The 144,179-nt window shown below is 35.2% G+C and overlaps 1 long non-coding RNA gene across 1 annotated transcript; it reads left to right on the top strand.

Annotated features, from left to right (window-relative positions):
* Positions 1–56,533: 56,533 nt before the first annotated feature.
* LOC112127791 lies at positions 56,534–100,457 on the top strand. The gene is made up of 3 exons (XR_002910731.1): positions 56,534–56,705; positions 56,782–56,890; positions 99,918–100,457. It is a non-coding gene; the product is annotated as an uncharacterized LOC112127791 (long non-coding RNA).
* Positions 100,458–144,179: the final 43,722 nt, after the last annotated feature.

The raw sequence follows: 144,179 nt of genomic DNA, 5'->3' as shown, positions 1-144,179 counted from the left end.
ACAGAAGTGAGAGAGAGTTGGAGTGAGAGAGAGAGAGAGGAGGGAGGGAGAGAGAGATACAGAAGTGAGTGAGAGAGAGGGAGAGAGAGATACGGAAGTGAGTGAGAGAGAGAGAGAGAGAAATAGATACAGAAGTGATTGATTGATTGATTGATTGAGAGAGAGAGAGAGAGAGAGAGAGAGAGAGAGTGAGTGAAGGTGAAAAAGAGACTGACCGACAAAGAAAGACAGACAAAGAACGGAAACGTTGACTCTTTTATTTATAAGGTTAACAACAAAGGATTCCTATGACCTTTAAAAGAAATAATAAAGGTGGGGGGAATATGTCGAATCAGTCTGATTCCTCAATAGAAAACGTAGGTAAAATGCTTAAAAGAGAAGGTTTAAGAATAGCTTTTAGAGGTGACGGTTCACTAAGATGCATCCTCCCAAAACCTAAACTACACAATTAGGCAAAAAGCGGATTTACACACTTACTTGTAATGAGTGTGATATTAAATACATAGGACAAAGGGGCAGAGAAATTAAAATCGAGAGTTAACAAAGGCTTGCCTAAATCAAACAATTTTTTTGAATTTAAGATCAATCTTAATGAAACGAAGCACTGTTTTAATTGAAATTTAAATACAATAGTGTACACAGAATTATTTTCGTATATATTAGGATAATATTTAATTGTGTTTTAATTGACGTTTTTCGCATTTCAAAATTGATCAGCATTAAAAACCTTCTCATTGTGATTTCGAGTAGGCGGTGGTTCATCCGGTTCACCCTTACAATTGTATTCTTTGTAACTTCTTCAGTCTGATGATGAGCATTTCATGCTCGACATCCGGATAGTTATAAATAACAACCTGTGAGTAACAACCATCTTATACAAAAAGTTTTAAAAACATGCCCTTTTTTTCCTGAAAACAAAGAAGTTTTGAAAACGCATTCATCTTTTGGTAGACATCATAGCAATCAATGTACGAAGATAGAGAGAAAGATAGGAGTGAAGAAAGGTGAGAGGAAAGAAAATAAAAAAATATATTAGTGAGGGAGGGGGGGTAACAGTGTAAGAAAAGAGGAGATGTAAAAAAATATGACCGAACGAGAGATGGTAGCGTGCGACAGAGAAAACGGAGAATAGCAGAAAAAATTGATGATAGAAAAAGACAATAATGTTGTCAAAAAATGAAATATTTCCTTAAATAGCTCTTTTTATCTTAACGAACAAGGGCACTCTCAACACGACACACATGAATGACACATCTACGCGGAAAACAAACACTTTGAGCTCTGAAGATGATCTCAATAAAGATGGAAACGTTGGCATGATAATGAAAATGTTTTTCTAAAACCTACGTCACACCAGACCGCATCTCACGATCTCCAAATAATCGGAAAGAACAAAGGAGGAGTGGATACACATACAAGGAATAAACAATAAAATTGTAAATCAAATTTTTTTGCCAATATTTAAATCTCATAAACCACAGGACAAGTCCCTCCCTTTCCAAAACATCTTTCTTTACTTATCATCCATACCGAACTGTTCGGAGACATCCGACGGACTTATCCCGTACTCGGTTTTGATTGACGGTAAACCACCTTAAATTTTAACTGCAAACAGATCCTCCGAGGTGAACAAAGGCTAATTACATATGAAGAGGGGGGCACTCGTGAAGGTTGAAGGTCGTAGCTCATTGGCCCCATCGCCTATTGTTGTCACATATGCACCGGGAAGAAAGGGTTGCTCCGTTTTTTATCTGAGGTGGGACCGACGCACCCTTAGTTTGCATGTGACTCTCGATCGCGTGAATTCCGTCTGTACAGTTTTGAATTTTTCAGTTCCATATGGCCTCTGGTTCAGTCCCAAAAATGGGGTTTGGATTCAAAAAGAAATTTTTCGACAAGGATCGCAGAAATCCATTTAAAAAGTAAGTATTATTGATTTTATTATTTTGTAATTTTTAATATGTAACAGACAATAGTATGCATCCGTATATATTAATTAATAATAACTAGCAACTAATTATTGACAATTAATTTAGTTGACATAGTTGACATTAATTATAAAACACTTAAATCAATAATACTAAACACAAATCAAATTTTGGAAATAAAAGTATACAATCAACTGAAAAATGTATTTATTCGCTGGTATGTATATTGTTTGATAACCATGGTCTTTTGGCTCAAATGATAAATAATATTATTTAGTTATAACGTGCTCAACCAGGACGATCATGAGGGATTTAACAGTAGACTACAGTCCAATACTATCAATCAATTATTAACTTTTACAATTTTTCAATCTCTGTGTGTATATATATATATTTTTTTTTACTTTGCCTTAAGGCATTCGCCATGCAGTTTTTATTGATGGAGAGAGGACCGAGTAAATAAGGCGCCGAGACCCGACGTTTCCCCCCCCCGGCCCCGACACCACCATTTATTGATAAGTTACAACAAAAGTTGATCCTGTATATCTAAAGTTATATTTTCTGATTAGATGCCTTCAGAAACCAAAATAGCAGCACATACACTTCTTTGTTCCCTGAGGCAACGAGCGTCTCAAGAGAGTAAGGTCTGTCCGGATCGGTTAGGAATATATATATATATATACAGGGTGAATTGCTACTCGTGCTACAAACTTCTCCAGTAGATTCTTCACCCTAAAATGAACAAAANATACATATATATGTATATATATATATATATATATAATAACTTTCCCTCTCTCTCTCTCACTCTCTCTCTCTCCCTCTCTGTCTCTCTCTCACTCACTCTCTCTCACTCTCACTCTTTCTCTCTCTCTCCTCCGTTTCCTATTTTTCTCTTTTTTCTTTGCTTCTTCCCACACTTTCTCTTTTGTTCTCTATTTCTGTTTTACTATCTCCCTCATACACTCTCTCGTCACTTTCTCTTACACTCTATTTTTCTTTTTTGTAACTTTCTTTCTCTCTCTTTCTCTCTTTCTTTTGCCTCTCTTTCTCTATCTTTTCTATTTTTCTTGCTTTCGCTCACCCTCACCCTTTTTTCATTCTCTCCTTCGTCTCTCTTTCTCTTTGTCACTCTCTCCTTTTTAAATAATACGATATTTATTCATACATTTTTTTCAATTTAATTAAATTTTCTCTCTCTATCTTTCTATCTCTATCTATATCTATATATCTATCGCTGTCTCTATCTATCTATTCTCTCTCTCTCCACCTTCACTATCTTTCTTAATATCCGCCCACTCTCTCTAAATTTTCGAACACAAAATATAACACTCACTCACACACTAATTAGCGTGGAAGCGATTCGACACAGCATAAATGACCAAGTAATGTGATCATAGACGATCAGTTCAACATTAGTCGTCCACCCACAGACCAAACATGACCATTGTTAAATAACACACAAAATACATACACACAAATAAAAACCTACATACACACAAAACAGCTTTCATGAGAACACACATAAAAATGCAATAACTTCCACACAAAGAACCAGCAAGAAAAACAAATCCACATAACATGTACATACAAAGAAAAAAATAGAAGAAATGAATGAAAACAAACACACACGCAAAGACGATTAAATAAATCGTCAAGCGTTCTCTCGTTCTCTGGTAATAAATTACCTATAAGAATCATTTCGATCATTTTCGTCCTTTAAGAAAAAATTATTTAGGAGATCTGTCCGTGCTGTTTGCGCGAAGATGAACGACAATTTGGTCGTGACTGATCATTTCGCGTTGTCTGTCTGTTACATGCGTTTGACTGAATGAGTGTTGTGTCTTTTTTATATTGCCATTAAATAATAGTAATAAGATAATTATCTCCAACAACCAAAATACAAATTGAAGTAATTTCTATTACACAAGACGGCTGAAATCCCATTAACTTTTTTGGCTGTCCAGGTGGAAGAACCACACGACGTTTTAATATCCTTTCTTAATAATTTTTATATAATTCCAACGTTAATGCCCGGATTGGATACTTGAACCACTGCCACCGTGTTTTTTTTTCTTCATTTTTGTCGTTTTGGGAAAAAGGCGGAGGAAGCGAGACGGGCTTGTTGATGGTAGTCCATTAAACCCGAAATGTCAAAATAAACAAATATGCTTTGTTTAACTTAATTATCATTCGTTTTTGTTGTTCTTAATCATGTATTCCGGTGGTGCAATAGTAGAAAGACAAGAAGAAATAAAATAAATGAAATTGGGAGGTACTAGCTATATAATGCACGTAGTTTTTAGTAGCAAAACTATTAAAAAATAAAACTTTTCTTATTAAGAAGAAGACAAGAAAGATTTCAAAGCTTTAATGAACTATAAGCGTCATGACGTCAAAGTGTGAGCAGATTGATGAAAATATTTCGAAATTTGCCGATAAGTTCTTCCATTATGTTGGAAATTCGCTTCATTTGTCTAAGGCAGGGATTTAATAGTCTCTACGTTCATGTTTCATGACGCTAACTAAAGTAAAGTGTAGCGTGATATGAGGGAGTTGTTACAAGGAGATGCTAAAGTTCACGTCAAAGTCCGCTCGTATCAGTTACCCCTCAGCTAATGAGGAATTTCTCCGAGGCCCGGAGCCGGCCCAAAGTAAAAGCACCTTGAGAAAATTAATCCTCTGTCTAAGCGTTTCATAATTAACAGTTTCCTCTACTTATAAACATTTTCCAGTCCTCGAATCCCCTTTTAAGAAATTTAAGAAAAGCTAGTAGCACCGCATCGTTTGTTGGACAGGTTAAAAGACAGAAAAACGACCTTCCCCCAACTTTCAAAATTTAAGGCAAACAAGGTACTTCATAACAAAAGATTATAGGCAATTAATAATATAATAATATATATTATCATTCGCAAAACTTACGGCTGTAAATAAAAAATTACAACACAACATTGAAATATTGAGCTGGTGCAAAAATACCACAGGTTTTGAAAAGGCAGTCAAAAATTTTATTAATTTTTATAAAATTAAGAAAACTTATTCGAAATATTTTCTATCACAATCTATACGTGCGCTTATCGCCAAAGTGTAATAACCGCTTTTGATCCCCTGACAAAATAATATTTTGATTCGCAATAAAGTTTTGAAAGGCGTTTTCGGTTTCATCTCGTTCTCCAAAACTTTCATCCCTCAAGAAGTGATAAAAATACTTTAAAAAAAGTGGAAGTCTGAAAGCGAGAGGTCGGGTGAATATGGAGGGTGCGGTAAGGTTTCATATCTTAATTCCTTATGTTTCCGCAGGGTTGGCATTGCGACATCTGGGCTAGCATCATCGTGAAGAAGAATCGGCCCCTTACGGTTTACCAACGCTGGACAAAGACGTTGCAGTTTCCCGTGCATTTGTCAATTTCTTGGCAATATTCCTCTGCTGTGATAGTTTCACCACAATTCACGAAATTATAGTGAACAACCTCAGCAGTACATCTCCAGTCACGTAACCTTTTTGGGGTGTAGATTTGGTTTCGGAAAGTGGTTTAGCGATTCATCCTTGCCCAACCCCTGACATGAACGCCTCCTGTTGTCGGACATAATCTATTTCTCAAGTGATGATTCGATCGAGACATGGAGCATTTTCATGGCGCAACACAACAGACGTGCAAATTTCAAAGCGATTTCTTTGGGCTTGGAGTTCGTGCCGTAACCACTTTCGAGCTTCTTTATTTTACCAATTTGCTCCATATGCCGAACACCGGGTGAGTGGTCAACACTAAACTCTTTCGCAAATCTCAGTGTTTTCTTATGTGAATTTTCTTCAATCAACGTTTTGAGTTGGTCGTCTTTCACAAGAAAAGCTCTATCGCGACCTTCCCGCTCTTTGAGAACGAAATCTCTGAAACCATAGGTGCACCGTCCATTCGCTAATGCTTCTTGCCTCCAAACGGTATTGATGTTACGCACGGTTTGGACAACCCCCAAGGTTAAATTCGTACAGATAAATTTTTACGAAAATTTATTTTGGACGTATAAAATTCAATATAAACTAAAAGTTTCGTAAAAAGATAGAAGTTAATAGTATTTATTATAATTTAGAGAACCTGAGGTGCGGTCTGGTGTGACGTAGGTTTTAGAAAAACATCATGCCAACGTTTCGATCTTTATTGAGATCATCTTGAGGGACTGGGATTTATAAACATTGTTTAAATTTTACAAATACAGGTAGGATGTGAAAAAAATGAATTTATACAATGCTAGAAAATTTTAGATAAAAATTGAATTTATACGATGATAGATTTAATCTAAAATTGTCTATTATTGTATAAATTCGTTTTTTTATCTAAAATTCAACATGACACACAAGAATGACACATCTACACGTAAAACAAAAACTTTGAGTGAGTACATATACTTTGATTGAATCTAAAAAATTTTAGCATTGTATAAATTCATTTTTTCTGAATTGAAAATTTTCGAGCATTGTATAAAGTCATTTTTATCATCTAAAATTTTCTAGCATTATATAAATTCATCTTTTTAATTTAAACAATGTTTACAAATCCTAGGCCCTGAAGATGATCTCAATAAAGGTCGAAACGTTGGCACGATAATGAAAATGTTTTTCTAAAACCTACGTCATACCAGACCGCACCTCCCGATCTCCAAATAATCACTGGCTAACGGTCACTAAACCCCACACATTTATGATAAAACATAAATTAAATATGAGGATTTAGCTTAGTATAGATGACAAGCACGCGCGAAAATAAATTATTTTCAAAACTTGCCTTAATCTTGCACCAACCCAATATTATTTGTTCTTTAGATCTTCACTGTAAAAACAGACGTAAAATTAAAACGTTAAGAAAAAGAAAAAGGTTTAATAATTTAGTCTCTTATCCATACTCTTTTCAGATTTTTCGTGGTAATTGTGGAGAATGGAGTAATCGTATTTGTGTGTTAGTGTGATTTTGTAATTTGCTATGAAAACTTCTTTAATATGTTTCGATGGATGAAAGAATTGTTGGCGTGTGAACATCTCTGTGGTGTGTGTTATTGTTTACGTAAAAAGGGGCAGAACCAATTCATCTTAAAATTTTGGATTAAAAACTTTGAAATCTTTGAATATTGTTATATTTGGCCGATCCGAAAGCTTTGTGAATTAAAAAGCATATTGAACTTGGCATATTAAAGTATGGTACATACGTTTGCATTTTCTTAAGGGTGGGGGGGTTCCTTACAAACTGCTACTATTACAAAAAAAGAAAGATTTTTAGGATGTAAAGGAACACCGATAAATTTAAAAATGCGTATGGTGAGGTGTGAATGTAGAGTGTGGCCATGGCAAGTGGTGATGGAATCAGAGAGTGTGGTGCGGGGGAGACGGAAAGAAAAACTTGGCGCGTGCTTGGAATATTCTTCCTCTCTCCCCCTGAACACCCGTCCTATCCCACCGTTATTGAATACCCGGGACGAAACTGCCCCTCCCTCCGGAGGACCCCACGTTTATCTTTATTTATTTATTTTTTTATATTTTTTTGCCCCACCCAGCCGTTCATAAGTAAATTCCTGAAATTTCGGAAACGTCTTTGATCCCGTGACGATTTAAATGTTTCACAAATTCTAATAACGACTCGTTTTATTAAACGGTGAAGGGGCATCTCCTTTGAAAGGAAGAGAATTTCACCCTCACGCGTATTTCTTTTACGCTCCTCCTAACATCTTTCTTTCACCCTTACGTTTTTCATGATTAAAACATGAAAAGTCCAAGCAATGCTTAAAAGTAATTTTTTTCCAAAATCTCACGAAGAAAATGGCGAACTGTTATTTCATAATAAAACTACTAGAGGTTAGTGAGCGTTATTCGATAATTATTGAGAAATCGTGGGATGCGGTCTGGTGTGATGTAGGTTTCAGAAAAGCATTTGCTTTATCGTGCCAACGTTTCGATCTTTATTGAGATCATCTTCAGGGCCCAAAGTGTTTGTCTTCTGGCACGATACGCGAGAATGGCACAATTACACAGTAGACAAACTCTTTGATCCCTCAAGATGATCTCAATAAAGATCGAAACGTTGGCACGATAAAGAAAATGTTTTTCTGAAATCTACATCACACCAGACCGCATCTCACGATTTCTGAATAATTATTTAATATATTAGCACCAATACCATTTCGATTTGAAGAATGTTTGAATTAGAGTATATTTGCTTTTTTTAAATCATGACGTATTTTATACTATATTTAATCTCTACGAATGCTCAGTTTTTCTCTATCTCTCTCTTTTTTCCTTTTTCAGACATTTATCCCTGTTTTAGCCCTCTGTATCTGTACATCTGTGGCTCATTATTTTTTATTAGATCAGCCAGTGTATATTTATCGAATTCATTTAAAAAATGTTCAATCGCTTGATTTACTATCTGCTTTAATCAACAAGCAGAAGTAATATGGCAAAAATTGCTGCAGAAAATCACTGATGCCATAGGTTCTCTCTCTCTCTCTCTCTCTCTCTCTCTCTCTCTCTCTCTCTCTCTCTCTCTCTCTACTTTTCTAAAATTAACTTAATTAAATAATAACTATAAGAGACGTCAAGTCATTAGAAGTTAAGCCTTCTCGTGTGGCAGGAATTACCTACGTTCACTACCATGAGATATTTCCGTCTTATTCATATGACAATATTTCCAATGAAAACGCTATTTTAATACCTTTATTTGATAATTACAACTACGAATATTGTATTAAGTAAAATGTTCATATACGGATAGTTAATCATTTGAGTCTCTTGTAGGAATTGCCCCGTTTTCTAACCTCAAACGAAGAAACTTACCAAGGAATATGGCTACAAGCTGAACCTGTTTTGACTGACCAATATGATTGGAAACGACCAAACTATAGTTTTTCGTAAGTAATTACCTTAATTTTGTTAGTTCTTGAACCAATCACTGGAAGTTTCAGTCTATAGGATACAAGTACACGTACATACGTCGACAACACCAACTGAAGATTTTTCTGGCTCATTTTGAGATTATCAGCTTAATTTATGAGATAATTTTTACTTGTAATATGTTGATTTTTTATTACATTTATTTAACATTTTAACTTCAAATATTGTATTGAGTAAATATGTTCATATTACAATTAATTAAGGTTTTTAGTTGAGATAAAAAAGTCAATGGCACGAGCGGGATTCGAACCCACGATCTTCGGCTAGGCCCTGAAGATGATCTCAATAAAAAGAAAATGTTTTTCTGAAATCTACATCACACCAGACCGCATCTCACGATTTCTGAATAATTATTTAATATATTAGCACCAATACCATTTCGATTTGANAAAAAAGTCAATGGCACGAGCGGGATTCGAACCCACGATCTTCGGCTTGATACGCCGCTGCTCTACCACTTGAGCTATCGTGACCTCGATCCACTCGGATTATGAGTTCATATTATTGATGTTTGTCATTTGAATCTCTTGAAGAAAAAGTTGCTCAGATACAACACTCCTTAACACTGAAAACTCGCCAATCTTCACTCAGTGAGACGTTCTCGAGGCCATTTTTACATTAGTCGTCTTGGAAGATTTTCGGGTAGAATTAGATGTGATTACTGTTGTACTGGTGGATTATTCTGGATGTTCAAGGATAGATGAATTTTTTATAGAAGGTTTTGATGAGGCATGTACAAATGGGTGTGTAAGTCGTTTTGAATAGTATAATTTGAAGCATAAAAAGGAGCATTTATAATTTGACGGATAATGGTAGACCGAATTGGATGATGTTGGGAATTGGAATCGTTAGGTGACCCCCTCACTTCACAACCGTACGGCCAGAAAGGTTTTATCATTGATGTGTAAATTAAAAATTTGTGTTCAATGTCTAATTTTCATCGTGAGTTTAGAAGTGTTTTAAATAATTTATAACAACGATTTGTTTCTTGTATTTTCAGTCTTGTGTGGGGATTCCAAGTCAGTAGTTTATCATGAAATATCCAAGATAAAGTACATGGCAGTCAATGGGGTTCCATTTATACTCACTGTAGAACAGATATCTCTACGTAAGGTAAAAATTTGTGTACGCTTTTCGTTATGTTTTTCATTATCCAGTTTGTGAAGCATACTGTTAATTTATTCAGATGTCATCGAAAATGTTGACTGTTAAATTGAGGAATTCGAATTTCGTGTCATAATCGCTGTTTTATATAGAATTTTTTGTATAGAATGCATGGGTTAAAATGGTAACATGTGTGGGAATTTCTGCAGTGTTCGTTAAAAATAAAAATGGGTCAAGTATGCTTCCCTGAGGAACGCCAGCTGTATTGCGCATACAAGGTTAGAATTCAGTTCCCGTTATCATTGTCTTATAAATTGAAAGTTTGTTTTCAATGTCTAATTTTGAGTCGAGAAGTCTTTTTAATAACTTATAATCATAGTTTATTTCTTAACTTTTTTTCTTGTCCTTTCAATCTTGTATAGGGATTCCAAATCAGTCGTTTATCCATGCAAAGTCCAAGATAACGCACAAAGTCAGTTGTAGGGAATGGGGCTCGGAAAATCAGAAAAGAAACTAAAAAATATCCGCGAGGTAAAGGACTTGGAATTTAGTCGTTTTCTATCATTTGGTCTGCTGTCCTCACTGGGTTGGTTTGTTAGGCGCGTTTCGGCATTGACCCATCTCCAGTGTGGCATAGTGGCCATCTTCACAAATATCACCCAGGTGCAACACTGAAGATGGCAAAATGCCAAATAGCGCTGAGAAACCAACCTAGTGAAAAAACACAGACCAAAATAATCGATTACGTTCAAATTACTAGTCCTTGTTAGTCAATTCATAATGAGTAAATATTTTTTCAAAAATTCCAAAAAAAATTTCCTTTTAATTTCAAAAAAATTGTTGCAAAAAACTAGATTTTATTTATTTACCTGACCATTCTATTCTAAACATTCTCTCAAAATAAATGAACTTATTTAATAGACAATCAGAAGTCACAGGAGAAAAGCCCAACTATGTTCTAATATATTGTCGTAAGAAGATAGTGTCTTTAAAATAACATTACTTTATAACAAGTGAAATATTAAAAGAATAACGTTTTTCAATACAGTTTACATTTTACAAAATTATTAATAATGGGTTGATAATGCGGTATCCATCATTAGAAGTTGAAGGCATAAAGTAGAAGATATTTTAGTTAAAGACCATATTCAAACTTTGGGGCTTTTAGTAAAGTAATTCCTGTCGTACAGGAGAGCTTAACGTCTAACTACTCGCTCGGTTTCTCGGAAGAAAGATCAGAACCACTTTCCAATGCTATTTTTCAAATTATTATCAAACGAATTGCAAAGGCTTTGCCGGAATTTGAACCCAGAACCGCTAGAACAGCAAACATGAACAGGACGCTTAAACTAACCAGTCACCGCGTTCCCCTCACTGGAGCATTAGCTAAAAAATTTAAATATTTTCTGATGTAAACTATGAAAAATAAGTTCTTTTCCATTATAAATTTATTCGGTTGTCCGAGAAGAAAAGTCAACAGTTAGAGTAGATTATAATAATATGGAATAATTCAATTAATTAAGGTTTCAAGTTGAGATAAAAAAGTCAGTGTCACGAGCGGGATTCGAACCCACGACCTTCGGCTAGATACGCCGCTACTCTACTACTATAGCGGAAGGTCCTGTGTTCGAATCCAGCGGTTCTACATTCGAACCCGACATACTTACAAATGAGCTTTTTTTCAAAAACACCGGCACCCCGAGGGTTGATATAACCTTTGCTGTTGCGAACCCTCGTAAAAAAAAAATAATAATAATAATAATGAAATATAAAAAACATTGCAGCTATTATGAAAATATTGATATATTTTAATACAAACAATGAAAAAAAGGAGAATTTTTGGCAATAAGTAACTTTATTCAGTGGCTCGAGGAGAAAAATGATCATACTGAATATAGTAGAGTTAAATGAGTGCAGTTTTATATCCCGACAGTCAATAAGACGAAGAGTCGTTGGAATTTCCGTTACACACTATCAAACCGTGAAGAATTTTGTAGAAATATTGATGTTTTGTCACTCATACAATAAAAAGCAAATATTTGTATATGATGCTGCGTTTGTTTCTACTTTAAAGTTCATTTCTCAAAGAAATTATATTATACAGCATTTGTTTTTATCAAAAGTGAAAGTGTAAACTTTGTCCGTTCACCCCATGACCGAGCTGCAAAGACAAAAGGTGCTTTTAGGAGAACGCGACTTGCTGATGATTGAGGGGGTGGGAGAGCCCTTGGGACAATTGATGATTGCGTGGGAGGGGTTGGGGTTGGAGTTCCAAGATGGCGTCGGTGACCGGGAGGCCATCGCTAGCCACCCCCAGCCACCCTCCGAAACCATACACGAACACATGCCGGCACGATACCGAATAACACCCTCTTCGATTGCCTTGGGAATTTTCCGGCCGAGGGACGCCGAAACGGTTACCATCAATTTCCCTTTTTCCAATAAAAAAAAATCCTTGTATACAGATTTACCCTCGTAATCTCACCCAAAAATTTAAATATCATTAAAAATGATTAATATTATGTAATAGCAGAAGAATACGTATTAATTTAAAACCAGAAGGAAAAAATCAAGGAGAAAGCCGTCTGATGAATTTAAATTCAACAATATTAATAATTTTACAAAAACTACAGAAAATCTATGCTAGATATAAACATGTTCTTGTTTATGTAAGTTTTACAAATGTTGTGTGAAAATTATAAATAAATTGATAGAATTCTTGATATTTACAATTAACTAGCATAAAGGTATAGTATATTGATAAGTAGTTTAAATTCGACTCTTTCTCTTTCCAAATTATATTTCATAAGTATTTTAGAATTTTTTCAATGATCAAGACAACCATAACAACCAAAAATTATAAAGCGTTTCAAACTTTTCATGAAAACGATATGTCGAAAAATAGACTGGTTGAAACAAATCTAAAGAGATTTAAAAAAAAAGTTTCTATTGCATGCATATACATTGATTTGTGGTTTTGCATCGAAAATATAAAGGAAATAATAACCGGTTTCATAAGTCTATATTTTTGGTACAGAATGTACTGATCGTGTTTGGACAAATTTGAAGTAAATTCAATTTTTAGTTATACTCAACAAAATTATATGGTTGAAAAGTTTAAATAAATATTGATATCTTTGAAACCTGACGCCTTTGGTAAAGTAGGCCAAAAATATGTTTGTTGGTAAATAATTGGATACGCATTAAGCAACCTTTAAAGTCATTTAATAGGAATTTTCGTGTGAACAATTAAAAAAAAATCACTGGATAAACCGGAGCAATTTTTATTTATCATCCATGTCTTAAAAATCCTCATTTGCTTCCGCTCTTTTCCAAATTTTATGTGGTTACAACAGTTAGAAACCTGAAAAAACCATGGCTATTTCAACAAAAAACTGAAAAAAGACTTGTCGTTTACCTCCAATACTAATTTAATTATTGATAAAAATCGTGGTCTTACGTGAAGTTTTTGACTTAACTCCACCGATCTACACGAAATATTACACGGGCTTAGAATCCTATAGCCTATAAATAATGACATAAACGTTAATTTTTTTCACTTATAACATACTTATAGGCTTTAAAATATCAGCTTGTTCACTGTGGGAGATTCGTGGGCATTGGATAAAATCAAGAGGCGTGTTCGAAGTGAAACCAAGACACAGGTGGACAAAATTGCCGACGGTTGATTCAAATCAAAAATAACTATTTGCTGTATGCTAAAAAACGTCTTGTTTAAGGATTTTAAAAGGTAATTAAACTATCTATATTTTTTTATTGGTTTTAAAAAATTAATACCTAAATAGAAAATTTTCTCGTTTTTTTAACTTTTTATTTATCTATTCTTATTTAATACAATGCTGCACTTGTTTTCTTATGTTACGACTTATAAAAAAACAATTAAAGTAGAAATATCAATGGTTTGAATGTAATAAAAAAAATTTTTTTCTTCTTTATTGGAAGTGGTTTTCTTTTCGTTTGCGTAAATCTTACTTATCCAATCTCATCTGCAAGTTATTTTGTGATATTTTATACAATCAATAAAAGTTCAAATTGACGACGGCAAGACAAACTGCCGAGGCCCCCAACACAAAGGGCAATTTTTTTTTAATATATAAAGAACATATCAAAAAACAATTAAAGTAGAAATGTCAATGGTTTGAATGTAATAAAAAAATATTTTCTTCTTTATTGAAAGTAGTTTTTTTCGTTTCCGTAAATCTCATTTATCCAATCTCATCTGCAAATTATTTTGTGATTTTATATACAATCAATAAATATACAAATTAACTAAAATATTTTAACCTTGAAATACATATACAACAAATCCTCCACAAACTGATGTTTTAAATATTACTTAAATTAGCTAAACTATGCTGTTCTCGACTTCTTATGCGCATTGGAGAAACAATAGGACACTCGTGTAATTTTATTAGAACTAGTATCACCAAAAAAAAGTCCATTGAAATTGATGACCCCCGCCCGTAGCACCCCTCTTTGAAAGTTTTCATATTTTCTTTCTAATTGGAATATCGCATATTTCTTGTCGTGTAGAAATGTGTGGTGATTAGTGACCGTTAGTCGATGATTATTGGGAAATCTGAGATGCGGTCTGGTGTAATGTAGGTTTCAGAAAAACATTTTTTTTATCGGGCCAACGGTTCGATCATCGATCATGGATGTGGAAAAAAGTGTATTTATACAATGCAAAAATATTTTTTATATTGAATCAAAGTATTTCTACTCACTCAAAGTGTTTGTTTTCTGCGTAATTGTGCCATTCTTGCAAGAATTTTTGTCTTGTTTCTGCGTTCGTTAATAGTTGTTTTATTGTTATTATCAATATATATCAATATTATCAATATATTTTTCTCAAAGGAATGTAGTAAAACGCTCATTTTGTACGTAATTCTTTGAAATATGTTATCAAAAACGAACTAATATGAGTACTACACGATATTTCCTGTGTATTCAGTGGTTGGTAGTTACAAGTTTAAAAGGGTGGTTTTTTTTTGTTTTTTGCATATTATGCTAAAATTCATAATCATTAATTTTTGACAACTTATAACCTACATTAGGGGTGGTGCGTGAACTAAATAAAAGTAAAAGTGAATAGAAAATAGAGCAAGGAGATGATGTTTGTTCGGCATATCCTAATTAGTGTTTTGTGTTAGTTTCAAAAGGATCTTCCAAGTTTGATGCAGGGAACACTTGGGATGCCATGGCCGTTTTCTTATTTGTTTTCGTAGGCGGTAGTTAGTTAGCTATTGAGGGAGGCCGTCGACTTCATTATCGCATGTGCAGAGTCAATAAGGACGAGGAGAGAGAGAGCGACGGCAACACAAACCTGCCGAGGCCCCCAACACAAACAATGTGCACGGAGCTTCGGCTAATTAAGTCAATAGAGGGCAATTTGCAATTGGTAGCAGTCGGTAACTATTGGGGAAAAGGGCCTAGGGCAAGAAAGAGAGAGAGAGAGCGAGTGAGAAAGCGATTGGCGTCGGGGAAGTACTGTTTGCCCGACGGCACACATGAAACCTTTGGCCCGACCCCAGAACCTATCAATCATTTATGACCTTTCCGAAGCACCGCACTTCCATTGGGCGGAAGGTCTTGTAAAATTTAAATAATGCGTTCCCTTTTCATGATCGACATAATCCGTCTGCGAACATACAAGATCGGAAGAAAACATGTCTTGTTAATTTTCTATAAAAGGTTTTTCATTATATATATTTAATATATTTATCTATTGGTAAGGTTACAGTTAAATTTCGATCATAGTGGGAGAGAGAAAGAGTGAGGGAGAAACAGAGCGAGAGAGTGTTAGAGCGAAAAAAGGAAATAAATATAAGAACGTGCAGGTAGACTGATTGAAAGACAGAATGAAACTATCACTTTTATTTTAGAAAGAAAATATATACAAAGAAAAATAAACGCAAATAGAGAGAAGGATGTTGATAGATAGAGATAGTCAGATAGATAGACAGATTAGATGGATAGATAGAGAGAGAGAAAGAAAGAGAGAGAGAGAGAGAGAGAGAGAGAGAGAGAGAGAGAGAGAGGGTGAGAGAGAGAGAGTTATGATTATTGATGAAAAATAGGAAAAATACACAAAAAGTAAGGGGAAAACAAGAGAAACAAACAGAGAAATAGAAATATAGATACGCAGATAGATAGAAAAGTGGATAGAAAAAATAAATAAATAAAAATGAAGCGGAAGAGAGAGAGAGGGTGAGAGAGAGTGTTATGATTATTGATGAAAAATAGGAAAACTACACAAAAAGTAAGGGGAAAACAAGAGAAACAAACAGAGAAATAGAAATAGAAATATAGATACGCAGATAGATAGAAAAGTGGATAGAAAAAATAAATAAATAAAAATGAAGAGGAAGAGAGAGAGAGGGTGAGAGAGAGAGTTATGATTATTGATGAAAAATAGGAAAAATACTCAAAAAGTAAGGGGAAAACAAGAGAAACAAACAGAGAAATAGAAATAGAAATATAGATACGCAGATAGATAGAAAAGTGCATAGAAAAAATAAATAAATAAAAATAAAGAGGAAGAGAGAGAGAGAGAGAAGAGAGAAGCGATACAGAATGGTAGAAAGTATTACAGCGAGCTACAATAATATGAGAAAGTACAGAAAAGGAAAGAGAAATATGAAGGTACAAATATAGAAATGAATGACTTAAAATAAATTACTTTTTTATTAAAAAGGAAGCAGGGGATAAATTGCCATAGCATAAGAGAAAGGGGGGGAGAGAGAGAGAAAGAGAGAGTGAGAGAGGGAGAGAGGGAGAGAGGGAGAGAGAGAGAGAGAGAGAGAGAGAGAGAGACAGACAGACAGACGGACAGAGAGACAGAGAGAGAGTGACAGACAGAGAATGGGGGTATTAGTGCGAGAGGCGAGAGTGAGATGGAAAGAATGTAAGAAGTCACAAAAAAAAGCTGAAAGAATCACTCTTAACAGAAGCACATAACAGTAGCTTAACAAAACATTAACATTTTATAAAATTTGTATTACTAAATTATTATTATATTCACTGCGGTGATTTATTATTTGCATACGTAAAGAAGTTGTTTGGGCAAATTAGCTTTCCTCGGCTCCAATAAACTCAATTTTTTTTATATTTGTTTTTTAATAAAAAATAAAAAAGTTGGTTTGAAAAACAATTGACGAGTAAAGCCGAAGGGTTGTTTGCCGGCCCTTTCCCTGAAATCAATCCTTGTTGACACAACTGTTGGATAGAAAAAATGAAAATGTGAAAAACGAAATAACAGCTTTTTCAACTTTTCCGATAAAGTTCATCCATCATGGTCGGCCTTGTCATTGACACTTATTGTTCCAGGACGCAGCCGGCCGCTCAAACTTGTCCAATTTTGCCAAAAAGCTGCAGACACGAAGTACAATTTTTGCACTTTACGCCAACCATCTGCCTCATTGTTAGTCGCATCACGGGGTGGAACATTAATTCGCAGCCGGTAGTAATTAAGCCGGAGCCATGTTATATAAGCGGGGGGACAAATGTACCTGGGAGCTATTGATCCGGGGACATATGTGACCCTCGAAATTAATTTACCCCCCGGGCAAAAACAATAAGACACCACGCTGTGCCACCCCTCTGAACCTACTAACCGTCCTGCGTCCCTACATCTCTGTTTTAACAATAAAAACAATGAAGGTCCAAAATGATGGTTAAACGGAATTAATTAAACATTTTGAACAAATTTTAAAAAATCATAATATACATAAAAACCATGTTAGCGTAGATAGTTTGTTTTTAAGGTTATGCGTAATTTCAACACCCTAAATGTTAACGTTACAAACAACATGTTATTTAAATCAATATGTTAAAGATTTCTATGGACAACTATGGCATTACTTATTACCTACTCAGAATCTGTAATTTGGTCGTTACCGACCATCTTGGACTGTCTATGTTCGCTGAGGTGAACTGTTAGATGCAAGAAAAGAGAAATACTAATATAAAAGAGTTAAAAACCATTATTCGCACAACTGCTACAACATAAACACAACCAAAAAATAATAAACGAAACACATGCCAAAACCGAACGGCACCACGCAACAGACACTAAATGAACCACATTGACATACTTAAGAAAAAGGATTTTAAAACTAACAAAATCATATTTAAAAAATTTAAAAATTGAAACAGCACTTACAAAGATCTCGAACTTATTAAAAAAATACATACGAAAACTACCAAGAATAACGTTGACCAAACCAATCCACTTAATAAAAATGGCATATACACCATAATATGCGAGAGCGGAAATAAATACATCAGACAGATTACGACCAAAATAAAGAAAGATACAAAGAACATATTAGACAGTACAATGACGGAAAATTTAACTAATTAAAATCCGGAATTCTCATTACAGAAAATCATCACTAATACTCAACAATACAGACAATTATGAAGCACCAACACCACATACAAAAAGATGTACTTGAAATAATGACAGTATTTAAAAAATTACACATTTAACATCAAAAGACTCATCAGCAAAGAATGGAGCATCCATATGTTTCCACAATTCAGAACATATACCACATAAGAACGTAAAGACGATCAGTAAGACTGATTGGAATAGTATAACAATAATCTTGAAAAAGGATACAGCAAGAAGAGATAAACCAAAATGATTAGTAACGTTTAAATTAAGATTTATCATACCGCGGACCATAATAGGAACCTCACAATATTGAGACAATTTGGGAAAATTGAATTGAAAATTAGAATATGAAAGAAAAATGACAAAATAAAAATACCATTAACAGAAAGGTAATGACGTATAGGCATAAGAAATTTCGAGAAATGATTGAACATTTTGAACAATTACAAATCAAATGTCACTTAAAAACACATATAAAATTTATATTGCAAATTAATACATATGAATTTGCAAATTTCAACAGCATGAATAAAGTAATTAAAATATATTTTTGCAGTAATAGTCAAAACAGTATATATATAAAAATTCCGCACCAAATGTGTGGTGATTAGTGACCGTTAGTCAATGATTATTCGGAAATCGTGAAATGCGGTCTGGGGTGACGTAGGTTTCAGAAAAACATTTTCTTTATCGTGCCAACGTTTCGATCTTTATTTAGATCATCTTCAGGGCTCAAAGGGCACTCTCAACACGACATACAAGAATGGCACAATTACGCAAAAAACAAACATTTTGAGCCCTGAAGATGATCTCATTAAAGATCGAAACGTTGGGACGATAAAGAAAATGTTTTTCTGTAACCTACGTCACACCAAACCGCATCTCACGATTTCCGAATAATCGTAAATTACACACCAAAGTTTTTCACACAAAAAATAACATAATTTATGACCGTTGTGGTAAGAAAATAGCTAAGATAAACAGGAAACTTCGGCAAATTGAAAATATATTCTAAGAAAAATACATAGACACCGACAATAAAAGTTTAAAAATAATTATAAAAAAAAGGATGATTTTGGAAAATTAAATTAGTGAGGAAAATAAAATTCAAAAAGTTTGGATTAAAAGAATCTGAAGATGGCGCAATGCCGAAAAACGTCTTACCAACCCAACAAGGATAGGAAGGCTAATGTGGACGATAACTTCCAAACTATGAACTTCTAATGTTCATTCAAGTCCCTTTAGGAATTGCGAGAATTTAAGGATAGTTAGGGTCCTATTAAAATAAAGAAAGTGCTACAATTTGGACAGTTAGCCGTGCCTTAATATTAAAAACAAATTAGTATGTAAAAAACTTAATTATCACAAAAAAGTCGCATTAAAAAATATCATGGATAAAGGCACTCAACGAAAATATAGGTATCGAAATTTCAGATAAGGAGGATAAAGGAGCAACAAAAGATCCGTCTTTGCCTGTATATTTTTACAAAGTCGAGATGGTTGTCAAAGAAGGTATTTGGAACAAGTCTGACAATAGGACACACAAAAAGTTTTTTTCCAAATATAGAGTAAAGATTGGCTATAAAACGTCCATTAAGCTGACTAATTACGTAAGCTACATCACAGATGTATGGCCGTATTATGTTTGAGTGCTCGAATTTTACAACACAAAGTTGAGTTATGTAAAAATGTTTTTTAATGAGCGCTAGGCATTAGCCTTTATGTTTTGGAGAATTAGTATCCCGGTATTTCAAGGACTGTTACGTTTATAAATAAATACTCTTCAGTTCTCTCTAGTTTAAAATAATTAACATAAAAATCAATATTTTATAACAAATCAATACATAAATAAAATTATTTTTTGTAAATAAATATTTATATACAAATTGTATAAATCGAATAATCTTAGCAAATATAATGGTAAGCTTCAGCACCAACGTCAGTGTAAGGTATGTGGGCATGGTGAAATAAACGGGTTCATTGCAAAGGTGCTGTAATTTAAAAAAAAAAAGTGAATGGGATGTAAATAAAAAAGAGTGTATTTATGTGTACGAGTGATGTGATCAAGCTTTGTAACCTGGATGAGTTGAGGACTGAAATGGCCCTCCCTAAAGCCCTTAGGACCTAGGACTGACCCCGGAAATCAGGAAAGATGTGAAAATGAAAAGTGATACTCAGCTCAATTATGAATGTATTGAGTAAAAAAGGTCCTATATATTTCCTATTTTCCCGACTCCGGAAAGGCTTCAGTATAGAGCTAGTGTTAAAAAAATACAAATAAAAAACAAACAAACAAGAAAACACGTTTTCTTGCCTTATTTCTGAAATATTAAGTAAACCGTTAGTACTACCATAAAACAACTCATAACGACATTCATATAGCATTTATTTCAGTGTCGAGAGTCTAAAACTAGCCTGATTGGTTGAAATTTATAATTTTCGTGATTTTTCAAATTCACACACCATAAACTAGCACAATATCGACACATTTCTCATTAGAAAAGCAGGCCATTTTGCAATGCAAGCGAAAAACGAGATGCTCTAAACGAACTGATTGAAGATCGGTCCAATCCAAAGTCGCTCATACCACCAGGAGATACCAATGGGTCTAAAACAACCCTGTTTTTTTTTTATGTTGATCAGAATAATTAAAGGACCAACCCATTGATTTAGTGATCTAAGGGATGGAAGATATCTTCTTCACAGCTCAAGCCAAACCAAAATTGATGTTAAGACCAAGATATGAGATTGGAAAATCTATATGGTACGGATGGTAGCAAAATAAATGGCAAAGTTGGATGTACTAAAGAAATTTATGACAAGAACAGCGTAACCAGTATCCACACAGCCCAAATCCTCATGGCCTATTGGTGCTCGAATAATCAAGTAGAGCTTCTCGCAGTGAGCACAGCAATGGAATGGATGAAATCTCAGGCAAAGGAAACAAAAGATTAATCCGCAGTCATAAGAACGAAAGTCAGGTGACTATAAACAAAACAAAAGATAGCAAAAATCATAATGAATTATTTGAAAACATTCGAAAATCTCTACGACACCTAAATAATAGGGGATGTAAAGTACACCTGACCTGAAATGGATAAGAGCTCATGTGGGAAACCAAAGAAACGAAGAGGCAGACAGGTTAGCGAAGGCAGCCGCGCTGAATGAAAATTTAAAAACATCCTATTCGACAATGCCATCCAGTTATCTTATAAATTTAAACAGAAAAATTATCATGTTAAAATGGCAAGAAGAGGGAAAAAAGGCCAAATGGAAAACAAACAAAATTATCCTTTACAACCTAGACAACAGACTTCAAATTTATATGCGAATGCATTTTAAACTGACCCAGTTCATGAGCGGTCATGGCTGTAACAGAGAATACTTACACCGATTTAGGATTATAGACAGCCCAACATATTCTTTCGATGATCAAGTTGCTCAGTCCTGGAGTCACCTGATTGACGACGGTGGAAAACAAGAACAATTAAGAGCCAAAATAATTAGGGAATTCGTTTTACGAGGTAAACAATGGCCACAAAACAAAAAAAATATAATACAAGAACATTTTCAAACATTTTTCCAATTCATCTTGCGCATGGATTTTAAAAAACTAATTATATTTAGTTACACTTGTACACTTTTAACAAGTGATAATGTTACACCGATATAATTATTTTACAAAATGTATATAAACTAAGATAAAGAACATACTCCTCCACTGCAGAGTTAGTGTGGTGGAGAAATAATAAAAAAAACTTGATTAGTTGAGAATTATAATTTTCGTTATTTTTCAAAATTAATTAAGGTTTTTGGTTGAAATAAAAAAGTGTCACGAGCTGGATTCGAACCCACGATCTTCGGCTGGATACGCCGCTGCTCTACCACTTGAGCTATCGTGACTTCGATCCACTCGGACACATACTTCCTCTCAACCCCACCTTTTGAATTTTCCCTCCTTTTTGCCATTTTTCAAATGTAGTATATTGATTCTCGGCAATGAATGACTCGGCGACAAATGAAATGGCCACGTAGGGCTTTAATGTAGGTATACTTCATTTTAACTTATTAAATTCACTAGTTAACGTGGTCCGCTTGACTAATTAATATCTTTCAATTAATTTTGAGATAAGTTAGTGTCCGAGTGGATCGAAGTCACGATAGCTCAAGTGGTAGAGCAGCGGCGAATGGCTAGGGATGGTGCCTAGCCTAGTGATCTAGCCGAAGATCGTGGGTTCGAATCCCGCTCCAAATAATGACTTTTTTATCACAACTAAAAACCTTAATTAATTGAAAGATATTAATTGGTCAAGCGGACCACGAAAACTAGTGAATTTTTCAAAATTTTTTTTCTCGGTTTTTTAACCCTAGCTCTGTATTGAAGCCTTTCCGGACCCAGATTTATAGGACCTTTTTTATTCAACGTTTAATTTCTTAAAAGATCATGAATTTTTGACCCACACAGCATAGGTATACGTGTCGAATCGAGCTTGTATATATAAAGTAATTATTTAATAAAGTAAGGAAACACATTTAATTAGTTTTTAAGAATGTCGAATCATTGGTTACATTTCTAGCTCCAAGTTCGTTTTATTGTGTACAGAATAGCATCTTTATAAAAGTAAAAATTCAATTTAGAAGGTTGCTGTCCCTTATAATGCACCCTGCTTCTTAAGCGAGTTTTTATGTCTGTTTATTGTAAAACAAAACGGAAAAAACCCTAAGGTGATTAACTTTTTTTTCTCAAAGGTTTAAGACTTTCCCACCCTAATTAGCCCTGCAGATAAAAATCCGGGCGCCCCCTCGGCATTGACCTCATCCACTCCAGCCCCTATCACTGTTTCATCTCCTGTCAGTATCTGATTTCCTGAATTGCACTCAATACGCTTAATTAAACCATTCGGTTGAGGAGATTACATGTAAAGTGCACTGGTTGAACACCACTCGAACCATCGACCCGCGCCCTAATTCCACTTTGATTCAATTATTGACTCGTTTAATTACTAGTCGAGTGGGAACGATTCTACTCCAGTGAACGTGATCACGGCAAAAATTCCCCGTAAATATATATAGTTTCAAAAATGAAGAAAATGCGTGTAACGTATATGATTCCATATAAAACATACAACCAATGACGAAATTTCTTTTTAAGTAAATCTCCTTATAGACAATGCGATGAAATAAATAGCATATCGCGTAATGTTGTAAAAGCTTATTTCAAAATTCAATTAGGCGGGACCGGGAAGCAATGAGGAAAGAAATCGTGTTATGCTAATGCCGGGCGTGCGGTCATAATCTGACCCATGCCACTAACAAACCATTTATCACCCCTTTCACCTGCCCTCGGCCACATAAAATAGCGACCCTTTCAAACGCTGATTCCCCTCTGGACAAAACAGGGAAATATAAGAATATAAGAAGAAACTTTTTACAGAGTGAATCACTTAACCTGATAAAATATAAGGTGCAATTTACTTAAAAACATACTTATATGAAAATGTAACATTACAGTTCAAATGTGTGGCGATTAGTGACCGCTAATCGTTAATTATTCAGAAATCGTGAAATGCGGTCTGGTGTGATGTAGGTTTCAGAAAAACATTTTTTTTATCGTGACAACGTTTCGATCTTTATTTAGATCATCTTCAGGGCTCAAAGTGCTTGTCTTCTCGGTAATTGGGCACTCTCAACACGACACGCAAGAATGGCACAATTACACACAAGCCAAACATTTTGAGCCCTGAAGATGATCTCAATAAAGATCGAAACGTTGGCACGATAAAGAAAATGTTTTTCTGAAACCTACATCACACCAGACTGCATCTCACGATTTCTGAATAATTACAGTTTCAATGTTGAGAATTTTTTCATGAGGGGAGGGAAACTAGTTGGTCCTTTCCAATAAACTTACTTTTTATCATTGTGTTTTTGGTCTATAAGATGGGTTCAGTCTTTGTAGTTGCATTGTCTATCTTGCAAAAAGAGCACGACTATTTTAGTACTATGTTAATTGAAATTGTATTGTATTTTAAGGTGTTTAAGGAAAATAGACGGAAACTATTATGTAATTTAAAATTTTTTACCTGATTAAAAATTTACAATAAAATGTATACTACTTTCTTCTAACGGTTTTATGTTAATTTTTATTGATTATCACCTGGCTCTCTTTACGATGGAGGTTGTCGATCATCATTGGTGGGTTTGTGTTAGTTTTTAAACAGAAAAACCTTTTTTACATAATAACGAAAAGTGAATATGTCTTAGTGTCCAAAACAGACGAAACAAGAATAGGCAGACCAAAATGGCCGAAAACCACCAAGATACAGGTTCATCACTCCCTCAGACCTAAAGATGAATACGCAAGAATTCATCTAAACTTGTCAAATTAAAATGTTAAAATGAATGATAAGCACGTTTTCAAATGTCAAATATTTTATAAAATTATAGGTAACTGTACTCATAACAGTTGGTTAAATTTGGAACAAGTACATAAGCAATGACGTTTCAAATCGACTGCGACATTGTGAAATGGCTGATAGTTTTTATAAATTCAAACCCACTAAAAATTTTTATTATGCGTAATGTCGAGGCCTTCTAGATGTTTTTTTATGATTTTGTTTATGGGCGATCACCTCACTCCCCCACACGATGGAGGGTGGCGAATGAGTGAGTCATAGCTTTCTAGATAAAGCGGGCGGCCCTTATAGATAACCGAGGAAACTAGAGAAGCCCCCCTCGAGAAGCCCGTGCGATAAATCTCGGCGACCATTAACTTGGCGGCTTATTGTTCAATTAATAGACGAGCCTCATTAAATTAATAGGTTCTATGGGAGGAATAACCGAGTTATACGATGTAATGAGGGAAGCAGAGTGGTTTAAGGGCGCTCATTACCATCAACTTATCTCACATTTATGTACGGTGCAAAACATAAAATTTACGGTGAATTCATGCGGCTACTATGTCTCCGTGTTTCAGCCTCGTAGGGAATATCGGTTATTATGACATTTTGTCGATGAAAGCGTTACAAAATCGGGAAAACCATTAACCGGGGAAAAGTATTAACTAAGTTTAACTACGTCAAGCAATCAAAAGTATAAATTACCATTTTTTGAAACAATATTTCTTTATACCCTATACTTACAAAATAATCAATAATCTAACAAGTTTTCGATGAGATATTTGTTCTTTTATTAAACTACCAACAACAAACATTATTCATCCCCTAAATTTATTTAATCCGTTTACATATATCACCCCATCTTTAAAGTTATTTAATCAGCTGTATAATTTTTGTTGCCCAAATTCCAATATGGCTCCATTTCATACTCAACTGACAGACCTGATAGACTTTACTTTATAATTAATTTTTTTCATTCGATGTCATTAATTTTATTTTTTTAAATATATTTTTTCGTGCTTGCACACAATTTTACGATGAATGATTGTACCTTGTTCATTTAATTAAAATCGATTTATTGAGCTTTCAATCAAAATAATTTATTACACGGATAGGCGACTAATTTTAAATCTTTCTCTCTCTCTCTCTCTCTCTCTCTCATTTTCTCTTCTTTTATCTATCTCTCACTCTCACACTATCTCTCTTTTTCATTCACGCAATTTTTCACTGTTTCTCTCTAGCCCTTTCTCTTTTCCCACACTCCATCTTTTTATATGTTTCTTTGTTTCCCCTTATACTTTGGTTCCTATCGTTCTTTCTAACTTTCTTTCTTTTTCATATTATCCCCTGTTTTATATATAAAAGGTTTTACTTTCTTCTCTTTCTCTCTCTCACTCTCTCACTTGCACGCCATCTCTCTCTTTCACTCACGCACTCTTTCTGTTTAGCCCTTTTTCTGTTTCCCAAATTCCATTTGTTTATATATCTATGTGTAGAGATTAGTGACCGTTAATCGATAGTTATTCAGATATCGTGAGATACTCCCGACCGCATCTCACGATATCTGAATAATTATATATCTATGTTTCCCCTTATACATTCGTTTCTGTCGTTCTTTCTCACTTTTTTCTTTTTCATATACTCCCTTCTTTTACTTATATAACTTTTTACTCTCTTCTCTTTCTCTTTGTCTTTCTCTCACTCCCTCACTCGCACACTATCTCTCTCTTTCAGTCACGCACTCTTTCTCTCTAGCCCTTTCTCTGTTTCCCACTCTCCATCTTTTTATAGGTTTCTATGTTTCCCCTTATACTTTGGTTTCTATCGTTCTTTCTCACTTTCTTTCTTTTTCATATTATCCCCTGTTTTACATATAAAAGTTTTTACTTTCTTCTCTTTCTCTCTCTCACACTCTCACTCGCACACCATCTCTTTCTTTCACTCACGCACTCTTTCTGTTTAGCCCTTTCTATGTTTCCCACTCTCCATCTTTTTATATATCTATACATTTGTTTCTGTCGTTCTTTCACACTTTTTCTTTTTCATATTCTCCCCTCTTTTACATATATAACTTTTTACTGTCTTCTCTTTCTCTCTGTCTTTCTTTCACTGTCTCACGCGCACACTTTCTGTTTCCCAAATATATCACTTTTTACTCTCTTCTCTCTCACCCTCTCTCTCTCTCTCTCTCTCTTTATCTCTGTATGTAAATATATTTTATCTTGGAAATAAAAATATATTTCTAAAATGCTCTCCATATGTTCGTTTATCCATAATTTTATCTTGTGTATCTTTTATTTTTCCGCCAACAAAAACACTTGTCATCTTTTTTGACAAATCTAGTTCAATTACGTTCTCTACTTTTTCATGAAACTATCTTTTTTAATGCATATCGGATTAGTCGATCCTCAATGATTATTGTGTTTTGGCTCAACCGCGATTTTATTTTCTCTACGTACTCAACACACAACTTATAAATTTAATTTTAATTCCATTCTTTCCCTTCATAAATGCATCCAAACTTTAAAAAAATGTATATTTTTCGTTTATTTCATAAGTTCATTTAGGTAATTTATTTTCCTTTCTTGGGTATTTATGTCTACCATCGTGTTTCATTATTCTGTCGACGAATCGTCTTACATCATCGTGGATCGACAACAAAACTAGGCAAACAAGAAAAATCAGAAGAATTTTCATTTTACTATCCAAATACAGTGTTTTGCCATATCACAACGCCTTTTGAACTTTGACAGTACATTTTAAGCTTAAGTCTGTCAATGTAATAATTTTTTTCATGTTTCTTTTATTGGACAACTTCGTCTTCTTTCATTGAAACTATCGTATCAAACACTCTTACGCTTTGAGTCAAGAAGGTGATAACAGTAACAAAAAATCAATACATTCATAGTAAAACTGTAAGTGTGTGTACGCTCCGATTTAAAATTATATTAATTGTAAGATCTATTCCGAAGGGACTGTACATTTGGTGTTGGCAGGGTTTTCGTAGATAATACCCCTTGATGCACGTTAATCTCCGGGGTTTGGTAGACAGAGTGGGGTTTAGACTAAAGTAGATTTAGCCCCTTTCCCTCGGGGAGGCGGGCTAAAACAATGGCAGTTAATGCGAACTGACATAAACCGAGGGCAGGCTATTAGCTATGACAGAGACAATCCTCAGACCGGCCAGGCGTCCCGGCACCCAGCGCAGGCCCAAAGCCCTTCTAAATACAGCTGCTCTGTGAATTGTTTGAAGAACAAAAGACTTAATAATAAATTTTTGATCATTTAACGGCCTCTGTTCCTTAGAGAGATACGAAAGTATAAAAGAATATTTGATCTCTTTTTTATTTTTTATTCTGTATATTTGTGAACTTGTAAACATGCTCGTTGGCTGATGAGTAAATTGGATAAAAATTTAAAGAAGGAAATATCTTAGTTCTGGATACAAGTTTACCGATAAAATCTTGGGCATTTTATTGGAAGTATCTAGACAAAGGAAATGAGTGTTTTTTCTATTTTTCATAATATTTACTGTAAAATGATAAAGTCGAGGACTAGAAATACTTACACGGAAGAAAGTAACATCTTAATTACTCATTTTTTTTTAAACTTCAGTACCATACCTTGTAAAATACACTAGAGTGCGTGTTCATTTCTTTTTCCATAAGTTGTTCAAATCCGCCTTCCCCATTTTTTGGTCAATTTGAAAAATTTACGGTTCTCGTTCATAGGGTATGAGAGAGAGCTGACCGTGTTATTTTTTCCAGTTCGTCTGTCTGTTCATAGTCTTCCAGCCATTCCTATCCTGGCATCCTATCAGTGATATCCTTTTTCCCAGAAGCAGTTAGGCACTCCCAAACCAGCTAAAGGTGGACGAGTTTATACCTTTAGTGCTGCTTGCCTGAAAGATATATATATATCTGATCACCTTTTTAGTATCTTCTATCTAGAATTTCTTGCGCACAGAGATCAATTTATTTCAACTTGATGGATCGTGTGGGTCCTAGAAGTTTAGCTAGATCAAAATTTCGGCTTTTGACCTCTGCCCCCTCACCAAGTTCAATTTTAAATCCATCTGTAAACCATAATATATTATGCAGGGTGGGCGACCAAGACCCGAGGGGTTAAATGCCTGGGTAGACTCGTACCCCATCCCTAAAAGTTCCGGGACTTGATATGCTCCTTACATTAGCAGGCATTAGCCTCTTAGACTTGTTCACAAACCCCAAGATTTTGGACCATTTTATCTCGGGGAGTGATTTGGTATGTCCTCTCCTTCAAAGATTCTAAATCTAGACCTAGCATACCTATCACACTCTGCGAGGTAGTGCCTTTCCTTTTCTTCTTTTATTTCTTCTTTTTATTATTAAAAACGGCAAAAGGGGTCTGGTAGAATACCCATTACGGAGAGGTGTCTTCTCAGTGGGCAGTGACCAGTCAGAATACCTATCAGCCTCCTAATTCCCTTCCTTGAGTTAGAGAATAGCCATTTCGATTCTGCAGGTTTGATCGCCTTAACAAACTCTTTTGATTGCCTGTGTCCGGGGGATAAATTCCACTCCCTAAGGAATTGGTTCATGCCCCAGTTGTTGATACTCTCTTTCGCTGTGCTCAGAGAGTGTGGTAATACCGGTTGTGGCCCGACAAACGCAGTATTAGAACCTTCTTTGGCCAGGCCATCCGCCTTTTCATTGCCATGGTGTCCTTTATGTGCTGGTATCCAAATAAGCGTTACCTTGTTCTCAAACCTGGAATAGATCCTACAGATAAGAGCTACAGTTTCCTCCACCAGTCATGAGGTTGACAAATCTTTTTGTAGTGACCTAAGACTAGACAGTCAGAAAAAATTCTAATATCTTTTCCCTTAATGGTATTATTCTGCAATATACATTAATGGCCCTGATTTCCGCCTGAAAAACTGAGGTGTTCTTACCAAGACGGGAGGAGATGCTGATTCTGAATTTTGGTATGTAGATTGCTGCACCACTCCCTCTACCTTTGATATGTGAACCATCGGTGTAGCAGTCCATGTTACGATGGTCATCATCCAAACTATAATTATAATCACAAGGGGTGACTACCTGAAAGTGCTTTTTCCCCGAAGGAAATCTGGAAATAGATCTTGTACCATCCATTTATAAGTGCAACGCTGGCAATCTCAGTGATGACCAATTTTTTAATTATTAAATTGATTCTGTGTCTTCTTCGCCAAGATTTTTTACCACCATATGTGATCAGAGGTCTATTGTTGTATATACGGTGGTGCATTTTTCTTCGAATGATAAGCCAAATAATACACCGCCTGGTTAAATGTACTCTGGTGCAACTATCAAAAAAAAAAAAAAAAAAACACTGTTACGGCCAATGCCATGTAAGAAAAAAAATAATTTAAAAAAAAGTTAATAAAATAAATTTAAGAAAATTCTGAATTAAAATACCTGAAGGGAAAAATTCATAGGGGACTTACCACTTTCCTTCAGATGCCGGCTGCAAGAAGCGTAGGGAGCTCGGGCCCTATTCCTCTGACTTCGTCGCAGAATATCCGATGAATTCAGGTGGAAGAGATCGATGCAGCAGCACAGAGGGTTTTTCGTGGTCGCGTGATTAAAGACTTTTTTATTAATACGGGAGAAAAAAGCATGAGAAAAGAGAGACGTGATGACCTTTCTATCATAGGAGTAGAACAGGACTGGGTTTGCAAGGAGCGTGGGAGTAGGATTAGGTATTACAATAATCCAAAACCAAGTATATTTAAAAATGAGATGGCTGGCGCCAACAAACACTGAAAGAATTTAATTCCAATTTTGCAACGAAAAACTGTTAATAAATTAATATAATTAATAATTTGGTCGTTGCCAAGCTTGTTGGTCAGTCTGACGCGTTTCAACGTGTCACCCTCTTCAGTGCGTCTATATGATTTCTGTGATAAGCAGACCAAAACGACCAAATTACACGTTTATTATTCCGCAGACCACACGATGAAATCTCAAAATATTATGGTCATTTATGTTTTCATGACGTGGCAGAAAAATTTAATGATCGCATCTGTCGGCCAGCTGCTCACCATAATGTCATTTTTCAAGTAATTAACAAAATAAAAGTTGGTCGGAATGTGATATTTGTTCGTAAAGGACGTCACTACCAGTGAGGACCAAAATGTACACCGGCCCCACAGGCTTTTATAATACCAACGAATTGCAGCATCCTATGACAATTGAAATCTTGTTTAAATTAGTTGGTGAAAAAAAGAAAACCAGTGTCGGCATAAAATTTTTTTTAACTTAGAAGTTTCGAGCGCATTAGTCTATCCTCAGCAGTTCCGAAGGGTCATTCTACATTCTGAGCTCTATACAACGGACAATTAGACAAACAACTGACATGACAAGATGTGCTTGAATAGAAGTGAGTATAGTTCATTAAAGCAGATGTTTCATTGTTTTATGATGTGTCAAAAAATACGACGCCCTGGTATAACCATTAGTTTTCGGTTTATTCCAGCTATTTGACAAGGAAATCTTTGGCTAACACTTGATAAGGCCTTCCCTTTTTGTATCATTTTGTTAATATTTTTCTTCCGGCTTAGCTTTTTCATCTAGTATCCTAGATCTTTGTTATCTAGGAAAGTTATATTTTTTCCAAATAGGTTACTTTTAGATTAACCTTCAATTTTGACAGCCAAACAATATTCTCATCATTGATGTTTTCAACATTGCACTCGAAGTGTATATTGTCAATTGTCACAATTGATTCATGTAATGTATCAAAAGCATTCTCTACTTTCATGTTACAACATTGCATTTAGAGTAGTTTATGTGGATTTATCCTGATGTGGACTGGGGTTTTTGCAAGATGATCTTTTATTTCTTAACCTATGATCTTCTCCATTGTCTTCTGTAAGAAGGATCTTTTGAGAATACTGCTGTTAAACTGTATTAATACACATTCACACAAATAAATACATTCACACCTATATACATTACATTCATTCTATTTAGTAGATAGAGTGCTCAATATTCCCCCATGAACCTGCATACAATACAAACTAATTTGGGTGGTTGGGGTAATTTCATAAATATTCCGCCATCGAGCACGTACCAAGCACGAGAGGCGCTGGGGATGCTATCTCACAATCAGCCCCTCCCCATTCACTCTAATAAATACACTCACTCATACAAAACACAGAAACACAAAACATATACTTAGTCTTTATTAGGAAAAACAGTGTTAACATGGGTTTTTCATTTTGGATGCTTTGAATCATTACAAATTATACATTATTACATAGAGCAAAAAAGGAGGCACATTAGGATTATTTTCAATATTTTTCTAAGTATAAACAGTTGCAATCCCGATTCAAAAACAAAATATGCCGACATAAAAATTAATTAATGTTTTATTTTTTCGTGTACTTAAAGTTGCGTATTAAAACGTGCAAAAAGAAAAACATTACTTTACTATTTATCACATGTATTGCACCTGACAGACTGTTATCAATCAAGTTCAAAAATAGGTAAAACCAGAATTTATCATCTTGTACATGACATATTATAAATCATCAATCGACTTAAATGGACATCCAGCAGATCAGAGTTATCCACGACACTGAAAGTAAGTCAATATTTGACAAGTGACGACCGAGAGTAAAAAAAGAATAGCATAGTCGAATTAAAAAGTAATAAGGCGGAAAGATGACAAACAGACGGACGAGAGCCTAGGGCATCAAACATTCAGAGAGAAAGGGGGCGAGAAACAGAAATGGAGAAGATCCTTGACATATTTGCTCCGTCAATACGAGACAATATCAGGATCCAAGGGACAAAGCTTGTAATAAGACAACCAGCTCCAGTCCCACGACGTCTCCTGTTTACTTTAGTCCAAATAATAATATCAAGGGGCCCTGCCTGAAATCCAATCCATGACTGCTGCCGAAATACGCGTCGACCGGGGAAAATTTTCGATCAATCTCTTTCTTCTCTTCTTTTTCTTCTTTCTTCCTCCCATTCTCTCTCCCACCTCTCACTCTCTCACACCCTCTCTCTCTCTCTCTCTCTCTCTCTCTATCTATCTATCTATCTATCTACCTATCTATCTACCTACCTATCTATTTATCCATTTATCTTACTTTTTTTTCTTCTTCTTTACTCAGCCATCTTATCATTCTTTTTTACGTTTTTTATTTTTTCTCATATCACAAATATTTCCTTGATTTGCGTGATTTCGTATGCATCTATCCTAGTTAAAGCCTATTCACACTTTCCATCTGTCTCTTTCCCTCTTCTTCCACCCCTCCTCTCTTTCTCTCTCTCTCTCTCTCTCTCTTTCTCTTTTTTTCTCCCTTCCATCCTTTTTTTTCTAATATACTCTTTTTTCTTAAAAATTTTCTCAGCACAAGAATAATTTAAAAATCCAATTTGTCATAACTCATAAACAATTAAAAACTTTTTTTTTTTCAAAAAATGAAAATGTGTGACTTGCTAGTAGCACCGTTTTGAAAGTCAAACTTGAATGTTAAAAAAAATAAAACCTCTGTAATTTAGTGCCCCTCATTCTTTATCTGTTTTAACCTTCTCTTCTCTTTGTCAATCTGTCTGTCTCTGTCTGTCTGTCTGTCTGTCTGTCTCTCTCTCTCTCTCTCTCTCTCTCTCTCTCTCTCTCTTTCTCTCTCTCTCTCTTTCTCTCTCTCTGTCTCTCTCTCGCTCTCTCTTTCTCTCTTTCTCTCTATCTCTCTATCTATCTATGTGTCACGTATGGGATTCGAACCCACCTCAAGGTCGTGGGTTCGAATCCCGCTCGTGACACTAATTTTTTCATTTCAAAAACCTTACATGAAAGATTAATTAATTGAAAGAAGTAATTTGGTCAACAGACCATTAAATATAATGGAGGTGAGAAATTGTGTTGTGGCGCAGAAAATGAGGATTATAGTCACTGGTAGTTCCCGATATGTTATCACCTTACATTATAAATGACTAGAATAATGGTACTTGAATGTGATTTGCCATGGAATGACATAGTAAAAAAAAAAACAATTAGCTGTGCCAACTAAAGCTACATAGAATATGTTACCGTTCGAATTAAGCAGTTGGTGTCTTCACATTTAGACTACTGTTCGCTCGTCTTTCTTGACACCACTGCAGAGCATGGCGCAAAACTACCGAGGGCTATGAACTCCTCTGTCCGGCAATTTTTTGTGCAAGACGAGATGATCATACTATCACCGTTTGAAGTAGCTTACTGATGAATATAGGAGATTTTATTTTCTGAGTTCATGGTCAACCATCTCAATGGTTTGTTCCAAGCCAGAACCCTTCAATATTTATGAAATCAATTTATTGAGTAGAGGTCACCTTGAATTGATGTGAACCAGGGGTTTTTATGCAAATTTATATACGCCTCCATAGAGAAGTAAGAAAGCCACTTACCAGAAATCATTTCTCATATATTCCTTCAAATTGGTGAACTCCCTCCCCACTGATATGAAAACTAAAAACAAAAACAATAAACGTTTAAAATATAAGTTACCTATTACAAAATTATCGGTAAAACATTGACATTTGTAGAATACAAACAATAATAAATAATTTTTTTTAAATAAATAAATGTAAAGTATAATTAAGAAATAAAAAATTTGTTTTGTTTTATCTTGGTTTTAATTTGTTTTATTTAGAAATACATTGTTCTATTTTAGTAATTCCATTTTCAATTATTATTGTATCACTCAAAGAGCTGTTTTATATATTTCTGTTTTTGGTTGTTGTTGTCGTTAAGGGAACCAGTCACTAGGGGAAGATAAATATTTCGTTCTTTCGATTTTCTTTACTTCTCTCTCTCTCTCTCTCTCTCTCTCTCTCTCTCTCTCTCTCTCTCTTTCTCTCTCTCCCTCCCTCTCTATCTATATATCTATCTATCTCTTTATCTCACTCCCTTCTCTATCTGCCTTTATATATCTATCTATTTATTTACCTATCACTATCCACCTCTATGTTCCTTCTTCGTGTTACTACTACAATGACCGTTGGCATTGACTACAAAACTTTTATATATATATAAAATCATAAGAAAAGCTGCTTAATCTGACACAATGCTTAAACAAAAGTCAGAAAGAATACTGCAAGTTTGCTTCCAAGAGATTCTTTTTATCACCACTTTTACGAACTTCCAAAAATTCTTTCATCCTCACAGTCTGAGTAAAAATGATAATAAATTGCTCACTATCTATTGATTACTCTCAATTTTCCCTATTCAATATCTTTCACCTCTCTCTCTCTCTCTCTCTCTCTCTCTCTCTCTCTATCTCACACACACACTCTCTCACTCTCTCTCTCTTTCCCTCCCTCCCTCCCTCTCTCTCTCTCCTTCATTATATTTCTACCAATTTATTTTAAAAAGGATTCCAATTTCTGAACAATATTATTTTGCAAACCATTATTTTTATTTTTCCCACTCGCTCATTCGCTTATAGCTTTCTGTTATTCTGTCTCTTTATCTATTTTCATTTTTGGTTTCGGTTTCTGTATCTTTCTACTTGTTGGTTCATTTATTTTAACATAGGATTGTTTTGTGACCGACTTTTTACTATTGTTCAATAATGAATCTAAAAGCGAGAATCTCGTGAATGATGGGTTTTTTCTACTACTACAGCAATTTAGTCAACTTTTTAATTTTTATAATAATAAGCACTATTAAAATGAACTTGTATACCTGAAAGGTGGATGATGAGATAAATACACTTTTAAGAGATTAATGTTATGAAAATTATATTAGCAGCCCACGCGATAACTAGTATTGTAGTATATGAGGAAGTTTCAAAAGAGTTGTTTAAGACATATCAAAGGGTTGAGCTATAACAACTCGCATAAAGCCATAAAGTTGTCAACTGTGCAAAATCATAAAGCCAGTAATGGTGTATTAACCTAAATACGTGATGGAACGTTTCCCCCTAAGGTTTATTATCGGTTTTAACTCATTTATTGGTTTATTAATTGATCGATATCGTTTATCCTGGTATATTTAAAAAATCGGATTATTACAATAATTAATTTTTTACTTCTCGTTAGTTGGATAGTTAAGGCCGTGGCGCGAGGAACTTTTTGCGGAGAACACTACTCCGTTCCAGGTAGATAATTTAACTTGGCAAGTAATACTAAGTCCCTGAGGTCTCTGCAGACCAACTTTAACAATGGAGATGTTGCAAATTTAGTTGGAGACTCGGAGTGTAGGAGAGGGTGATCAAAGATGGCGGATATTGTGTGGGCGCTCTCTCCCTCGCCCTTTCTCACTCTTCGCCCGTCTCCTCTGTTCTAAGTTCTGATCAAAGACGCACACACGCTCCACACACACATACACATACACGCACGCCCTCCTCTTCCTTATTATAATGTGATGCCGTCGTGGCAATTTCAAGCCTCCACCCCGGCTCTCCTTAAAGCAAAGGGAAGACATTAGCTTCCCTCCTGTACAAGGGCTCCCTTATTGCTCAAACCCTAAGGACTTCCAGCCCCACCCCCGAAGTCGTCCCACCCCTGATTGATAGACAGAACAAACTTACTTTCACGGACAATCCAAATCAACCCGGGGCCCTTTCCCACTTGTCAACTACAGACGCTTACTAGTCTTCCTCAGTCCGGTACAATTATTTTTAAATTACTCGGAAGGGAGTTTTAGGGAAAAAGTAATCCCTTGCATTTATCTCCAAACGTCCCTTTTATTCTTTCTTTTTTTTTCAATTTCAAGAGAAGAGCCCCCAAATCACTTCAACAATTGCTTTTTAGCCCGACGTTTATCATGGTTTTTACTTCTCAATTGATAAATTGTAAGATAAAACGGCATCATCCTGCATATAGCCAATTACAATATTCCTCCAAACTTATTAAATGTACGACTTATATAATTTTTCTAATCTTCCACCCCAAAAAATTAATTGTAACAATACAAAGAAATGAATCTTGTTAAAAATACGTTAAATTAAAATGTCTAAAATACCATAAAATAATAACTATTCTAAATTTCTTTTTTTTATTGAATTTCAAATGTATCTTGGGTGATTGATCACAAAATTGTCTAAAATACCATAAAATAATAACTGTAGTAAATAAATAAATTTAATATTATTTCTGTTCTTTTTTACACTGATGCTTTTCCCTCGGAAAACTGCTTTTTTTTGTTTATTTTTAAAATAATTTATGGTTTAGTTTTTTTCTTGTTGATTTTTGTTTTTGTTTTTGTTCTTGGAATCAATTCTGGCGGCATTAGATCCCCGGCATACTACATCTTAGTCTATCTTTACTTTCTTTATTGCATTTCAACTGTATTTTGGGTGATTCTTCAAAAAATTGTTTAAAATGCCATAAAATAATAACTGTTTTAAATCAATTCTGTATGATTTCTGTTCTTTTTAAGACTAATGCTTTTCCCTCGGAAACTGCTTTTTCTATTTATTTTTAAAATAATTTATGGTTTAGTTTTTTTTCTTGTTGATTTTTTGTTTTCGTTTTTGTTCTTGGAATCAATTCTTGCGGCATTAGATCCCCCGCATACCCCGTTCTTAGACTATCTTTACTTTATTTATGGGATTTCAACTGTATCTTCGGTGATTCATCACAACATTATCTAAAATGCCAAAAAATAATAACGGTTTTAAATCAATTATGTATTATTTCTGTTCTTTTTTACACTAATGCTTATCCCTCGGAATAGTTATGTTTTTTTTTGTTGATTTTTTGTTTACGTTTTTGTACTTGGAATCTCTTTTTGCGGCATTAGATCCACAGCATACTCCACTCTCAGTTTATCTTTTCTTTGTTTATTGGATTTCAGCTGTATCTTGGGTGATCTGCAATCCCGCCTCTTTCACTACTTTTCGAGTTCTTTGATCGTTTCTTTTGAATTCTTTGGGCTGGTGCAAGCATGACTACATTAAGGGCAAAACTGTTTGATACATATATGCTTTATATTTATACTCCTTTTGCTTCTAAAATCAATTGCATAAATATTTTTTCAAACGCGAATTTAAAAAGAATTGGGGTAGCAGGTCGCCTTGTTATGAATGTTTCTGCCATGATAGAAAATGGCAGAAACTCAAAAATAACGACAAAAATAAATAGGGCACCTCAAATATCATCAAAACTACTCTAATACGAAACTAGTCTTGAATGAAGAATAATGGAAAATCAATGGACAAAATGATGCATGGTTACATTCTGACACCAATGGTCAGAAAAAGGAAAATAAAAAGTCATCAAAAACAGAGACACACCCTGGCCTATTTTTATGACACCCTTTTGAAAAAATCGACACCGAACAAGCATAACTGAAGTCGACTGGGGGAGGCACTAATGCTTATCCCTCGGAATAGTTTTTTTTTTTTTGTTGATTTTTTGTTTACGTTTTTGTTCTTGGAATCTCTTTCTGCGGCATGACTACCCTGCGAAAAAAAAAACATTATACGTAACATATAATATAAAAAAAATTAATTCCAATTCTTAAACTTGAAAAAAAAACGAAAAAAAAAGTACACGTTATTTGATATTATTATTATTCATCTATGCAGAAATTTTTGAAAAAGAGAAAAGCTATAGTTAGTAGATGTTAGTAAACACTTATGAGCCAAATCTCATCATCATAGATCAACAAATATTGACTGAAGAGACTTGCACACGAATCGTGTAAATTGAGGCAAATTCAAATTGTTCCATTCGATGATTTTAAATATTCATACACCGTTAGAGTATCAAATGCAAAACGATTCAATTGATTTTTATTAAAATAGCAAGGTGTAAAAAATAACAAATTATAATATTTTATTATATTATTATAAAATACCTAATTACTAAACTAAACTCTGACAAAAAAAAATACTCTGTGTGGAATTTCCTGCATTTCTTTAATTTTGCTGTTTTTTAAACTTGATAGTATTTGGATAAACTCAATTTAACAATAAACTATCAATAATAAATTTAAAAAGATAAAAATTATGTCATGTTGAAATTCTCCAATTATTGTGCTAATTAGTTTGTAATCTTATTATCCGAATTCTGGATTATTATGTCAGAATTGGAATTATTACTGATTTCTAGAGAAAATGATCCTGATTCTAAATGTCAAAAAAGGAAAGAAAAGAAAAACAGCCATATAGCACTTTAAAAAATCAATGATCTGATTTTTATAGGGTTTTTACCAGTCAAAATAGATTGTCTTTTATATTTTAACATTTCACTTTTTCCATTATCTTTATCTAATTTCAATTTAACCTTTAGTGTCTTCATTAAATAATTTTCATAAAATAAAAAATAGCATTTGGCCAACAGATCAAATAAGGTCAAGTGTGATATGTTAATTATGTATCAAATTTCTTTTACTGTGTACATAAGTAAATTAAAATGTATTATCCACAATATCTTTTTTCTACTGAATTCGTCAAGTTTAAAATCTTTATGTATTTATTTCTGTTTCAACTTCCAAAAAATAGAATGACCATGAGAATATTAAATGAAAAATTTATTACTAAATGTAAATAACGTTACAGTACGTACACGAGGAGTTATGCATGAAATAAAAGAAACCGATGTTGAAAAGTACCCACATTCATCTTCAAATTATAAGACATTTTTATCAGGCGGTTTTCGAAAGGGTTGTTTATGAATTCACCCCGTGTACCGGCTTCCACCCTTATTTACGTTTCAATGGATACATTTCTGAAAAGGTAATTCAAACACTTAAAAGCACACGCCGTACATTATTGACGTAAACGGACCGATAAAAAAATAAACATGTAGATTTATTTTAAAAATGTTAATAAAATATTTAGTTGTTATAATTATTATAATATAATATTATAATTAAAGTAATTATTATGCACCTATTCATAAGTTTGGCAGTTTGGCTTGGAATAACGTATTGAAACAATAGGTTTATATACGGTAAAACCTGGACAGATAAAGTGATCAGTTTTTTTTTCCATGAACATATAAAAATCCGGTTTTTTGCCCAAAAATCGCGAATAACTCGAAAACTGTTGAGAAATCGGTCAAAATGGAAGCTGACCAATTATTAAAATTTTCTTTCGACTGCTGTAGGGCGCCGTTTCAAGACGATTTCCTGACTCCACAACTCAATTTCAAGTTTTCGTAAAAAGTGAAAAAATTGACATTCCAGAATTTTTGTATTTACTAATGAATGACTGAAGTTAGGAAAACATTTAAAAATGTCACCTTGTTCAGCGAAATTTTTTCTAAAATAAGACCTAGCGCAGGTCTATGACTTAATAGGCTGAGAAAATATGCATTTCCAAATTTGGCCATTTTGTCTTGCAAAAATCAGGTGGTCGGTTTTTTTTATGAGCAGTGTAGTTCTAACGAACAGGATAATAAAAATTATCTATAAAAAATAAAACTTTTCCTTCGGAAAAATTAAAACGATATTTTTTTTCAAAGCATTTTTTATAGATCTGTTCTGCTGATTCAACATAATTTGTATATCTTGTGTAAAAAGGGGCGTCGGTGGCCGCAACGGTTTAGGCGTACCATCACTGGTAAAGGTCCCAAGTTCGAATCCAGCCGGCAACAGTTGAAATAGTTGAAATACATCGTAAAAAAAGTCATGTAATCCAAATTTTTTTAAAAATCGTATTATAATCGTATGATGGACTATGATTGCTGGCAAAAATATTTTTTAAATGTTAAAATAAATTTCAAATAATAAATTCACTAGTTTTTATGGTCCGCTTGACCAAATAACATCTTTCAATTAATTAATCTGCATTTAAGGTATTGGTTGAGATAAAAAAAAGTCAGTGTCATAAGCGGGATTCGAACCCACGACCTTTTCTCAATACGCCGCTGCTCTACCACTTGAGCTATTGTCCCGATAACGCAAGTGGTAGAGCAGCAGCGTATTTAGCCGAAGGTCGTGGGTTCGAATCCCGCTTATGACACTGACGTTTTTATCTCTACCAATACCTTAAATGCAGGTTTTTCAAATAATATTTGAATTTAAAATATTTACTCTGCTATTTATGTTCCATCAGTTATTGAAAGGAACAAAAATTATATATTGATAATTTGATAATTATTGTTTGTTCACCTCTAATTTTTATAATGTTCAAAAGTAGAAGGTTGGTTTTTTTTGCAATTTTCATGGTAGGCTGAGAGAAAAAATTCTATGAATTACGTTGTTTCAAAAAAATTATTTTGTGAAATCGCTGAAGTTCTAACTAAGTTCATTTCACTCCCAAACTGACGTATAAATACCCAATTTTATTGAAATATTCACCCAACCGGCTTTGTGCGGTGTAAGTTTTATGGCAACATATTTAATTTTATTCAGCGAGATAAAAGGGAAGAAGGGGAGACTAGGAAATTCGATTTACCTAAACTCATCATGGTCCTTGGGCCCAGCATCCGTCAATTTTTGTCTGGATGAGTCAGAGGTAAAATAACCTCGGGAGACTGGTCCGAGGGGAGCGGCCCCTTTGCGTTTATACTTTCAATATTGGAAAGGAATGCCTCTGTATTTATTATACATATCCTCCAAAAAAGGAGCCGCCGAGGGGACGGGAAAGAGCCAAGTTTTTACTCGCAATTTATTCTATTGGGAGAAGACAAGGTGGGGGAGCACATGGCGGGTAAGTCCTTAGGGATCTCTCCTGGAAATGTCGATAGGGGCTGGAAATGGCAGAGGGGGTGGAATGGCCGTCGTCCCTTCGCTAACGGCTTCCAATAATGCCCACCCATACACAACACCCTCCAGCCAACCCTTGGCTATATCGAACCGTCAAACAATTCACAGTTTGAAGCAATTCCCAGACGGACATCAAAATTTAAGATAAACTTTTTATACACATTTTCCCATTAATTAAAACAAACAATCCATAATCAAAAACCAATTGGCAAATTAACTAAAAATGACTATAATGTAATTTGTTTTAACATTTTACACCTATCAGCAAAACTAAAATCAGCAAATAATATATTTATTTATCAATTCACGTATATATTTACTTTATTGAACTTCCACGAACATTAATTTTTCTTAGTTTATTTATAATCACTGTATACAATATTATTGCTCTTTCATTCTTTACGAAGGAATTCGTTTTTATTGTTATCTTAATGGCTCAGATTCAATTAAAAGTCCTAAAACGTTTGAAAAAGTTAATATTTTATATATACTCTATACTCTTTTTTTTATATGCATATATATACTCTACTATATATACTCATTCTCACATTTCTCGCTTGCTCTTACCTCACACTTTTTCTCTCTCTCTCGCCTTTCTGATATATCTATCTATCGATTACTCTCAATTTTTCCCTATTCAATATCTTTCACCGTCTCTCACCTCTCTCACTCTCTCTCACTCTCTCTCCTCTCTCTCTCCCTCTCTCTCTCTCTAATTTTGCGAGCTTTTATAAAATAAATGTTCAATTCACACGTTATCTACTTTTCTCCTCCTTCATCACTCTCTCTCTCTCTCTCTCACTATCTCTCTCTCTCTCTCGCATTAATTTTGGACGTAAGAGTGGTCAATGGTGGCGAAATTCAGCTACTTAAAAAAAAAAGTACACCACTTAATCCTACACTTCCACTACCCTCGTTTTCAATTTTTTTAACTTTTGTTTTTCTTACAAACTCATCTATCTTCCATTTCCCTCCATTTCCATCTCCCTCTTCTCACTCTTTTTTTTACTTTACACTGTATCTATCTGTATTTCCAAAACTTTTTTCTCTCAGTTTTATATCTCACAATCTTTTTATCCATCTTACTCCTCTATCACTCTCTCTCCGTTTTTATTTCTTTCTCTTTCTTTATTTCTTTCTCCCTCTTGTCGTGTTTGTTTCTCTCTCTCTCTCTCCTTCTCTCTCTCTCTCTCTCTCTCTCTCTCTCTCTCTCTCCACTTTATGTTTTCTGATATATCTCCCTATCGAATTCTTTCTCACCTTAATCTCTTTCACTTTGTTTTCTTTTTTCGACTGGCTCCTCTCTATCTATCCCACTCACACTCTCTCTCTCTCTCTCTTTCTCTCTTTCTCTCTCTCTCTCTCTCTCCACTTTATGTTTTCTGATATATCTCTCCCCCTATCGCATTCTTTCTCACCTTAATCTCTCTCACTTTGTTTTCTTTTTTCAACTGACTCCTCTCTATCTATCCCACTCACTCACACACTCTCTCTCTCTCTCTCCACTTTATGTTTTCTGATATATCTCTCCCCCTATCGCATTCTTTCTTACCTTAATCTCTCTCACTTTGTTTTCTTTTTTCAACTGACTCCTCTCTATCTATCCCACTCACTTTCTCTCTCTCTCTCTCTCTCTCTCTCTCTCTCTCTCTCTCTCTCTCTCTGTCTCTCACTCTCACTCTCTCTCCACTTTATGTTTTCTGATATATCTCTCTCCCTATCGCATTCTTTCTCACCTTAATCTCTCTCACTTTGTTTTCTTTTTTCAACTGACTCCTCTCTATCTATCCCACTCACTCACTCTCTCTCTCTCTTTCTCTCCATCCATCTCTTTTTTCGCTGTCACACTTTATGTATACATCCAATTCTGGATATTGTGCGTGTGTTTGTGTCTGGGTGACGTCTACGATTTGTACATAAATAATTATCACTCACATAGAATTTAGCTTACCAACAAGTAGATGGCAACAAATTTGCGTCTAGGTATTTATATCAGTGAGGATACAAGTTTAAAAAACAAAACATATCACTTCATACCACTTGATTTGATGTTTTCCTGGTGTCGAATTTGTTTGTTTGTTTTTCAATTTTCCAAACAAAAGGGGGCTGCCGAGTTAGTTAGATTAATCATGGTTATGAACGGCCATGCGGTGGGGGCCGCGATGGAGGCCGATATTAAACATTCGAAGCGTTGGCGTGGGCGGGGGCGCCACATAAATTAATAATTGCAGGATTGTATCTGCTGGATCATGGGACTTATCGTAATGCATTACAGGCCCTTTAATACCGCTAGGGGCCCCGGTGATTTATCCGCCCGACCGGCTGAGTCAGAATGAATACTAAAGTGCACACAGCCGGGGGACTTGTTTGCCTAAACTTTCAACTTACTAAGGAGCTGATGAAATAATAACGCTTTCTGAATATGCTTTTATGGAAAAGTCACGCACTAAGTACTTTGTACATTTGGTTTCGCGCACACACCAAATTGACTTTCAATTTTAAAATGCATATATTTATTATTAATATAATTTTTGAAAATAATTCATTTATTATCCAGTCAGAAAAATATTTATAAAAAACCTAAATCTACGTTTACTTGTCAAGCTTTAGCCAAATTTAATATAACGTTTGTTTTGTTAAATAGTATTAAAAATAATTTGGCAATTACTCTAAAACTGTGAAAACTAGACTTCTGAAATATGAATCTCTTTGTCTCTTGTTTAAAATTTATTCATGAAATCATTTATATACTGAAATATAATATAATTAATTAACGTTGATATGGAGATCAGAGATTTTGAACAATGAACTATCCCAAGCTTTCGATATTTTATTTTATCTTCGTTAGGACTATACAACAATTTTATTCACAAAGTTTAATTTAAAACTGAAAGAATGAATATTTCATTTATAAATATAAATCAATCACTACACTTACAGCTACAATGTTGGTAAAATACCTCCCTGTTAGATAGTGTCATGTGACTTCAAAACATTTAATACTTTTCTTATTTTAAAAAACATTGACAAATATAATAAATAAATAGGCAAGTCCTGGTCTTCATAATATCAAAAGTCTGATCGGAGTTGATTGATTGTCTTCATCAGTATAAATAATGAATACATTTCACAACACAATAAATTCTTTAATGTATTTATTACTTCCACCTTCAATCGTCATGTTAAAAATTTTAGATCAGATTAGATTGATTATTTTTAAGTAAGGTGTACGAAATTTTTAACGATAACCCAAAGTATATCGCTAATAAGTAATGGTAATTCCGTCTAATTTTTGGGAACGACCATACTACAGGTTCATCTTGCAGTTCCTATGAGAAACACACACAAAAATGAATACAAATTAAGAATCTACCAAATGCTATATACAATCAAACTGTTCTTTTCCGCCAAAACAGGGGCACAAATCCGTCGCTGTGTTCAAGCACCTCATATGGGGTGGGATTCCTACTCGCTCCCCATATGGATCCAAGGAATGACTCCCTTCGTTCCATTTGAATCACATCGAGCAACTTTTCTTCAAACCTATGTGTCCCCAGACAATTACCACCAGGTTATAGTAGAGTTTATTAGACTATTTCCCTATATTTGAAAAATAGGCTATATTGGTTATATCGGGTCAGAACCGTTCATCTTGCTCCCACTACTGGCTTTTTTTGGCCACGGGATTAAGGCAGAGCAATCTTCTATATCGTTAGTTCAGCAGTTGTCCCAACTACACCTACCACTTTCTTTGCATCTTTCGTCAATGAGACAGCAGCACTATTTTCTGGCACAGATACGACAGTTGCTCAGTAGGTTTTGGGAAAACGTATCTCAAGAGTAGCAGATTATTGTAGTCAACAAAAATTGAATTTACAAGAGCGTCCATGTCTCATTTACAGTCCAAAGAAAATCTCCTCCCACAATCTACCACTACAATGCTTCTATCCATAGATCGGATGCGCCCATGGTTTCCACTTAGAGTCAAGCTTCATAAAGAATAAGAACCAAGCGATTTCAACGAAAAGATCTCAAAAACGCTACATTCTTCTCCACAAGTCTTCAGAAAGACGATCTAGTTATTGACAAAAAGTTAAACTTTATGTAACGGTACTATACCAATTTTTACATACGGTTTAGAACTATAGAGAACTGACGAACCTCCTTGCAATCTAAGGTCATAAAATCGATAAATACGTAAATCCATATTATTTCTCTCTCTTTTTCTCACTCTCTTGTTATCTACGTATATATTAATATGTCTATCTTATTATTTCTATTACACTCGTTAATTCTAACACTTCTAATTTTCTCTTATTATCTCTTTTGTCTCCTTTTCACCTCGTTCACTTTACATCATTCTATATCCCCCTTACTCACTGTAGCATTCTCTCTCCTTCTTTGTCACTCACTTCCCACATACCTACTCTCTCTCTCTCTCTCTTTCTATATATATATANTATCTATCTATATATATATATATATATATACCTATCTATCTATCTATCTATCTATCTATTTATCTATCATCTATCTATCTATCTCTCTATCTCTATCACTCTCTTTTTTAATTATGTTTTCAAAGAATGTTGACTGCCAAATCTATTTGTTAAGTTTTTTGTGTATTTACTTCTCTGATTTGTGAATTTTGTGATTGACTATGAACTATAATTTGCACTAATACCGTTTCGACGCATTGTATAAAACTGGGGAACCTCGAACCTTCCTTGAACCATCCCTAACCTTCCAAAATACGACGTATCTCAATCCTTTCATTGGTCGATGGTCCGAAAGTCATTACATCAATTATACGTTTTCCATACTACCTTTCCAATATTTCCCTAAACGGAAACTAAAATTTCATTTGCCCAGTTATTCAGAAATTTACCACGTTCCACAGTAAAATATCCCATCACTCCGATAGTCTGTCGATGTCTCGAGCAATAGATCTCATCCCTAAAATCCTTCCTATAAGACATCTCAAATGGACATCGACAGCCTTTCTGATGAATATTCATCAACTAGTGAAGTGAAATGCAAGTCGTAGTTTATCCTATTCATTGAGAACATGTATATATATATACNATATATATATATGAATTCTGAAATTAGATGTTGGAATTTAAAATTGCAGATGGCGGTAATAAAATTGAATTTATTTCGACGTATTTCTACTTTTAACATTATAAAATAATTAAATAGAAAAGAAGTTTTTCTCTCACTAAACCAGAGATAAATCAATTATTTTGTGTACCAAGGACATTTTTATTTGTGCTCGCATTTCGTTTCAAAAAGGAACTCAATCTATCCCAACGAACTCAGTGGGGTGTTACATATGAAAGTGAAAACTTTTCGTTTATCCACGCCGGCCGTCGATTTTGGATGGCAAACCCCCAATATATTGTTGTTGGGTCAACAGCCGGAATAGAAGGGCAAACATCAATAAAAAAGACCTTTTCGATTTAGGTGCAAATATCGGCCTCGGTTAAATGTTTCTTATACAAATAGAAAAGCTGCGCCTCGGGAAATGATTGAAAACCGAGTCATTTGCGTCTGTTTCGACCTTTTAATATGACGTATCGATCTGCTGCAACTTTTTTTCTATAATGCTTTATGAACCCAAAAGTAATTTTTTTGGGTGAGGGTTGGGGCGTTTAATAATAAGATTATCGAATACCCTCTGGGATTTTTGTTCATGAGAAAATATCTGGCCGGGATTGCAATGTTCAGTAGTGCTTGAATCAGACCTGGAACGTGCATTAGCGGTCCTGGTGGAAGGAGACGACCATACATAATACAGACACACTCTCGGCAGCTCTGGCTCTCCCTATTTGCCCCGCTTTCACCCTCCCTCCGACCACTATTACCATACTAATCATCCCATTTGATCCACGCGGGCTCGCATTTACAGTTTAATTCATCCCCTACCAAAACCACTGTCATTTGCCAAAAACGCCGCCTCCGTCGTGAATTAGCATATGACGTGTTAATTGGCGGCTTGACGTCATTTGCATGAAAGAGCTAATGACACACTTGCCCCTTGTAGAGCTCTGAGAGAAATGATGATCGCTATAACACTTGATGCCCTACGACCCGGTGTAAACATAATTTATTATTTTCATTACTCCTTTAAGGACGCATCTAAAATCATCTAAGCATCTAAAATCTGGAATACTTGCTTTTCCCCAGTGTGAACATAAAGTTAAAAAATTTATGTCTAACAATGTTTTCGTATAAATTGTATATATTTCGTATCCTGACAATTGCGAATCAATTACACGTAAAAATATTTGTACGCCCATCGCTACAAAATTGTCAGTTTTTTTTTAATCTTCAGTAGTATCCCTAATAAAGAAATGTTTATTTATACAATAACTAGATTCTACATTGCTTGGTAATTGATAAAAAAGTACAAACAATTTTAAATGTGTTGATTAGTGACCGTTAATCGATATTTATTTAGAAATCGTGAGATGCGGTCTGGTGTGATGTAGTTTTCAGAAAAACATTTTCTTTATTGTGCCAACGTTTCGATCTTTATTGAGATCATCTTCAGGGCCTGGGATTTACAAACATTGTTTACATATTACAATTACATTTTGGATGTGGAAAAGTGAATTTATACAATGCAAAATATATTTTATATATTCAATCAAACCGACATCCTTCCCGACCCCTTCAAAATCTAACGTATATAAAGTCAAAATAGCAAAATCTCACTGGCACTCTCGACACGACACGCAAGAATGACACAATTACACAGAAGACAAACACTTTGAGTGAGTAGAAATACTTTGATTGAATATATAAAATATATTTTGCATTGTATAAATTCACATTTCCACATCCAAAATGTAATTGTTATATGTAAACAATGTTTGTAAATCCCAGGCCCTGAAGATGATCTCAATGGAGATCGAAACGTTGGCACGATAAGGAAAATGTTTTTCTGAGACCTACATCACACCAGACCGCATCTCACGATTTCTAAATAAATAAAGAAATTTTAAACTTAAATAACACTTACAAATTACAAATAAATTTCACCAATTTTTAATGAATAAAACCAATTAAAATCTAATTTAGAATTTTAATAATTTCACTGATAATAATTTGTAGAATGCATAATATATTTAGCTATTTATTTCTATTAAATGTACGTTTTTTAAAACAAAATACAATTCATTATATTTAGTCTATTGACCAAATTACTTCTTTCGATTAATTAATCTTTTTATGTAAGGTTTATGTTGGAATGAAAAAGTTGGTGTCACGAGCGGGATTCGAACCCACGACCTTCGGCTCAATACGCCGCTGCTCTAACCACCTGAGCTATCGTGAGACCACTAAATATAATGGATTTAATAAGTATAGCTCCACTAACAGCTCTCCGTGGCCACTTCATATTTCGCCGAGAATAGAATCCTGATTACACGACATTTGAAAAATGGCAAAAAGGAGGGAAAATTCAAAAGGTTGAAATGGGGAGTTGGTGACCGAATGGATCGAAGACACGATAGCTCAAGTGGTTAGAGCAGCAGCGTATTGAGCTGAAGGTCGTGGGTTCGAATCCCGCTCGATCCATTAACTTTTTGATTTCAACTAAAACCTTACATAAAAGATTAATTTAAAAAAATAAATTGTTAATACTGTCCTTTCAGACAAGCTGCATCTCGGAGAAAGATTGCTTACTTCCACTGGACAAAATCGATTTTATAAAAGTGCTGCGGAATTGTTCAATGGACACTTATGTGTACACTTTAAAAAATGGAGCGATGATCATGGTTAATCAATTAATATTAAAAATGTAAAACTATTTTATTAGGACATCACAAACAGTTTAAAAAAAGATCAAATTTAAAAAAGATAGTATTATAGGAATCAAAATTGATTATAGTATATTAATTTTAAACAAAGAAATAAAAATTCTAGGCTTAGTAATAGATTACTTTTTAACCTGGAATATATTTATATATTGATAAAGCTTGTAGCAGAATACATTGTATATCAATTTAATAAAAAAATTTGCTTTGCTGATGTTGAATCGCCCTGGCACACGAGCAATTGGGATTTGTCGATGGAGGTACTGTTTTTGCACTCCATGTACAGACAAGAAATTTGTAAGTGTATCTGAACATGGAATGGAAGTACTTTCTTTTCACCGTTTGGAAAAATCTTTTTGTCAAATTGAACAGATTCTTCTGACATGTTATTGTTTGCGTGTGTTAAGAAAGATAAATTGGGTGATTTCTTCTGCGGTATGATGAACCTAAAATTTCATCGATTCTGGTCTTTCTGTACTCCCTATCCTCGACATTTAGGTCTTTACTCTTTTGTTTATTGGATTTCGTCGTACACTGAAGATCGCAACATTTTATTATCTTTTAATTTACTACTTCTGAATATATTACGACCAAGTGAGAGAGTGAGAGAGAGAGAGAGAGAGAGAGAGAGAGAGAGAGAGAGAGAGAGAGAGAGAGAAAGTGGGAATATTTATTTGTTTATTTAAGAGTAAACGATGCTTTATGTTTCAGGGGATTACACTAAATTATATAGTTCATGAAATGTGTATTTATTTATAGTATTTTAGATATTTTGTTTTTACATATTATAGGTCGACTCTTTTTTCTCGCTTAAGGTAGGATTAGCGCAATATAATAGGATTTTAGCATCAACTTTTGAAAAATCTTTTGACAGTCTTGTTATTGAAATGAAACATATTTTCTGAAGAGAGCTTCTCTGATCCGTACTAATTTGCGTATACCTTGATATCGTATATCATCCGCACCTTGAGAGGAGATGTGAACAAACATCCTGCGAGGGATGGGTTCAATTAGCGCATGCTACGCCTAATTTATTTGCAAATAAGAGTACCAATTTTGGTTTGGTCCATCCTTGATTATACCGGCTTTCACATATGAAGTTAATTGAGGTTGTGCCGTGGCGTAATTAAGAAGTATTATCCTCATGGGGTTAACTCAAAGTAATGACGCCTTAGGAAGATAAAGCGGATGGGTGAGTGTCGGTAGATGGGGAGAAACACTTCTATCTCACCCTAACGTTACCATGGTAACGCTGCCCTCCCTTAAAGTAAACCAGATTATCTCTCCCGAAGGGACTCACACACACCCACGTTCCATTAATTAATGGGGTTTCATTAGCAGTTTAACCCTACAGGCCTGAGTAATGGCCGCTGTGTCAGTACAACTCCCGGCCATATATCAGCCTCAAACTTACAATCTAGGCTTCCTACCTTGGCAACAACTGCCATCCGGAGCTATCCCAATCTCAGAGAAGTCTTGACTTTGCAGAAATAGGGAGAAATTTAATTTCTATCCTTTACTCTTTCACACCCAGTCGGAACTGAAAGCAACTGAGTAATTCAGCAACTCTGCGAGAGTTCCATTAAAACAACATAGATAGATCATTCTATAATTTATATTGAATATTTGTGGTCAAGCACTAGCATGCAATGAACACAGTGAAAATATCGAGTTATAATCTTCGCTAGAAACGAGAACTGCCGTTTTACCAGACTTTCTTCATTAAGTCACCGAATATGTGCATTTGATGTTAAAATAAGCCAGTGAAACTATTTAGTTGATTTACAAGAATATGTCCTAAAAAAAGGCACTTTTATTGAAATACCTCTCTCTCTCTATCACTCTCTCTCTCTCTCTATCTATCTATCAATCTATCTATCTATCTCTCACTTTCATTTATCTCTCTTCCTGTTTATCTGTATATCTATTTATTTACTTTTCACTCTCCCCCTCTCAGTTCCTTTTTCGTGTTCCTACACCAATGATCGTTGCATTGACCACAAATTTTTTTACATTTATAAAATCATAAGAAAAGCTGCTTAATCTGAAACAATGCGTAAACAAAAGTCAGAAAGATTACTGCAGGTTTGTTTCCGAGAAGATTCTTTTTTTCACCACTTTTATGAACTTCCAAAAATTCTTTCACAGACTGGGTAAAAATGATAATTAAGTGCTCACAGATGTCAAAAATGCCAAATCACCCGCTGTTTTCAAAAATACTTTCGCTGGGATAGCTTCAAGAAGAATCACAGCGCTTTCCTTCTCCCTTTCTCTCTCTTTCTCTCACTCTCTCTCTCTCTCTTTCTCTCTCTCTCTCCTTTTTCTATCGCTCTCTTTTTCTCTCTATCCCTCTACCTCTTTCTTTATCTCTTTTTATCTGTCTATCTATTTATTTACCTATCACTCTTCACCTTTCAGTTCATTCTTCGGATTCCTACACCAATGACCGTTGGCTTTGGCTACAAAATTTTTACATTTATAATAAAATCATAAGAAAAGTTGCTTAATCTGATACTATGCGTAAACAAAAGGCAGAAAGATTACTGCAAGTCTGTTTCCAAGAAGATTCTTTTTATCACCATTTTTATGAACTTCCATAAATTCTTTCCTCATCACAGACTAAGTAAAAATGATAATTAATTGCTCACAGATGTCAAAAATGCCAAATCTCCCACTGTTTTCAAAAATATTTTTGCTGAGATAGCTTCAAAAAATCACAGTACTTTTCCCGCACTCTCTCTCTCTCTCTCTCTCTCTCTCTCTCTCTCTCTCTCCTCTATCTGCCTTTCTATTTATTTACCTACCACTCTCCACCTCTCAGTTCCTTCTTCATTCGTACACCAATGACTGTTGGCATTGACTATAAAACTTTTACATTTATAAAATCATAAGAAAAGCTTTTGACACACTGCGTAAACAAAAGTCATCTTTTGAGCATAAAGGAGAAAATAAACAACCTCATTTTAATACCGTTGCGTTCTGTTCGTAAATATATACTATTAGCCTTGAAGCGAACAAAGATACGTTTTTCACCCGCTTCCTTACAGATAAAGAGTAGATTGTACATATATTTGGGCAAAAGGCAAGTTTAAGAGAGTAATTCATAAATTTGCATAATAATCGGTCCGGCGAAAATTCTCAGCTCCGCACCGTCCCACTCTTTTCCGCCGCCAAGCGGTCTGGTATGCTAATGCTGGAAACGCTCGGTTTGCCAGGAATAGTCGGGGCTGGTACATTGTCTATCCACATGTCGGAGGCCTGGAGTGCTGGAAGCGGACCAGCCAAGTCACGTTAATATTCAACGTTTTCTTTCCTCCAACATGCTCCCCATAACCCTCCTTCACCCCATTCGTCACCGCGCGCCCCCGCCCTTTCCCTCTGCTAACTTATTTTACATCCTTTTACACTCACTCGGAATCCTAAAGGGATTATATGCGCTTACAAATATATTCCATTCCACGGTCTTTCTTAAGCGTAGCTCCGACCGCGCTTTCCCAGAAAGACTCAGCCGCCTCTCATAAAAACATTTCGACGGGGAAAAAGTATATAATATTGCTAGCGTTAAGGGCTGCAGGTGCACCTAGAAATTCCCCTTTTTTTATTTCAAAGCACGTTTATGCCTCCTTATTGCACTACAACTTTGCTCATTAACATAAATAGGACCAAATCGTTTTGTATCATTGATTCAATTTTATTCATTGTTGCAGCAACACATCTAGGAAAAGCTAACAAATTACATAATAATAAAGCTATTGGACAGTTTTTATGTTTAAAAATCAACGAAAAACAAAATGTGATGAAAATTTACATATATTGGTTTCATTTTGTCATCCTGCCATTTGCATCCTATGCTTTTACACGTTACAAATATCACCGATTTGCTTCAGGCGCACTCCTTAATGCAAGCTGTTGTTCCATTATTGTGAACAGTTCTTATTTTTCAAGAACAATATAACAACTAACAAAGCCAACCAATGAAAAGCAAGATAGAATTAGTTATAAAACGTATGCCGTTAGACGTCATAATTTCTTGCAAAGAAATGCCAAATTATATTACTATAAAAGTCATTTGTCAACGCTGACTATTTGGCACACGTACCGCTCAAAAACCCGAAAATCATCAGAGTCGATATTTGCAGGATCTCCCTTGGAGAATCCTCCTTTATTTCGACCGAAATCGTATTAATTGATATCTGCTCAAAAGAGAAGGTAATAAAAGACAAACACCCAACTACTCTGAAAGCCAAGTGTGCCCAGTGTAACACATGAGGTAAGATTACGTTCAGCATAAGACGTCATGAATGTACTGCGCGAAAATAAGAAGGAACAACCTGACTATTTGACAGGAAACACAGATTAAAAGAGCTGATAAACTAACCAGATTCCTCAGCTACGACAGGCGAGCAGAATTCTTCTGCAAATTTTCAAACCGATATAAAAAAAAGAGCAGAATGGTATGCGGGTTTGCGTCGTCCACCCTAACTTCTACATTTGTAATTCGCTTTTATTTCTACCGAAATTTAGAATATTTTTTTATACAATTTATTTGTTTAAATTTTTTAAACCAATTGTACGATGTTGAGGATAATAAATCCCTTAACATAACGGAAAAGTTGGAATGGTACAGAAATGGTAAGTCAAGTAAGTTTGACAATTATGTGCTGCTATCCTTTGCATCTGATTCATCCACTTTTGGGTGGATACATTCAGCCTGGTTAAAAATTGTTACCTATCAGAATGAAGTATATTACATTATTCATAACGATTATTTTATTATTTATTTATTTTTTTACGAGGGTTTGCAATAGCAGAGGTTATATCAACCCTCAGGCAGCAGGTGCCATTTGTAAGTATGTCGGGTTCGAATGCAGGGCCGCTGGATTCGAACCCGGGACCTTTACCTTACAGTGATGAGCGCCGTGTCAACGCTTAAACCGTTGCGGCCACCGACGCCCCTTATTTATAACTTAAATCAAAACATACATCAAACCGCTTGCAGTAAAAGACAAGCCCAAAGATCGCTGCATGTCTGTAAAAAGGTACTAATACAATAATTACTCAATTAATTATACATAATTTTTTTCGAAATGAAATTAATAGAGTATTTATATATTTAATAGAAGCTGATAAAATTTAGTATTAATCTAGAATCCTACCTGTGAATCGTACACAGTCCCGCTAATCTAGTATAATCGTTAATAAAAAGTGTTTCTATATGAAGCAGTGATTTGCTTATAATTAGAATAAAATCGGATAGTCGAAATGAGAAGTTTGTGGCATGGGCGATCGAAGTCACGGTAGCTCAAGTGGTAGAGCAGCGGCGTATTGAGCCGAAAGTCGTGGGTTCGAATCCCGCCTGTGACACAAATTTTCATTTCGAAAAAAATTGTGTATAATTAATTGAGTATTTATATATTTAATAGAGGCTGATAAAATTTAGTATTAATACAATAATATTGAGAATCATTCATATATATAATATGAAAAAATTGAGAATATTTTTGAGATGAAGAGAAGGAAACCCACTTTGCATATTTTATGTTGGTGCAATATATACTATATATGTCACACATATCTTCTTAATGACCTATTTACATGTAGCGTGTTGTATACGAAAGATCAAACCAATTTACAATACTTTATACATATTATTAAAAATGTTAAAATTCTGGTATTCGAACCCAGAACTGCTAGCGTGGCAATTGTGCAATATGGTACTGTGGAAGCCTAATAAAGGAAAGGATTCTACGCAACAGCAAAGGAAAACTAAATAGGAGGAGCTAGTGTCAAAGTCATTAGAGCCTAATAAAAATCCTGACGCTGTATAGTTAGCTAACACCATAAGGAAAGTTATACAGTAGGAATATTTCATTGTCGAAGTTCTCTTTAGCTACCAATCACAAATGTGAAACTGAATCTGAAACAATTATACAACATATTCCAAAAACCTAAAATTTCATTGAAAAAATTGTCTAACTACGATTTAAAGAACTCTAGTATATTCGTTGTCTAATATTTCTTTTTTTGTATGCATAGTCGTTTCTGATTATGTTGAACTGCTCCCCTGTTTCCGTAATTCTGGCGCCTTTCGGTATTTTGCTTTTCGTAGGATATGTTGCATTTACTTTCTGCTTTTTTACTTTAAAAATGAATATAACTATATATATATAATGTAGAAATTTTGAAGAATTGCAGACTATTTCCGGTAATTTTGATACAAAGGAGCAACGTTAGATTTTACCGTATGCATGCGTACATGTGCATTGATCTCTAATAAAACAAAATGACTTGGCAGGAAATGATGTAACAATACGATTATTAACGTTTTGAATAATAATATTAACAACGCTCATTTCATTTAACGAGAGGGATGATAGAAATGGGGGGCTGTAAAATAATCCCATTTCTCGAATCATCCTCATAATACTACCGAGCTCAATTCGAGGGTAATGGGATTAAATTTGGGGTCTGCCGGGCTAGAAGAGAGTTTAAATGACACAGTTTTATGTTGTGCCGGTTTGTGTACACATACATATGTATTAAAAAGAAGGGAAAAAAAAGGCGTGAGGGTTGGTTTTTATGGGAAGGCGACAAAGGCAGCAGGTAGAGGGGCGTTGCTGCGGATAGGGGACGCGTGTTTCCACAATATCTGAGCTAAGCCTCTTGAAAAGGTGAATGGGATGGATATCTTTTTATCATTAGCAGTGGAGTCAGCCGGTCGCCCTCCGACGCCTTGGGGCTTTATCGATAATTTTCCATCTTCACGGATCCTTGAGCCGGCCCGGAGGACCTTTTCATACCCAACAAGGGCATCACGAATAGGGTTTCGCACCAGAAAAAAATGAGATAATGCCGATGAGATTTGGAAAAATTCATTGATTGATCATCACTTTAAATCAAGGAATGAGCAACATAGATTAAACTTAGTAAAGTAGGGAAAGCAGTACTAAGTTCTTTACCCGTTCTCTTCAAACTTCCCTCGAAAGAAGAATGCACCTCTTATAGTCCTAAAATACAAAAACCTCTTTACAACTATTTTATTTATTTAATACACATTAAATTAGATATATTGTGAATAACTGACACGATAGTTTTCTGCTTTTTAGAAAAATAAAGAACGAGGCTAAACGGACCCAAATTTTGACGTTCAATATTTAATCCGTAGATTCCTTATATGATACAAGCCCCAGGCTAAATCCAAGAAGTGCAAAGAAAATATTTTCATTACCTTTCATGGCGTACATACAAAAGTAAACCGAAGAAACAACAAAAATCATACAAATCTTGAAGTCTGATCAAAACAGCGAAGATTAGTCTTCCCATCCCATCTGGATCAGAAATGTCCAAACAACTATTTACCGCAGATACATGAACTTACAAAGCACAAAGGATGATTTCATCATAACAAAAATTTATGTAATTATTTATAATAGTATGTAATTATTTATAATTTTTCTTTAAAAAAAAGTTTGTAATGTAATTTATTTCATAGATAAGATGGTTGGTGAGCAATGGACTCTGTGGGCCCAAAACTGACATAAGCTACATACTTGAAAATTGCCATACCAGTTAGAAAGTTAAAGTTGAATCCAGGAAAAAGTGTAAGTTGTTTGAGATTAAGAACAATCACAATCTAGTAGTAAGTAAGCACCGGTTTTGAGGATAAAAGGTTAAAAAATGTAACGACAAGTTTTTAACCCTTCCAAATCCGGCAAGTCAGGCTTTTTCCGGATCAGACTGACAAATGGGTTTGGTTTTCTGCAAATCACCACCAGTGAGACAATGTCGAAAGGTTTCCATGGACCTCTCATCCATCGGGCAACCCTGTTTTCCTTTTGATCACCCTAATTCCCATGAGATCTCCATGAGAAAGTGTACCTGGGATGGGAAATCGCTCGTGAAGGGAGACAAGATTTAGAACCCCACTCTCTCCCCGTGAAAGGATCTTCCAACGGAATAAATCATACTCACCCGGGGCTTACCCGCTGGCCCTTTCTCGACTTGAATCAATTGCAATCACAAATCACCGGCTCCACCCCGATTACTTTACTCTCGGGCTTATCTAAGGTGGAGTCGGAAAGATCTCTTTGTTTATGAGGGAGGCGAATTTAAAAAACGGCGTTGGCGACTTATATATAACTTTCCATGAATTGGAAGAGTTGGGCGATTAAGGAAACTACGGGTTTGTAATTCAAATCATTATTAATCTTTAGATAAACTGACTACAAAAATCATAGGTACTTAGTGTATTTTGAGGGATTTTCCGACAGATTAAAACCTTTGAAGGGAAACACCAAACTACAATAAACACCACCCCTAACAACTGTCTATTTTATTCACCCTTTTCCACTCCCCTTATAAACTCTAAAATTAATAAACATTGTCTCACTTGCTACTATCATTTTCACTCTCTCTCTCTCTCTCTCTCTCTCTCTCTCTCTCTCTCTCTCTCTCTCTCTCTCTCTCTCNTCACTCTTTCTCACTCTTTCTTTCTTTCTTTCTCTCTCTTTCTTTCTTGCCCTCTCTATCTGTTTATCTATCAATCATTCTTTCTTCATCAATTTATCTATTTTATTTTATCGGTAAAATCTGGTCAGCAAAATTATTTAGTGGATTGTGTTTTAACATAAAAAAAGATATGTTCAATCAAATTAAAGGAATTCTTTATTTCTCATAGAGGTTTTTTTTAGATGTGATAGAATTTTATAAATGAAAAAAATTCAACGTGGTCGGAATTGATTGGTTGAGTGATTTGGTCATAATTTGGGCTAAAATAACAAATAGTGCAATGTATCATTACATTTTTTTGGCATTAACTAGTTGATTTTAAATTATTTGGTTTTTTTACTATAATCAATGTTTAGCTTACAGTATTATAAATCGTTATCTCATGGTTTTTAATTTGATGTGCCACCCTTGATTCTATGTTTCTCTTTCATTCTATCTTCTTTCTCTCTCTCCCTCTCTCCCTCTCCCCACTTCTCTCTTTCTTTATTTTTCTCTATCTACCATCTATCTAAATTTATTCTTTCTTTCCATCTTTGTTACTCACTCACCTAATTTTGCTTTTTTTCTCTTTTCCCTGATTATACGCAATTTCTTCTCCCCCTCTCTCACTCTCTCTCCTCTCCTCTCTCTCTCTCTCTCTCTCTCTCTCTCTCTCTCTATCTATCTATCTATCTATCTATCTATCTATCTATCTAGATCTCTCTTTTTCTCTCTACATCCCTCTCTCTCTCCCTCTCCCACTTTTTCTCTTTCTTCCTTTTTCTTTGTCTTTCATCTATCTATCTACCTATCTATCTATGCATTTATCTATCTATCTATCTATCTATATTTCTTTCTTTCTTTCCTTCTTTGCTGCTCACTTTATATTGCTTTTTCCTCTTTTCCTTGTTTATATGCACTTTCTTCTCTCTCACTCTCTCTCTCTCTCTTTCTCTCACTCTTTCTCTCTCTCTCACTCTCTCTCTCTCTCTCTCTCTCTCTCTCTCACTCTCTCTCCCTCTCTCTTTCTCTCTCTCACTCTCTCTCTCTCACTTTCTCTCTCTTTCTCTTACTCTTTCTCTTACTCTTTCTCTCTCTCTCTCTCTCTCTCTCTCTCTCGTTCATTCTTTTTCTTCCTTTCTATATTTCTTTTTTTACTTTTGTAAGTCACTGTATTTTCGTAGAAACTTATCAGCGCTAGAATAATTAGTCAGTTAGTTAGTCATAAGTCATAACCCATTAAAACCTTTTTTTTTAATGTGTGACTTGTTTAAGGTGACAATGATTTGGAAATCAAATTTGAATATTAAAACGGAAAAAAATCCTCTGTAAATTGGTGTTCGTTGGGAGGGTTGAAAACCGTTAAAAATTAGTAGAGCTCACGTCGAAGTTTTTTTCGGCGATACATGAGACAATATTTCAGTAAGAATGAATCCCATAATGAAAATCAAATTTCCATTTGGGCCGACTCCATAAATCAAGCGTTTCGACATTATTCGATTCAAACGACTTTGTGTTTATACAGAGTGAAAAGAGTCGACAATAGAGGCGTCTTTCTATGAATAATAGAAATAATTGGTTGTGTTATTGAATGACAAGAGAGGTGAGACTAGTTATTGATGGGGTCTCCTCAGCTGCCTGGTCGTTTGGGAAGACATCCGTACAAAAATGTTAAATATACGTCCCCAAAGGGGTGGGAATCGGCGGGGAGAGAGAGAGAGCGCGGAGCATCTGGCCGAGAAGGAAATGCAAAACAGGAAACCCGGTAGTTTTTCACACTCGACTTGGGCCTCTGGGTAGGGTGAGATAGTTAGGGGTGAGAAAAAAACAGTGTCAGTCCACGTCGGGGGTCGTTCCAGGGGTGCAAGGGCTGGGGAAAAAAAGTGATTTGAATAGGGTAGAAAATTAAAGGGTTGTAGAGGGGTTGGGGACCCGATAACTGTGCCCGGTTATAATGTATGTATGGAATCGGATATACATGAAAAAAGGATGTCAGGGGGTCGCTAGCTACCGTATCCTTTATGCAAAAACTCTTTTGTGGGGTGGCAGGGGGTTAACGACGGGACGGGTGCTGGAACGACAATACACATCCAACCGCATCCATCCCTCTTAACTTATAACACGGGATCCAGCTAATTTAAAGACTAGATAGTTAAATCCGATCACGATCTACATAAATTCGCAGCTTTTAGCAAAGTCTTTTTCGAAGTTCTTTGCAAGTTTACGAAACCTACAATTAATTATTGTACCTAAATATACAAAAAAATTCATTCCAGTTAGAAAAGCATTCTTTATTAAATAATTGTTTTAGTAGTTTTTCCGATTTAATTAAAACAAGGTTGAACTTTGTGCTATTTGCTTGTTATGGATAATTTATTTATTATACACTGTATTTATTTTATGATGAAAGGCTACATGAAAGATTTTTGCTCTCGGTGACTGATCCGACCGAAATGACTTCATAATTGAGCGTTATTACAAAGAAACAACCTGTTCAAAAGTTTTCCGGTCATAATTGAGTTAGTGCGAGCCTGGTTTGTTATTGATTCGCTCTGACCCCTCCCGTCAGAAGGCAAAAAATGATAAATCGACTTTTAACCTCTAATCGTCTTTTAATCCGTGGCGGATTAGGTGTCAATTCGACTATACGATCTGACGATGAGACGAGATAATTTCAATAAAAGTGTAAAGTAGTGCATAAGAGCACTAGAGCTAAATAAAAATGACAAATTTTGGCGCGCTTACATGCAAACAAATATGAAGACATTAAAAATCAAAGATTATTTATACGTGAGATGCCGTCTGGTGTGACATAGGTTTTAGAAAAACATTTTCTTTACCGTGCCAACGTTTCGACCTTTATTGAGATCACCTTCAGGGCTCAAAGTGTTTGTTTTCCGTGTAGATGTGTCATTCTTGTCTGTCGTGTTGGGAGTGCCCAATATGGGCGAAGAAAATGGGCAAATAAATGGTTTTTAGCAGTCCTAGGTGTGACATCGGTCTAATTCGCTCTGCCGACGAAGTTAGGCTGTCAAGAGCTTAGATCATTATAGCCCCGAACTCATGCAGTATTTCAATCTAAACCCACTCACCCTTTCACTCTCGCTTAAATACATTATTTGCTATTTACACATTTGCGGTGGTACATTTCTCGATATTATATCATTGATTATTCGGAGATCGTGGGATGCGGTCTGGTGTGACATAGGTTTTAGAAAAACATTTTCTTTATCATGCCAACGTTTCGACCTTTATTGAGATCATCTTCAGGGCTCAAAGAATTTGTTTGCCGTGTAGATTTGTCATTCTTGTCTGTCGTGTTGAAAGAGCCCAATATGGGCGAAGAAACTGGGCAAACAAAAGGTTTTAGCAGTCCTAGGTTTGACATCGGTCTTATCCGCTCTGCCGCCGAAGCCCCAAACTCACGATTTTTTCAATCTAAACCCACTTACGCTTAAATACATTATTTATTATTTACACAATTGTGGTGGTACATTACTCGATACTCTATCATTGATTATTCGGAGATCGTGAGATGCGGTCTGGTGTGGTATGGTATGCTATGTACCTAGTATCCTTTTCTGGTGTGAAGTAGGTTTTGGAAAAAACATCTTCTTTATCATGCCAACGTTTCGACCTTTATTGAGATCATCTTCAAGGGCTCAAAGTGTTTGTTTTCCGTGTAGATGTGTCATTCTTATGTGTTGTGCTGAGAGTGCCCACTAAGCACTACACATTAAAAATCAAATCTAACAAATAAAAAACATGAAAATGAACGCAAAGCAGCTAAGGCATTAACAATCCAACTTAAAAATATCACGAATTCAATTCGAAACTAACATCAATACAAATAAAAAAGCATACACCGAATATACATTTTTTAGAAACTCGATCACCAAGATTCTCTCATTTCTCAATCTCATTTCTCCCATTATAGGAAGAAACACAAAACTTCAAACAAAAATATTACAAAAAGAACACTAATTCATAAAAAAGATAAAGTAAGTCAAATCATGTTGCCTATAAATAAATACTTTACCAACTAAATCTACTTTATGTTTATGTGTCTACGTATTATAAAGAGTTGAACGAAAGAGTCGGATTTGGTTTATTTTCAACGTTGATCCCAGAGTCAGACGATTAGATACAAAAGAGACCCCAATCCTGGGACAGAAGGAAGAACGCGTCCTCCGTCTGCGATCGGGACGCACCTGGGGATGACTACCTGCGACCGAAAGCTTCCCTCGATGCCGGCATGAATCACAAAGCCCCGGTGACAATGGGATTCTTCCCGGGTTCACAGTTACAAATTAGAGACCCCTTTCTATCCGCGAGCCGTATTTATAGAAGACACCTAGACAAAAAAACATCCACTGTAGCGGAAAGGATTCGGCGACAAAAGACATCCGTGATCTCTTTAATTCTGAAAGATTATTTTTTCTATGCCTGCACGTTTTCGTTTATGCTTTTATAATACTGCAAACATTTATTTTTTATAAATATTTCTACTTTTTTAATTTAATAATGAAAAACACATGTTTACTAACTAAGCGTTTATGCATGTATTCAGAAAACAAAGTAAGTTTTTTCCGTTATATCATTCTGTTTTTATCTACGTAGCTTTATTGTTATACAGATTATATAATATTTATTGGTTTTTCTCATATTTCAACAAAAGTCAAAGGAAGAACACTCAAAAGTTAGCGTCTGACGAGTAGTTACTGTTTGGACAACAAAACAAGGTTAGTGGTTTGGCATATGCTTGTCCTGGTACATGATCTGCAACATCGTCTCACTGCAGGTTGTGAGAAATAAATTCCTTCTTTGCCCTAGATTAGATTGATTAAAAACGTCAAATCATAAATGCTTTTTTTTTTAGTTTCTAATTACCTATTCATAAGTGACCTACATATCCCGTTTGCACATGAACTCATCAAAAGCCGCTATAAAAAATTTCATCAACCATTGAACACACAATAATTTATCGGTACGAAATTTATCACTTCCAACCCTTCCTGAAAATCGTCCAAGACGATTATAAGCGAAAGTGGCCCCGAGAACTTCTCATGGAGTGAAGATTGAAAAGATTTCAGTGTGAATTAGTGTTGCCATTGGGCAACTTCTCCTATAAGAGACTCAAATGACAAATTGATCATGTATGAACATATTTACTTAGTAAAATATTTGTAGTTGTAAATATCAAATTTAAAAAAAAATTCCGCTCGAGGTTGATTTTCAGATAGTGGTGAGACCTATAAAACAGACAACCTAGGGTATTTTTTTGTCGACAAAGTAATTATGTACATTATGTATTAGGGATGATGGTCCTGGTGGTGCCTGCTGGTAAAAAATAAATTTGCCAGACAAAGAATAATCATATATTCACTAATTTCGTCGTCCGCTTGACCATTACAATTAATTAAGGTTTTTAGTTGAGATGAAAAAAAGTTAATGGCACGAGAGGGATTCGAACCCACGACCTTCGGCTAGATACGCCGCTCCTCTACCACTTGAGCTATTGTGACCTCGATCCACTCGGACATCAACTCCCCACCTCAACCCCACATTTTGAGTTTTCCCTCCTTTTGCCATTTTTCAAATGTCGTGTAATCTGTTTGGATTCTCGACGACAATTGAAATGGCGACGGAGAGCTTTAGTGAAGTGTACTTCAGTTAATTCTTTAAATTCACTAATGTCGTGGTCCGCTTGACCAATTAATACATTACAATTAATTAAGTTTTTACTTGAGATGAAAAAAAGTTAATGGCACGAGAGGGATTCGAGCTGGTGCTCTACTGCTCATTGATTTTAGCAATATGGTGAGCTATTACCTATATGGTCACTGGAAATTTAGAAGATTCCTACATTGGATTACAACATAGAAGATAACTGCCCGAACAAAATAAACCTTGAGATGACTGTGACGTTAGTGATCATTGAACTTAGAAACTTTATAGATGGGAATGTGTGGTGACATTCGACATACGATAGATAGGCTCTGTAATATTTGTAGTTTTTGACCGGTTAGTTGAACTGTTACATTGATCATTTTGGCTGCTAGATGAACCGAGATCCAAGGCTTCATTCTGTGGTGTTAGGTATGGTACAGAAACTCAGCGTCAAACAACCCATTGGGTATCGGGGACGGAGGGTTTCCGTCAATCCGTCCAATCCATACAGATTCGAACCGAGAAGACGAATGCGAGACAGATCAGATACAGTAAGATCGTAAATCTTTTTTTAGCATGTTAAACGTTAATTTTTCCGCAATGCTGCACGTGGCGACTGGTAGAACCAAAAATTAAGGCTATAACAGTCCTTGCTAGTTGTTATTTGTTATGGTTTTGTTTTGTAAATTGTAAGATGAATTTGAAAATAGTAAAAAACGAAAGTTAATCAACTCTTTCATTCAAAATGCTATCTATTCATTCGAAAAGTACTAACAAATGGCACGCTTCAATTCGTGCTGACATACCTAACTTGTTTCCTAACATCTAACAGCCTAAAACTTTAAAGGCTAGGGTATGTATCTACTATGAATGAGCTTTGAGGACAGGTCAGAATTTTACGAAAGAAATGAATCGGTCTGATTTAATTAATGCGTATTTAAGAATAAAAATACACGCAAAACAAAAAACAGCTGTTAAATTCATGGCTGCCATGTTGGTACCTACGCCCTAACGGCTAGCAATGTGACTACATCTTCGATTTAACACCTAACATTGGCTCTGGCCAATGTTAACTGGCCGATTCTTACAAGTCTACGTCATCATTTTTCTCGATCTAACACGACCTAACAGAGTTAATCAGGTTAACACAAAGATCGTGAAACCCCTACTATTTTTTTTATAGGTGTTATATAAGCACTTTTGAGAAAATCAAAATATGCATTGATGTCTTAACAACACTTGGTCTTTTTGCATAGTTTAAAAAGTTTTTTTCATGAATTGAACTAACTCATCATTTCGCCGGATTGTTAATTCATATGTTTTGGTTATGCGTTATTTAGTAATGGTAATGATGACACTTTATTATTTTGACTTTAATCTGTGGTAATTTTCTTTAAATTAAAATTACACTTATGGGTTGTTAGTTTTCCCTAGCAAATCTGATGTTTTCCTTGATTCTTGTCAATAAGCAATTAATCAGCACTTTAGACCCTTTCTGTCTAACCATGCAGTTTATGCCGTCTTAAAAATCCCATTTGAATCCGACTTTGTCCAATTTCGTTGCAAAAATTTTCATTCCTAATTACCCGATCACTCAAACCCTTAATTCGCGAATTGCCATCCTCAACATTACCTGCCAATACTCGGCGGAGGCTGAAGCGACGTTGGCCTTGCGATAATTTAGTTACCCTTCCATCAATGGATGTACGCTGTTCATGCGCTTTTATGTTTCCGTGCACACAATCCTGTGTGAAAGTTCCCACAATAAAATAACAATTACAATATTTTTGTTTGTTGCATATTTAAAGTGACGTTGTAAATAAATACGTTTGTCACGATAGCTCAAGTGGTTAGAGCAGCAGCATATTGAGCCGAAGGTCGTGGTTCAAATCCCGCTCGTGGTGCTAACTTTTCATTTTAACCAATACCATGTTAAGGTACCTTTTAATCCTTTACTGTGGTCTTATATTGCAAATTCTTTTAGGGTTAAGCTTTTGACATTTTACTTATCTCAAATAAGTTGCTTAGAGTAAAAATGTTCATAGAATAACCAGAGAAAAAATATGTTAGAACAGGATTAAATTTATTGTAAAATAGCTAGTTATATCTTAATAAATTTATTTTGGGCTTTAATTAACATATCACCATCTTAAAAATTTGTTAACTATTTTAATACGAAATATATTTAACCAATAATACAGTTCTTATGAATAACTTGCATTGTATTATATGGCATTACAGAAAAGATGAATGTTAATTTAATTTAAATATTAATTATGGTTTATTGCAACCATAGTTCCATAACAGTTTTCAATTTCAATTTTCAAGTTTTCAACAGTTAACAATTTTCTGCTGAATGGAAAATTATGTTTATTTTTTAGTTGTGGATGTTGTTAAGGAAGAGAAATATATGATATATAATTTTCCGTAAGAACTCGATATTCCCAAAGCTTTCCGAATTCAAAAGAGACCCTTTCGGAATCGAGAAAGGCAGAAAAAGTCATTATGGATATTGTAAATTTCTCTAAAGATCTGCAAAGCAGGAAGGATGAAAACGAGGGGTTTAATATCAGGGCTAAGCCCATTTGGCTGAAGGCGGAGGGCGAATCGTCAGAGGATTTCGTGGGCTCATTTCCCGACGGGCCGGAACTTCGATGGGGCCCTAAGAAGGTTGTTGCCGAATAGGGCAAAGTGATAGAGGGTGATCCTACAAATCAGATCCGGTTGATCCGCTAATCCCTTTAGGAGGAAGAGGATGACTCCCTGAGAGCCACTAACTATTTCATTAGGTGAACCCCGCCTACTTAGCCGCGCTTCCAACTTGCTAACTCCTTACACGGGATCGTTAATGAGTATACAACTAATAAGTAAACGCCCTAAGGTACGGAGGTAAATAATAGGGACGGTTTTCGGGTTCTGGGTTGGTTTAGAACATGGCAAAGCCCTAACCCCTGTTTGTTTAACTTCTATGAAACCATTTTATAAACACAGGATCTACCAAACAGCCTGCGTTATCCGATAGTTTAGTCACTATATTCACTGAATACGAAACCTCTACAAATTGATAATTTTACCCCATCATACACGATGATCTTGTTGAGAAAAATACTGTTTCCTTTAGTGTAAAAACAACAACTACCATCTACAACCGTTATGATAGTACAAACTACAATAACAAATCAAACAAACACATGGAATATGGCTCCGCCAAATTAAAAAAAAAATTAAACAAGAATTTAAGAACAAGAAGAATTTTTTACTCCTCTTTTTAGGTGTTGACTTTTCAGAAATTAGACAACCATCGAACTCATTTTTTTATAGATATTGATTTCCAAGGCCTAACAATAAAATAAAAATGAGTCTAGTGGTTGTCTAGTTCCTGAAAAGAAACCCAAGAAAAAAGAACATTTTAAGATTTCTTCATAGGGGCATGGTCAGTAAAGCAATGAACTTGTAATGCTAGTCTACCTATCCTCACTGATTTGGTTTATCAGAAGCATTTTAGCTTTTATCAATCTTCAGTGGTTGATTTGTGTAGTATTTCTTCAATAAAGAAAGAAAAATTTATAAAATCATAACCGAAGCCACTAGCATTGAAGTTGGCCATCTAACTGATCATAAACACCCAATATACAATTGAGAAATTGCTTTAAAATTCATAGAAGCGTTTGAAAATTCGCCATTTGACCGGAGAAGCGTGAGCAATTAGAGCGAGAGAAACATGTAGTCGTCCGGTTAACTATCATTCCAACTTCTACTTCTGACAATATTATGCCGACAGTTGGGCAAAGATTTTTCCCGTCTTCTTCCAGTTCTCCTTGTCATACATATTTTGACATATATTATCCATTGTTTACATCAACTCCTTGTTCTTTCGGCAGTATATCATTCACCAACTTCGTCAATTTATTTTCCAATCCGTACACGTGGCTGGTCCAGTTCACGTAAGAATCTTTGCTGAACCAATTAAGTTACGTGTTATTCCTAATTGCTGAACTTAATTTTTTTTATTTATAAGTTCACTAGTTTTCGTGATCCGCTTGACCAATTAATTGCTTTCAATTACATAAGGTTTTTAGTTGAGATAAAAAAGTCAGTGTCACGAGCGGGATTCGAACCCACGATCTTCGGCTAGATACGCCGCTGCTCTACCACTTGAGCTCGGACAATAACTTCCCATCTCAACCCCACATTTTGAATTTCCCCTCCTTTTTGTCATTACCTTCCATGACATACTGTCGCTTCCGGTTACTTTCTTGTGTCCATCCTTACTGTGTGTATTTTTTTAAATTTATATGTTAATGAAATACAAATCAAAAACAGAGGTCGGATATACTAAAATGATCGAGCTCAGTTCATGGCCTAATTGCTGAACATCTCATTTTATTGTGTCATGAAAGTTCATAATAATTTTACTCTGGGTAACTTGAAGTTTCCATATTCTTCGTATTCTGATAACCTTGTCTAGTTACTATTGCTCTTATCACACGTCTTCCTGAAATTTATTATCAGCTCAGTTTTAAGTTAGGAACCAGTTTCCGATTATTTTGTTTTGTCCATCCTCACTGGTTTGGTTCATTAGAAGAGTTTCGTATTTTCGAAATCTACATTATTTGGTATGTATGATTATTTTACCAGCATAAAACTTTGTCTATTTCTGTTTATATCAAAATTTTCGGGAAGCACCAAACTGCAGGTCACCCCGGCGACCTCAAGATGAAACGTACAAAAGATACTTCTCTACTTGTAATTTAATTCTTTACTTAACATAAGAGGTCGAAAAAGACCCTTGGTAATATGCAAAGGATTCGACCTTATCCACGAGGCTTTAACAGGAGGGCAGATTAAAGAACGATTTATCAACCGGGTCAGGCCTGTTTGCACGGGCGGTGGTCAATTGGTCAAGGGAAGGGTTTAGTTGTTTTAAAACACATTTATGACAAGGGGTAAGCGCTCTAGCGTGAGGTCACGCCCTAGGCCCTTCGCCCTTCGACCTTTGCCCTCTTGTACAAACGAGTCCGCTAATGGCACCCCTATAGATGACCCCCACTACAAAAGCCGTCGCCAGATATGAACCCCTATCGTTTTAAAATTCAAATAATATTCTGATGAAATTGCGACAGTCTTTTAAAATTTCAACAATTTTATGCAATATTTCTGTATCTACTGACTCTACCCAACACAATTTTTCCCATACCTCCATATTTTTAAATNGAGAGACTCCATCTGGATGAACAATACCAGTAAATTACAATTGATTAAGGTTTTTAGTTGAGATAAAAAGTCAGTGTCACGAGCAGGATTCGAACCCACGATCTTCGGCTTGATAGCTCTACCACTTGAGCTATCGTGACTCCGATCCACTCGGACACCAACTTCCCATCTCAACTGCACCTTTTGAATTTTCGGGTTTGAATCCCGCTCGTGCCATTTGCGTGCGGACCACGAAATTAGTGAATTTAATGACAGTAAACATGCAGTTAGTGCTAATGCTAAGTGCGCCCCCATGATTATTTATTTTGAATTTATTTTATTTTTAAAGCATCTGTGCAAACTAGATACTTCTGTAATGAGCATAATGACTTCAATACATGTTTTTTGTTGGCATTATTATAACATGAGCGGTGTTAGGTCCCGAGCCATCTCCGCTTCAGTCGCCTGACTGGGTTGCAAGGGTGGTTTATGTTGGACATGGAACGGGCTATTGAACTGGGATGTGCGGATAGTTGTTTTTCTTATGAAACGAGAAAAATTTGTTGGGATTAGATTTTTAACAAATGTACATTGAAGTTTATGTTGAGGCGTAGTAGGGAGTGTTGACGATAGGTTAGATTTCCTTGATAATAAACTGTAGGGAAGTCCAAAGGGTCCGTTTAATTACTGTCGTCTTAGAGTTAGTGATGTGTTTTGGCCTGCGAGTCTGTGAGCTCACTGAAGATGGCGCAATGCCGAAACGGTTTGGATAACTCGAAAACCCGCGAATGGAGACAGACCCAGTAACCATGTGCTGGCTCAGCATACTGTCGCTTTGTTCGTGCAGTTTCTAGGTTAGATGTGAGTCGAGATATGAATAATGAATGATTTGTTCGAAGGGTGAAAGCACGAGTGCATATGTTTAATTATCTTAATATGCCAGAGTTTACTTCATTCGGCTAGTTGCTAAACGTATACCTGGAGCTCCTTCAATACAATTGCGGAGTCAAAATGCACTGCAGTGTTGTCGGCAAAGTAAGTTAGAAAGGTAAAAAGTGTAATCGGGATACATTAGGCTAGATGAAGTACAGGATTGCTCCGAGCGCACTGCTCTGCGGCACTCCCACTTCCAGAGAGCAATATTCTGAATAGTCCGATCCTTCGTGAATGAAGAAGAATCGTCTCGTTAGGTAGGAGCGCAGGAATATTTATTTGGAAGGACACGTTTTAGTTGGACACTTGTGGCACGATATGCAGGCACTAACCGGTTGTGAAATGTTGAGAAGGAAAGCCGACCTGGATAAAGTTTGAGAGAGTTTATTCTAGGGATCAATGGTTTGCAAATGATCTTTTCAAATATTTTTGAAAGGAGAGTAAGCAGGCTAATTGGGCGATAAGAAGAAGCTTTATGGATAGAATCACCGGGCTTTGGAAAAAGGATATCATTGGAATATTTCCAAAGCAAAGGGGAGTAACTGGTACGCCATATACTAACATACTTCTAAGTATAATTTGCACTAAGATAACTAAGGCTTTTTCTTTTAGTGCCTTAGAAATTAGTGGTAGTTTAATAGATGATTTGCCATGACATCCTGATGATAGATTATTATAGTGATAACTATATTTTATTAATATAATAACTCAAATGACACGTTTTGAAACGTGGTGATTTCAAGCGAGCTTCACCACCTGTTTTTAAATTCTATATAATCTTTCATTGGTTGATACTAGTCTATTCTGCTGATTTTCATTTTTCTGTTATTCAGGAGATGAAGTATCTACTAAAAGGCGAAATGGTAAATTGCTTTATAAACAATACGAAATGAAAGTATTACAACTGAAGGAAAAATGGAGAAACTGGGCAAACAAAAGGTTGTGGCAGTCCTAGGTCAGACCTCGGTCTTATCCGCTTTGCCGCCGAAGTTAGGCTGTCAAAGGCTGTCAACAGCTAGATTATTATAGCCCGAAACGCATGCAGTTTTTCAATCTAAACCCACTCACCCTTTCACTCTCGCTTAAATACATTATTTGCTATTTACACAATTGCGGTGGTACATTATGATATCCTGCCATCATCATCGGCACACATATATCTAATCTAATTGAAGGTCGATGGGGTAAATTATATCACACCATCGGCCCTCTCGCAGTGAGTACTCACACTAATAAATACATTCACTTTCAATGTATACAAAAATAAATATCTCATAAGAATTGTGTACAATGAAACAAACCTCCAACAAATCTCCATACATCGGAACAGGGGACAAAATATTCGCAACAGTGCACATACACAATTTTTATATCAGGTGAAATAACCACATGCTTTCTATAAGGAGCCAAGGAAAGACTCTCTTATATAAGTGGGGCTCATCAAGTAACCTTTCTCTACATGCTAGAAAATACGCGAGCTTCGGCCCAAAACTGTCCGTGTGTTAAACTTGGCCCATTCGTCTTTGGGTGAGATTCGCATTTTCCGAGGGCCACCCATGAATCGTACTCTTGATACTTAGGAGATTCTCCGCCTATTCGATCCTCTAACTTTCACGCGCTCCTTTTCGTTAACTGTTTAATTTATTATTCTGATATGTATTCAAGTAAATGAGGGTAAGTCCACAATTATGGCGATATTGTGTGTTAGTTACATCATGAAGTAGTTGATTTAGATGATTGCCTTGACCGGTCATATAATGCTATCTAATGATGCATTAGAGATAATCTTACACAATGTTTTAGTAGGTTATCTTGATTTACTGATGAAGTTAAAGAAGGTCTGGAAAGTTTTCGGTTTTTTCCAGTATGTCAAATCTGATGTAGCTACCTGAGGATGGGGACAGTCAATAGACCTTCGGGATGTACATAAGGAGTAATTCAAATGCCGAGAAAAGGAAAACAATTACGGCCCGTTTTCCGGTAACTTTTCCGCCAAATACACAGGGACCTTTGTCTAAATAGTGAAACTCAAGAAAAGGCAGGAGCGTCGAGGAGAAAGACAAATAACGGCGTCTGTTACACGTTCCAGTTGGCCGCTCATCACGTCTCCTATTTTTCATTTTTCACCCCCTTTTTTGCCGCCCGCCTTGCGTTTTTCACTCCCCATTTGTCCTCTACGGCGACATTGTCCTTTTAATGGGAGGAAAAAGAACTTTTATTCGTATCCCGAGCTTCGATATCACCTGAGGGAAACCTTTGAATGAATTTCTTATAAGTTATAACAAGCCCTTTCCTCGCGGGGATTCGCAACGCCCGTTTCCAATTCGTATTCAATCACGTATTGCCAACAAATAATACTTGATTTCCTCCACGTACGTCTGTATTCATGCCACTCTGACTAATTTGCTATCCCCCTCTTTTTATATTTTCGGGTTAAAATTTAATTTGGATATATCAGATGGCAATTGAAAAAAATGAGAATTACAAATCAACAGAATAAACGTACATATTTGAATTACGCAGTTGTATTGAAGCATGTTATTTGCTGTTTAGAATTTTACACTTTGCTTTCTCTTGACTCGCTGTCCGCATTAGCTTTTATTATTTAAAAAAAATATTTCCCAGAAATCCTTTATGGATATTCGATAACATCAAACTACACGTTATATATCATTAAAAAGTACTTCTTCGATGATATAACACCCAAATGTGATCAGAATAATCCTACGATAAAATTAGTGACCAATCTTCAAAATTATAAATATATATTAAAATAATAAATATAAAATCTACCTGCTGAAACCTGATCAACACCTCTTTTACTCTATTTACCAACGAACGGTTGGTTGCATTTTACTGTCTTCTTTTTGCCACCTGATGAAAGGAGAATTTTTAATAAGTTTATAGGCAAATATTTTTTGTCTTCATTTATTTATAATCTACAAATGTATATGTATTATATACAGATCAGATTTTAATTTATGATTGTGGAATTATGGAAGCTAGAGAAAGCTACTCATTGGTAGCTGGATTTTATTAATCAAAAAATTCACCAAAGAAAATCACACTAACACACAAATACGATTATTCCATTCCCCACAATGCCACGAAAACTTCTTAAAAGAATATGGATGAGACCTCTTAAATAATATATAAATAATATAATTAATAAAATTAAATCATTATTTAAGAGGTCTCATCCATATTCTTTTAACAAGTTTACGTGACATTGTGGGGAATGGATATTTGTGTTGTTAGTGTGATTTTCTAATTTACTATGAAAACATCTATAATATATTTTGATAGATGAAAAAACTGTTGGCATGTGAAGATCTTTGTGAAGTGTGTTATTGTTTACGTATAAAGTCAGGAACAATTAATATTAAAAATTTGGAATGAAAAGTTTGTAATTTTTGAATACCGGAAGATTTGTCCGTTTCAAAAACTTGGCACCCGTACATCCAAATACGTTTGTTTAAGTTTGTGTATGTTGAAAGATTTGATTTCAACGGTAATTTTAATTCAGTTAATAAATCTTTATGTAAGGTATTGGTTGAGATAAAAAAGTCAGTGTGACAATTGGGATTCGAACCCACGACCTTCAGCTAAATACGCCACTGCATTACCACTTGAGCTATCATGACTTCGATCCACTCGGACACCAACTTCCCATCTCAACGCACCTTTCGAATTTTCCCTCCTTTTTGCCACTTTTCAAATGCTTTTATCTCAACCAATATCTTACATAAAGATTAATTAATGGAAAGAAGTTATTCGGTCAATCGGAACTCTATTGGGGGTTCAAGTAGCTAGACGGGCTAAGACCCCGATGTTATGCTGTTGAAGGTATGTTGTACTATGTGAGCATGCTGACGGGCATTATTCTGCATTAGAATAGGATTGTCGCTGATTTCATCGAGAATAGAAAACGCATGACGTTCAAAAATATTTCCACATATTTCCATATTTCCAGCGAGTCGCCGTTAAAGACCCTCCAAGAGCAACAACCAACTCTGTATGACTGCATTCAAATTCCCTCCCATACCATCACTGAGCTACTATGAAAAGGTTGGCTCTGGGAAAAATTACAGGCTTCGTACCTTTCATTTCGCATTTTCCACACTCTTTCACGCCCATCTAGATATCGAAGAGCAATATGTACCCATCTGTAAAAAGTATAGCAGACCAATCGTCTAAAGATCAATGGCTGTGTTCTCGAGCAAAAGCCGTGCAACTTTGTGTGTTCTGGTCAATTCTGGTGCTCTTACGGGGCGAAAAGCCATCAGTTCATACTGATTGAATCTTCTTCGAGCAGTTTGTTCAGAAATTTGGATACCTCGAACTTCCTGGAGTTGATGAATTGCTTGAACAAGAGTAAGTTGTCGGTTTCGCAAGATTCTCTAAGTCAAAAACCGGTCATCCTGTGGTTCTGTTACCCTAGGACGTACAGAACCAGGCCTTCTAGGGTAAGACCAATTTTCTCGAAAACGTCTAACGGCGTCTCGCAGAGTTTCGCAGGGAAGTCCGATGGCAATACCGTAAACTGATGGGACGTCCACCATAAATAAGTGCCACACCACGCGTAAAATTCTCAGCACAAGTGGGGCTCTTAAGTTTAAAAATGGAAATTAAGAAACTGAACAGTTTATTGCTTCAGTCAAATGTGACTGAATAAACATTTTAAATTCCGTAAAAAGTAAGCATTGTAAAATCCTTTATCTTTGTTTTGGATTAAGGATTAACTGTGTTTACGTCTAATTGATATTCCCAATTTAAAACATAGCATAAACAAATTTATTGGTGAAAACAATGAGACAAATTAAGGGCAGAATTTCCTTTTATGGAGAAAATTAAAAAATCAATAGTGTGGAATTTTTGGCCTGTCAGTGTACAAATGTTGTGATAAGCATTTTTTTATTAATTTACCAGGTGATACACGTAGGGAGGCGAGAGAACAGCCGTTTAGGGAAAGGTTATTGTTGTAATAATTTATCGCAATGTCAAGACATGGTTTGAGCCCGGCTGGGAGCGGATCGATGGGATCAGCTCCTTTTTGTTTTAAGGACATCGAAAGTCTAGGTTCGGCCGGTAGGCGAGGAGGCCGAGGAGAGGATGTGGCGAATCGGGCATGTGTCGAGGGGGCGGAAGGGCCTCGCTCCTCACATGGAATCAATATATCCATGGTTTCCAAGGGTGCGGCCCTTCAGGGTGGGGGTTATACATCATATAACATACATGCCACCCCACCCTATGTGATCAATAAGACCTCCTATTGGTCCATCTCTTTGGCCCCACCTCTAATGTTAGATCCTCCCAAGTAAAACAATATCGCCTCCTTCCTTCCTCTTCTCTTCATATATTTATTAGACAAGGCAATTCACTTAGCCGTCGGCTCCTCCTATCTCGTTTGCGGCAACTCTTAATAACTCAGATTACCCTCGTATTAAAAGCCCGTGAACATGATGGGAGCCCTCCAGTCGATTCGGCAGTAAAACCCGGTTATAAATTCCTCTCGGCCCGCGGGTCTACTGAATAAATTACCAAATCCGCCTCGTCCTCGAGTGATGTAATAGATAACGGACACTTTTACGCCCTGTGCCCCCCCCCCTAATAAAACTTCGTTAATACACCTACTACGCCATTTACGGCTTATGAAACGCTGATCGCCTCTCGACCCGACCGTTCGCATCGAACTCCTTTTATTTGCAAACTCAACCAATAAAATCGCCCCGAGTTGCAAGGAAATGACCTATAACAACCCCTGAGACGTAAAGCCGTCCTCAATAATTGACTTTCTAAACTACACTCGCACAACTGTAGAATACCAAAATTGCATGTTTAAAACAGAATAAAAAAGCAAAAGTCAAATAATACGACCTTCATATTGTACAAATGTAACTTTGTAGTTTGTCGTTTCCGATTATTTCGATCGGTCAGACCGTTTCGGCTCTTCGCCATCTTCAGTGCGGTTTCCCAACTCGTGTTAACTGGAATAGAGAAATGTTAAACATTAATTTTTCCGCAATGCTGCGCGTGGCGAATGGTAGAACCAAAAATAAAGCTATAACAGTCCTTGCTTGTTTTGTGTTAAATTGTAAGATGCCAGAAGTGAGTAAAAAAGGAAAATTAATCAACTCATTCATTCAAAATGCTATCTATGCACTCGAAAAATACTAACAACAGAGACACTTCAATTCGTGCTGACATACCTAACTTGTTTCCTAACGTCTAACTGCCTAAAACTTTAAAGCATAGGGTATGTATCTACTATGAATGAGCTTTGAGGACAGGTCAGAATTTTACAAAAGAAATGTATCGGTTTGATTTAATTAATGCGTATTTAAGAATAAAAATACGTGCAAACAGAAAACAGCTGTTAAATTCATGGCTGCCATGTTGGTTACCTACGCCCTAACGGCTAGCAACGTGACTACATCTTCGCCTTAACATCTAACATTGGGCCTGGCCTGTTAGATCGAGCTAGTCGATTCTTACAAGTCTACGTCACCATTTTTCTCGATCTAACATGACCTAACAGAGTTAACAGGGTTAACACAAAGATCGTGAATAAACCTAATATCTCTAATGTAACATATGTGATCTCGTCTTCTCACATCGCTCCTTACTATAGTATTTTTGATTTTCTATTGTAAACAATGTTAAGATAATCTGACATTCTAAAATACAACGATTCGTCGTAAGAACTGAAGATTTAAATCATGACTATTGATGTTATTTTCGATCAGCCAAAGAACATCTTGCTGTTACTACTATCGTGTTATGGCCGTAATCACGCTGGGTAGTATCCTAGGTCCGATCTTTTATTCAACGTATACTGCTGACATCCATATCCATCCGGACACATCCATTCGCTCTTTTGAGGATGATACTGTTATCCTATCCTCCAATAAAGATCTCGCCCTCTCACATCGCTCCTTACAGGCTCACCTAGTTAAACTGGAACCTTGGCAAAAACATGTGAATAAAAGCCACTATATAACCTTTAAAACCGTAAAATAATGCCACCACTTTACCTGCATCACGTATGTGAAGCTGCGTCCGAAAGACCAAAACATCAAAACGACCTTGATATAATATAATATATAATTGTAATAATTATAATAGGGGCGTTGGTGACCGCAGCGGTTTAGGCATTGACACGGCGTTCATCACTGTAAGGTAAAGGTCCCGGGTTCGAATCCAGCGGCCCTGCATTCGAACCCGACATACTTACAAATGGGCTTTTTTTCGAAAACACCGGCACCCTGAGGGTTTATATGACTTCTGCTGTTGCGAACCCTCGTAAAAAAAATTATAATAATAATAATTCTTTATTTCCTAAATACAGGTATAATACCAAAAAAGAACAAGTATTTATTGTTTACTCACCCTTGATTATATGAGCTCTCGTCCTTTCACATCGCTCCTTATAGGCTCACCTAATCAAACTAGAACATTGGCTAAAAAAGTGACGTATAAAAATAAATATAGATAAAAGCCAACATATAATTTTACCATGCGATCTGCTGCCACCACTGTACCTACAACACCTATCCTTCCTGTACTTAACCACGTCCGCTACCTTGGGCTGTTCATCGGAAAAAGTCTAACTTAGAATCCCCAAACAAAGCTAAAAACAGAAACTAGCTAGACGCTACAAAAAATCTCACGATCTAGATTTTCCATTATAAAAAATGTTAAGATAATATGACATTTTAAAATACAACAATTTATAGCAATAGTTGCCAAAATATTGACTATTCTTGGTACCCTTGCAACTTAGCGACTTTTGCATTCAAAACTGAACATCATAATTTAAATCTTGATTATTGATCTTATCTTCAAATCAGCCCGAGAACATCTTGCTCTTACCTGTTATGGCCGGAGTCCCGCATGGTAGTATTCTCGGTCCCATCCTTTATTCAACGTATACTGCTGACTTCCATTTCCATCCTGACACTTCCATTCGCACTTTTGCTGGATGAGACTGCTATGCTATCCCCAATAAAGATCTCGTCTTCTCACATCTCTCCTTGCCGGCTCACCTAACCAGACTACAACCTTGATTAAAAAAGTGGCGTATAAAAATAAATGTAGATAAAAGCCAACGTATAACCTTCACCCTCCGACGTGGAATAATGCCACCAATATACCGTCATCACATATCCTTAATTAACAACGTCTGCTACCTTGGCATGTACATCGTCAAAAGGCGACCAATTTGGAATCCCGAAATAAGGCTAAAAAAGAAGGAACTATCTAGACGCTACAAAAAAAATCTCACAATCTAGATTTTCTATTGTAAAAAATGAACCCGAGAACATCTTGCTCGTAGCTATTATGGCCGGAGTCCCGCAGGGTCGCATCCTCCGTCCGATCCTTTATTCAACGTATACTGCTGACTACCCTATCCATACTTGTTGCATTTTGCAAAAAAATCGTTTTAACCTGTGGTAAGAAATATCTATCCAATAGATTTTGTCATATCTAAAACTTAAAATTAAATGATCTATTATCTGCTAACTGTTAGCATCATGTATCATATAATTTTATTAGATTCATTATCTAAATTATATTATGTAAACTGTTTCTTTTCAGTATTTGTTTAACTATTCAACAACCTTAGGGAATTTTGATAGTGGAAGACGTCATAAAAGCCAAGAAATGGTTTCATGTGAATTATGCTTTTCCCGTTTTTCACGGTTGGGAAACACTATTCTCTTGTAGATAACATTCTTGTTGCGTCTTTGTTTAAAGCTCGTTTCTACACTTAATAATATTATATTATTCAGAAAATCATTGTAAAACTTTTGACACTAAGTATTGTCGAATTTTTATGACGTCAAGTTTATGAAATAATATGGCTTGTCGTGCGATTTACTAAGGCTCCCACTTATATACATTCTAAACACACTAAACAGCAGCAGCGAAAGCAGTGTAGTTAGGTCGTAAGGCACGTAATTGCCTCGCTAGGGTTTTGGGTTCGAATCCGTGACTCATGAAATTTTAATTGATAATAATTTTTAAAAAAAGGTTGGAACCGTTTGACCGCTTGTCATTCACTTCTCCCTACTTAAAGTTGGTCGTTAAGCTCTCCTGTATGATAACAAATAATTTATTATACTTTGCACTTAAAACATAAAGGTACTAGTAATGACAGCATCATAATAAGGTAAATTTTAAATTTGGGGGAAAATATTCTTTCAAAAAATATATAATATATTTTGATGTGTTCAATAATTCAATTTATTCAAACTGATTTCATTTCATTGTCCTTTCAATTTTTTTATATTACATATAATGAAATATAATAATGTCTGTCAGCCTGTCAGTTTGACTCACTTTCACTATCACTTTTACTCGCTTTACCCACCTAATAAATATAAAGAACAAGTGTCTCTGGTGTCACCCATTTTCACTCTCACTCTTTCTCCTCTCTCTCTCTCTCTCTCTCTCTCTCTCTCTCTCTCTCTCTCTCTCTCTCTCTCTCTCTCTCTCTCTCTCTCTCTCTCTCTCGATCTCGCTCTCTATCTATTTATTTATCTTTCTATCTGTTCTTCTTTGTGAGTTACCCACCTCAATCTTTATAAACATAATAATTATCTTTAAAAAGATTGAACAACATACTCACTCCACCATTTATCATTCCTCATCTTTTTCTTTTTTTTACGTTTTCGTTAGATATTTTTTCTTATGACATCGCATTTGCTTGATCAAATTCTCGCTTCATTTGGTATTCCTTGTCTATATGCTATTTTTTTCTTTCTCTCTCTCTCTATCAAATTCTCTCTCTCCCTCTCTCTCTCTCTCTCACTTTCTCTCTCCTCTTTCTTTCTCTTCCTTTCTTTCTTTACGTTTGTAAATTACTCTTTTTTATTTGTAGAAACTTTCTCAGCGCAACAATAATTTGAAAATACAATTGATCCATAACTTAGAAACAATTAAAAACTTTTTTTTCAAAAAATCAAAATGTGTGACTTGCTTAAAGAGGCAGTGTTTTGGAAGTTAAACTTGAATTTCAAAAAGAAAGAAATCCTCTGTAATTTGGTGTCTCTCTTTTCATCTGTTTTAACGCTCTCTTTCTTTACTTACTTTACTTTTACGGTTTTTTTAAATTTTTTCTCATAACACCAATATTTCCTTGATCTCGCTTGATTTCGTATGCACTTTCTTCTCTNATAATGTTTCCTCTAAATTTATTATATTATGTGAGAGAATATATTATATTTCGAAATAGAATCGGTAACAAACTCAGTAGTAAACAAGTCAAACTCTAACAGTACAATTCACCACTTTCAAATGAAATAATGTGGTTTAAAAAAAGCGTTTATTTTAGAAGCAGCACACGCGCGATTCCCTCTCTACGGAAAAACGCGTTGAAAATTAAAACGTGTATATTTCATTAGAGGAGTTGTCTTTTAGAATTGCAAACGTCCACGGGGAACGCAATTAATATTGGAGGCCCAGGGGGCCGGGCTGCGGGAGGCGGGCATAAATAATTGCTTCGTTTGTCCGTCCGTCCTTCTGCTTCTACGCTCCTTAATAAGTCCGAGAGTTCGTTAATAAATGGCTCTTCCCCCGTCGCCGATCATTTATTTCCATGGGGTGGGCGATATTAATTATTCGGTAAATAAATTACACAAAAGTGAACAAGGTTTTATATCGGGTTGTGCTGTAAATTTATGGTCGAATGTGATAGTGGGACGTTAGGCTTGGAAAACAAGTATGACATGGGTATCCCTTGCCCCCCTTTTTATTTAATAAATATCACAAAAAGTTTTTATTTATTGTTTTACGATTGTAAAAAAAATGTTAAGATAATCTGACATTCTAAAATACAACGATTCATATTTACCAAAATATTGACTGTTCTTGGTACTCTTGCAACTTAGCAACTTTTGCATTCAAAACTGGAGATCATAATTTAAATCATGACAATTGATCTTATCTCCAGGTCAGTCAGAGAACATCTTACTCTTACTACTATCGTGGTATTACTCAATTAATTATACACATTTTTTTCGAAATGAATATAATAAAGACCGGATTCGAACCCACGACTTTCGGCTAAATACGCCGCTGCTCTACCACTTGAGCTACCGTGCCTTGTACTTTGTACTTTACTTGACTTCCAATTGTAACCAAATCGCGGCTTCAGAAACATTTTTTTAACGACTGTATTTGTTTTAACTAGCCGAAGTCCCGCAGGGTCCGATCCTTTATTCAACGTATACTGCTGACTTCCATATCCATCCTGACACATCCATTCGCACTTTTACGGATGATACTGTTACCCTATCCTCCAATAATGATGTCGTCTCTCACATCGTTCCTTACAGGTTCACCTACTCAAACTGGAACCTTGGCTAAAAAAAGTGGCGTATAAAAAGAAATGTGGATAAAAGCAACCATATAACCTATACCCTCCGAAGTGGAATAATGCCACCACTTTACCTACATCATGTGTCCTTTAGTTAACAACTACCTTGGGCTGTACATCGACAAAAGACCGACTTGGGATCCCCAAAGACGCTACAAAACAATCTCACAATTCCTTGTCAGAAGATCAAAAGTTACTCTTCACATAAAATGAATGTTTTACGAGACAATAGTTAAGCCCATTTGGACTTACGGCTTTGAACCTCCAAACATTCTCATTATCATCGCATCCAGATTTCCCAATGCAAAATCCTCTCGCATCGCTCCTTACTTTTGGATTTTTGATTTTCTATTGTAAAAAATGTTATGATAATCTGATATTCAAAAATACAACGATTCATCGCAAGAACTGAAGATTTAAATCTTGACTATTGATCTTATCTTCAGATCAGCCAAAGAACGTCTTGCTCTACTACTATCGTGTTATGGCCGGAGTCACGCAGGGTAATATCCTCGGTCCCATCCTTTATACAACGAATACTGCTGACTCCCCTATCCATCCTGACACATCCATTCGCACTTTTGCGGATGATACTGCTATCCTATCCTCCAATAAAGATCTCGCCCTCTCACATCTCTCCTTACAGGCTCACCTTGGCACCTTGGAACCTTGGCTAAAACATGTGGATAAAAGCCACTATATAACCTTTCACCCCGTCGTGAAATAATGCCACCACTTTACCTACATCATGTGTCCTTTAGTCAACTACTACCTTGGGCTGTACATCGACAAAAGTCTAACTTGAAATCCCCAAACATGGCTGAAAATCAGAAACTGACTAGGAGCTGCAATACAATCTCATGATCCAACTATCAAAAGTAACGCTTCACAAAAAACGACTGATATACCAGACAATAATTAAACCCATTTGGACGTACAGCATTGCACTGTGGGGTTCATCCAAACATTCTAATTATCATCGCATCCAGATTTCCCAATCCAAAGTCCTCCGAAAAATAGTAAACACTCCTTCTTCTATCTAACCACACAATCCACAATGACTATAAGATTCCTTTTGTCAAATATGTCATATAATCCCGGTACATAAAATACCAAACTCCCTTTCATCTCACCCCGATCCTTTAGTTTTAAACCTAACATCCCGAACTACCCCAAATAATCCCACAAGGAGATTGATGAGGCAGTGGCATCGCGACCTGTTGGGCAGCGAGTCGTAGCGCGTAGACCCTAGTGTAAATCTCACCACTGGATGATACTTCACACCCTAGTGCCACTTAGTTTTTACTTAGATTTGTACATATCAACAATTTTACTTATAGTATAAAAATAAATTGTACAGAAACATCTTAATTAGACAAAATTCAAATAATTATAAAGTAAATCGGCAGCGAAAAAATTAATCATTCTAAAAGCTTCGAGTCAAACCAGGTATAAAGTCGTAAACCGCCCCTGAGGAAGGGCCATCAATTTTCCTAGGTCTTGATAGATAAATTGAAGTGGTTACAGTGCAGAACGCATAGTTTTAGTATTTTTTTTCCAATTTACTTTTTGCAGCATGAGTAAAGAATACGTAAATTCAGTTTCTCCTTTTTTAAAAATGGGTACAAGTTGACGTTGAATACATGTTGATAACCGACATAAATAACGCATTTACGTTATAGAGTTTAACCATTAAATTTTAATATTTTTTCTTGTTTCTATGTATTAATATTACTACGAATTAATGAATCAAACGAATGCAGTATTCTGACAAATAAATTCAGCAAGGACTGTTTTTCTTGATCAACACTGACCCAAATTTTCCTCAGACTAAAACCCAATTTAGCAACTTCACAGTTTGATTGTTTTCTAAACTTAAAAAACCATAATTAAATTAAACGACCCTCTTTTACCCATTGAACGAATAAAAGCCGAACCATTAAATAATCACTGTTATTTTTAAATAGTCTCTCTCTTTTACCCCCTCACTTATCCACTCTCTCACCTGTCCCATTACTCCCTTTTCTCGTTATTTTTCTTAAACTTTGTATTTTTTTCCCGTCCAGTTTTTTTTTGCTCTTCGTTGATCTCGTTTTCCTTATCCTCCCACATTTAACTTTTGCATGATAAATTGCTTCATTTTCACTGTTCACTCTTCACTGTTCAACCTTGGATTGCCCCAGAAATTATGATGAGGAGAGCAGAAGTCCAAATAATTAATTCTGTTCAAAAAGCTTAATAATATCGTCCAAATAAGTTCACTCTCCATCATGTCTAAAATATTCAAAAAGATTTTTCTGCCAAAAAAATAACTTCTACTAGATCTTCAGTTTGACATTCGTTCTCATCACTTCACAGACCAGCAAGTGTTTTGCGTTGTAGCATATTCTTTTCCTTTAACGAAAAAAATACCGTATAGAAACTTTTCTTTATGTAGCACAAAGGTTCGAACACGTGTGATACAAATTCTTCCAAATGCCTTTTAATTTATCCAAAAGCGGTGGATCTATTGGACTGTTCCTGTTTGGTCTTACATCAGATTATTGCGATTATTGATCAGCAGCGGATGTACCACAGGGAAGTGTAATTGGACCAATTCTTTATACCGCTGATGTCCTTCCACCCTTTGCTGACGACTCAGCAGTACTATTCTATCTCAATCCAATTTCTTCGGAAGATATAATCTGCATACCTGGCCGAAAATAGAATACCTAAACAGTACAGTATATACATTACGCCCACCCGCTCCCATTCCACTCCCCAGAGTCCAGCAAGTGCAGCACTTCCATGTCGCTCCTCCACAGCAGTTCTCCATTTCTTTGCTCCATTTCATCTTGTATCTGTCCTGCGTTTTTTTTATAATCATTAGTCCCAGTCTAAAATCTTCAGAATTATGTGGACAAGTATAAACAACCCTTATTTTCTTATGAAAATTAAGCCGATCACCAAGTCTGTTATATGACTTTAAAAAAATAAAATAAAAAAGATTATATTATTTTTCTCTTTAAATTTCATTAATCAATGTAAAAATTCACTAGTTTTCGTGGTCCGCTTGACCAATTAATATCATTCAATTAATTAAGGTTTTTAGTTGCGATAAAAAAGTCACTGTGACGAGCGGGATTCGAACCCACGACCTTCGTCTTGATACGCCGCTACTCTACCACTTGAGCTATCGTGACTTCGATCCACTTAGGCACTAATTTCCCATCTCAAATCTCTTGAAAAATGGCAAAAAGGAGGGAAAATTCAAAAGGTGGGGTTGAGATGGGAAGTTAGTGCCTGAGTGGATCAAAGTAACGATAGCTCAAGTGATCGAGTTGCGGCGTATTAAGCCGAAGGTCGTGGGTTCGAATCCCGCTCGTCACACTGACTTTTTTTATCTCAAGTAAAAACCTTAATTAATTCAATGTAAAAACTTGTGAATCAATCATTACCGACATGAGTTTCACATAGTAAGTTAAGAAAAAATATTTTTTATTTTCTTCTATGCATACAATAAAAACTACAAAAATTATATTAAAAGTTAACAGGTATTAAGTTAACAAAATAATCAAATTTGTAGGATAATAATGATTACTGTCTCAGCAAAGAAGATCGACAATGGAAAACACCCCGGCTCACGTTTCAGCAACCCGAAACCCTCAGACGGTTTAACAGATTTCTCACGGGTGAAAAAACTTATTTATAAATCAATCATGCCCCGAAACGGAAATTGAAAAGTGTAAACCTATATCTTACAATAAGCGACCCTATTGACGCAGGGGCCGACCCTCCCGGTTTTAACCCTTGCCCTTTCGCCTGAGATATATCAAGGCAAGACATATGACAATAGGGCAAAGTGTTTAACCCTTCCGCTATGGCATATACAGACGAGTCTCTTAGAAATGAAAAGGCCAAACGCCCGACTTTTCTAAAGGATCTCCTTCCAGTCAAAACCGAGTAATTGTCCTCACAATTTGAGAGGAAATAAAGAAGAGATAACGAATCGACAACAGATAAATTTCAAAAGAGAAATAGTTAGGGGGGACTGTAAAAAGAATACGAGGTCTTGTACTCTCGAAGAGATGCCAACGCCCCAACATCCGGATGTTAAAAATGTCTGAACTGACTGGCACAGAATGCGCGTAAATTATTGAGAAAGACGTATTTCTAAGTCCCTCTGAGGTAGGGAAACGTCCCTTTCCGGAGTTGCTAACCGAATTCAGGCGCTCTCGCTGAGCCAGTTTTGCATTTTTCCTCTTTCATTTATTTACCTGTTTATCATCCGTGAAGCCCGGTAGAAAGCTGCGAAATGAGAATTATACCACTGTTAAAACTTCTACAATTCCTCGGTATAAATGTATTCTCATTAAATCAATCACTATACAAAACCTGACAAACACCTAGCCTCTGATGTTTGTCATTAAAGGCTAATCTTAAAAATCCTAGAATCAGGAAAAAATGAAACTTTAAGATTTAAGAACTATCATTTTCTTTTGGGGAGAAAAAAACGCTCACTATTAAAAAAAAGCTCAATTATATGAACATCACTCGAAGTGCTTATGCTTATTTGACAAAATGACCTATGTCGATAGTACCAAGATGGGAGTTACAAATTAATATGGATCCGAGTAGGTAGGTTGAAGAAATAAGAACAGAAAACTATTTCCCATATATTACACAAGACTGATTAACTAGCCAGAGAGAGTCTGGATGAAGATAACATCAAATCCACTGGTTACTTCCAAGCTTTCGACCGATTTTAAGATCATTATCACGACCTTGATATGTCTAAAGATTGACATATTTAAGTTTTTTAGGCGATCTCAAATTTCCCTGAAGACCTACTCAGAGGGTTTTAACAGTGGTATAATTCTCATTTCGCAGCTTTCTACCGGGCTTCACGGATGATACAGGTAAATAAATGAAAGAGGAAAAATGCAAAACTGGCTCAGCGAGAGCGCTTGAATTCGGTTAGCAACTCCGGAAAGGGACGTTTCCCTACCTCAGTCAGACTTGAAGAAAATTTGAGATCATCATTAACAAACTTAAATATGTCAATCTTTAGACATATTTAAGACTGTTTTGCCCTGATTAGGACTTTAAAATGGGCCAAAGTAACAACTTGTAAAAAGCTTTTTTCTTTAAGATCTATCTTAATACAAAGTCTTCGTGAGTGAAAAAGTAATCGATACATTTAACACTGAAGAGAGGTATATAAAAGATTTTGTATTCTTTTTTAAAAAAAGTATAAGAAATTCGCAATTAAAAAAGTTTTTTTAAGTTAAAAAGTGTTAATTATAAATTAATAGAGAAAAATTACAGCGAAAAAAGGTTGATGTGAAATTAAAACGGGTTAATTTTACAGAGAAATAGATATATTTCATTTTATACTATTTCCTCGTACAATTGGAATTAATTTTCATAAACTCTTCTAAGAGGCCAATTATTTATTTATGTTTACAGATGCAGGAATTAAACTTACACGCGCATACATACGAATATATCGTACGTATTCTTTTTTTTTTTTTTGTTAAAGCAATGGTTAATCTAATTTAAAAAATGTCTAAATAGAAATTAAAAACTGTTACTTAAAAATTAAACAAAAAAATTTCTNGGGTTTGAACCCACTCCATTCGCTCTGATAACTTACTTGTACTCTCCAGACGTCACTCACTCACCCCAGAGTACTCGATATTCCTCGGGTCGGGGTAAATAACTCCTTCCTTTCACGCTAATAAATTACATTCAACCTAATATATTAACATAAACACCACACAAACACTTCACACAAGCACTGAACAAACACACATAAACTATACATTTGAAAATCCTTATAGCCCGGAGGTACCGGTGCAGCGATTTGTGCCCGCTGCCGTGCCCCAAGACTACGCACATGTCCGATGATATTCCAAAATATTGCTTATAAACGTCGAGCCTTCTACAATTGAAAAAGTGCTCGACTATTACTCTATCCTTGCATAATGGGCACCTAAGTGTTCGCTTTCCTGCTAGAAGGTGCCCGTGCGTAATTCCTGTATGACCTATGCGTAGTCTTGTCAGTATGACCTTTTCCCTTTTTGACCCATTTTCCGTGAACCAGGGACCGACGTCTTTCTTAATCTGACACAATTTGGCAGGGTTATTTCTATTTTTGCCAGCCCAGCGGTTTTTCCATTCTTCTTTTATCGTATTTGAAATTAATAACTTGAGATCCGCTGGGCGTATTTGTTGGGAAGCGTCGTGAGGTCCTCTGGCTGCTTCTTTGGCCGCGCTGTCTGCTTCTTCGTTCCCGGCTATCCCTATGTGGCCGGGAACCCACACCAGCACGACCTTCTTCCCAACTGTGTCGATCCCTTTTAATTGTTGTTTTATTTTGTTTATTAATGGGTCCACTGGGCTTCTTCTCCTGAGCTTCTGGACCGCACTGAGCGGAACTATAATAATTTTGGGATTTGATCGTTATCAATTTTATCAAGTTTGAGCTTGTTATTTAATTATTCGGAGATCGTGAGATGCGGTCTGGTGTGACGTAGGTTTTAGAAAAATATGTACTTTATCGTGCCAACGTTTCGATCTTTATTGAGAACATCTTCAGGGCCGGGGATTTATAAACATGTTTTAAGTTTTACAAATACATGTAGGATGTGGAAAAAAATTCCAATGGAATTTATACAATGCTATAAAATTTTCAATAAAAACAATGAATTTATACAATGCTTGTTATTTAATATAAATTTGGATTGTCAAACCTTGCTGGTCTCGTTGGAAGGACTCTTTTGGCCTGACATGGTCATCAGAGGGAACAGTTCAAAAATTTTAAAAACATCAAATTCATTACTCCACATAAATTAATAAGAAATTTAAGAGTTTAATCGTGTCGAGGATATGCATGTGGAATATTTTAGGATGTGATGGCGAATGTAGATTTTGTTGCATAAACATCTGCCACAGTCGTTGAAAGATGTAATGCATGATTCACTCTATCAACGGCGAATCAAGGTTCAATTAGGAAAAGAGAAAACTCAAATGGGATTTTCAGTGCGATTTCCTCTTTCTTTTCAAAAAGAGGGGTACAACAGGAAATCACAATTTCTGTGAAGTTAAAGGGTGGTTTCGCCACTGTCGCAGCCTCGGGGGACGGCCCGGAGCGAGATTTTGCGGACTTCTATAATACATAACAGCAATCAATTATTGGGTCGTTTGACGTAGAAATAATTTAGGGTTGAACGGGAGGGCGAGGGATACATAATGGATCCGTCCATAAGGGGTGATTAATGCAGGCAATTAATAGGGAGGACCTATCCGTCTTGCCGGGAGCAGGTGGTCCCATACATAATACACGGCCCTGCCCTTAAGACCGGAGGATTTGCCTCAAGACTCAATAAGCCCCGGGAACCGGGATCTGTCGTGGGAGGGGTCCTGTGAAATATCGTTCCCGCAACACACGGGAGACACCCTCTAAACAATGGCCTCCCCTGTAACAACCCTTACCCCAACCGCCCGATAAATTGGAGAATTTCACTTTTGAATTAAAGAGGTTTATCTGACACAACGCCTTTACAGTCTGACGGCAAAAAGTTTTCTTCAACTTCTTTGTTGCATATGGTTAAATAGCAATGGTATACGTTATAAACTTATTATTTTTAAATTGGAAGATTTACTCTCGGTGACTGGAGGGGAGAAGAGCATAAACCTGTGGGCTAGGTCGTTTCCAATCTTTTTGGGATAAGATGTAGCTGTTATTTAATTTCTAAACGGGTATGCTTTTTGTAAACAATGTAAGGATTTTTATTGATGATTGATTATTTTTAAACAGTTAATTATAACAAAATTTAATAGTTTGATTGGTTTCAACCACATCCGCCTTTCTTCTCGCTTATTAAGTCTATCGGGAAAGAATTTAGGCATTTAGTCTTTTCAGTTTGGTTGAATATTTACCTGGTCCTTTTAATTAAATTAATTCATAAAATAATAAATCTTAATACATGGTGGACAAACTTCAATAGACCAACCATTTAATACAAACCCCAAGTTAATTTTGGCTAGGAATACCATGGTGATAACAGATTTAACATAACTTTCTCATTTAGCTGGGAAAGACACTAACTTTGTTATTTTAATTGAGAATCCCATATTTTTATTGGTTGGTGTTGGTTCGATATACAGGGTGTATCAACTTCTATAGTCGATCTTTTTCATTCGAAAACGACTGACTTTAGCAAAAAATGATCCCATACAATCAAAGTTAATTTTGCCTAAGAACCGCCTGGAAGAACAGATTTAACAAACTTTCTCTTCTTGCTGGGAAATGATACTAACTTTGTTATTTTAAACGAGAATCCCATAATTTTATGGGTTGGTGTTGGTTTGATATACAGGGTGTATCAACTTCTATAGTCGATCTTTTTCATTCGAAAACGACTGACTTTAGCAAAAAAAGTGATCTTATATAATCCAAGTTAATTGCCTGGTGGAACAGATTTAACAAACTTTCTCTTCCAGCTGGGAAATGACACTAACTTTGTTATTTTAAATGAGAATCCCACATTTTTATTGGCTGGTATTGGTATGATATACAAGGTGTATCAACTTTTATAGTCGACCTTTTTAATTGGAAAACGGCTAACTTTAGCAAAAATGATCTTATATAATCCAAGTTAATTGCCTGGTGGAACAGATTTAACAAACTTTCTCTTCCAGCTGGGAAATGACACTAACTTTGTTATTTTAAATGAGAATCCCACATTTTTATTGGCTGGAATTGGTATGATATACAAGGTGTATCAACTTCTATAGTCGACCTTTTTAATTGGAAAACGGCTAACTTTAGCAAAAATGATCTTATATAATCCAAGTTAATTGCCTGGTGGAACAGATTTAACAAACTTTCTCTTTCAGCTGGGAAATGACACTAACTTTGTTATTTTAAATGAGAATGCCATATTTTTATTGTACAGTTCTATCCTAGAGCTTATTTTATGCCATTTTTATGGAAAGGAAAATTGTGATAGGATTAACCATTTCTGAGTTATACCCTCAAAAGAAGCGTGAAAAAGTAGCTTTTTTTAACCAAAAATAACAAAAAATTAACTTGGGGTTAGTATAAGACCATTTTTTGCTAAAGTTATTGTTTTCGAAATAAACGAGGAGGGCTTATGGCTACAAAAAGCTCACCCCCTTGAGCGTCTTCCGTTGGTCATAACTCAGAAATGGTCAATCCTATCAAAATTTTCCCTTCAATAATACTGGCATAAAATAAGCTCTAGAATCGAATTGCACAATAAAAATATGGAATTCATATTTAAAATAACAAAGTTAGTGTCATTTTCCATTTAGATGAGAAAGTTATATTAAATCTGTAACTACCATGCGATTCCTAGCCAAAATTAAATTGGGGTTTATAAAACATATTTTTTTGCTAAAGTTAATCATTTTCGAAGTAATGGGGAGGGCTATCATGTTACAAAAAGCGTACCCCAACGCGTCTTCCACCGGGCATAATTCAGAAATGGTCGATCCTACCAAAATTTTCTTTTCAGTAAAAGTGTCTTAAAATAAGCTATAGAATCGCAGGGTAGAATAAAAATCTGGGATCCTCATTTAAAATAACAAATGGGCAAACCAAGGAGAAATAGACTGGTTCCGAAGGACAACGGGGAGGGAGGCAAAAGAGTACTTGGGGAAAATGACAAGGGCATCATGGCAAGAAAGATGGACAAATAGCAATAAAGGTCGGCTAACATCCAAATTTTTCCCAAGCGTTGAAAAAAGACAAAAAGCAAAATGGCTACATCCCGACTACTGGACCACCCAAATGCTATCAGGACATGGAAACTTCGCAAGCTATCTTTATAAATATAAGAAAAGAGAAAGCCCTTTATACTCCGTATGCAGCACTGAAGAAGACGCCGAACATAAACTCTTCAGCTGTACCAAATTCAAGGCAAAGAGAACGTTTGCGAAAGACCATCACCTGAGCAGAATGGCCGCCTAATCTCCAAAAGCTAGTCTGTGATATCAAATCTTTTGGAGCACTAAAAGACTTTGCCTCAAATACGGTTAAATGAACAAGTCCCTATTTATTATATTTATTCTAATTATTAAGTCCTAAATATTGTTAGTATTGTTAGAGTTTTATTACCGTTATTTATTTATTTATTGCATAATTAAACATAGGTTTAGGTTTAGGGTTCCGAGCTGTTTTCCTCTTCTTAGTAAAAAAATTTTAGATAATATAAATAGATAGAAAATAAAACCAAGGAAAAGTAAACGTGCAAGGGGAAACCAGCAAGGGAAGATGGTCCCTTCAAAAACCGACCAGCGATCTCGCCTGAAGGAAAGATCGTTGGGAGGTATTTTTATCCCATTTATTTGAAATCCCTTAGATATACAAATTCGATTAAGCTAATGCGTTTGTCCGCCGGTATGGGGTCTTCCTCAGATACGGCGGGGTGGTGGAAAGGGAAAAAAAAGTCATTTCCCATCTAGTGAGAAAGGTATGTTAAATATGTTACTACCACGCGATTCCTAGTCAAAATTAACTTTGGGTTTGTTGAAGATCATTTTTTGTTAAAGTTAATAGTTTTCACATTAAATGGGTGGACTCTTGAATTGATACACCCTGTATATAAGGGGGCGCTGGTGTCTGCAACGGTTAAGAGGTTGACTCGGCGACCCATCAGTGTACGGGTGCCGTTTAGAATCTCAGGCATTTTGGACGAAAAGTACTTACAAATGGGCATTTTAGTCGTTAGACAAAGATTGTAAAGCAATACAATTTTTTTACATAAAAAAATCGTAATGAAATCATATTTCTTTGTCGATTATAGGATCTTTCCTTGTCGTAAGAAGCTTTTGGTGTTATGTTCGTTCAAGAGTACTGAAAATACCACCAAATTAATATAAAAATAGTTTGCTTTTAATGTTCAATAAAAACATTTTTGTTTGATTTTGAACGAGGCGTTTGATTTGAGATGGAATCGCATCTTGAGATCTGAAAGCCTCGTTTTTCACTCTCTTACTAAAAATCTTCAAGCGACCACAAAGTGCTTATGGCGAGAAGGGTTGAGAATAAAAAATCAACGTCCCACAGATGAGAAGATAAAAGGGGCGAGTTAACAAGAAATAATTTGTAGTCATCGGTTATCTTCCGGAATTACATTGTTCCCCGGTTGCTCTCCGTTGTTTTCACGTCGAAAGAGGATTCCAGGGCTTGAGAAAGGCTAATCTGCCCAAGGGAGCTGATTACACAACTATGGCGCAAACTTTGTCCCATTGTTCCCTGAGAAGTCCATTGTTGGGAGAGAGAGCCACTGTTTTGTGGTACAACCCTTTTGTTTGGGACCGGCATTGTCTTAGACCCGGGTTTTCCTCCCTTCGCCCGGACACCCTTCAGCCCGGTAATTTCCTATATCTGAGTTCAATTTATAAGCGGAAAATAAGACTAGGGGAGAAAATGCATATTATTATTCTTTATAATCAAGGAATAAAGGTATTTTTAAAAAATATTTTGGTTTGTTTAAATGTCTACATTGTCTTTTTTTTCAAACCGTCTCCATTTTAAAATACAATTGTAACACTTGTACACCCGTCTCACATAATCAGTAACCAAATGTTCAAAATTTCTCCATGAGAGAGAGGGAGAAAGAGAGAGAGAGAGAGCGAGTGAGAGGAGAAGACGAGAACGTTAGCGAGAGAGAAAATTTAAATAAGTAGAATAAAAGGGAGAGTGAAAAATACATAAATAAAAATACGAAAACAAAGAGAGAACACCGCTACCGGCAAATAGAAATTAAAGAAGACAAAATAGAAGAACAAATGTGAAAAATAAAAATAAAATAATAAAAAGAGAAAAATAACAGATAAAAGAACAAATGTATAAATAAAGAGATTGAATGAGAAATTAAAAATGGGATAAAAATATAACAACGTTTCATAAGAGAAGTTTGGGTGATAGAGAGAGAAGTAAAAAGAAAAAATCTACCTAAATAATATGTGGGAGAGATAGAAATAAAGAGAGAAACTGATTTAGAAAATAAGTGAGTAGGAGAGAAGAAAAAATATTGAACAATAAAAAAAAAATAAAACATTGATGGTGAGAGTGAGGGAGGACGAGTGATCGAGAAAGTGATAGAGAGAGAGATAGAGCGAAGAGCTTAAATAATGAAAAGTAGGAATTAGGAAACGAAAAGAGAAAAAATAATGGAAATGCGATTTAGTGATAAAAAAGGAAAAGTGGCAAAAGGCTATAGAAAATGTGGGTGTGGGAGAGAAGTAGAAAATAATTAAAAAATGGTAAAATAAGTAATTGAACAAGTCAGATAAAATAGAAAGCTAAATTACGTATGGAAAAGGAAGAAATAAATAGAGAAATTGATTTAACAAATGAGTGAGTAGGAAAGAAAAAAGTTGAATAACAGAAAGAAAAAGAGAATGAGGAAGGAGCATAGACAATGAAAGGTAGAATTACGAAATGAAGAGAGAAAAAGAGAACGGAACTGGGATCTTAAGATATAAAAAAGAAAAAAAATGGAAAAGAAATTGTGTGGTGTGAGACGGAAGAAAAAAGTGATAGAAACATAGTAGAGTAAGAATGTGAGCAACAAAAGTAAAAAAGAAAGTGACACGGAAATAAAGAGAAAAAAGTGTGGGTTGGAGAGAAAAAATGGGGGGAAAGTTGTACACATATGTGCAAAAGATAGGGAAAGGGAGAGAGAGAGAGAGAGAGAGAGAGAGAGAGAGAGAGAGAGAGAGAGAGTGAGAGTGAAAGAAAATAAAAATATTAAACCAGAAAGATAAATTCGTGTAGTCTGAGATATAATGAACAGCTGATTTGGTTATTTCCGAGCATTTGGTCTGTCTATCTTCTCTGGTTTGTCTGTGGCGTTTCGACCTTGCACCATCTTTAGTGTGTAAAATTTCGGTTAACATTGAAGATGGCAAAATGCTGGCATGCGTCTTACAGACCAACCCACCTCAGACATGCAGGCATAAATGGTCGTGAACGGCGGACTAAACATAAAATAAAGAAAATATTGTGTTGGAGAAAGAGAAAGAGTAGGGGAGAGAAACAGAGAAGAAGAAATAAACACAGAAAAATGTTGAAAACATCCGAGAGGGTGGGTATTAAAAAAGAAAGATAAATTGTAAAAGCGAGAAGATTAGAGAGAGTTAGGGCGACGAAAACATTTAATAAAAACTACAATGATATAAATTTAATGTAACTAGCTAAGTTTATAGTTTTTTGCTATAATCAGTAAATTAAATGACTTAATGATAAACCACATTGGATATGAAATGACTTCGCCATCCCTATTAAAGTATGCTGCTAATTGAAATATTTCAAACAATTGGTAAAAGACTATGTTTTATTCTCACTAGATCTTAAAAGTATATTTTAGTAGGCTGAAATTGTAATCATTAACTAGCATTATCTGTTAAATAAACAAAAAAATTGACTGAATGATGCAGACATACTGCAAAGAACTAGACAGGTTACTTTATATTTAGTGCAAACTGCTTGATCCTCTTCGACGTACTTCACGAAAGAAAAAAAAGAAAAAAAGTCGCTTGATTTTTTTGAACCTTTGTTTGAAAATACCTATAAATAAAACGTAGACCATCTTGTGAACATATCAAAATGTCTAGAATATGTCAGGGTCCTTGAGCGTTGTTGAACTCCTGGATCAATAGAGATAGGATAGGTGCTTTAGGCCTTTTCCCTCAAGTCGTAGCACTAACGTGATTGTAAAATAGATCAAATATCCTTCATAACTGGAATTTATATTCAAATTAGAAATAGATGTATTTTTTAATTCACGATTTTTTGTAAAAAAAAAAACAATAAATCGGTTATTAATCCTTTTTAACCTACAAACATTAAACATATAGACAGGAAATATGTTGTTTCCTGAATAAACTCAAAGTCATCAAAGTTTAATAAAACAGGAAAATTCAAATGCATTGAATAATTATGCTGGCGCTGATACAAAATGTATAGCCGTTTTTGTAGAATTTTAATTAATTAAAGATTTTCTTAAGAGAAATTAAGATCAGTAACGTCATTTTGAAGATAGAAGCTTTTGTATTGGATAATGAATATATTTAATCACTCTAAGTCTGGTATCTATCTCTTATTTGTAAACTATTGATTTTTTTTATACATAAAACCTACTATAATAAATGAAATAATTATTTCATTTCAGACAGTTGTTTTCTTGGTTCAATTTTCAAAAATTTTAACAACATTGTTTTGATTTCTTAATCATTTTTTTTTGTAGTTTTAGAGCCGGCAAACTTCATTGCTCATCGCCAGCCCTTTCTTATTTAGCTTTGCTTTTCTTTTCTTATCTTTTTCGCGTTTGATATCTACTAATTTCTTTTCCTGTTCTCTAGATAAGTTTTGATGTATGATATAACGGTAATCTATTCTCCCTTTTCTTTATCCTTTAGTCTCTTTGTACCTTAGGGATTCGTCAATTTTGGATAAAATTACACAAATAACAAACATAAATACACAGAACCAAGATAAAAACATGATAGTCTAGCTAGGGTTAATACTACCCAAAATTACTTGATATTCCTCTGGGTAATTGGTAGTATGTCTTTCCATTCACGCTAATAAATTACATTCACACATTCATTCACACTCCACTACAGTAATCGATATTTCTTAATTGACGATGGGTATATCTTTACTTTGTTTTATGAATTACAAATCGTATTTTTTTTTAAATATGGTTTTAAAATAAATTTAAATCTTTATCGCTTAATTTAAATTTCAAAAGTGTAATTTATTTTATTCGCAATTAGAATATAGACAAACAAATCAGAAAAGTTCTTTTAAAAATGTATTACATTCCTAGCAATTTTCTTGGACAATATCTTTAATGTCTATTAAATCTCCTTCATCAGGGCTTAGAAATGCGTAATCGTTCATTTTTAAATTAAAAATTTAAAAACGTCAACGACAAAATAACTGTATTTTTCTAGTAGTAAAAATTCCATAATTAATTTATTAGAGATTCTTTTACTTGAAAATTAACAAAACTTTTTTATAATTTCTCAAAATCCAACTTATCGCTCTGAACGGATTTAATCGCAACGAAATGTGTTCTGGTCAAATTTTTTGGGTGTTTTCTTTTGAACTTTTATTTCCTTTTATTTAGTTCCTAACATTATTTTAATACCATTTTTTAAACTTCTTTCTTGATATTTTAATTTACGTTCATTTAAATAATTGAATAATAAATTAAATTTGCAGTAGAATCGTCAAAGAAGAGCAGTGAGTTCAATATTTATAACATCAAATAAATATTATTGTCACAAATTAATTTTTACTTATCTCAAGAGGAATTGCAATTATTCCGACCCCAACGGAAAACGCTATTTTCCAACAAGTATCATCTAACCCTGATCTGAAAGAATATTTCATCAATTTAAGTAAGTGAGAAATTGATTTTTGAGGGCTGGCTGGCGGCAATAACTCCCAGTCAAAGAGGCAACTTTGACGGAATTAAGTGACGTTATAAACAGGACACTTGTTACTTTGGCGGAATGAAGCATTTTTATGGGCTGAAATTGCCTTAAAGGGAATCATCCCGGGATCCCTGATGAAATGAAGGGAGGGCGGTCGTCATTAAAATAAAAGAGACCCTCCACGAGCCATTAAACAATCCCCAGACTCTAAAACAACAGATATCGACGCCCTCCCTCATCACGTTCCCCTTTCTCCCAATTACTTTATTTCTTTTTAATTCTTCTCAGGCCGTTTGACGGCTAAAGATTAAAATATTTATCACAGTTCGACCTTGTTTCAAATGTAGTGTCAATACCCTGATATTTTTTATAACAAAACAATTAGATGGTCTTGACACGGTACTGACCACTGTAAAGTAAAGGTCCTGGGTTCGGATCCAGCAGCCCTGCAGCAATATTACAAATGTGTGTTGTTGTTGTTGTTGTTTTGTTTTTTTCAAAAAAACCGGAACCCCGAGACTTGATATGACCTCTGCTATTGCAAACCCCGTTAAAGCAATATATATTTTTTAAAAATTAGTTTATAAAACTGGAATGACAAGCAAATTTTTTATATCAATTAAAGTGTATTGACCTTAATAACACGATAGTTTTATATTAAAAAGTATTAATTGTTTACAATAGTAATATAATTCGTACATTATAAATGCCAAATATTAATAAATTTTAAACTAGAATCTTAGTTATTCAGAAATCGTGAGATGCGATCTGGTGTGATGTAGGTTTCAGAAAAACATTTTCTTTATCGTGCCAACGTTTCGATCTTTAGAGAAATCATCTTCAAGGCTTGGGCTTTNACTTCGACCAATTAAATGTACATCAAAATGTACAAGTTTTCTTTATACTGAGTAGTCTATGTTTATTGAGATTGAATTATATTGTGTATAATTCCATTTTAAAATTTCTCTCTGAGTTAATATATTTAGTGGCTAAAATCAAAAACTAACATTGAGCCAATTTCACGTTTCAGAATTTGTGATTTTCTTTTGAATCGACTATACAATCAAATCTTTAAAAATTACATTCCAGGCGTTTTTCAAAATACATCATTCTTTTTATAGGTTCATCAGTTTATGAAACTTTAACTTATTTAGTAATAGAACTTATTTACGATCCGTTCATTCGATTTGGAACCCGTTCTAATGCGGTTGTCTATATTAATGTTGGCACGATAACTGCTGATCGTTGGTTCTTTGTCATTTAATATTTATACTTTCTCTATTCATTAGTTTCTTCAATTGAAATTAATTATATTTGTATATTTCGCACTTTTCAAAGGTATTCATTTTTGTCCTTTTGGTACATTGTGTAATACGAGTGTGTGTGTTTAGTGACCGTTACTTGATGATTATTTGGAGGTCGTGAGATGCGGTTCGGTGTGACGTAGGTTTTAGAAAAACATTTTTTTTATCGTGCCAACATTTCGATCTTTATTGAGATCATCTTCAGGGCTCAAAGTGTTTGTTTTCTCTGTAATTGTGCCCTTCTTGCGTGTCGTGTTGAGAGTGCCCTAGAATCTTAGTTTGTACATCATCTGTGTCTTCGATTGTTGCCCTTTTCCCTTTAATATTTTTATTTAATTATTTATGAGGGTAAACCTGTAAGTCGTTAGAGTGCAAAAATATGAGCAATTTTTCCAACCAGTGGGCTTGCCAATTTCATGATGGTATATCTTTTTATTTATTTATTCCGGGGCGATTCCTTCATGTATATATTTATTTGATCGAAATTGGCTGCCAATTTGATAAAATTAGCCTTTATCGGCAAATTTTGTACTAAGTATTCTTATCGATCTTACCGAAAGACCACATTTGAACTTTTAGACGTATGAAGAACTTCTAGAATTTTATAAATAAATATTAATTTATTAACAGTTTGCTTAAATGTGTATATTGTCATGTTTCTATTTATTTGGTTGATATGATATTTATAAATTGTTGGAATTTTATATATTATTACCGATCTCACGAAAACGAGCAAAATTAGGCATTAGCATGTAAAATGATCACATCTACGATAGTCAATGGATGCATCATAAATCTCCAAAGCCTAGGAAAACCCAACAATCTCATTCTAACTTGGATACCAGGACAAAAAGGAATTTTGGGTAACGAAAAGGCCGACAAACTGGCGAAAGGAGGATCTCCAAGATAACATACACTGAACCATGGCAAAAAAGAAGCACCGAATTCTACATCTCATGGATCCAAAAAAAGACCAAAAGAGAAGTGGACAAATTTAGAGTTGCCAGACATGACAAGTTTATCATAAAACAACACTCATCAAAAACTGGCTAACTAGAGTAGAGGGCTAACTCAGAGGATTGATAAGACTACCGGTCACTGGCATCTGAGAAAAAATCCTACTGATTCACCATAAACACACTTTTTAACTTTAAGTTAATATTAATAATTCATTATGGCTATATTTTTGGAATTGGTACACATTTTTTTATCATTTCTGCGTCATCGATTTTTCTGGGCGCGGGTTAAATTAGGAAGGCATATGGAAAGGTTAAGGGGTAGGTTACATTGGGTACGGTTAGATTTAGAGATGGGTAAGGTGGTTACGGACAGATTTTGTTAGATTTAGAACTGTTATTTACTGCAGCTATATGTAATAATTTATAAAATGAAATAAAAAAAATGAATAAAGAAACCATTCCATATATAAAATATGCACCAAAAAAGTGGTTTGGTATTAACACCTTATGGTATAAAAATAGTTATGTTTATATAACTAACATTGGAAAGTAAAAATTATGAGAATTTAATAAAATATCCATCAACCGTAAAATATATTACTGTCACACAGTTTTTCACGGACGGATATGACCGTCATCGTGTTGGTGTAGTCTAAAACCTTTTTTCATCCGGTCACAATGACCTAGTCGTTACTTTTGTGGATGCCTTTGTTAAACCCCAAAGCTCCAACGGGGGTTTTTTGGCAATGGCAGTGGCAGAACTCACATCTATGTTTAACAAAGTTCACAAAAAGTTTGTAGTTTTTCAAGTTGTTCTTCATTGCCCTTACTTCTTGTTCACAGTCTATGTACTTGATCAATCCTTATCAATCAATGACTTATGAAGTTAAAACAAGGTTCCTAACAACATTTATTTAATATATTTCATAGAATTTTGTCTAATTTGTCAAAATTTTTACGCAAGATTCTTTAAAATTTCAGCAAATGCATTATCCTTCTTTACTCCTTGACATGGCGTTTTGGCTTACCGTAACAATTTAGAATTTTATTGAACTTTATACACTTGTTTGTTTTATCTGTTTTTACAATTTTATGAAACATATTTCCATTTTTGATTTTGCACTTTAAAAGAAAACCAGTATTAAAAAACAATCAAGTTTACATGTTGGGTGAAATGTTGATTTGTGTTAGTCTACTTTGTCCTTATTTCTTTATTTTCACTGAACAATTTTGTTTTCAGATGATGGCAAGAGGGTGAAATACGTCTGGCACTTCAAAGGACCGAGGATATGCAGACCAAAAACGTGAAATAAGAGGGGAAAAAATTATAAATTGCCATTAACCTTGTTTATTTATAACAGACCTAACTGAAATAATTGCTTAATAAACAAGAAGAAGAGAGAAGAAGACTCGTACTCTGAAATGACGACAAAAAATATTCAAAATAAAATGCATAAGTCCTATTCCCAATTGCGGAATTTAACATTTTATTGTATCTTTAAGATTAAGATCCATTTTGTTACGACGTAATATTTCCACATTCTTTTCCGTTTGATAACCTTGTCTGATTAATATTGCTATGTGTACCTGTGTCTTTCTGCAATTTCTTACCAGTCTAGCATTTCGTGATGAACTTGTAGTTTGGTGATTTCTCATTATTTCCCAGTGACCATCATACAGTTTTCATTTGTCAGGCCCGTTCGGGCTGAAGTCGTTATTTAATCTGTTGTTGTTTTTGTCAAAAAATTTGTAAGGTAACGAAATACAATCTAAAGCAATGAGGTCTGATGATCTAAAATGATCGTGAGTTCATGGCCTAATTGCTAAACTTATTGTTTTATTGTACCATTAAAATCCGTAACCAATTTTCCTATGTAATATCCTTCCATATTCTTCATCGTCCGATACCTAGTCACTATTGATGTTAACTATCACAGTAGTATTTCTTCAACTTATTCAAGTTTTCCGTTAGGAACTTGTAGTTTGGTCGTTTCCGATTAATTTTCTATGCTCATCATCACTGTTCTGGTTCATCAGAAGAGTTTCGTCTTTTCGCAATTTAAATTGTTTGGACTGTATGATTATATTACCAGCATAAAAATTTGTATATTGGCAAAATAAAACCAAAAATATATCAAAATTTTCTATGTACAACCCTTTTGTTCGGGACCGGCATTGTCTTAAACTCTGGTTTTCCTCCCTTCGCCCGGACACCCTTCAGCCCCGTAAATTCTTATATCAAAATTCAATTTATAAGCGGAAAATAAGAGGAGGAGAGAAACTGCATATTATTATTCTTTATTATCAAGGAATAAAGGTATTTTAAAAAATTACTTTGGCTTGTTTAAATGAGTCCATTATCTTTAACCGAGCATATTTTTTTTTTTTTCAAACGGTCCCCCTTTTAAAATTTAATTGTAGCACTTGCACACCAGTCTCACATATTCAGTAACCAAACGTTCAAAATTTTTCCATGAGAGAGAGGGAGAAAGAGAGAGAGCGAAAGGGGGGAGAAGACGAGAACGTGAGTGAGTGAGAAAAATTAAACAAGTAGAATAAAAGGGAGAATGAAAAATATATAGATAAAAATACGAAAAACAAAGAGAGAACACCACGACAGGAAAATAGAAATTAAAGAAGACAAAATAGAAGAACAAATGTGAGAAATAAAAAGAAATAATAAAAAGGGAAAAATAACAGATGAAAGAAAAAAATATATAAATAAAGAGATTGAATGAGACGTTAAAAAAGAGATAAAAATATAACAAAGTTTGATAAGGGTAGCTTGGGTGAGAGAGAGAGAGAGAAGAAAAAAGTAAAAAAATCTACCTAAATATATGTGGGAGAGATAGAAATAAAGAGAGAAACTGATTTAGAAAATAAGTGAGAAGGAGAGAAGAAAAAATATTGAACAATAAAAAGAAAAATGAAACATAGATGGTGAGAGTGAGCAAGAAAGTGAGAAAGTGAAAGAGAGAGAGAGAGAGAGAGAGAGAGAGAGAGAGATAAAGAGAGATAGATAGATAGAGAGAAAGAGAGAGTGCGAGAGAGAGAGAGAAGTAAAAAGTAAAAAAGCCCGGTAATTTCCTTTATCTGAGTTCAATTTATAAGCGGAAAATAAGACTAGAGGAGAAAATGCTTATTATTATTCTTTATAATCAAGTGATAAAAGTATTTTAAAAAATTATTTTGGTTTGTTTAAATGTCTCCATTGTCTTTAACCAAGCTTTTTTTTAACGGTCTTCCTTTTAAAATACAATTGTAGCACTTGTACACCAGTCTCACACAATCAGTAACCAAATGTTCAAAATTTCTCCATGAGAGAGAGGGAGAAAGAGAAAGAAGGGAGAAGGCGAGAACGTGAGTGAATGAGAAAAAATTAAACAAGTAGAATAAAAGGGAGAATGAAAAATATATAGATAAAAATACGAAAAACAAAGAGAGAACACAACTACAGGAAAATAGAAATTAAAGAAGACAAAATAGAAGAACAAATGTGAGAAATAAAAAGAAATAATAAAAAGGGAAAAATAACAGATGAAAGAAAAAAATATATAAATAAAGAGATTGAATGAGAAGTTAAAAAGGAGTTAAAAATATAACAACGTTTGATAAAGGTAGCTTGGGTGAGAGAGAGAGAAGAAAAAAGTAAAAAAATCTACCTAAATATAGATAATATGTGGGAGAGTTAGAAGTAAAGAGAGAAACTGATTTGGAAAATAAGTGAGAAGGAGAGAAGAAAAAATATTGAACAATAAAAAGAAAAAATGAAACATAGATGGTGAGATTGAGCGAGAAAGTGCGGAAGTGAAAGAAAGAGAGAGAGAGAGAGAGAAGTAAAAACTAAAAAAGCCCGGTAATTTCCTATATCTGAGTTTCATTTATAAGCGGAAAATAAGACTAGGGGGGGGGGAGACAATTATTATTATATATAGAATATTATTATTCTTTATAGTCAAAGAATAAAGGTATTTTAAAAAGAATTTTGGTTTCTTTAAATGTCTCCACTGTCTTTAAACATGCTTTTTTTTCAAACGGTCTTCCTTTTAAATACAATTGTAGCACTTGTACACCAGTCTCACATAATCAGTAAACAAATGTTCAAAATTTTTCCGTGGGAGAGAGAGAGAAAGAGAGAGAGTGTGTGAGAGAGGAAAAGAGAAAGTGAGAGAGAGAGAAAAGAGCTTAAATATTGAAAGATAGAGAATTATGATATAAATACTGAAAAAATAATGGAAATACGATGTAATGATAAAAAAGGAAAAAAAGAACAAAAGGGTACAGAAAGACAGAAAGTGTGAGCATGCGTGTGTGAGAGTGAGAGAGAGAAGCACAAAGTAATTAAAAGATTGTAAAATAAGTAGTTAGATATATCAAAATTGTCGCGAAGGACCAAACTGGTTTATCACCCCGGCGACTTCAAGAGGAAAACTCACAAAAGATGTTACCCTACTTGTAATTCAAGTCTTTACTTAGCATACGAGGTCGAAAAGACCTTTAGTAACATCCAAAGGATTCGACCTTATCCAGGCTTTGAAAGGAGAGCAGTTTATGAAAGAAAGATATATAAACCGGGTCATGCCAGTTTCCAAGAGCGGTGGTCAATTGGTGAATGGAAGTTATATAGCTTTTTTATTGTTTTAAATAACAATTCTCATGGTTGTAGAAAAATTAACAACAGTTTACTTAATTAAAGTTAATTAAATTACTAATAAAATGACTATTTAGATCAAAATTGATTAAGCTGTTAGATAATTTTAGATAACCTACGCGATAAGCAGTAAGACTTAAGAAGAAAAAGAAATTAAAAGAAAAAGGTACAATCGTCGTCCGATAAAACGTATTAATTACCAAAGGGGAAGGAAAAGAGCTTAGTGATGATAAAGGAAAAAAAATCAACAGTTCCTTTTAACGGGGTGCCTCATTCTTTTATTCATTCATGTAGCGCGGTGTCATTCTGGAATTTTAAAGATCAATTTAAGGACGGGGGTGTCGGTCGGGACGGTTGTGCCCGACCTACCGCTACTATTCCCTCAAGTAATTTATGATGAAAAAGAAAGTAAGGGGCTGAGCGAGAGAGAGAAAAGTTCTAAGTAGGTCTAAATTACCGTCAGTTTTTACGCCCGCGGCATCTGTTCCTGAATGGGGATACAGACGCTTGCCAACCTCTTTAAACCGAGTTTTGCCAAAATCAAACCTCTTAACCGACCCCCTTGTTTTAATATTAACTCAATTTTCATTCGGCTTCATTCAACAAATTTCAATGACAGTCGGTTTTCGTTTTAAGCCTTCATCTACAACCCTTCGTTTAACATCAAACATTATTCAATTCACAGTAATTTTCCATTATCTCCTTTGTGGTCTCGTGTGTTTTATTTCGTATGCCAAATATTTAAAAAAAAGTAAATATTTAAATTTAAGACGCTGCAATACTAGTAATTATGACGAAGACAATTAATGCTTAATAACCTGACAATTATGTAATGTGAATACGTTAAATCCCTCTAATATAACTAGCAAATGTATTTCCCTTCCTTCTCAACAGTGTAATATCAAAAAATATAAACAACATTTTTTCAAATCGAGAAGCTATCCAGAGATAGTACTATACACAATAATAAAATCAAGGTTACCGGAAGTTAAGATACAGGACGTGTAAATTAAAGAGTGATTGGACATTTTTATGATTTTTTTTCTCTTAATGTCTTTAATTAAAGAGATGTTCAAGTCATTGTGCAATTCACTAATTTTAGTGATCCGCTTGACCAATTCATATATTTCAATTAATTAAGGTTTTTAGTTGAGATAAAAAAGTTAATGGCACGAGGGGGATTCGAACCCACGATCTTTGGCTGGATACGCCGCTGCTCTACCACTTTTGAATGTTATAAATATAGAACACTTTTTCCCTCACTAACAAAGTATGGTGTTAAAGAAAAAAGCAAATTCGGTCTATTTAAAGGTCATCATCAGGACGTACATTAATTTCACACTATGAAAAACAATTATTAAATCAATTGTACAACTACTTTTTCATAATGTGAAATTAATATAAGCCTTGATGATGACGTTAAAATAGATCAAAAGCTTTCTAGTAACAACTGCATTGGCTTTTTTCTTCAAGACCGTACTTTGATCCAGAGAGTTCCTGAATTATTTTAGTTTCATTTCTTTTAATTTAATAACATTCTTAATTATAACATTGTTTTTTCATATTTTTTAACAGTGCTGTCTTTTAACATAATTTTATAGTTGCAACGATTTTTTGAATGTTTTAATTACATGTGAACAGTTATGTTTATTATCAATAAAATCATTTTAAATAACTAATTAGCCCTGATTCCACGAGGAAAGCACTACGTTTAAGTCAAAAACAATCTTAGTCAAACTTACTGCATGAATATTTATGCTTGTTTGTTAGGTTTGTAATTTGGCTGTTGATATCACAAAGAAATTAATACCCTACGGAATTAAGAATTAATATTAATAATAATCTATTAGGTTTCGTGGTCCGATTGACTAAATAAATTATTTTCAATTAATTAAGGCTTTGGTTGAGAGAAAAAAGTCGGTGTCACGAGCGGGATCCGAACCCACGACCTTCGGCTAAATCCGCCGCTGCTCTACCACTTGAGCTATCGTGACTTCGATCCACTCGGACACTAACTTTCCATCTCAGCCCCACCTTTTGAATTTTCCTTCCTTTTTGCCATTTTTCAAATCGTGTAATCTAATTGATTCTCGGCGACAAATGAAATGGCCATGCATAGCATTAGTGAAGGATATTTCATTTTGCTTATTACATCTATTAGGCTGCGTGGTCCGATTGACCAAATAAATTCTTTTCAATTAATTAAGGCTTTGGTTGAGATAAAAAAGTCGGTGTCACGTTGGTTCGTCACTTCGTTTCATCCGATTAATAATAATACAGAAATTAATACATTACTGAGAGACAATATATGCAAGAAAAGTGTCACAACTCCAAAAGGGGTAACACACAATTGTTTTTTAGGGATGTTTTTAAGTTTTTTGTTTTCACTTAAGACTTATGCCTTGAACAAACAAAAGACAATATTGAGGGATTAATTTTATTACCAACAATCGCAAAGGCATGTTCTTAATATATAAGTCAAAAAAAGTAAACTTCCATCTGTCTCTCCTGTAATTCTTTTTTTAATTCAGAAATCGTGAGATGCGGTCTGGTTTTTACAAATACATGTAGGATGTGGAAAAAAGTGAATTTATACGATGCAAAATATATTTTTTATATTCAATCAAAGTATTTCTACTCACTCAAAGTGTTTATTGTCTGTGTAAAAATTACTGTGTTAAATTTAAACAATGTTTGTAAATCCCAGGCCCTGAAGATGATCTCAATAAAGATCGAAACGTTGGCACGATAAAGAAAATGTTTTTCTGAAACCTACATCACACCAGACCGCATCTCACGATTTCTGAATAATTATCGACTAATGGTCACTACTCACCACACATTTTTGTTTTTTTGAGTTGTGTTTCTTTTCTTTTGGGTTTGCGATATAATAAAACCTTTTATTTTCTAATATTTCTCGTTTATATCTACAGACCAAAAAACTGATTTACTTTTCAATTGTGCATCCTATCTGGCACTACGTTTGTTCAAATGTACCTGCGCCCATTCACGATTGTATCTCGACTTAAGAACTGGGTGTTTTCTTTCTAACTGGCAATTAAATAAGACCAGATACAATTTTTTTTTATAAATTTGATGAATATTTCAGTCTTTACCATTCGACTTAGTCCAATTCGTCAACCTCAGTGAATCCTTCGCCTGGCGTAAAGACCAAACGGATGCGGAAATAGAGGAGCGCAGTAAAATGATTCACAAACTTCGATCAATTAAATGTACATAAAAATGTACAAGTTTTCTTTATACTGAGTAGTCTTTGTTTATTGAGATTGAAATATTGCGTATAATTCTATTTTAAAATTTCTCTCTGCGTTAATGTATTTAGTGGCTAAAATCAAAAACTAACATTTATAATTAATTTCATGTTTCAGAATTTGTGATTTTCTGTTGAATCGACTATAAAATCAAATCTTTAAAAGTTACATTCCAGGCGTTTTTCAAAATACATCATTCTTTTTATAGGTTCATCAATTTATGAAACTTTAACTTATTTAGTAATAGAACTTATTTACGATCCCTTCATTCGATTTGCAAGCCGTTCTAATGCGGTTGTCTATATTAACGATTTACGCTGAATACTTTATTTGAAAAGAGTTTAAAGGAAGCTTAGGGGGAGATTAAAAGTGTGCCGGTGCGGGGGTGGCTGAGGGGTTCTTCTATTATCCACTTAGCAGTTGGATGAAGTAACAAAAAGGTGCCAGCGATGAATTTTGTATGGAGGGGTGTACAAAATGGCGATGTGTGTGCGCAGTAGCCAGTTGACCAGAGGTGCTACCCCCTCATATTGATTTCCCTCCCCACCAGGAGAAACCACCCCCGGCCACTTCCACCCTCCGACACGGTCGTGTAATTAAGATTCCGCTCGGACAGGGGGCTCCGGAGCTCAAACAACATTACAGGGGAGGATGAGATAGGGTGCCGGGGGTGAGAGTGGGGTGCAACTTGTGCTGAATAAGCCCCCAGGCGGAATAATTACAGGGAGACCTCAAGTATAATTTTATACTCTGTAAACCAATGGAAATTATTACTCGAGATGTTTTTAAAGTGATTGTTAAAAACTCGATTCCCCGGTTACTCTTTTTACTCAATTAAAAGTTCACGGTTAAGACAATTTCCCAGGACTCTTCTTTTTGTTCTTTTCTTCTATAAACTTAAAAATTTAATTTCTCTTTCACACGGAAAGAAAATCGATCTAATCGAGAAATAAGTGCTTAATCCGCAATGTTCTTCGATTATTCAATTTGCTTCATATAACATCCCCGCATTTTTGTTTGGGGGGGGGATGCAAGGTACATGAATAACATTGTTTCATGTAGCTAACTTTTTAATAGTAAATCGCTTTAATACGTCATAATAGAAAAAAGCTACAAAATGAATTTTTTGTAAGATATCTTTATGAACTTGTAGTAGTTTCCAATCATTGTTGGTCTGCTTGTCTTTACTTGTTTTGGTAGCAAAACAAGCAACATTCACATTTGCTATGGAAATAATTATAAACAAGGACCTACCTAAATAAAAAACCTACAGAAACTCATTGATGGTGGTAAATAGCAGAAACTAGTACGATAGACAAAAACAGCGAAGTAAGCAGACCAAAACCGGTGAGATTGCTTGAACCCATTGTGACCATGGCAAAAAGCAGAAGCCGTTTAGACAGACTAGAACTGCATGCATAGGCAGAGCAAAACTGATAAAATTACACTAACCCAATGATGATGGCAGGAAGCCAAAACGAGTACGACTGACCAACAGTGAGGATAGGAAGACCAAAACTAATCATATTGCACCAACCCACTGATGAAGATTGAAGTTAAAGCGCGTCCGACAGGCCATAACCGTGAGGATAGACAGGCCAAAACCGGTGAGGTTGCTTGAACCCACTGTTGATTGCAAGAAGTAGAAGCCATTCAGGCAGAGTAAAACATCAGGAATAGGCAGAGCAAAACTGATAAGATTAAACTAACTCAATGATGATGGAAAAAGCAAAAACGAGTATGACTGAATAAAACATTGAGGATAGGAAGACAAAACCCAAACAGGTTTACCCACTGATGATGGAAAAAACCTAAAGCGAGTTTCACAGACCAAAATAGTAAAGATAGGCCGATTGATCAGATATGACTGAGCTAACGAGCTATTGTTTCTAACCCCTAGAAGAAGAAACGTGGAAACTAATTCGATGAAGATATGCCGAATGAGGTGTTTTATGTTCTGATGAAGAGTTGTGTTATAATTTTTATTTTTTCTGGCCTATTCTACCAGACGCAAAATTACCCATCATTCGATAAGTAGTTTCCGCTGATGTTTAATATTTTAATTTTTTTTATTTCTCTTCCTGGTGTATTTTAATAATTCATAGGGCTTAAAATTTGATTTTCCATTGACATTTTTGAGATTTCGTCTTAGGAGTGATGTAGTTTGATGGTTTCTGTACACTGCGAGGATAGGAAGGTGAAAATCGTCGGAATTACGATACTTCATCTTGATATTTGACGTTTTACTATCATTTGTACCTACATGTACAATACAATATGTGAATGTAATGTATATGTGCATGTACAATGTATACATGTATATACTTGTACATCCATATGTCTCTAAGCATAATGATTCCAGTATTACAAGACTAAACCTTTCCTACTCCGGGAAGCTTTATAGCTTTATCAAACAAGGCTAGAACGGTTCTTCGAGTTCGGTCTGTTCAAAAATGTCCCCCCGACTCCGAATGGAATGGAATAAATTCCTATCTCTGAACAAATGGTTTTTATTACGGCCATTTCTTTCTGTACGGATCGAGAAGGTGTCCACTCAAATTTATGACCCAATGATTTTTAATAATTTCTTAGTAGGCCTTGCCTTTACCATATTGGAGAACGTCGGGACACAACTTTACCAACTTTCTTGTCACAAATTGGATAATGTAAACAATTTATTACAACTCATATTCAATTTGAAAAGGAAACAGTCGTTGGAAAAATTATTACAGATTTCTCAGCAGTTTTTCTTAGGGTCTTCTGGACTGAGAACCAACGTTGGCTGGTTTCTCACTGCATGTGTCCTGCAGATGCAGCGCTAGCATTAGTGTTAGTCTTTATGTAGGGTTTTGGTTGAGATAAAAAAGTCAGTGTCACGAGCGGGATTCGAACCCACGACCCTCGGATAAATACGCCGCTTCTCTACCACTTGAGCTATCGTGACTTCGATCCACTCGGGCGCCAACTCCCCATCTCAACCTCACCTTTCAAATTTTCCCTCCTTTTTGCCATTTTTAACCTTTCATAAAGATTAATTAATTAAGAATAATTAATAATTAAAAAAGTTAATTGGTCAATCGGACGACGAACTCTAATGGATTAATGTTAGTGTTGTGTCGGTGTGCTCTTACACTCTCACATTCAGTCACTCACTCATTCATTTCCTCTCTCTCATTCTCTCTTTTTACTTCTTTCTGTCTCTTCGTGTCTTTAAGTTCTTTCCCATACAGATCCTCTTTGTTTTTTCAAACAAAATTCATTATTGTTAATAATGTACTGACGTTGGTATACCTACGATGGAACTTTGAAACGCCCAGTTGTCAAAACAGGGCTAATAAATTAAGAGGGCCCGAGGCACATAGGGCCGGTCCGTAAATATTTAATGGAGTGGGCCAAAGTCCGTTAAGAGGGTTGGAAGGAGGAAATGAAAATATATTGGGGTGGGGCCACCCAGGTTGTGGGCAGTGGGGTGTGGCAGCTGGCCCTTTTGACCCCCGGCACTTGCCCAATACCCCCATCCATCACCGGGGCCGTCCACGGTCTTGTAACCGGTTCGCTTCTGGCTCACTACCCTTGGCTTCATCCCTTCGAAATCCACCAATCGTTTCCGCCTATCAATTAAACCCAGTTGGATTGTTACCCGGCCTGAAAGGGGTGCGGCGTGGGCGAGGAGTCGATTTTCTAATCCAGACTTAAGATGGCGATGGAATATGGCCCCCGGTATTAAGTTGACTGCGTCATTGTTTTTCTTTATACATTGTTTGGGTAATTACTATACTATATACTAAATAAATAAAAATGGTAAAAGAATGAAAAAACTATATGTGAAGTCTACTTTTGTGTTCACCTAAATGGAAACTGGTTACCCATTGCCCTATTATATAGAAGATTTCAAACAAAACCTTGACTCATCAGAAAACTAGATTTTAGACCAATCTTACCCAGACCAATTGGTGTAATTTTTTGCAAAGCTTTAGCTGCTACATCTGTTGTGTGCATTGTCAAAAGTTCTGAACCAGTGGCAAGCCTTCTCGCACGTAATGTCTTCATGACTTCTTCCATTTTCCATCACTCAGATTAATTTGAAATTTAAAAATGGTACAAATTAAAAATCAAATCACTGGAGCGTTAGAAAGAAGCATTACAGATAAACCAACAAAGAAGATTGACTCTTCAAAGATTTATCGTACACACAAGTTGCAGGTCGGTATGATAATCAAAGAAGGATTGTCTGTTTTTGCTGCTCAACGTTACAAAATTGGAGATCGTGAGATGCGGTCTGGTGTGACGTAGGTTTTAGAAAAGCATTTTCTTTATCGTGCCAACGTTTCGATCTTTATTGAGATCATCTTCAGGGCTCAAAGTGTTTGTTTTCCGTGTTGATGTGCCATTCTTGTCTGTCGTCGAGGGCACCTCAACACGACAGGCAAGAAAATACATCTACACGGAAAAGAAACACTTTGAGCCCTGAAGATGATCTCTAAAACCTACGTCACACCGAACCGCATCTCACGACCTCCAAATAATCATCAAGTAACGGTCAGTAAACACCACACACTCGTATTACACAATGTACCAAAAGGACAAAAATGAATACCTTTGAAAAGTGCGAAATATACAAATATAATTAATTTCAATTTAAGGAACTAATGAATAGAGAAAGTATAAATATTAAAATGACAAAGAACCAATGATCAGAAAGATCAACAACAAAAACGCTGACAAAGATAATGCCAACACACAACATACATTCATTGAAATTATAAAAGGTACTCAACTAAACATGAAATACGCAAATCATTGTGGATGGCGAGAAGCCGAAACGGACAAAAGGGGAAAGAGACAAATAATATATAAAGCAACAAATAAAATCCAGCATTTAACCGCTCTGGCTAATATCCTCACCCAAAAATAAGAAAAGAGTAGGTATAAACGTAGCCTGAAAATAAAAATGAAACATATTTACACTTTAATTGGAAAAAATTCCTTTATAATTATTCTTTTTTATCATATGAAAAAATAATTATGTTCTTAGTATTAAGTTTATTGAATGGATTATATATAAATTATAGCATATTAGTATTGTGAAGGAAGATTTATTTATTGTTGAGAATAATTTTTTTCGTACTCTGAGGGAAGGGAATATCAAACTGATGGAAAACGACCAAACTAGAGAAAAATCTCATAATTGTCAAAACATTTCCACTGAAATATAGCTTTATACAATACATTGAACGGTGTTGAACCGTCACAGGGTCACTTACTACGTCTACTGTCACGTTTCGGCTTTTCACCATCTTCAGGGAGGGACCACAAAAAGCACGAGTACCAACAGAGCCAAAATATGTCCCAGTAAGGCTCAGCGTTTCGCCGACTATCAGAGAGCCATAATTAAATTTAAGAAATATTTGACTAGTTCTAAACAGAGTACAACTACTTCTATTATTTTTGTTATTATTCATTGAGATTAAATCACCGATCGGATATTTTAAAGAATAATACTGAAAGAAAGATTAAGTGAAAAGTAATGTATGAATTTTTAATTGAACTAATTGATAGACTAACTTAAACCCCTGCTGTGTTTTACTGCTACACAGTCGTTTGCCATAAGGCTAACGGCTGTATATAATGAGGAAGATAAAAGTACCCGTAGGAATATGACGAAACTTTACGGGGACATGTTCGACATCATAAAATAATAATAGCACCGTTAATTATTTCGAAGTGGCGTTTACATACTACGCAGGATTAGTCGGTTGGAAATGGGTTTTTGTTTGATAGTGATATTTATCAACGATAATCATTGCCTCCATTATATTCCGTGGTCCGATTGTCCAATTAACTTCTTTCAATTAATTAATCTTTTTGTGTAAGTTGTTGGTTGAAATGAAAAGGTTAGCGTCACGATTCGAACCCACGACCTTCGGCTAAATACGACGCTGCTCTACCACTTGAACTACCGTGACTTCCATCCAAAAATGGGAGAAAGGAGAGAAAATTCGAAAGGTGGGGTTGAGATGGGAAGTTAATGTCCGAGTGGAAAAATCAGTTGTATTTTATTTCCACTGGTTAACACATAAAAATTGCTTAACATAATTACTAAAATACCTAAATGTCTGTAATTAGATAGCATATTTTTTATATACAGTAAAATAATTAAAACTGGTATTTATCTTTCTGATTTCGTATTCAATACGAAACGCAATGATTATATTTGAATTAATTAATCTTTTTATGTAAGGTTGGTTGAAATGAAAAATTTGTGTGACAGACGGGATTCGAACCCACGACTTTCGGCTCAATACGCCGATGCTCTAACCACTTGTGCTATCGTGACTTCACGAAGTAGTATTTTCTATTTTCGTTTAACCGCTCCTTCACGAAGTCACGATAGCACAAGTGGTTAGAGCAGCGGCGTATTGAGCCGAAGGTCGTGGGTTCGAATCCCGCTCGTGACACTAACTTTTTCATTTCAAGCAGCCTTACATAAAAAGATGAATTAATTCAAAGATAATCATTGCGTTTTGTATTGAATACGAAATCAGAAAGATAAATACCAGTTTTAATTTTTTTTACAGTATATAAAAAATATGCTTTCTAATTACAGACATTTAGGTATTTTAGTAATCATGTTAAGCAATTTTTATGTGTTAACCAATGGAAATAAAATACAAGTGATTTTTTATTCGAATTTTAAGTTTAAAAGTAATAATGAAACACATCAGTTGAAGGTTTAAAAAAACTGTGCATTAGGAAAGAACGTGGTTTTGTTCGATTTTGTGGCTTTGTAAATATTGTATTAATTTTTCCGTTTTCAATATAAAATCATTCATATTCAAACGTAAAATTATGGGTGACAGTGGCCGAACAGACAACAGTTCATTGACAGAAATTATCATTGTAATTCTCGGTTCGAATCTCAGCGGGGGTAACTAGACTGGAACCCGGGAAGATGATACAACTACAGAAAATACACCTTAGTTTATTATAGTTTATATAGATATATAAAAGATTATATATAAAGGGTGTCCCAAAATTAACGCAAGATTTGAATTTGGAGCCATTTGTTAGCATTGTTGTTAAATTGTTGGCAACCCTGAAAAAAGAACAATTTGACAACTGAGAGTTTAGGGTTAGTAAAAATGGAGCGTTATTCGATACAACAACGTGTTTTCATTATTGAACAATATTTCAACTAAGTAAGTTTTTCTATCAATTCTTGTCCACGACACGAATTGATGTTCCTGGGTTTTCACCAACACTCTCACGAACAGATTCAATATTGACATTTGAACGGCTTGTTTTTGGACGACACCGGTGTGTTCAGTGTCTCCAACTGATCCAGTCTCCCTGAATTTTTCAATTAATCTTTTTACAGTTGACGAGGTTCTTGACCATATTGTGTATAAAATTTTCGAACTGCGGCCGCCGAACTTTCATTATTTTTGAAATATTGTTCGGTCCTGGTTTCAAAAATGGCGGTAAATTCAAATCTTGCGTTAATTTTGTATATTATTTGTATCTATAACGTTCCCATTTGATGGAACATTACAAATTATCGAATAAAAAAGTAAAATAATTGAAAATAAACAAAGAGATATCAATTCTCTCCTTACAACATGCCAATAAGGTACACAGAAGGAGGGGCCAAAGAAGTAAGAGTTAAACAATGGCAGTCTTGAAGCTGTGGTCAGACTGAAAGGACAGGATCGAAAAGGACCAAGCTGTGGCTTTTTTCAAATTAATTAGTGGAATCTTTATTTTATAAGCAAAAACGTTCCAGGCCTCCTGAGGCGAGCTTTCCCTTTTAATTTACCTTTAGCAATAGTTGGGTTTGTATTTTCAATTTATTTTGGATTTGAGAATTAAAAAAAGAAATTTATGTTTGGTGATTAGTGACCGTTAATCGATAATTATTCAGAAATCGTGAGATGAGGTCTGGTGTGATGTAGGTTTCAAAAAAACATTTTCTTTATCGTGCCAACGTTTCGATCTTTATTGAGATCATCTTCAGGGCTCAAAGTGTTTGTCTTCTGTGTAATCGTGCCATTCTTGCGTGTTGCCACTCTGGGCGAGCAATAAAGATCGAAACGTTGGCACGATAAAGAAAATGTTTTTCTGAAACCTACATCACACCAGACCGCATCTCACGATTTCTGAATAATGAAGAAATTTATTTTATTTTATATTATTATTTCAAAAGAATATTTAAATAATTTGTTTTGCTTTCCTTCGTGAATTATAATAAACCCTTATTTCAAAAGGAATTTGTTAATTCTATCTTTTCTTCCGTTTGTAACAAAATTGGGAATTTTTACATAATTTTTTTTTATTTCTTTTTTTTGAATTTTAATATACCCTTATTCTGAAAGGAATTCGTTTATTTTTTATTTTTTCTTCCGTTTGTGACATATATATATAAAATTTAATTCATAAAACTATACTATTCTTCGGTGATATGTATAAAGGGTAATTTGTACCCAAGATCAATCGCAATTGTTCCGCGCCAGATGTACTTCAAGGCCATTTCCGTTGGATTGTTTGACTCGATCAACTTTAATCCGTCTATAGTCAAAATGTAAATTGATATTGTGTCGATACCTGAAGGGCAGCTGTTGCAGGTAGAAGCTGATTTGAATATCTATCATTCCACCCCGATCCGTGATTCCCGGCTGTTACTTACGATTTGCACTTGAAAGGGCCTCCATTAATTCGTATCGGAAACTCCGACTATTAGTGGCTTTTTTATTGTTAATAAAAAAATGCCCTATCCTGAATGGAATCAACTTGGGTTTTGCATAATTCCGCCGTGGGTGATTAATGATTTTGCCACGTTAGGGGGGCCATTAGGAGAATTCCAACACTTAAAATAATGAATTGCTTCACTTCCTGGGACAAATTCAATATAAATCTAACCGGGTTCTGTATTCTTATCAGATTAATGGGATGTATGTGGCTCCTCGGGTTTCCTTGGATGTAGGTTATTTATTAGCACAAGCTACCTCACCAAAATCTATTTGCTACATATATAATATTCATCACTGTTAGCATCATATCTTTGAAATAAAACAGATTTTCCTATTTACAAAAAAATTCTAATTTAATTATGTACATATCAAGATTCTCTCGGTCATTTTGCTGTCACTTCACCAGAGGACATATTTTAAAACCCGCCAACGCTAGCATGCAATATGAGAAGTTAAGCGACTTAATTCTCGAGGACTGCTTTCACAGTTCGAGGTAGCACCCGAGCTGGTCTAGTCCGTTACTGCAGAGCAGTTACTCGAACCGTTTGACCATCATAAGAGTTAGCAGTAGTAGCATCCTATTGTAGTAATGTAGTAGTTTTACTACAACAACAGCTACAGATCGCATGCGACTCGGACTTCAACTTGCCCGGAATTGCGAAATTGCGGTTGCATTTGTCGATGCTGCATGATTTTTCTATTTCTCGTAGTAGTTAAAAACAAAAAATGGATCATATATGAACACCCGTACAAAATATAAAGTTTGAGGAGTTATACAAGGATCAAACCAACTTGTGGAATTTTTTGGATTATAATTATCAGAACCGAGATTAACGCCTGTAAACACTGTAACATATTCGAGTCTGCTGAAAAGATGCGAGTACGCACGTGGAGTAGCTGTCTACTTTCACGCCAGCACTCGTACTTGTGTGAGTGAGGTAATGGCATGGGAGTACATAGTTGCAGTGTCACTGTCTGGTCAGCAACTCGTATTGTGTAACCAGGCCTTTAGGACGGTAAAAGATTGGCCAGTAAGGTTAGGAGGATCGAAACGTTAAGGTCGTAATGGATAGTGAGGTTAGTGATGTAGTCAAGAACTTTGAATATTGGCCGAGGACTTTTGTTTGCAAGGATTGGATGCATATGATATTGAATGGCTTGTCGAACTCTACAGTTCCACTCCATATGTCCAAATTGGTTCTAGTTATTTCTTGTATAGAGTGAGATGAGTTTGACGGTTAAAATTCATTTTTATTCTGAATGTTTACGTAGATGCCAAAGATTTATGTTTAATTGTTGTCTCTTGTCTTATGTCAATATTCCACGTCAGTTAGCTGTCCAGCCGTCGTATCTAACTCGGATGTCAGTTGTTCTTTCTAGTACAGTACAGTGGCACAATCATAACTAATTATAAGACACCCATTCTTAGAAATGGTGACTGACTATATGATCCCGGAAACATTCTTTACAAAACCATACAAAGTATCAACGGACTAAGGTGAAGAAGAACTCAGGAGAGCATCAGATACAATGACACGGTATACAAATGGCTCCAAAACAAACGAAGGAATCGGATTGGGTATTTTTTGTACAAGCCCAAGATATGAGCAATCGAACTCATTACGTAAGTACACTTTGATCTTTCAAGCAGAAACACATACCATCAACGCTTGTGCCTGGAAATCCTAAAAGAGGTTGCACTGGCAAAAAATCCTCATAAGAGCCAGACAGCTATTCAAGCACTAGCTTGTAAAGAAATTACATCAAAATCAGTCAGTTAATCCAACCAAAATCTCCAAAAGCTGGAAGGAATTTTAGTAACGATAATGACCCTGGTCAGAGAAGGATCTGCAAAACCATACATAAGCCCTGAACCTATAATTTGGATAACAAAAATAAATATAGAATTGTCCATAGCAGAATGAATCCAAATAAACCAGAAGGAGAAGTGGATAAATTCTAGCGGCGCTAGACACAGTAAGGTTATGGTAAACCATCCTCACCAAACAGTAAACTCATGGTAAACCCATCCTCACCAAGAATTGCAAACTCACTGCTGCAATTGGACAGGTCAAAATTCAGAGGAGTGATAGGACTATTAACCGGTCACTGGCATCTGAAAAAACATCTACACAACATGGGCGTTTATAACGATGAGCCCATCGGCAAGTTATGCAATGAGGAGGAGAAAACATCCACCCATATGATCTTCGAATAATGATAAAAGAATACTTTTATTGGTGTTTACAGTACCAATTCGTACAATGTAATAGATAATGATCTGGTAGATCCATCTACATCCATAAAAGAACGAGTCAAGTGTTTAATTTAATTTAAAATACAAAAAGAATATTTAGTAAATATTTATAGTAGAGAGAAATGTTTCCAAAAGTGTTATCGTTTTCTATTGTTGTGCTTATTATTTTTTGTCATATAATTTTACATCTTTGTCAATCAATCGTTTTGGCTCAACTACGACATAATGCAGTAAATATATTTTAATTTTGAAAGAAAATTTTCCTATGCTTTAGAAAATGGTTGGTAGATTAATACAATTTACACTTTTGCCAAATTTGTTTGCGTACATACTTCTGTCCTGACGACCGGTCGCCCCTCACGCCTTCCAGGTGAGTTATGGTGTTTTCATTGAGATATGATTAACCATGCTCCACACCCCTCACTCCAAAAGTCCAGCTGCTCCATCGTGTATTTTTATTTGTATTCAATGGCCATTCTCCTCCCCTTTTCCGGCGGACACTCCAACCCCGTCCAGTGAATTGAACGTCAACGCCCGGTTTTAAACGGACAAAGGGCTGCCCCAGTTTCGAAGGGGCCCTTTTTAAAAATGTATTTTTTCCGTGCTGCCCTTCCGGGTTCCTTGGGTGACAGCTTTCGAAATTTGTGTGGCACATGCTCCGTGTATAACGAATCACGATTGTCACTTTTAAAAACGTTAACATATTCATAACGCAGACGGTTACCCGTCCTGCCCGAAACCCCTCTAAATACAAGGCAATACAGAAATCATTAAAATAAAAAATATAAATTTTATAACAGTTTCACGTTCAGTTATACGCATAGCCATACTGCAGACATAGCAATCCAGTTGAGTCCAGCAGCTTTATGTACGTCATACTGAAAATAGTCTTTACAATTTCATTCACTTAATCACATTTTTTTAATATATATTAATAATATACATTTTTTTATCTTAGTTATCATACACTCGCCCAATCTCTCTTTTTTTCTCACACTCACACTACCTTCTTTTTTATTTATCCCTCCTGACATTTTATCTCTCTATCTCCTCCCTTCTGTACTCTCTTTCCTCTGTTTCACCTCCACTCATTCTAGCCTTCCCTTTCCTTCTTTGTTACCCAATTCCCACATACGTGTTCTCTCTCTCTCTCTCTCTCTCTCTCTCTTTCTCTCTCTCTCTCTCTCTCTCTCTCTCTCTCTCTCTCTCTCTTTCTCTAACTCTAACTCTACCTCTTTTTCTTTTTTCTCTGCCCCTATCTATTTACATATCCGACTATCACTCTCTTTATCTTTACCTCTACCTTTCTGTAAATTATCTCTTCTAATCGTCTATCTTTTCCCTTTCCACCTCTTTATGACTGTGCTTTCTCCCATACACCAATAAAATTGGCTAAGAACGATCTCTTTCGTGGTCCATTAAATTCAATATACCACAGTATGTGTTAGTTCTCTGTCATTTTCATACAGCCAGAATGGTTTCATCTTCTTCTGTCAATAATTTTCAAACATTCAACAGACCCCATTTTGAATTAATTTATAAACCCATCGATTGATTCAAAATACTACAGGGTTTGTATAAGTATATTTAATTTTCCTTAAAACGCCACTTATAAAGATTAACGATCTCTGACGTGAGACCAGATGAGAGAGATGACCACACGGTAAAAATACTATAACAAATCCGTTGTCATTACAATCCAAAAACATCAAAATTTCTTTCCAGAAAAAGAAAATTACCTAATTTCTCGCATAACACACATATTTGTTAACAATCGACATGGATTGGGACAGGAATGATATAAGTAGCAAGGGCTTGATACACAAGATAATGATCCATTTCTTAGTAAATCAGTGATCTGGGATGATAAGAGGATGATAATCAATAATACAGTTCCACGCTATATATTACCAATATGTTCATTACTACGTCAGACAGAGAATTCTAACGAATATCGTCATTATTTCAATGTGGTAAACCTAGAGGAAAACGTACCGCCTAATTAATGAGAGATTAATAGATAAATAGATAAGGAGAGAGAGAGAGATTATTTTTTTTTTGCTTTTTTTGTAATCACTCCTTTCTTCACACTCCCATTCACTCATAATTTCACAAAGGTTCTCTTTATTTCTTTCCTCTCCCCTTCCCTCTCTTTCTTTCTCTATCTCTCTCTCTCTCTTTCTCGCTCTCTTTCTCTCTTTCTTTCTTTCTCTTTACATCCCTATATATTTCTGCCTCTCACTCTCTCTCTCTCTCTCTCTCTCTCTCTCTCTCTCTCTCTCTCTCTCTCTCTCTCTCCCTCCCTCATGTTTCTCTTTATAAAAATTTTTAATTAAGGAATAATTTTTCAATTAATTAAGGTTTTTTAGTTGAGATAAAAAAGTCAGTGTCACGAGCGGGATTCGAACCCACGACCTACGGCTAGATACGCCTCTACTCTACCACTTGAGCTATCGTGACTTCGATCAAGTCGGGCACTAACTTCCAATCTCAACCCACCTTTTGAATTTTCCCTCCTTTTTGCCATTTTGCAACTAAAAACCTTAATTAATTGTAAGATATTAATTGGTCAAGCTGACCACGAAAACTAGTGAATTTAATTAATAATTCTAATAAAGAATTAAGGAATAAAAATTTTTGATCTTGTACAACCTGTTTCACTAAAAACTCAACATCCACAGAGACAGTGCACGACAGTACTGTTGAGGCATCATTTCCCCGGTATGAAATTCATTTGTTACACTAAGCATTATAATGTATTTATGCACACAAAATTCAAAATTAAAGAAAAACGATGTGCATGTAATTCACATAATCTCTATGTATTCTTTAATTGCTCAGGTATTCTGCAGGTGAGCTTGACAGATCGAACAGTGGCGCAAACGAGACGGACGTACGAGCAGGTGGCCGTGTAAATCAACGGGTGATTCAACCGGAGCAGAAAACAGATGGAGACGAGCCCGGACTAACCAGGAAGGACATATGAATGCGGAAGAGGAAGCGGTCCGGCGGGTCCGGGCAGTGGTCAACCCTGGGTCACTCGGGCCCCTCGGGGTCATCCCGACCCCTGACTCCTGCCGTCACCTGCTGGGCACATGCTCGGACCATAAATATTGGGACAGCCGATGGATCGCACAATAAATAATGGGTCGGCTACACTGAAGTTTCAAGTCAAAAATGAAGTTTTGAATACATAAGACACAAGTTGAAAAGGAGCAAGTTGATGACTGCGTAATGATCGTTTGGATTTGAGACAAAGAATTAAAAATATGTTTTTACATTTCTCAAAAGGAAATGTTTGTCAAAAATGGATCTTGACTAAATTTTTCCAGTCATTATAATTATATCTTAAAACTGACAGACTGATAAGAAAAGTCAAAAGGAGGGAAGGAATAAAATACAGAACTATTTATTAAATAGTCTAAGCTATTAGTATTTAAAAATTCAAATCCATCACATTAAAATACTAAATAAAAGAGTAACTAAATATTAACTTTTCGTGACATTCTGCATATTAGTCAATCAGCTCACTATTACACTGGTTACTAGTGCCTAGCCAAAAATATCATTTTGGCAATAAGTACACTACAAACCAACAAATTGATGGTTTGATTGTTAAATCCTTCCAACACAAAAAGTTTCGACGGCTTTACGTTTTGATGACATCAAAAGAATTGAAAAAGTATTGTTTTGATAGTAGGTGTTGAACTATTTTTATTTTATTTTTTTATTAGTATTTGGACCAAAGCAATATTTCAGTCGTTTCGGTTTCAATTCTTTCAGCTAACGTCTTTATAAAACAAATATTTTTAAGTCAATTTTAATTAAAATAACATATTATAAATAAACCCTTTGCATGTTATACAAAAAATCTGTTCATTATTTTTCATAACCACTGGGCTGACGTTGTTTTCAACAATTGTAAAAAAGCACAATTTTTAAACGACTTCTCGGGCAAAAATCAATCATAATCGGTTTGTTTTTTAATTATGTAGCCACCAGCATGTTGACCTAGCTGCTTGATCGTGAATGATCTGGCTAAACAATTTTTCACCCATTTCTTTTCACCCCTTAATTTAATTACATCTCTAAAGATTCTAACAATCGTAGAAGTTTGTTGACTATCAATTTTCAATCTTCTGTTTATTTTTGTATGCGCATGTATAAGGATTTGTGTGGGAGAACTGAAAAAAAAGGAGGAGCGTAATAAAAATAATATGGATTACAAGATAATCTTGTAAGAAAGAGGGAGAAATAATAAATTAAAATAGTGCTACAAAAAACAAACAGAGAGAAAGATTGAGAAAGAAAGGGAGAATAGAATATTCATAAATTATACCATTTTCCCTAGCTAATTATCCATCAACTGTCAAATTATCTAGGTGTATGACTGGTTGTCTTTTAAAAGATGATGTAAAGATATGTTTTATTTTAACATGCTATGTTAGATCTCGTCGACTTTCCTATCAATTAACGTTAAAGAAAGAGAGAGAGAGAGAGAGAGAGAGAGAGAGAGAGAGAGAGAGAGAGAGAGAGAGAGAGGAGAGAGGAGAGAGAGAGCTTTAAAGCTATCTTAGCGAAAATATTTTTGAAAACAGTTGGAGATTTGGCATTTTTGAAATCTATTAGAAATTAATTATCATTTTTACTCTCTCTCTGGGATGATGAAAGAATTATTGAAAGTTCATAAAAGTAGTGATAAAAAGGATCTCGTTCGAAACAACCTTACAGTACTCTTGTTCTGGTGGCACACAGACTGATTCAATTTTGACTGATTTTGATGTTTGGTGCAGTTTTACATAAAATTAAAACATTGAAAAATGGCAAAAAGGAGGGAAAATTCAAAAGGTGGGGTTGAGATGGGAAGTTAGTGTCCGAGTGGATCGAAGTCACGATAGTACAAGTGGTAGAGTAGCAGCGTATCTAGCCGAAGATCGTGGTTCGAATCCCGCTCGCGACATTGACTTTTTTATCTCAACTACAAACCTTAATTAATTGAAAGATATTAATTGGTCATGCGGACCTGGAAACTAGTGAATAAAATTAAAACTAAGAAATAGAAAAATTATTCTGTTGTGGGATCATTTTTTAAAAGAATTGATTCCTACTTGGTTTGGCAAGGAACTTGATGTAAAAATACCTGAAAATTTAGCATTCTCTGACAAACCACAAGGTTCCTACCTACGCCCTTTCCTATTTTATTATGGTCCTCATAGCCGGTCTTCAGTTGTTTGCTGGCGATTTAAAACTGTTTCATCGATTCTTAGATCAGACGATTATCTATTATTGCAATAAAAGTTAAATAACCTGGCATTTGGTGTAAAGAAAATCTACTTACAGAAAATATCAACAAATATTTTGTTATTACAATCAACATGGCTCTACATAAAAATTTTTAATAAGTTTTTGAAGCAAACGAATAATAAAAAGAGCTTCATTTGCTTGAGATTTGGGAATCATAATTGATTTCAAAATAACTTTCTATGACCACATAAGTTACATGAAGATTCTTCTCAAATATCTTCACTTTATTTAGAACTAATATGTAATTTTGTATTTCTATTTTGTTTAAAAATATAACAAAATCATTGAAAATGGTTGTAATAAATGTATTAGTAATTAATTATTTATTATTATTTATTGTATAGTAAATTGAATATACACTACATTATACACACTGCAAAGAAATTGATTTTATTTTAATTATTATTAGAAGTTAAATATAATTTTCATGAAAATTCCATGCATAATTTTGACAGAAAAATATTATTATAACAAATATTGTTCAAACGATGTCGTTATCTTAAGGGAGAATTTTTCCCAAAGAATAATAAACGAGTTTATTTTCTTTCTTTCTTAAATTTGGTCTAAGGCCTATGTGCCAACCATGTATAGAAAGGTTGTTTGATGTATCCCACTTAATTGAAGGGTGTCCTTGGCTCCTCGTACAAACGTGATACGACAATTGCGTTTAAGTACGGCAGCGAGTTTTAGGTGCCTTGTTTCGATTATTTGGAAAAATCAAGGCTGTTTTATTGTATATTGTACTGATATATTATGTATATTGAGACAGGATGTATTTATTAGCGTGAATGTGGCCATGAGAGGGCCGATGGCGGATCATAAGTACTCTACTACCCTACCTGAATGACATGTAAATAGGAAAGAATGTATTTAACCGTGAGTGGGTTTAATTTACAATTGGTTGGCCTATCTGCTGATAGCTCTGGAGCCCAACCTCAGCGTCTGGACGAATAAGACCGAGATCTGAATGTCGAAACTCGAGTCGGTGATTCTCGAGGCCATCAGGTAACTTATTGTAACAGAAAAGGAGAAATGAGGAAGGCTGCGAGAAGTGATAAGTTTAACACGTACACTTGTGTATGTATGTACATGCATATGCAGAGTTGAGCTTAAATAATCGGTGGTCCCCCCATGGTCTTCCTTTACCGAAGGCACCTCGGAACAACATTCTCTTCTCTAGATACTTATGGCCAACGACGAATCCATTCTCACATAGCACACTACTGGCTTGGAACTGGAAAAATATGGTGCAGCGGTCATCTAGAACACCAATTGCAATGCTGTTATGCTACCTGATGAGTAGCGTTTCTGTCTGTATAGTGGATAGCAGGCGCCGAAGTGTCTACCGAGAACAGAAGGTCCATACTTCAGTTAGTGCTCCCTTCAGTGCAGTTGATGACTGGATGACGAATGTATATATTTAGCACATATGTAGCCTCACCGCAGCCCGTTATGTCCGAGAAATTATCGACGAATACATTGATTTTTTATCATTGGCAGGTATTTTTGATTTCTGAATGGCAATGCCGGACCTCATACAGGCAGAGTTGTTCATCAATGTTAGAAAACATGAAAATTTCCCATCTGCCCCTTCCCCCATTGTCAACAGACCTCAATCCCATTAAGCACACGTCGAATGCCTTGCAAAGATGGCTTTTCGATCACCGTCTGCAGCCAGTTGACCTGCATCTACTGAGTGCAGCGTTGCACCATCTATGGAGTGAAATTCCTGACGAAATTAGTGTCAACCTTATTAAGAGTTCACTAATTTTCGTGGTCCGCTTGACCAATTAATATCTTTCAATTAATTAAGGTTTTTTTAGTTGTGATAAAAAAGTCAGTGTCACGAGCGGGACTCGAACCCACGACTTTCGGCTAGATACGCCGCTGCTCTACCACTTGAGCTATCGTGACCTCTATCTACCCGGTCACTAACGTCCCATCTCAACGCCACCTTTTGAAAAATGGCAAAAAGGAGCGAAAATTCAAAAGGTGGGGTTGATATGAGAGGTTAGTGTCCAAGTCGATCGAGGTCACGATAGCTCAAGTGGTAGAGCAGCGTCGTATCTAACCGAAGGTCGTGGGTTCGAATCCCACTAGTGACGCTGACTTTTTTATCTCAACTAAAAACCTTAATTAATTGAAACTTATTAAGAGTATGACTAAAGGTGCACGCAGGTTTTAGCTCATTATACAGACATTATACAGGGTATTAATTGTTTAAAAAAATATTGTGTCCAATAAACAAAATTATGAAATTACAATCTTTTACTTTATTTTTCGAAATCCCTTAATTAAATTTTCCTTCAGTAAAAAACATAATAATTTCTAATAAATTTTAATGTAATTTATAATTAAAATCAAATAAAAATGCTAGGGAAATTACAAAATTGGCAATATTTCTATTAATTTTTAAGCAGTTTAGCTTAGTAACTTGGCTAATCGTTTTATAAATGTTCTTTATTATAGCTGGGGTATTTATAACGCTGAGGAGAGATATTAATTTGTCGCAATCCAATGTTGTGGCAGTGTTGTCAGGAGGGTCTTCAGCGCGCACACTTAGCCAGTCAAAAAAGGCTATTGTTAAAGGAGAGTATTGATAAGTTTCTATACAGGAAACAGTAAAAGGTCGATGTTGAATGGTTCGGATTCGCGGAACAGGCTGAAGTTTCTGGTTGAATGTGGGTAATTCAACGAGGCCACGGAGGGAGAAGAAGACTTGTAAAGGAATGAATACAAACGCGATAATAGAAGCGGCACTAATGATTTGGGGGTTTCTCGCATTCATCCGGGTCAAAGGTTATCCATTCAAGCCGGTAATTATCAAGCAAAGCCCGTGTGCGTACGTGTGTGTGAAAGGATGGAGGAGGACCCGGGTATCGATTCGAAGGAAGAGCCGAGATGGAGGGAGTGTTTACCGGGGTCGAGATAGACTAGAAGGCCTGAGGCCGTTGTTTGATAACCCCTCCACTGACAAGACCCCTCCATCCCTCAGGAGATAGGGGGAGATTGATGGGGAAGGGGTGTTATCTCCGCCTGGCACCTCCTTATCACCCTCCTCGCCCTTAGGGGCACATCACTCAACCGCAAACCTTCAAACAATCCCGTCCAATAACCCCCAACACACTATAACAAATCCGCAACAAACTACCTTTGCTATTGCTCGAGCGGATAACACGCTCTCAAATAAGGGTTTTCCCGCATACTTTCCTCCGATCCGAGATAATAGAGAACGAGGACAATTCCCATAAAAGGTCCTTATTCGAAAAGCGTCCTGGTTGTACGAATGGGTCACAGGCTCAATGTTACCCTACCACCCAATTCGGATCATATCACGAATTTATAATTCTTGAAATATTGAAATTCTAATAAAGTAAAAATTAATTATAATTGTATATTGTATTTTATTCATATATACGTTAGTCACAAAATAAATTATCTAACCAAAACGGGATAATCAAATAATTTGGAAGTTTAGAGCCGACAAACAGCTAAGGACATTGCAGGCCTTCTTCGTGTTTAAATTTCTTTCTGGTCTTTCAGGAATATCTTACATCCTGTAGCATTTGACCGTCTCGATCTATTAGTATCTCTGCCTTTATTTGAAAATTAAGTGGATATCCTAAAATTCTACCCTCCCGTATGTATCTCAGTTTGTCAAGTACAGAATAGACGTTAGACCATATACATACATCACCCTGTACAAAATAGCAATTCCCGTAGAGAACACGATATTCCACGTGGCGGGGTCGAACCCGTTCCATTCTCGCTAATAACTTACTTTTATTCTACAGACGTCACTCACTCACCTCAGAGGACTCGATGTTCTTCGTGGCAGGGTCGAACCCGTTCCATTCTCGCTAATAACTTATTTATACTCTCCAGACATCACATACTCACCCCACAGTTCTCGATATTCCTCGTGGCGGGGACGAACCCGGTCCATTCTCGCTAATAACTTACTTTTACTCTCCAGACATCATACACTCACCCCACAGTTCTCGATATTCCTCGTGGCGGGGACGAACCCGGTCCATTCTCGCTAATAACTTACTTTTACTCTCCAGACATCATACACTCACCCCACAGTTCTCGATATTCCTCGGAGCGGGGCTAAACAACCCCTTCCTTTCACACTAATAAATAATTAATTGTAATAAGACCCAAGACTATGCTCAGGCCCGATGATATATCAAAATATTGCCTAAAATGTCAAGCCTTCTGCAACTGAAAATGTGCTCGACCATTATTTTATTTTTGCATAACGGATAGCTATGCGGTCCCTTTCCGGCCAGAAGGTGCCCGTGAGTTATTCCTGTATGACCTATGCATAGTCTGGCCAATATGGCAATAGTTCCTCCTTTTCGACGCGTTCTCCGTGAGCCAGAGACCGACATCTTTCTTAACCTGCCGTAGTACTTGAAATTAATAGTTTTATAAATCCGATGGGCGGACAGTTCGGGAAGCGTCGTGCGTCTTACGACGGCTTCTTTGGCCTTCTGTCTGTTCCTTTGTTCCCGGCTATGTTGGAAAGTTTAAAATAAGATTAAAAGTCATATTATATTTAAATCGTATTTGTCATGTCTTTTACCCTGTAAAGGATTTTTTTTCTTAATATGTATGTATTTTCTTAATCCTACATGTCTTTTGGACTAAAATGTCCCTATAGTGCAACGTCTTACTCCAAATGGTATACAATATATTTAATTTTTCATGTTACTTCAACCTTTCACATCTTTGTTCCATTAAGTCTCCTGTACCTCATGAAATGTTAATCTTACTATAAATTTGATTGAGTGAAATCTAATTTACAGTAGGATTAACATTTCAAGAGTTACGAATAAGTATGGTATAAAATTGTGAAAGGCTGAAATAGCAAGAAAATTGATATATCTCGGGTACAATTGAGATTCAGGCACTATACAATCAGATTATTGTATACAATTTGACAAGTAGGATAACCGGTTCTCAGGAAACCCTTTATAAAAGATCAGGCATAAGCCAATTTGAAAGAAAGAAAAGAAACATCCTGTCAACCATCAAGTCATTCATCAATCCTTCGAGAACTTTGAAACTTTTGCCAATGATTTACTCGCTTAACAAATATAAACATCTATTTACAGTATTCGAAATTACTGCAATCTTAATAATTTTATACGCTTAGCTTAAAAGAGTGAATGAAATTTACCACTGATCCATTCTACATTAAAATTGTAACCTCCGCCTAGTAGTACTATCACATAAAGCCAACAGATCTGCCCATTGTTCCTAATTTCAAAAAATACTAACAGCAATGTCAATGATAATATGCAAATAGTCAATTCAAATTAAAAATTATACCGTACACACTTTTTTTTAGCATACTGTACCTGTAGCATGTAAAAAAATAATTAAGCTATTGATTGAGTAACTTAATACTGTATTTACGATTTTACGATAATTTAAATTTGGTTATTTGGATATTTTTTTCTCAACATATATGAACTTACTTAATACATCATTTTTAGATGTAAATATGAACTGGATGTAATAAAAAATGATATTTTAACATTGGTCTACATGTAATTAAGCGCACTATATACAGGGTGAATTGCTACTCGTGCTACAAACTTCTCCAGTAGATTCTTCACCCTAAAATGAACAAAAAAGTTCATATTGTCCATGGTCCGATTCTCAACCATTTCAGAGTAATTTCGCTTTTTATCGATTTTGAAAGATATCACGTCCTGGCGTCGGAAAATCGTGATATCTTTTAATCTAAACATTTCTCTGAAAATCTAATAGCACCGTTGAAATTCCCGTTAATTTTTCAATAAGAAGATGACGGTGGCAAAATGTTTGGGCTAATTTTTTGTGTTTTATTTCAGCCAGAACTACAAAAAGAGTGGAAAATTGTGTAAATCGGAAAGTGTATAAAGTAATCCAGAGTTTCTAATTTTAGTCTCAGAAGGCAGCAAATTTGAGGAAAACTACCTGATTTAATAACGCTTCCAACGCACTCGTCATTTTCTTATTTAGTGGTTGTGAGACCAAGATGTTGATGACAAAAAGAGAAAAAATGGTGGTTCAAGGATTGCTAATGTTTGAGAGTGACTTGCTACTCGTGCTACAAACTTCACCAGTAGATTCTTGACCCTAAAATGAACAAAAAAGTTCATATTGACCATGGTCCGATTCTCAACCATTTCAGAGTAATTTCGCTTTTTATCGATTTTGAAAGATATCACGTCCTGGCGTCGGAAAATCGTGATATCTTTTAATCTAAACATTTCTCTTAAAATCTATAAGCACCGTTGAAATCCCCGTTAATTTTTCAATAAGAAGATGAAGGTGGCAAAACGTTTGGGTCTTTCTTCCTTGACCTTCTAGCTGTTTGTAAACTTCTTAAGCATTACATACTAAATGGGCATTAAATTAAATTAAAAAATTTCAATGGAATTATGATTTTGATTCTCTCTAAAAATTAACGGGGATTTCAACGGTGCTTATAGATTTTAAGAGAAATGTTTAGATTAAAAGATATCACGATTTTCCGACGCCAGGACGTGATATCTTTCAAAATCGATAAAAAGCGAAATTACTCTGAAATGGTTGAGAATCGGACCATTGACAATATGAACTTTTTTGTTCATTTTAGGGTGAAGAATCTACTGGAGAAGTTTGTAGCACGAGTAGCAATTCACCCTGTATAGTAAGAACAAGGTGTAGTATATCCATGTATCTCAAAGAAATTGCAAAACAAAGCAGTGGCATCAGCAAAAAAATTGATCATGTGATTCGCCCAAAACTAATTTCGAAAATTGTTTTTTATTTTTATTGTAAAGTACGAGAATGAAATAAATAAATAAAGATGGACAGATAAATTTTTTTTTTACTTTTGTTTTAGATTTTTAATTAATTTTTTAAATTTCAATATCGCGTATTTCCTCCTCTTGCCAATTACATCTCGAAGACGCCTCGGCCCACTTTCTACCAGTCTGGAAATGTCCCTTTACTGGAGGTTAGCCCATTCGTTGCAAAGAGTCGTTTCAAGATCGTGGAGTGTATCAGGATGTGATGGACGTGCTTTATTCGTCTTTTGAGGTTATCCCATAAACGTTCGATGGGATTCGTGTCTAGAGAACTGGCGGGCCAGGCTTAGACATTGATGAATAACGTTGAAGATATGTTTGTACTATGCGAGAGAAATGTGGACGGGCATTATCGTGCATTAGAATAAAATTATCGCTGATTTCATCGAGGATGGGAAAAGCTTGATGTTCCAAAATTTCATCCAGGCCGTCAAAGACCCTTCACAAACAACAGCCAACACCTTGTGACTTTTGGGATTGCCGCCCACACCATCACTGAGCTATATTGAATAGTTCACTAATTTCGTGATCCGCTTGACCAATTAAACATTACAATTAATTAAGGTTTTTAGTTGAGATGAAAAAAAGTTAATGGCACGAGAGGGATTCGAACCCACGACCTTCGGCTTGATACGCCGCTGCTCTACCACCTGAGCTATCAGAGATGGGGAGTTGATGTCCGAGTGGATCGAGGTCACGATAGCGAATCCCTCTCGTGCCATTAACTTTTTTTCATCTCAACTAAAAACCTTAATTAATTGTAATGTTTAATTGGTCAAGCGGACCACGAAATTAGTGAATTTAATGAATTAACTGAAGTACGCTTCACTAAAGCTCTCCGTCGCCATTTCAGTTGTCGTCGAGAATCCAAACCGATTACACGACATTTGAAAAATGGCAAAAGGAGGGAAAACTCATAAGGTGGGGTTGAGATGGGGAGTTGATGTCCGAGTGGATCGAGGTCACGATAGCGAATCCCTCTCGTGCCATTAACTTTTTTTCATCTCAACTAAAAACCTTAATTAATTGTATATTGAAAAGGTTGGCGATGGAAAAATTAGAAGCTTTGTACTTTTCATTTCGCCTTCTTCACACTCTTCCACGCCAAACTGGAGATCATAAAGTAAATCTACACTCATCTGTAAAAAGTGCAGTAGTCCAATCGTCCAAAGACCAATGGCTGTGTTCTCGAGTAAATGCGAGCCGTGCAACTCTGTTCAGGTCCTCTTACGGGGCGAAAAGCAATCAGTCCATACTGATTTCATCTTCGAGCAGTTTGGTCAGAAATTTGGGCACCTCAAAACTTCTGGGGCTGATGAACCGCATGCCGTTTTCAAAATTCTCAAAGTCAATAATCGGCCATCCTGTGGTTCTGTTACCCTAGGGCGACCACAACCGTGTCTTCTTTGGTAGGACACAGTTTCTGGAAAACGTCTAACTGCGTCTCGCAGTGTTTCTTATGGAACTACAATGGCAATAGCCTCATAACTGATGGAACGTCCAACATCAATCACCACGCACAACATCCTCAGCACTAATCGGCCCATAGACGGTCAATATTATTGTACAATATAGATTGCACTATAATTTGACGGTTGCCCCTTAACGTTCAATAATATTGTACAAAATTTTGTTTGTGCAATGAGCTTGAATAGTTTGAAGGCGATATTGAAGTTTGTGCAATATTTTCCACTTGTTGATACTTCAAAAACTAACTGATATTGCGCAATAATGCCAACAGACGGTGCAATATTTTCCAAGTTGTACAATATATTTTCAACTTTTCGTCAATCATGCAATGTATTGCACAAACTTTCAATATCGTCTACACACGATCAATTAAATTGCACAACTCAAAATATTGTGCGATAATATTGATCGTCTATGGGCCGCTTTAGTGGCATTTAAGTTTAAAAATTGAAATTAAGAAAAAAAGATGAAAACTAAACAGTTATTGCTTCAGAAATCAAATGAGACTGATTAAACATTTTAAATTTCGTAAAAAGTAAACATGGAAAAATCCTTTATCTTTGTTTTCGATTAAGGGTATTTACCTCCAAATGATATTCCAAAAGAATAAACAAATATTTATTGGTAAAAACAATCAGCCAAATTAAGGGCAGAATTTTCTTTTATTGAGAAAATGTTACAAAATCAATGAGGCGTAATTATCTGCCTGTCAGTGAATTGTTTGGCGTGTGCTCGATTTTAAGCCTTATTGCGTCCTAGATTGGTTCACCAATAGATAGTTCCTTTCATTTCTGTGAGGTTTCCCCTATGAATGTGTGACGTTACAGAGAAACCAGAGGTTACAGTTTGAAATTATTAATCAGTACGGAATTTTGTACTCTTTGATACCAGACACGAAGAACATTTCCAAATTATAAAGAAAATATATAAGAATATTTTGTAGTAAATATCATAAAAGGATTATGGGAAGTTTTTTTTCTATTAAGTTTGGCCTCTATATTACGATGGGAGATTTTTTGTATGGGCCTGGCTGGGGTTGTTAGGTGGTTATAGCCGGTATAAAATACCGTCTGCGATAGTCGCCGGGTAATATAGAGGGGCACTTAGGGCGACATTGACCAAACTCGAACCCGCCGGTGATCAAAGATCGTGCCTTATCGCGGCGCTGGAGCCTCCAGAGTCGCTACGATTTTTTACGAGGATCACCTTATCAGTCGACACACCTGAGTGGAGGAGTTATGGTAATAAAGTCGTATTTGCATATTGACAGGCGTGTCTCTTGTTGATCGTGTTAACAAAGCCGAGTTCCTCGGGGCGGTGCAGTGGCTTTCACGCCAGTTAGCGGATTCTGCCGTAGAGCAGTACCTTTCTAATTTCTGCCGCAGCGCACCAAATTGCCAATTCCTTTGTTCAATCTGACGTGAGCTCGTTATTGTTATTGCGTAATTTGGATGATAACCGGTAGCGCCAGCAGCCGAAGAAGTCCTAATAAAACTGTATGGTCCATATGAAGTGTTTGATTAATTAGACACGTAATAGGAATGAAGGTTTAAAATACCATTTGTGTACAAACTACAAAGTAATTTTTTTGCAAAACATCCGACAACTTGGCCATTTCAGCCATGAGCTGCGAAATATAACAACACAAATTCTATACGAATTCACGCAAATAAATACGTTCACACGTATATACATTGCATTCATTCTATTTAATAGACGGCGAACTCAATATTCCTGCATACAATAACTAATCTAATTGGGGGTCGAAGGGGTACTTTTATAAATATTCCGGCATCGACACAAGTACACAGCCCCTCGCCATTTACTCTAATAAATACACTCACTCATACAAAACACAGAAACACAAAACATATATTTTGATGGCTAGATAAAATAAAAAAATTTCAATTACACTAAAAGCAGAACAGGGGACCCTGTAACTCACTATCTTTTCCAGTACACCGCAAGGTAGTATCCTTGATCCTGTCCTACATATCATTTATACTGCTGACCTACCAACACATCCTGACACTATTATCACCACCTACGCGGACGACACCGCAATCCTATCCTCTAACTCGTATCCTGTTCAAGCTACCTCCAACATCCAGGAACACCTTGAGCTTATCGAAGATTGGTGTAAAAATGGAGGACAAGACTGAACGAAGAAAAAAAAGACTCAGTGTACTTTTACGCTGAAAAAAACAATCTTGCCCTGCATTATACAACAACAAAGACACCAGTTTCCATTCAAGTCAAATACCTGGGACTATATCTCGACAGCAGATTGACGTGGAATCCCCACACAATACTTAAAAAACAGCAACTTAATACAAGACATGGACTACTACGAAGACTTTTAAGACCGAAATCGACTTTGACAATTAAGACAAAGCTAACACCGTACAAGACTTAACTAACACCAATATGGACATACGGAGTAGAACTATGGGGCACTGCCAAGCCTTCCAATATCCAGCGCATCCAGTCCTTCAAATCGAAAGTCCTTAGACAAATTGTCAAAGCACCTTATTATGTCACTAACCTCACTATCCACAAAGACCTCAACATTCCTTTTGCCAACGAACTAATCCGGTCCAGATTCCAAGCATTCCATACCAACCTTGCGAACCATCCTAACCATACTGTTCGAGCCCTATCCACTCATTCCCATCCTGACAACCGACGTAATGGCTGGCTCCTCAAAGCATGTGTTCTACCGGTGCAGTGCTGGCATTAGTGTAGTGTTGTGCTGTGTGATATATTAATCATGTGTACAATCCTGTATAGGTAACAAATAAATTTTTAAAAAATCTTGTCCAAGAACCATTCTTAAATCTGGCGGCATACCTACATGCTTTCTGAATGGCGCCAAGGCAGGACACGCCTCTCTTATGTGGGACACATCGAGCAACCTTTCTCTGCATAAGGGTGTGTCAACCGCGTATGGCTAATCCTCAACCGGGTGAGGACGATTTCTCGTCTACGGGTGAGGTTCTCGAGGGCTATCTAGTCTTGAGTCGCAAGAGCCTCTTCGATCTTTGAGATCATCTTCACGGCCTGGGATTTATAAGCATTATACAAATACATGTAAGATGTGAATATGAATTTATAAAATGATGTATACAATATAGAAATTTTGGGGTTCAATCAAATAATCTGTACTCAATCAAAGTGTGTGTTTTCTGTGTAGATGTGACACTGTTGTGTGTCATGTTGAGAGTGTTAGTGAGATATTAATGTGTTATTTTTTTGTGTGTACATGTTTGATTTTGAAGGAGTGGGAAAGGAAGTAGGGATAAAAATTCATTTCAATAGAGACAACTAAGTACATAACCTGAAAAAACATATACAAGCGCCTGCGAAAATAAAACAAATTTTCAAAACCTGCATTAATTTTGGACCAACTCAATAAATTATTTATATGCAGTACAATTCTTTGATGAAACGAAAAGTAGGCATTATGCTGGGAACTAAAGTTCCCGTGAATAATTAAATATGAATACAACTCATTTAAAAATTCCTGCCAGGTAAGGTTGTACGAAATGTACATTTAAATTGATTATTTTTTACATATAATGTGAAAATTGTATACTAGAAATACTATGGAAATTAAATTTAAAAGGGGCAAGTAATCAGAAAAACGGGATTTAAATGTGAAAAAGGTATGGAGCTTGTCGGATGGAATGAGGAAAGGATTCGATAGGTTGGAGGCACGGATGAGGAAGGAACGACGACTGAACGAAGGTTTTCCATGTTCAGAGGGATATAGATCAGATCTTTTCTAAAACAGAATCTCCATCATCTTTTTATTGTATATTAATTCCAAAGCATCTTTCACGTTTTTTCCAAAGTGTATACTTATTAATATTTATTTAAAATTTCATTAATATATATTAGCGATTAAAGGTGGCCAAAACCCATACGTAATTATTTTGTTTGTCTATATACCAAAAAGGAGGGAAAATTCAAAAAGGTGGGGTTGAGATGGGAAGTTAGTGTCCGAGTGGGTCGAGGTCACGGTAGCTCAAGTGGTAGAATAGCGGCGTATTTAGCCGAAGGTCGTGGATTCGATTCCCGCTCGTGACACTGACTTTTTATCTCAACTAAAAACCTTAATTAATTGAAAGATATTAATTTGTCAAGCGGACCACGAATTGAATGAAATTATGTCAATACTATCAGTGTTATTTTTCACTATTGATTACAAAATAGCTCTTGCTTTTTGCTAGTCTTTCATTCGTGCGAGATTTACTGAAGAAGTGGTTGTTGGATTTTATTGAATTTGCTTCCTGTTTTGAATATTCAAAAAATAGGAAATAGTAAATAGAAAACGGTTACTTTTTTTATGCACTTTTCTACAATTTCATAGAAAATATTTTTACTTAATACTTGTTTTTATATAGCTTTTAATAGTATAAGACATGATCTGCTTTAGATTAAGCTACAAAAGATGGGATTGAATAGCAAAATTTTGAATATTATTTAATCCCTTTATGAAAATGCAAATTTTAGACTTGAAATAAATAATACCCTTAGCGACAGTTTCCACGTTTCTCAATGTGTCTTACAGGGTGAATCACCCTCCCCACTACCGTTAATCCATTTAATTTAGATTTTGAACGTTACTTTAAAATGTGTGGTGATTAGTGACCGTCAGTCGATGATTATTCGAAAATGGTGAGATGCGGTGTGGTGTGTTGTAGGTTTCAGAAAAACATTTTCTTTATCGTGCCAACATTTCGATCTTTATTGAGATCATTTTCAGGGACTGGGATTTACAAACATTGTTGAAATTTAACAAAAACATGTAGGATGTGGAAAAAAGTGAATTTATACAATGCAAAATTTTTTTTATATATTCAATCAACGTATTTCTACTCACTCAAAGTGTTTGTTTTCTGCGTAATTGTGCCATTCTTGTGTGTCGTGTTGAGAGTGCAAGTGAGATATTGCTGTTTTATGCAATTTTTTTCACATTGTTTTTTATTAGCTTTTAAGAAGGACCAGATTGGTTATTTTTTGTCTATTTTACTGGTTAACCATAATGATTAATTTCATTTAATTAATTATTAATAGAATGTGTCAGTTGTGTTATTTTTTAAAAATTTGAGAGCATTTTATTTTAGCTTAATACAAAACAAACCTCCATATGATTTCCAGGGTTTCGGGCAGTAAAGTAGAATTATTGGTTTTCTTCTCTTCACCAGGGTAGGTAGTTGAGGGCATGGCTCTGGTTGGTCAATTTTGGTGCTGGCTCATTTGGCGAAAAAACTCTGGCTAAAGGTGCCTCGGACTCCGAGGAAGACGAGAATAAATCTTTTTGAGTCAAATGCGGCTGCTATGAACGCTTTGTATTCATGTCAGATCTGGGCGTTAGGGTATTTAAGTGCGATAGAAAAGCTGCCAAAAAATACAAAGGTATCTCTTTGTTCTAAACGTTATGGTAACTGCGTGGATCTCTTCAGAACAAAAAGAAAAACAAGAAAAGAAAAAACAAAATTTAAATAAAAGTTAATCCTTCGAATTGAAAAAAATAATAGAAAATATATATACATTAATTAACAAACAATAGAAATTTTAATATAAGACTCCACTCACAATCCACACTCAGCTGAGATTTGAAATATTCTCTATTAATTTTTAAATTTAGAACAGAGACTGTAAATTAGATGCCCATATGCACGTGGTCGATCTAAGAGAGAAGAGAGCGAAAAATCCTTTTTGATCCTAGAGGTTTGTTCCCCGCGAAATCCCCTCTTTCAGGCTGGCGCCCTTTTCCAAAACTCTCCAGTATATATATTATATATGTTATAACGTAATTGCTGCCAAAACCTAAACAATTTTTTTTTACAAAAAGTAAATGATTAGTGGCTTAAAGTACTTTCGTTTCCTCTCATAGCATAACTAAGTACATCATTTGCTTTATTTTTCAACTAGAATAATTTAATATTTAGAAGGTTCCAAAAGTTGCATTGTCTAGTAGGCAGGTTACCTGGACAGCGGCGCTACATTAGTGTTTATTGTAAAGTAAATGTTGTGCTTTTCCTATTCTATTCCCACTACCTCAAAACTTGGGTCTTTATATAAAACTAACAAGAAACTTTATATACTTTTCCAGATTTAGTTTTGAATATTTTTTATACGTGAAATTGGCAATTTTCGTTGTACTCAGGCCTCCTCGGATTTTAATAGGATCCTCGCCTCGCACGTGTATTCGACAAGGAACTAGTTTTTGGACTAAATTACAATTAAGGTTATTGTTCTAGGCTGCAGCTACGGTCTAAGGTTGGGAACAGTTGGAGCTAATTAGAAGGTGTATCCCGACCAATTTGTCTTTAACCGCAGCCAAGTGGCACGAACGGCGACTACAGCCTACAATTATATTCAAAGTGCAATTACTTTACCCGTGTAAGCCTGCGGCTAAACTTCAGCGAGCTCCGACCTCTCGACAATAAACTGTACAATTTATCATTAACAATAACCTGCGAGGGCCATAGCTGTAAACTTGACTGATGAAACCGAAGTTTGCCAGCCTCGTTGTAGGAGTGTTAGCATAACCGCAAAGACGGTGAAGTGATGTTTAATTTTATTTATCACTATTTTTGCAAACGGTCCTTGCACATTTTCGTATGTTTTAAGGAAAGGACTTCAATTCAATAAATATTTTTAAACAGACAAAACTTACATAATGATTCCATTTTAAACCATAATATTTGAATGGGTAGTTTCCAAACCGTTTAAGACGTGAAGCAGCGAGGATAGACGGACCCAATAGAGTGATCATAAACGATTAGTTCAATCTAAAAACAACTGTATCCATATTATACAATATATCCATTTAAGCCCAAAGCTCTATGTGTGCGCAGTTTGATTTTTGCCTTGTGGTGTGAAATGTTCGCGCCTGATTATACAAGAGATGATTACATTGCTATACGGCAGTGCTGAACAGTATAGTATGTCCCTTTCAGAAAGTAATTTACAGTTTTGCTATGATTGCCGGGCAGCCGGTTTAATGGGGTAAGGGCGATAAAAAGGGGCTAGGAACCGGGTCATCGAAGCGTGCCTCATGACCCCAAGGGTCGAAATGACCCCGGGTCACTCACTCCTTCATCACCCCTGCTGGCCGGATCGGCTGGATAATCGCCCGGCGAAGATTAATGACGTTGCTGTACGACCATTAAAACTGGTATGAATATAGTAAAAAGGATTTGACTTTTATTGTCGGTAATGATGTTTGATGATTGTGTCCAAGACGTTGCAAAACACTCTTTAGTTCGTTTAATTCGGGACATTTAAGAACAGTAAGGGTTGAATCTATCTTCTTTTCTACGGAAATAATTTTTCCATTTTCACAGCATTCTAAAAACCTTTCGAGAAGAGAAGTAAAAATAATGAGTAGAAACAAATATTTTTCGAACATTTATGATTTAATTACGATGTAAGTGTTTATTTTTATAATATTTGTCAACAGGATTAAACATTAATTGTTAATTAAAATAACATACAACTAAAATAAAATTACACTAGCTACATTTGTTAAATTTATTGGCAAGTAATAAATTAGCATTATAATTAAAAGGAACCATNCCCTCTCTCTCTCTACCTCTCTCCTTCACTTTCTCTCTTTATGGGGTGCATTAATAATGTTAACAAACTTTGTTTCAAAAACACGGAATTAAAGTTTAAACAATCCTCTAAAAAAAATTTAGAGGAGAGAATTTAGTTTTAAAATAACCTAACTTGGCATAATCATGTTTCCGAATTACTAAAAAAAATTATTCAGGTCTGTATAGTATTAAAAAATTGTTAAAATTCAAAGCATTTAAAAATGAAAAATCAATGGTTTAAAACATTGATTATTCTACCCCTTAATTACTGGTTTACTGGTTCTGAGGGAGGGAGTGTGAGTGAGTGGGTGAGAGGGTGGGAGGGAGAAAGGGAGGGGGAGAGAGAGAGAGAGAGAGAGAGAGAGAGAGTGTGAGTGAGTGGGTGGGAGGGACAGTAGAGAGAGAGAGTAAGAGAGAGAGAGAAAGAGAGAGAGAAAGTGAAAGAGAAAGAGGCTGGTACCAATTGTTGAATAAGTTACATAGTTGTCAATAAAGAATAATAATAAATTTTTATTTGCAAGAATGTACATTAATACAAATTTGTCAAAAAGCAAAGCTTGTACTAGATGTATACATGTAATGCATACGCTATCTTTTTGACCGTACGATGCGAGAATGGATGATAAATATGTCAACTTGAGAACTGTACGAATAAATGACTTCCAAGAATATTTAAATTTAACAATTATCAGTAAGGTGTTAAAAACGATTATAAAAATTAAAAATAAAGCAAATAAAAAAATAAAAAATGTTCAAAAGTCAGTTAGATATTGTACTAGAAAAGAAAAATATGAAAATTCCTTTCTTATGAAAATTTTTGAAGCGTTTAGTAAATTACCAAAAGAAATTACACTACTGGAAAAATTAATATATTCAAAGTAAACCTCAAAAATAATTACATCAAATGTACAAGTGAAATACATGTACTCATTTTATTTACTAGTAGTCTTGTCCATAACTTTATTTTTCAAGCATTCTCTTTATTTAATTTTAATTGTAATTATTGACCTAATTCTGCGTGGCTAAATAGAACACTATCAATCTATCAATCTATTTCCCTCCGTCCATCTCTCTCGCCCTCTCTCTTTCGCTCTCTTTTTCTTCCTCCCCTAAATAGTGCCCAGAATACAGCTAGACTATTTACTCTCACCCCTTTAAATTTGGTATGAGAAAATTTAACATAGGGAGGCAAGTGCCTTCAATCCATTCTGTAGGGAAAATCTCACTTAGCATAACGTATGAATGTTAAACTATTTTCCTGATTTATTTTAATTTTGTAAAAGAATTCAATGTAGCGCCTCATTGAATCGTGAAGGATTTTTGTCAAAAGTATTGTAACTGATACTCAAGGGAGGTTTGAATGCTGGCTGAATAATCGAAATCACCAATTCCCTTTTGTTTCTTTTTTTTTTGGCTAAATTCCATTTAAGTTGAGAAAAACGGGCGGACCGGTTAGCATAGACGATAAGAAGGGAGAAAAGTGCGTCCTGATAAAACCGAAAAGGAAATGACAGGGCCTTGGGCCCCGGTGAAATGACAGGCCTCTTCCGAGTTGAGGGCAATCATAGGTGGACGTGACTGGTATATCCCATTCGATCCATATATGTCACGGCCCGTCTCATCGGCATTTCCAAAGGCTAATTAACAGTAAATCCCTTCTGGAAGCACACCACTCGAGCAGAACCGGAGGCTTTAATGACGAGAATTTAATTTAGCCACTTGGAAAGCAATCCGAACTCTCATCTCCAAGAGCCAACCAAACTCGAAATGGAAGCAACTACAGTTTCACAAACTGTTACAAATTTGATACCCTCCTTAATATAAATTTGAACCATCCCAATTGACAATTTAGGCGGAAACTGAAATTAATTAAATTTTCCTACAGCCGAATGAACAATCAAGGTATAAATCAAAGTCATACCGTAAATTATAACAGCTAAAGCTACTGTTCACTCTTGTTTAAAAAAGTACAATAATTTAATTTAAAAAAATATAATTATTTATAATTATACATATACGAAAAATTCAACATGAAAATGTTAATGTTACACACTACTGTTTTTAGCTCAACTTTTGTGTATATAAAATTAAAAATAATACCCAAAATTATAAATAGGGTAGGAAACCACAAAAGTAGCCATTAACAAACATAATTGTTATTAATAAAATATTTATATCTGAAAATTTATTATCTGTCTAGATGACTGTTGTCAGAACAAAAATGTCATATATATTCATATTACATTTTGCATTCGTTCAATTCTAAAGATTACATCCAGCTGAAAAGATTTAATTTGAAATAGAAAAAGTTGAATTTCAATAAAAAAATAGGTTAAATTTATGTTGAAAAGGAATTAAATAGGAATAAGTTTAATATGATCCACAAAGTATAATTTTTCAATATGAATAAACTATAATTTTATAATCCTCCTAAATCTGGAGTGTTTGCCGATAGTCAAAAGCATATGTATTTCCATAATAAAATTGTCCTAAATTTGTAGTATGAACTTTGATCATTTTTAGCTTTATAGCCATTTCAAGTATTTTCCTGTCTTTTATATTCAGGAAGGTTGATTTGTTGTTGTAGATTTGTTTTGAAAATACGTAAAATTATAAATAGAACGTGAAACCACAAAAACAGCTATTAACAAATATAATTGTTATTAACAAAATATTTACGTCTGAAAATTTATTATCTGTCTAGTTGACTGTTAGGTGAGAACAAAAATGTCAAATATATTCATATTCATTTTGCATTCTAACAATTCTAAAATTTACATCCAGCTGAAAAGGTTTAATTTGAAATAGAAAAAGTTGAATTTGAATCAAAAAATAGCTTGAATTTATGTCGAAAAGGATTTAAATGGGAATAAGTTTAATATGATACACAAGAATAATTTTTCAATATAAATAAACTATAATATTGTAATCTTCCTAAATCTGGAGTTTTTGCCGATATTCAAAAGCATATGTATTTCCATAATAAAATTGTCCTAAATAGTATGAACTTTGATAATTTCTAGCTTATAGTCATTTCATGTATTTTCAAGATTTTTACAGTCAGGAAGGTAGATTTGTTGAAAATAGGAAATTGAAAACACAGAAAATTGTAAACAGGACATGAAACCACAAAAAAAGCCATTAACAAATATAATTGTTATTAACAAAATATTTATATCTGCAAATTTATTATCAGTCTAGAAGACTGTTAGGTCAGAACAAAAATGTCATATATATTCATATTACATTTTACATTCGTTCAATTCTAAAGATTATAGTTATTTACCCAGTTTTTAACTAGCTGAAAACGTTTCTTGAAATAGAAAAAGTTGAATTACAATCAAAAATAGCTTACATTTATGTAGAAAAGGGTGAAGTCAGATATAATAAATTTCGTTTGGAAAAAGTTCGATTTCATTGGGAATAAGTTCAACATGATCCATAAAGGGTTGAATAAACTATAATCTTCCTAAATCTGGAATTTTTGCCGCTATTCAAAAACATATGTATGTCCGTAATAAAATCACCCTAAATTTGTCGTATGAACTTTGATCATTTCTAGCTTTGTAGTCATTTCAAGTATTTTCAAGACTTTTACAGTCGGGAAGGTAGATTTGTTAAAAACAAGAAACGGAAAATACATAAAATTATAAATAGGACATGAAACCAAAAAAATAGCTTAACGGATTCTTACTACTTCTCAAAAAGAGAACTCGCAACTCGAAAGAATGGGGGGCACTCTTACCAAAATGAAATAGGTCTTTCTTCGCGGAGGAATGGACATCACTCAACAATGTCATAACAACCTATAGAATATAATAACAATGACATTATTGCACAGATAAGATAATATAGTTTTTTAAGAAACTAGGCTGTTTTAGTGTTCACCCTTACAATACAGAGACTTCGGGTGGCCGTAAACTGCTGAAGACCATCACGGCACCCAAGACTTCGCTGTGTAACAGACGCTACATCTTTCCGGGTGAGATCTTCAAGAATTAAAATCATGCTTTAAAAAATTCAAATGTATTGTTTCATCAAAGAAAACAATTTAAAAAACCAAATTAACTCACTCGACATGTTGGCACTGGAAAGGATGAAATTGAACATTCTGTTATTAAGGGAAAGAGTGTAAAACGATAACTAACACTCTATAAAAGTAAAGAACAATTTATTAATGTTATGTTTACGTTTTAAGTCAACTATTATTCTTTCTTTATAACCACCTTGCTATGAAAAATAAACAAATTAATATAAGTGTCCGGTTTTTAATATTTGAGTGTATTTTGTCAGAAAATACAATCTAGTTTATGTATGCTAATGTTTCGTGCTAAATGTTTGTCTACCCAAACGATAAACTCGATTATTACTATAGTAGACAACATTTTTGTCAGGAGGTTTTTCATGGAACTAGTCTGGAACTAAAATTAATGTTCCGATTGAACAATTAACGTTTTTCAATTAATTAATCTTTATGTAAGGTATTGGTTGAGATAAAAAAGTCAGTGTCACGAGCGGGATTCGAACCCACGACCTTCGGCTAAATACGCCGCTGCTCTGCCACTTGAGCTATCGTGACTACGATCTACTCAGACACTAACTTCCCACCTTTCAAATTTTCCCTCCTTGTTGCCATTTTTCAAATGTCCTGTAATCTATTTGATTTTCGGCGACAAATGAAATGGCCGCGGAGAGCATTAGTGAAGATATACTTCATTTTCAATATTAAATTTATTAGAGTTCGTAGTCCGATTGACCAATTAACTTTTTTCCATTAATTAATCTTTATGTAAGGTGATTGATTATTCGGAGATGGTGAGATGCGAATAATCAATCCCTTGGTGGGACGAAGGTCTTAGAAAACCATTTTATTTATCGTGCCAATGTTTCGACCTTTATTGAGATCATCTTCAGGGCTCAAAATGTTTGTTTTCCGTGCAGATGCTCTGAGAGTGCCCTCTCAACACGACAGACAAGAATGACACGTCTACACGGAAAACAAACACTTTGAGCTCTGAAGATGACCTTAATAAAGATCGAAACGTTGGCACGATAAAAAAAAATGTTTTTCTACTAAACACCACACATATAAAAAAAATTTCAAATGTTTTTATTCATAAAAATTTATTCTGACAATTGTCGAAAAAATAGAGTTTGGTTACGTTTTTTGACAACATATTTGTTAATAAATGATATACTATGCACAAAGTAGTGACAATAATTAAAAAAACGGAATCTTCGACAATTTCAAAACAATTGTTTATGTTTCTTTAATCATTTTATGTATAATAAAAATTTCCAATTTTTTTATTCCTCAGTTAGTTACTCTAACAGTTGTCG

This window comes from Cimex lectularius, unplaced genomic scaffold (assembly GCF_000648675.2).
Source record: "Cimex lectularius strain Harlan isolate CLEC.00 unplaced genomic scaffold, Clec_2.1 scaffold121, whole genome shotgun sequence".
NCBI classification, from domain to species: Eukaryota; Metazoa; Arthropoda; class Insecta; order Hemiptera; family Cimicidae; genus Cimex; species Cimex lectularius.
Note: the sequence above shows the minus strand (reverse complement) of the source record. Positions and strands in the feature narration are given on the sequence as shown.